Source organism: Bufo bufo, chromosome 1 (assembly GCF_905171765.1).
Source record: "Bufo bufo chromosome 1, aBufBuf1.1, whole genome shotgun sequence".
Lineage (NCBI taxonomy): Eukaryota > Metazoa > Chordata > Amphibia > Anura > Bufonidae > Bufo > Bufo bufo.
The window spans coordinates 572,196,671-572,340,849 of NC_053389.1; the positions used below are offsets into that span (position 1 = coordinate 572,196,671).

Here is a 144,179-nt window from a genome sequence, read left to right on the forward strand (position 1 = left end):
CCTCCAAACACAGCCGTGACCACCTCACACTCCTCCTCCTCCTCCAAACACAGCCGTGACCACCTCACACTCCTCCTCCTCCAAACACAGCCGTGACCACCTCACACTCCTCCTCCTCCAAACACAGCCGTGACCACCTCACACTCCTCCTCCTCCTCCAAACACAGCCGTGACCACCTCACACTCCTCCTCCAAACACAGCCGTGACCACCTCACACTCCTCCTCCTCCAAACACAGCCGTGACCACCTCACACTCCTCCTCCTCCTCCAAACACAGCCGTGACCACCTCACACTCCTCCTCCAAACACAGCCGTGACCACCTCACACTCCTCCTCCAAACACAGCCGTGACCACCTCACACTCCTCCTCCAAACACAGCCGTGACCACCTCACACTCCTCCTCCTCCAAACACAGCCGTGACCACCTCACACTCCCGCCCCTTCACAATAATACTGGCGCGCGGAGTTTGCGCACTATAAAAGCCCTATAGAGCAGGGGTCCTTCACGTAGCTGCCTGTCTTACTGCCTGGTTAGCCTGTTCACAACCGGTCACCTAATAAATAAAAGTATTTTTCCCTAGAGCCGTGTAAGCATTTTACTGCACTATTAGCGGCAGAAGTGTGCAAGCGTTTTATTCAGGACTTCCTTGTTGGTGTACTTGCTGCTGACCGGCGCCTCTAGGGGCAGCTCAGTAGCGGGGTCCTAGTGCTGGAGTCGTGTTGGGAACGGAGTGTTTACAAATTGAAAGGTAAACGGCCCGGTACTGCTCGTGGCCCTTCCGTTGTTGCCGTTATTCGCCGCCCTGGCCTTCTTTTCCTTCCCTCTCCCTGCAGTCGGCTTTCATTTTTACGAGCTGCCGTGTGTAACGTTTACTTTCGGTCTTGTCACGTCCTGGGCCGCACATGGGCGACAGCTTCGTGCCCGGGGGTGTGCTAGGTGGGATGACGTTTCTCCGAGGAGACGAGTAGATCACTGCCGAGACTGGTGGCAGTTACTGGTCCCCTATGCCAGGGGCACCCAGCTGTGGGCGCCTGTGTAGGTAAGGCCAGTGCATGGTGTATGACTGTCATATTGGTGAGCCCAGCCATCGTGTGACGTGTGCGTATACACGAGTACATGGAGATATGTATGTATATCCGCACAGGCTGCCTGGCCGGCAGTCTGCTGTAGTGGACCTACAGTAGAGCCCTGGTCAGACAGGAAGCCTCCCAGTGTCAGTGTGGGGTCAGTGAGGATTTATAAGGCTATGTGACCCTGGGAGTCCTGGACTCTAGTGTATTACACTGACCGCATGATACCGTATTTTTCGCCCTATAAGATGCACCTGCCCATAAGACGCACCTAGGTTTACCAGGAGGAAAATAAAACTTTTTTTTTTTTCATTAGACCTCAGGTCATACTAACAATCGGACTTCAAATGTTAATCAGACCTCAGCTCACAGCCCCAATAAGACCCCAGATCAGACCCCAATGTGAATGACCCCCAATCAGATCTCAGACAAGAGCGCCATTTGTCTCTTATCTGCCCCCATGCCTCTTGTTACTGCCCCCAGCAGCCTCAGGACATATAAAATAAAGAAACCACTTACCCTTCCTGCTCCTGGACGCTGCCGCTCCTCACCGCCCGCGCTCTTCATCCTCCTGCTGTCAGCTGTGCTGTGAACTGGCGCGCACAGCTTGAGATCACAGAGCGCCCTCACGCTGTGCGCAGCCGCTTCACAGCCAAGCGGCGGACCAGGAAGCGGTGAGTACATAGCCTTCTTCTCCGGTGCTAATGAGCGCTTCCATAATGGAATTGCTCATTAACATTCGCCTCATAAGACGCAGGGACATTTTCCCCCATTTGGGGGGGGGGGGGGCGGGGCGGGTGACGACTGCGTCTTATAGGGTGAAAAATACGGTATGTCAGTATAAGGGCTCATTCAGACGGCCCAAATTGCATTTTGTGGAACGGAACATCCAAGCCATAATAGAACAGTCCTATCCTTGCCCGTAATGCAGACAATAATAGGACATGTTCTATCTTTTGCTGCCCCATTGAAGTGAATGGGTCTGCATCACACGCAAAAACATGTGGATCAAAAATATGTTTGTGTGCATGAGCCCTAATGCTGTGCGATGCTGTCAGAGGAGCGGAGGCCAGAACGGGACATCGCACTGACACACACTGTGAGTTTATCACATTCAACTTACCCGTGTGTGTCTGGCACTAAAGGGGTTGTCTGCTTTTTATTTTAATATTTATGTCCTATCCTCAGGACCCCCATGATCAGCTGTTTGAAGAGAACACAGTGCTCATACTAGTGCTGCCTTCTCTTCACTGTTCAGAGCCGCAGCAGTGAGCAGGTGTAATTACACCTCAGTGGGCCAACTCCTTCCTGTTCAAGTGAGTTCTACAGAACCGTTCCAGAGCGGCTGCAACGGTGAGTAGTAAACAGTGAAGAGAAGGCAGCGCTCGTATGCCCACCTGCTGCTGATTCATATGGAGAAAAGGAGAGCCGTGAGGGTTTAAAAGAGAGGACAGCAGAAAACTGGTGACTCCCTTTAATGTGACTCTGCCTCACCATATACAGTCGTTTGCTTGAGCCCTTACATTGATTTTCATGCCTGATCAGGTTTGTTCAGTTTTGCAAACTGGACACAAAAACGCTGTGTCCGGCCCCAAAACGCAACTGACAATAAACGGGGACAAAACTGATACGTTTAGGCTACATTCACACGTCAGTATTTTTCTATAATCCGATTTTCTGTCCGTTTTTTGCGGATCCGTTGTTCCTGAAAATGTTTCCGTATGTCATCCGCAAAAAACGGAAGCATGTATAAATTTCAATAAGCAAATAAAGTTGTTTGGATTTCTTGAAAGAAAAAAAAAAAAAAAAAAAATTTAAATGTAATTTCCAGGAACGGATTCCGTATAAAACGGATGACATACGGAATGACATCCGTATGTCTTCCGTTTTTTGCGGATCCATTGACTTTGTATTGTACCAGGATCCGATTTTTCAGGAAAAGAATAGGACATGTTTTATATTTAAACGGACATGCGGAACGGAACAACGGAAACGGACAGCACACATTGTGCTGTCCGTTTTTTTCCAGGACCCATTGAAAATGAATGGCTCCAGATCTGTTCCAGAAAAAACGGAACAGATCAGGAAAGAAAAAACGGACGTGTGAATGGACCCTTAAGGCTACTTTCACACTAGCGTTTTTTTCTGGATCCGGCAGGGTTCAGCAAAAAACATTTCTGTTACTGATAATAAAGCCATCTGCATCTGTTATGATCGGAACCGGTTAGTTATCTTGAACATAGCCAAAACAGATCTGTCATGAACTCCATTGAAAGTCAATGGGGGACGGATCAGTTTTCTATTGTCAGATAGTGTCAGAGAAAACACATCCGTCCCCATTGACTTACATTGTGTGTCTTGCTCCGCATCCCATGACGGAAAGAAAACTGCAGCATGTTGCGGTTTGCTCTCCGGTATGGGAACGCAACCAAACAGAACGGTTCTGTTCAGTTACGTTTTGTCCACATTGACCATGAATGGGGACAAAACGGAAGCGTTTTTCTGCGGTATTGAGACCCTATGACAGAACTCAATACCGGAAAATAGAAATGCCAGTGTGAAAGCAGCCTAATTCAGGTTTTGAGATTCTCTGCCAGATCTCAAAACCTGAATTAAAAACACAGATGGGAAAGTTTTCCAGGTGCTTGTTCACTTTTCGGTAGTGGGGGTATATGTGTCTCTTGCACATACTCTCTCTGACAATATGAGAGTGAAAAGAGGATGTGTTACAGTGGCGATACAGTAGGCAGTTCCGGCATAAATGCAGACCGCATTTATGCCGGAACTGCCTACTGTATCGCCACTGTAACAGCTGGACAAAAAAATAAACGCTCCATGTAGCAGTATGTGTCCTTCCGAAACCCAGCATTTATGCCGGAAAGTGGCCCGATCGCCACCAGGTTCCATTATAGTCAATGAGGATCTGGCGGTCAACGGCAGTATCTGGCAGTACCGGATACAGTGAAATCCAGCAGTCCGTTGTCTTCTGGAACGCAGATGTGAACATACCCTAAGTTTATTGGGGGAAACTGTACAATTGAAAGGAGGATCTGGTACCCTGTTGGACCTCCTCTAGCCTGGATACAAGATGAGATATGGTTGGGCATGGAAGCATACAGGTTCCATATGGTATCCGGTGGCATGTTTGCCCACAGGTGCTTTCTTGCCCAAAAAAAAATGCCACTTGGAAGCCCTGCCAAGAGAGGAAACGCGTGGCCACAGGATGTCCTGCACATGTCACTAATGTGTTAGGGCTCATGCACACAAACATATAATTTTTTTTTCATGTCCGTTTGGTTCTTTTTGCAGCCCGTATGCAGAACCATTCACTTCAATGGGGCCGCAAAACCGGAAATGACTCTGTGCATTCCGTGTCCACAGGGTCGTTCCGCAAACAAATAGAACATGTCCTATTATTGTCCGCATTACAGACAAGGATAGGACAGTGCTGTTCGGTTCCACAAAATGCGGAATGCACACTGCTGATATCCGTGTTTTGCAGATCTGCAATTTGTGGACCACAAAATATTCATCGGTCATATGCATGAGCCCTTAGGCAGGATTGAAGCGCTCACCACGAGGCCTCCATCCTCAAGCCTGAACATCGTGGGATGCCAAACAGACCCTGGATTTGTCACTAAAGACAATATGTTTCCAGTCTGTAGCAGTCCAGGTTTCTCGTTCATGACACCACTGAAAACTAAGGTGACGGTGGATGGCTGTCTTTCAGTGGCAGGACATGTAATGGATGCCATGACACCAAATTTCCTTCTGCTAAGAGCCTGGAAAGAGACAGGGGAGTGTAATGAAGGTGCCACCTGTGTCTGGTGGACAGCGAAACTGTGGAAGCTGCTCATGCTTGGTGAATCAAACGATCCCCTCTACTGATGGTCTTTCAGGGCTGACTGGAGCCTCTTCGCCATATGTGTGTGCCCTCACATAATCACTGCTCCCAACAGCCCCTATACAGCTAGGTCAGAATGGCCTAGACAGTGGGCAATTCATTGAAACTCTTAGGGCTGTTTCACACGAGCGGATGCCGTGCGTGACATCCGCTGCGTGAATGACAGCCAAGCCCTGCTGCGGACAGCAGAAGCACGGAGGATTAACATGATTGATAATGCTCAGTGCCTCTCTGTGACCTTTTTACTACAAAATCACAGTGACAACTTTATCTCATTGTGATTTTGTAGTAAAAAGGTCACAGAGAGGCACGGAGCATTATCAATCATGTCTTCTGTCCACAGCGGGTCTTCGCTCTTATTCACGCGCGGCATCCGCTCGTGTAAAACAGCCCTTAGTCCAATAATGCACTCCCTGTCCAAGTCTGTAAACTAGGCAAAATGTCTTCAAGTGTGTCATACAGAGTTGTTTAGCAGTCAATGATCTCTCACCAAGAGGTACACTACCCAAAAGTACCCTCTGAGAGCATTTCAGTAGTGCGTCTGGGGAAGCACTTGTACCCCCTCTTGTGGCAAGAGCCAGTGTCTAATCAGAGCACATCTGTAATCATTTATATATCACCCTAAGGCCTCTTGCACACGGACTGCAAGTTGCGGTCCGCAATGCATGGGCACCGACCGGGGGGATGCCGCATGCGGATCGCGACCCCATTCGCTTGAATGGGGTCCGCGATCCGTCCTTCCTGCAAAAAGATAGGACAAGTTTTATCTTTTTACGGAACGGAACCCCACAAAAGCACTCCGTAGTGCTTCCGTAGGGATCCATTCCGGATTTGTGGACCCATTCAAGTGAATGGGTCCGCATCCGTGATGCGGAATGCACACGGCCGGTGCCCCGTGTATTGCGGACCCGCCGTATGCGGGCCGCAATACGGCTGGGGGGGGGGGGAGGGCACATGGGCTGGGGGGGGGGGAGGCCTAAGACATATCTGCTGAGTTTTGCAGAAATCCGACATTTCTGTCTGGATGTGTTATGTTTTAAATATAGTGTAATTAATATATATATAAATAAATTTGTCATTTTATATATGTTATTAGAGTCAAGAGGAATGTGGGAAGTTACATTGGAACTATTAGTAGTAAACTTTACCGTACTTTTATGCATTTATTGATTGTGATTGATGTGCATTACGGCACGTTTGCATAACTATACTTTTATATTCTTTTTTAAGTATATTTCAGCAAGCCCATATAAAGCCATTTACTCTATTACATGTCTATTCATATTGCCATTAAAGGGGTTGTCCAAGATAATGAAGAGCCTTGGACGAGTCCAAAAATGTTGTACGATGGAAAATGATGAAATCCTTTTCTGGCGTGGTTTTCTGCGCTGCCAATCCTCCTGTCACTGCTTGTTTACTGACTGCAGCCGTGACATGCAGTATATAGCTGAGGACAGTGATGTGTCTGTCAGGAGGATCGATGGTGCAGGGAACGGCACCAGCGAATAAGGTTAACATACCATCACTTTTTATTTTACATCATTTGAGGTCCGAGGTTTTTAATTGACAACCACTCAAAGTTTTTTTTCAGGCTCCTGGTATTAGTGAGTCGTGACCTCTCCATAGGATAGGTCATTATTATCTGGCGGTGGAACCAGCAGTTTGAATGAAACAGGAAGCTCAGCTCCGTTCATAGTTTAGTGGCCGTGTTGGGTTACTGCAGCTCAGCTCTAATTCACCTCACTAGTAGCCGAGCTGCAGTAACCCAACACTGCCACTTAACTATGAACGGAGCTGTGCTTCCTGTTTCATTCAAACTGTTGGTTCCACCGCAAGAGGCTGCAGGGAACAGTATTGGACCCTCAACAATCAGATACTAATGACCTATGCGGAGGATAGATCATCAATATCACAAGCCTGGAAAACCCCCTTAAGGGCTTATTCAAGGCTATAAAATGCACCCCCACCCCCCTATATGCCAGGCCCCTCACACAGAATATACTTACCTGGCTCCCTGCGCCGCTCCTGGTCCCCTCACCGCCGCTGCTGCTTCTCCCCATGCACGGATGAAAACATCTGGGGGCGGGGGAGCAGCCGATGGCAGACTGGGTCGAGCCTCCCTAGCATCGGAGGTAACGCTAGGGAGGCAGTGGTGCAGGGGCGCAGGGAGCTGGGTAAGTATAGTCAGTGTGCCTGGCATATGGGGGGCATTTTATAGCCTTGGATAACCCCTTTAATGTTAAATTTTACAGGTTCTATTAAGTTAAAGCGGTATTTACATCTCAGACATGGATGGCATGTCGTTAGGATATGCCATCAGTGTCAGATAGGTGTGGATCCAGAACAGGATCCCCAAAGTGAACTTCCTCCATTCACCAGTATGGGAGTTCCAAAAATAGGTGAGCACTCACTCTCCTTATCCCAGCAGTCCCAAGCGGTGAGTGGAGAGGTAGCTGTACATGTGCAGTGTGCACTCCATCCTAGCAATGTGCCATCAATGTCCTTAGAGGCTGCCTCACTTCAGCAAATTTCCTTTATCATGTAGACAAAGTGAATGTAAGGCACTGGATTGCAGGCTGGTTGTCACCATGACAACGAGCAGTGTATAATGTGATGGCAAAATGAATCGGGCCCTCATTGGAGGCAATATGGACATCCACAATACATTAGTAAGTGCCTTGTATTAACTTTCTCTACATGATAAATGTCACTTGCTGAAGTGAGACAACCCCTTTTAGGCTACTTTCACACTAGCGGTTTTTGCGGATCTGTCATGGATCTGCAAAAACACTGTTACCATAATACAACAGCATGCATCCGTCATGAACGGATCCGGTTGTATTATGTCTTCTATAGCCATGACGGATCCGTCTTGAAAACCATTGAAAGTCAATGGGGGACGGATCCGTTTTCTATTGTGCCAGATTGTGTCAGTGAAAACGCAGCGTTTTGGTGTCCGCCTCCAGAGCGGAATGGAGGAGGAACGGAGGCAAACTGATGCATTCTGAGCGGACCCTTTTCCATTCAGAATGCATTAGAATGCAAACTGATCCGTTTTGGACTGCTTGTGAGAGATCATGACGGATCTCACAAACGGAAAGCCAAAACGAGAGTGTGAAAGTAGACTTAGGCTAGTTTCACACTAGCGGCAAGGAACTCCGGCGGGTGAACAGCCTGTCGGATCCGTGCTACCGCTAGTGCACACGTGCCCCCGGACTACCGCTCTGGCCCCATTGACTATAATGGGGGCGGGCCAGAGTTCCAGCGGCAGCATGTCTAACATGCTGAGAGGCGGCCGGAATAAAACGACGACATGTTTATAATAGTAGCCATTACTAATCTGTACTGCGACTTACAGAACGATATTTTCTTAGGGTTCCATCAAGGTTTTTGTCAATTTGTCAGCAGGTATGGTGCTACCTGTTTTTATGGTTTCCACTGCATACTCTGGCTACTGCCACAAAATACTGATAGGTTAATTGGCTTTCTATGAAATCCAAGGTATATGTTGGGAGTATTCCCCAGTGTATGTCACGAAAGAGGTTGTGCAGGCAAAGGATAGGTCAGCAATATCTGATCTGCAGGGGTCTGACACTCGGTACCCCCACCGATCAGCTGCTTGAAGAGCAGGCGGCGTTCCATGTGAGCACTGCTTTCTCTTCATTATACTTCGAGTCGTCTCCTTTGCAGTGTCAGCGCAGTAAAATTTATAAGTACTCTCTTCTTTCAAGACGCGACAACGGGCAGTTTAATGAAGTGGAAGAAACGGTGGCATGGAGCACCACCTCCTCTTCGAACAGCTGATAGGCAGGGGTGCTGAGTGTCGCACCCCCGCCGATCAGATATTGGTGATCTATCCTGAGGATAGGTGATCATTATATACTGCCTGCACAACCCCTTTAACCCCTTCCCAACATGTGATGTACTATTATGTCACATGGCGGGTCTTTAGAGATGGCGCCCGCTCCCTAGTGGAATGGGTGTCATAGCAACCGGGTGCCTGCTGTTTCGAACAGCAGACACGCGCGGCTAATGTCCGTGACCGGCGGTAATGCTAATCTCGGACATTTAAACCCCTCAGATACCGTGGTCAAACCTGACCACAGCATCTGAGCGCGCTGAAAACAGAAATTGCGTGCTTCCGGTTATGCTCCGGCTCCTGTGTGCGGCAGCCCCTGTCATAGTCTATGACAGGAGGCTGCTGCACAGTCAGTCCTATGGAGCCCTTAAAGTAGTAAAGTTATCATAGATTCCAATGCTAGTGCATTGAAGTCTGATAATAAGCAATGAAATAATTAATTGTTATAGTTCCCTAGAACTATTACATTTTTCATTTTATTTTTTTTACACTTTTTTTTTAAAAAGTTTTTACAAATAAAAATTAGAATTTAAAAAAAAAAAATGTAAAAAAAATACATGTCATTGATATCGCTGCGTGCATAAACGCCCATACTATCAAAATATAAAAGTATTAATCCCATACGGAAAAAGGCGAAACAAAAAAAAAAAGGGTCAAATAGCCAATTTTCCATTTTTTGGTCGCTTCTCCTTCAATAATAAAATTTAAGAAAAAGTGATCAAAAAGTCGTACACTCCCCAGAATGGTATCCATGAAAAAGTACAGATCGACCTGCAAAAAATGAGCCATAATACAGCGCCGCACACATAACTACAAGAAAGTTATAGGGATCAGAAAATGTCTGCAAAAAAAATATTATTATTATATTTTTTTTTTTTTCAGCATCAAAACAAAAAGAAACGTAAACATATGTTAAGTGAACCGAGCCAGAGTTCAGGAAATAGTTTTTTACAGTACAAATTAATTTATGAAGTTATTACGCAAAGTCTCGCGAGACTTCGCAAAGCAATAACTTCGGCTCATCGGAGCCAATACATTCTAATGCTGTACAGAGCTCCTGCTACGTACAGTATTTGAATGACGTTTTATGCGAATTGACTTCAGGTGTTTCATCCAAAGTCGACTCCCTAGTTAATAGCTGTACAGTGGCATACATTGTCCATTGGTCACAATGTTAAAGAGATTGTCCAAGATCCTTGTCCCCAGTGTGCTTGTGCTGCTGCTCCAGTCCTTCCCAATGGCTTTTGGCTGCAGTGATAAAACAATGAGGACAACATATAGTAACATCCGGCCATCCAGTTTAGCCTGCTATCCTGCAAGCCGTAATATGACTGCTGCATTGATGCCTTCAGCTGTGCACCTCTTTAACAAGAATTATATACTGTGCTGTATACTTTTTTGCCACAGCCTACTTTATAGTCCGCTGTACTTTGTGTATGCAGTAAATTCGGGTGAATGAGGGCCTGTGGCTATGTACAGTATGCTTCAGGCGCTCTCTGTTTATGTAACGAGATGTGAGCCTCAGTGGGTGACGTAGACTGATGTGAATGCCAATGGCCTGTACAGTGCTGAGGAATATGCTGGCAGTGTATATGCAGCAGAAAGTGCAATCCCAAAAAAATGTGGACACTGTGTAAAATTTGAATAAAAAACAGAATGCAATGATTTGGAAATATCGTAGACCCATATTTTATTCACAGTAGATCATAGAACCCATAGCAGATGTTGAGAGTGAGACGTCTTACTATTTCATGAAAAAAATAACTCATTTAGAACTTGATGGCAGCTCCGCATCTCAAAAAAGTTGGGACAGGGTCATGTCTACCATTGTATAGCATTCTTCTTTTATCAACAGCCTACAAACCAAGAAGACCCATTGCTGGAGTTTTGGGAGAGTGTTGTCCATTGTTCTTCGATATAGGATTCTAGCTGTTAAACAGTCCTGGGTCTTCTTTGCCGAATTTTTCATTTCATGATGCGCCAAATGTTTTCTGTTGGTGAAAGTTCTGGACTGCAGGCAGGCTGGTTCAGCATCTGGACTCTTCTGTGAAGCCATGCAGTATGTGGTTTAGTAGTGTCTAGCTGAAATATTCAAGGCCTTAAAGAGGACCTTTCATGGGTCCAGACATTATGAAATAAGTAGCAGGTTATGTAGGGCATAGTCCATGGATGTAATATTGCTTACTAGTTTGTCTGGGTGCCGCTCCATTCCCCCGCTGTGCCCCCCTGCAGTTTTCCCGCCTGGTATGCTAATTGAATAGCATCGGTACAGGGAGGAGGAGACTGCCCTGTTTCTCAATAGGCGTCTCCTTCTCCCTGGCTGTAGGGCTGTCCAATCACAGCGGAGAGCGTCACAGCCAGGGAGAAGATGAGCTTTTTTTCCTCCCTGGCCTTGACGCTCTCTGCTGTGATTGGACGGCGCTACAGCCAGGGAAAAGGAGACGCCCATTGAGAAACAGGGCGGTCTCCTCCTCCGTGTACCGATGCTATTCATTAGCATACCAGGCGGGAAAAAAACTGCAGGGGGGCACAGCGGGTGAACGGAGCGGCGCCCGTAAAAAATAGTAAGTGATCTTACATCCATGAACTATGCCCTACATAACCTGCTACTTTTTTCATAATGTCTGGACCCATGAAAGGTTCTCTTTAACTAAAAGAGAATGTTGTCTGGGTGAGAGCATATGTTCTAAAACAGGCATGCTCAACCTGCGGCCCTCCAGCTGTTGCAAAACTACAACTCCCAGCATGCCTGAACAGCCTACAGCAGGGCATTGTGGGAGTTGTAGTTTTACAACAGCTGGAGGGCCGCAGGTTGAGCATGCCTGTTCTAAAACCTCTTTGTACTGTTAAGCAGTGATAGTGCCTTTCCAGATTTGTAAGCTGCCTGCACCATAGGCACTAACCCGTTACCATCACCGATGCAGGCTTTTCAACTGATGCAAGCTAAATGGTCCCTCTCCTCTTGAGTCCGCAGAACAAGGTGTCCGTGGGTTTCCAAAAGGAATTTCAAATATTTATCTAGTTTTCTTTTTTTGCTTCAGACCATTTTTAGGGTCCATTCACACGTCTGCAAAATGGGTCCGCATCCGTTCCGCAATTTTGCTGAACAGTTGCGGACCCATTCATTTTCAATAGGGCCGGAATGTGCTGTCCGCACTTCTGTTCCGCAAAAAAATAGAACATGTCCTATTCTTGTCCACAATTGCGGACAAGAAAAGGCATTTTCTATAAGAGTGTGGGCGATGTGCGGTCTGCAAAATGCGGAACGCACATTGCCGTTGTCCGTGTTTTGCGGATTCGCAAAACACATACGGACGTGTGAATGGACCCTAAATAAGCTTTGGCCCAGAGGAGTGAGTGGCATTTCTGGATCATATTGACCTATGGCTTCTTGTTTGCATGATGCAGCTTTAACTTGCATTTGTGGATTGCATGGCGAACTGTGTGCACATACAAAGATGAAGTGTTCCTGAGCCCGTACAGTGGTTTCAGTACAGAATCATGCCTTGTCCCTCACACACTGCGCTGTCCCCTTGTACTGCAGGCCCATCTTGATGTCCGGGCTGTCGTTTCCACTGCTATGACACTTGTACAATTGTTATTTCGACCTCTGAGAAAGGCAGCATTTAAGATGTTCTCCGTGAATAAATAACCTTACACAGGTGCCTGCATCATACTTGCCTACTCCTCGCCACTCTGGTCCTGCGTGCCGGCTCCTGTGTGTGTCCATCTTTCAGTGGACAAATTGTGGCAAAAGACACGGGAGGGTCATTTATCAAACTGGTGTAAAGTAGAACTGGCTTAGTTGCCCATAGCAACCAATCAGCTTCCACCTTTAATTTTGGACAGCTCCTTTGGAAAATGAAAGGAGGAAGCTGATTGGTTGCTATGGGCAATTAAGCCAGTTCTATTTACACCAGTTTGATAAATGACCCCCATGGTTTTTCTTTGCTGTGGTCCTATCATTGAGCCTGTTTACCTCGTAGGAGCTTCAGTTAGCTTGCTTACCGATCCCTGTCCACCCATCGCCTTCCATTGGCTGCTGGAAGATGAAGCTCAGTCCCACACACACCCAGTCAGAACCAGAGCAGTGGGAAGGGAACCTGTGTCAGCTGCTACTTTATCGTCCTCCCTCCACTCCCCTCCCAGCAGAATTTTTTTTAATTTTTTTTGTACAGACTGCAAATGTTTTTTATTTGCGCTCCTTCAATAAATTTATGGACTCTTAGCAGCCATGTGATTAAATGTCTCCATGACAAGTCCAAAGCGTGTTTGTAGTGATGAGTAAAGTATTGTAAAATTCGATCCGGCTGCTTCACCAAATTTTACCCCAAAAAATAGCTTTGTGATGAATTACTTTGTCATGAAGCGTATTTGTTTGTAAGTATTGGGTGCGATGGCCGGGAGCTGCGCTTGCGCTGCTCCCAGTCATTGTACCCCTCAGATGCCGCGTTCATAGCTAATCAAGGCATCTCACAGCAATAACAGAGTGTTAAATAAACAAAACAAAAAATAATCATACTTGCCTCATCCATTTGATTGTGACGAGCCGGCCGCCTCCATCTTGATTGAAGATCTAGTGCGAAATCTTATGTGACCCGTGATGACGTCATCACGTCGGCCAGCGTAGTAATTTCGTGCAAGATCTTTAATCAAGATGGTGGCGGTCGGCTCGTCGCGATCAAATGGATGAGGTCATTTTTTTTTTTTTTTTTGTTCTTTACCACCATTCAGGTTAAATAGATTTGCTACCACGAAGCATGAGGAAATTTAGCTTTGCGGCGAATCAAATGTTCACTGAAATTCACTCAACACAAGTAGTGATAGGTACTGATCAGTGTGTTCCTGCTGTGTGTGGGTGGGAAGAAACTACCTCCTATGACCGTATGACATCTGACTGATGCCTAAAGTGTAGTGCTAGGCTGTATTCAGATTACCAAAATGTAGACGCGTTTTAGCATCCAAATTCTGACCACGAGTTTAGCGACCCTAACAAACCGTATCTTGGGGATCTATGATGCCTTTAGTTCAGGTCATTAGACCTGCATTTCGCGTCATTTACACTTACATATTTGATCAGTGGATTGCATCAGCCTTTTTCAGCCACGTTCAGGAGTGGATGCCCAGGAGCTCTGCTTGGGATCCACTCCTGGTTTGGGCTTTATACTACGGATGCAAATCTGTTCTTTGTAAATGAGGTGTTCATGTGATGAGGAGCATTAGTAAGTGGAATGGCTCTGGTAATTTTCCCCCTCAAACGCGTGCTCTCGACCGATCCGAATATACTGTGCGATAATCTGCCGACAGACCCTTCATTAGATCACAAAGGATCGAGTGTGTATATATACAGCATGCCTATTTCCCAGCTACACTTGTGCAGCACCCTTATATGTTACATTGTTCTCTAAAAACTATGGCCAGCTTTCTATATGTTGCTAACATACAATATATTTTTTGGAACAATGTCCGATGACTTAGCCGTCTTTTTTTACGACATACATTATGATGTATTTATGAAGCAGTGTGAATTATAACAAAGCAAATCTGTTTGATTTCTCTTCCCCTCTTTGAAGGTTCCCTTGAGATAGATAATGCCAGCAGAACGTAAAAATCAATCAAACATGGAAGAGAGAGATTCTGCAGGTCTTTCCAAAGACTGTGCCGACAAACGGGCAGCAGGTGGCAGGGAGCGAGCTAAAGATGATGTCAAGTCGGGAAGCAAGAGAGACCCATCAAGGCTGACAGAAGAGAAGAAGAAAAAAGTGGAAGAGGAAAAACGCAAGAAGGACGAAAAGGATAGTAAGAAGAAGGAGGAGGAGGATTCTGCAAAAACTATGGAGGAGGAAAAACTTGCTCAAGAGGAGGAGAAAAAAAAGCGAGAAGAAGAGCAGAGTCATCAAGAAGAGGCTGCTGCCCTGATAAAGTAAGTACATGGCGGCAGATTTACTAAAACAAGTCTAGAAATGCACCAGATTATCCCAGTGGCTGATGCTGGGTGATCAATCTAACATACTTTTAGTCTAGTCTAGAAGTGCCAGAATCGTGCTGAATTCTGGCAGATATTAAACCAATACCCCTTTGCCTCCCCTTGTAAATCATGGCAAAAAAAATGCCTACAACAGTTGATAAATAGATATGACCTGTGCACTATTTGCCAGAATTCTGGCACATTCCCAATAGTAAATATTGCCCCGTGTTTTTTCTTAATGTTAAAAAAATCTTTTAGTTCAGGTATCTTGTAATTCAACCATATTTGACTTATCCTTAAAGGAGGCCATCAATATTAGATTGCTGGTGAGTTGACTCTCTGCACCCTGCTTATCAGCTGCTTGAAGGGGGCAGAGTGCTGTAGCCTCTGCGCTGTCTACCCTGCACGGCTTCTACTCAGTAATGGCTGTGCAGGGTATCGAAGCTTTGTCCTGTTCACGTGCGTGAATAGGGTGGTAGATGGTGTACATTAAAGGGGCTGCAGCGCTCACCCAAGTGCCATGGCCCCATCAAACAACTGATTGGCAGGGGTGCCGAGACTCGGACTCCCACTTATCTGATATTAATGACCTATACTAAGGATTAGGTCTTCAATGTTGTTTAACCAAGAAAACCCTTTAAAGAGATATCACCTACATAGAAGAAGCTTGAGGCCTCATGCACGAGTTGTGTATTATGTACGCGTTTGCCACACGAATTTGCATGCAGTAAATCCCCAGTGTAATGCAGTACCAGCTAAGTAGATGAGATTCCAAAAATGTAATCTACACATTGCAAACCCTTTTTTTTTTTGCACATAAATTGACCTGAGGTGCAGATATTGAAGTCCACATCATGTCAATTCTTCCTTTTGGATTTTTATTGCGGATTTCAAGGTTTGCAATACATAGGGTGAGATCAGTAAGGCTACGTCTACATGACGACATATGTCGCGCGACAAATAGGGCACAACTACACTGCAACATTTGTAGCGCAACATTTTGTTGCACTAATGTCGCGCGACAATTTTTATAATGGCAGTCTATGGTGTCGCACTGCAACATACTGCGACGCAACAGTCGCAAAAAAATCCATCTCGAATGGATTTTCTGCGACTGTTGCGTCGCAGCATGTTGCATGTTGCAGTGCGACACCATAGACTGCCATTATAAAAATTGTCGCGCGACGAATGTCGTCGTGTACAAATAGCCTAACACATGCAGATATTGCCTTGTATTCATTGAGGAAAACCTGCATTAAGTTCATTCACATGTGCATGTAGCCTAAGGATGCATTTTTTTCTTGCATGCACATTGAGTTTGGAAGACAGGTTATCTCCATGGAGCATTATTATAGTTTGGTCAACTTAATGCAATTATATTTTTATTTCTTTTTGTACAGAGAGAAAGAAGAAGCGCATCAGCTGCACCAGGAATCCTGGGAGAGACATCAGGCCAGAAAAGAGCTCCGCAGCAAAAATCAGAATGCTTCTGAACATCGCCCTGAAGAACACTTTTTCAGCAAGCTGGATTCTAGCCTCAAGAAAAACACGGCCTTTGTGAAGAAACTTAAAACCATAACTGAGCAGCAGAGAGATTCTTTGTCCCATGATTTTAATGGCCTTAACCTAAGCAAGTACATTGCAGAAGCCGCAGCTTCAATAGTTGAAGCAAAGCTGAAAATCTCTGATGTTAACTGTGCTGTCCACTTGTGTTCTCTCTTCCACCAGCGATATGCAGATTTTGCCCAGTCTCTGCTTCAGGTTTGGAAGAAACATTTTGAAGCCCGCAAAGAAGATAAAACCCCAAACATTACTAAGCTTAGAACAGATTTGCGCTTCATTGCTGAACTAACCATAATTGGCATTTTCACTGACAAAGAAGGTCTCTCATTGATCTATGAACAACTGAAGAACATCATAAATGCTGATCGGGAGTCCCACACTCACGTTTCTGTAGTTATCAGCTTTTGTCGTCACTGTGGGGATGATATTGCTGGCTTGGTTCCAAGAAAGGTTAAGTTTGCATCTGAGAAATTTAATCTAAACTTCCCACCTAGTGAGATTATTAGTCCTGAGAAGCAGCAGCCTTTTCAGAACTTGCTGAAGGAATACTTCACATCTCTAACAAAACACCTAAAGAGGGACCACCGAGAGCTGCAGAACATAGAGAGGCAGAACAGGTGAGACTGAGGCTCCAGGATGGTTCATTTCACTTTTGTATGGTTGTCATTTCAAACTATTATTCCGAATTAACTAACCGTTGTAAGGTGAAACTGGGATTTAAAGGGGTTGTCCCACCTGGTACGTTTAAGACATATCGATAGCATATACCATACATGTCCAATTGGTGCTGGTCCCACCTCTACTCTGGTCTCAAGAACGGGTCCTCACAGTGAACAGAGAGCACACAGCACAAACGCCGTCATGGGTTTCAGAAGTCCCCTAGTGATTGGAGGTGTGGCCGTGCATGTATAGCTTGCTCTCCATTCACATTGGGGCCCTGTTCTTGTGATAAGTGAAGGTTACAGAGGTGGGATCTGCACCTGGTGGATCTCCTATCGATGAGAATACCCCTTTATAGGACCTGGGCAATCAGTGGGTGACCTGGGGGTAGGACCCCCACCAGTCACAAATTGACCATCAATGTAAAATCCCAGAAAATCACTTTAAGGCCTCATGCACATGGCCGTTGTTTTGGTCCACATCTGAGGCGCAGTTTTGGTGGCTCGGATGCGGACTCATTCACTTCAATGGGGCCGCAAAAGATATGGACAGCACTCCGTGTGCTGTCTGCATCCGTTGCTCCATTCCGTGGTCCGCAAAAAAAATATAACCTGTCCTTGCGGACAAGAATAGGCAGTTATATTAATGGCTGTCCGTGCCGTTCCGCAAATTGCGGAACGCACACGGACGCCATCCCTGTTTTGTGGATCCGCGATATGCGGACAGCAAAACACACAACGGTCGTGTGCATGTAGCCTAAAGCAGTTATCCCATCTGGACAGTTTGGTATATCCACAGGATATGCCATAGATGTCTGATGGCTGTGGGTCCGACTTCTGGGGCCTTCTTGTATTTCAAGAACACAGACTCCATCTCACACCAGCGTGAATGGAAAAATAGGCACACTTGCATTCCTTTTTGCATTCACTTTGTGACTTCCAGGAATAGCAGAGTACTCTATGGTCTGTTTCATAAAGGACATGAAGCTGTCAGACTGATTCTGTAGCAGTAAGATCATGCAGAGGCACATAGCATTATAACTCTGTATAATGCCGTGAGCTCCTGCAAAACAAGCAGTGTCCAGAAAGGAGAATCACGCTGACACACGCTTGTATGAAACGGACTTAACTCTATTTTGTGAAATAAAGTGAATGGAGAGAGCAGCTCATGCATGTCTACCTCTCCACTAGCTGCAACGTGAGACCAACCGCGTCCTCGAGATAGTTTCAAAGGAACAACACAACTATTACGAGCATTTGAAAAATCGCTGACCTAGAATAGTTGGCTACATGCCTGAGCACAGATCCAAAGCAATCATGTAGACCAATTATAAATCAAAAAATCCTTATTAATCAATTACTATAAAAACGCATTATAAAGTACCACACACAAAAGATGGAAATTTGGAACAGCAGGGACACCTGGTGGACAAAAGATGTAAGAGCGCCTGCCGCAAGGTGAAAAAAATCATGCCACTAGCAAGAATTAAATAATGCAATATTAAAAGTACCAGTATATAATGTCAGGAGAGGGTACAGGTCCTTTTTAAAAGTATCTCCAAATAATATTGTGTGTATCCATTTTCTTGTCTCCTTCCAGTCAAATTTCTTAACGATGCAGTTTTTGTTTTTTGGCAGACGCATCCTCCATACAAAGGGAGAATTGAGTGAAGACCGGCACAAGCAATATGAGGAATTTGCAACATGCTATCAGAAATTATTGGCCAACTCGCAGTCTCTTGCTGATCTTCTAGATGAAAATCTGCCTGAACTTCCTCAAGACAAACCTGTGCCAGAAGGTATTTGTGATGCCTATACAGTATGCACAAGCTTCGTCATTTACAGGCTGTGCAGCGTAGTAAAGTGGGTCTCTCAGGCCTAAGAAGCAAGGTCATCAGCCCTTCAAGACTTTAGACCATCTTGTAATAGTTCACTGACCTCATTGGGGAAATTCAGCCTCTGACAGTGGCTTTGATTTGGTAGACATTATGATTTTACTCAGGCTTTGTTCACACTGTGCTCATAGCTGCTATTCTTAACAGAGACATTATGGCTATTGATTCATCAATTTTCAAATGGATCCTGTTGGCTGTTAGTGGGATCTGTCAGGTCACTGTCGCTTTTTTAATGCGATAGAACAGAATACAGCAGCAGTGTGGACAGAGCCTTACACAATACATGTAGAAAAATTAGGAAGTAAGTTTACACTAGTTAAAGGTGATGACGTATACTGTACAAGCTTAAAACGTCTGTGGAAAACATTCTCTTTAGATAATCTTTAAAATAAATAAAACAAAAAGTGGTTTGTGATGCAAAGAATATGTATGTATGGTAGCATCAAGGACGGAAGAATCTGGTACATGCTTTAGTTTGTTTTAGGGAGATGTTCTGCATCTTCCAGTATTAATACCTTGTGCTTGTATGACCTGTTTTTCAGAACATGGACCTGGCATTGACATATTCACACCTGGGAAGTCTGGCGATTATGATTTAGAAGGAGGCATCTGGGAAGATGAAGATGCCCGAAACTTCTATGAGAACATGATAGATCTGAAAGCTTTTGTCCCTGCTATTTTGTTTAAGGACAATGAAAAAAGTACCCAAGCCAAGGACAGTGGCAAGGATGATATAAAAGGTAAACCACCATGACTGTTCGCAGACAATGGTTGGCATTCTGTTGTGTGCATACTGGGCATAGAACAAGTGCCATTACTGCATATATAATTCTGAAACATAATATATGTTTTATACCTCTCAATCAAACAGCTCAGTAATATTGTAGACGTTTACACATGAAGGGAGAGGAATTCTGGTGTTACAGCCGTAGGTGTGAAACCACTGTATCGACCAAAAGATTTGGCTTTGGCTTAAAGACACTCTCCTGGAAGTCCCCTGGTATTTGACCTTTAACCCCTGTGCAGGGGGACCACCAGACCACTACCTCCTTGAATAGAATCTGTGTGATCGACAGATGACCCACAGGAGTCAGACACTGGTGCACTGAGGGTTTAGGCAAAACCATAGTCCCGAACAGGCTGAGGTTGGGGGAGGCAGAGTTCGACCAATTGATAAAACATACACGGTCTGGGCATGCAACAAAGGGTCAGTATGGAGGTCAGGTTAGGTAGCGGAGGATCAAAACACTAGAATCGGGCAGACAAACGGATAGAGCAAGCTTTTGCAGAAACAAGCAAGGTAGACAACTTATTTCTTAAGCACTCTCCCATGGGGGAAGGTGCCTTAAGTACCTTGGGGTGGCCAGCCATAGGCTGCTGTGAATTAGGTTCCAAGCATACGCCCTTTAGAAGCTCCAACAGGGCTCCATATGGCGACCAAATTGCAAATGCGACCTAGAATTGCTAAATGGCGACAAGACTTTGTAGTCTTGTCGCCATTTGCGCCTAGACCTCTGCCGCTTTCACATTACTGACATGGCACGCACTGCTCTCAGCACGTGCCATGTTCTCAACAACACAGGGGAGAAGGAGGCAGCCCCTCCCCCCTGTACTGCCGCTGCCACCAATGGGCTGATAGCAGGGAGGAGGAGGGGATACCCGGCACCCAGCCTCTATGTCCGGCACCTGCATGGCAGCCTGCGTTTCTGTTAAGCATAAACGATATTCATTGGTGCCCCCCCCCCACCCTTAAAGTATTATAATCATTGGTGGTGCAGTGCCCCCTGCATCTATCCCTCTCCGTAAAGTCCTCAACCGGATCCTGGCTCATTTGTTACGCCATAACAGGCTTCTAAACAGCCTTCGTATTCTAAAAAAGATCCGTTGTGGAATCCACATAGGGGAGTTATGTAGAACATGCATAAGAACCATTTTAAGGAGATTACTCCTACCTATTTCAGACATTGGTCGTTTACACCACGCATTGATCTTTTCTGACATTTTGTTCAGGAGTGGATCTATTTTATTTTTCACGTAATGCCCAATGTTTGATGAAACCAATATTCCCAAATACTTGAAGTTGTGCGCATTCTGCAGCTGGGTGGACATGAGGGAGAGGCCAGCGGGGATCGCGTCCAACGGGAATAGAACAGACTTGTTCCAATTTATGCGGAGACCAGACTTGTCTCCAAAATCCTGTATAAGGGACATTATGGGGCACAAAGACCTTTCCACATCTCCCACATATGAGCATGTCGTCTGCGTACAGAGACACGCGTTCCTCTCTGGCTCCCATGGGGAATCCCACTATTCTATCCGAAGATCGGAGTAGGCATGCAAGTGGCTCAATTGCAATGGCAAATAGAAGGGGGGACAGCGGGCATCCCTGACGTGTACCTCTACCCAGCTCAAAGACTTCTGATGTACCACCCTTAGCTCTGATCCTAGCTTTTTTATATGTTCTTTTTAAAATAATCTTTATGCTTGCTGTCGTCAGATTCCAAAGACTGTAAAGAAAGAGATGTCTCCACAACAGAAGAACTAGAATTGGAACTGGAAAATTTGGATATAAATGATGATGCCATGGAGCTAGAAGGAGTTGAGGAAGCAGAAGACCTTACAAAGAAACTGCTTGATGAACAAGGTAAGCTGGTTGTGGAGAGTGGAATAAACAGCAGGCCAGCATAAAATCTGCTAGCCTATGCCTGGGCCAAATCATGCAACTGTTGGCAAGCACAAAAATATAGTGAGCCCTAAAGTTACAAAATGAATGACAATTGTTGTGCAGATAAAACAAACCCTCATGTCGTAAAAAAGAGCATCAGGATCTGGACCATGTAGCAGACAGGAACTTCTTCGTGGACCTGTGTAATACACACTGTGTAAAATGCAGCCAACCTCACCTGGTGCCTAGAGGAGCAGCTCATCGTGGCTCAGGTGAACAGTACAGAACATATAGCACTGTTCTGCTGAGAGCAACTAGTAGCCCATTCCAAGTTACTGTCTCCCCCGACCTAGATTTGTCATGTTCTTTATACATGAACTATGTATGACAAAGCCAGGACTTTTCTATAATGGCACATGGTAGATTGGGGCCTTGTGTCACTGCCCTCTTTGTATGCAGTTCATGACTGGCCTGTGTGAAAGAAAGAGCAACCCCTAGAATATAAGAGTTTGTGAAAAGCCATTTGTACCACAAAGAATATGATCATATATGCCCAACAGTAGTACTGAAAAAGCAGGTAGATACCTGAGATACATGCAGGACCTTTGAAATACTAGTTATAAGAGCAAAGAGAAGGAAGAAGAGAGAATGAGGAAAGAGACAGGAAGAAAGAAAGAAGAATGCATCGCTAGCCCAGTACTGATTTTTATTCCATGGGTTCTTGGTACACTAACCAGTAGTGCCAGGTCTGCAGGAACGTTTTGTGGTGGATGATGATATGGTTTTACAATGCAGTACCAATGCAACGTCACAGTTTATTTAATGGAAATCAAATTCTTATATGGTTTAGCCCTTTCAGTCTTGGAGGGTTTTTTGTTTTTCACTCTCTGCCTTTCTGGTGCTATCATTTTATTTTATTTTTTTGTATTTTTCTGTTTACATAGCTGTATGAGGCCTTGTTTATTGCAAGACATGTGCTTTCTAATGCGAACATTTAATAATGCATATAATGTAGTGGGGAGCTGTAAAAAAATTCCAAATGGGGTGAAATTGGAAAAAAAGAACGCAATTCCACAAAGGTTTTAATGGGTTTGCACTCGGCGATACCAATTATATATTTTTTTTCTTGTTTATATTTTATTTACATTTTGGGGCAAGGGGGGTGATTAGAATTTTTATATTTACATATTTTTTTTTTTTCTCGCCCAATTCCTTGGGGGACACAGGAAACCTTGGGTATAGCTCATCTCCATAGGAGGCGTGACACTAAGTGAAAGACTGTTAAGCCCCTCCTCCAGCAGCTATACCCTCAGCCTGGAGAGAGAGACTACCAGTTTTTTGCTTAGTGTCAAGGAGGCAAGACACTCTCTGCACTGCAGAGCTGTCTTTGCTAAAGATTTTATTTTTTCTCTTTTTATTATTTTCAACTTTTTTCCTTTTTTCAACAGGGACAACAGAGTCGCAAGACCTGCGATTTATGCATACATACTGTAATTAATCATTTTGGTTCAGCAGATTCTGTTAAAAACGTACTTTTAAAATATGCAAATTACCTTGCTACCAGCAAGTAGGGCGGCTACTTGCTGGTAACAGCCGCATCCTCCTATCCTAAAGACGCCCCCTCCGCATGCTGATTGACAGGGCCAGCGGACGGGATCTTTCTCTGCTGTCCCTGTTTGCATTCAAAATCTGGCGCCTGCGCCGTACCTGTCTTCAGTCGGCGCAGGCGCACTGAGAGGAGGACGCGAGATCTTGATAGCAGACAGGACCAGCCAGAGGACGATCCCGTCTGCTGGCCCTGTCAATCAACATGCGGAGGGGGCGTCATTAGGATAGGAGGATGCGGCTGCTACCAGCAAGTAGCCGCCCTACTTGCTGGTAGAAAGGTAATTTGCATATTTTAAAAGTACGTTTTTAACAGAATCTGCTGAACCAAAATGATTAATTGCAGTATGTATGCATAAATCGCAGTATAGGGATTATAAGTAACCAAAAAAAAAAAAAAAACTGTTTAGTGGGGTGACAGAAGCCCTTTAAGCACGGTATCTGAAGTGTTAAGTCTGTTATCGGCAATTACGGACTTTAGTTGCAGGTGTCTGTGTCTGCTGTATGAAACAGCAGGCACCAGGCGGATATGGTGCCTGCTGCACGTGAGAGCAGGCACATGTATGGCACTGGTGGGGAAGGGTGTGTTTTTTTTTTGGTTTGTTTTTTTTGTAAAAATGTACAAAATAAGGCCTCTTTCACACGGCCGTTTTTTTTTTTCCGTTTTGCGGGCCGTTTTTTGCGGTCCGTATACGGAACCATTGATTTCAATGGTTCCGCAAAAAAAACTGAATGTGTTCCGTATGCATTCCGTTTCCGTTTTTCCGTTCCGTTTAAATATAGAACATGTCCTATATTTGGCCGCAAATCACGTTCCGTTGCTCCATTAAAGTCTATGGGTCCGCAAAAAAACGGAATGCATACGGAAGTGCATCCGTATGTCTTCCGTATCCGTTCCGTTTTTTGCGGATCCATCTATTGAAAATGTTATGCCCAGCCCAATTTTTGCTATGAAATTACTGTATACTGTATTTGCCATACGGAAGAACGGAAACGGAAACACAACGGAAACAAAAAACGGAACAACGGATCCGTTTAAAACGGACCGCAAAACACTGAAAAAGACATACTGTCGTGTGAAAGAGGCCTAACTCTGAGACACAGAATTTTGAAAGAGCTTTCTTAGTAGGAAAAAAAAAATTTACTCACATTTTTTTACTGCCCATATATCCATTTGAACCTTGTCTCTGTTGTCCAAATTATGCCTTATTCACACAGTCAGTATTTGGTCAGTGACTTCCATCAGTAATTTTGAGCTAAAACCAGGTGCGGCTCTAAATGCAGATCTTTATTGCTCATGCACACGAACCTGGAACCTCAGAACACGGATACCGGCCATGTGCATTCCGCATTTTGCAGGACGGAACTTCCTGCCCCTAATAGAACAGTCCTATACTTGTCTGTATTACAGAACGGCCATACGGACACGGAATGTACACTCTGAGTCATTTCCGGGCACGGGGAAAAAATGCGTTTGTGTGCATGAGCCCTTCTACTCCAATCCTGGTTTTGGCACACAATCACTGATGGAAATCACTGACATGTGAATGAGGCATTAGGTACCATGACAGTAAAGTTGTCCCAGCATGTCTTCAGCATCCCCTGTGACAGCAATACAGATTTTTATGGCACTCTCGCCACTGCCAAGTACGGTAACTTGTACGCTAGAAGAGCACAGCTAGGCAGCAACTTATTGTATCTCTTTTACATTAATGACAAATGGATATTCCTTCCTCTTATAAATTTCCATTTACATGGTCCCTACTTAGTCATTTGTGTATTTTACAGAACAAGAAGATGAAGAAGCGAGCACTGGGTCCCATCTAAAGCTTATAGTTGATGCTTTTATTCAGCAGCTGCCAAACTGTGTTAATCGTGATCTTATAGACAAGGTACTTATCAACATTTTTAATGGGAAAAATGCAATAAAGATTTATGTATAAAATATGTATATTATCGTTCATTCAGACATTCACTCTAATACACTGTAGTTTAAAAAGCTGCTGTTATGTTTTCCTATTTTAATGTACTTTTTGTGAATTTTAGGCTGCCATGGATTTCTGCATGAATATGAATACAAAGGCAAATAGAAGGAAGCTGGTTAGAGCACTATTCATTGTTCCTAGACAAAGGTAATGAAATAAAAAAATGACCGTGATTGTCTATAACAATGTCTACTAGGCAAAGGCTACACAGTGACATTTTGCACAGTAAATGCCATAGGGTCCATAATTGAAGGTGGCTATCCATAAATATCAGCTTTTTTTCCCCCTTAGAATTCCCTCAAGCACATTTCCTCAGGATAGGCCATCAGTGTTGGATTGTGGCAGTCTGACCTCTGGGAACCCTGCGGGTCAGGAGAATGAAGGGGTGGCTGTGCCTAACGCTGCAGCACATTATATTCCAGTGAATGGAACAAGTTGCACTACCAGGCACAGCCAGCCTTAGGGAAGAGCTTCTGCACTTAAGTAATCAATGAAAGGGATGTGACACTCAGACCTCCACTGATCAAACGTTGATGACCTATCCTGCACTACACTTTAGCTATTCTATAAGGTCAGTATTAGACCGCATCATTCTACGATATTTGGCCTGTATAATCGATCTTCAATGCTTTATTAATTCGTATAACATGAAGGTTGGCAGGCTGGGGAGTGGGTATGCCCTTCTCTGCTGGTCGGTGGCCAGCAGTGAAGGGCATACCCGCTCCCCAGCCTGCCAACCTTCATGGTATACGAATTAATAAAGCATTGAAGATTTTCGCATGACAGTGGTGAGTGCCGCAATCTTCTCTATCTACCACATTATCTTCACAAAGAGTCTGCTTGAGCTCCTGGCTGAGCACCACACGATCCTGTCAGCAGCTGTTGAGCCGTGGTTGCATTGTTCATATAGGGGTGTTTTTGGACGCATTGCAGCAGTGCGCCGATCCTTTCTTCTATCCTTGTGTGCATTTTATTCTGTATAATCGATCAGCAGATAAACGAGGAAATGCTAATTTGTCGGCTAATAGGCATCTTTCGTCAGGATGAAAGATTCCCGATTATCAGTAGCACATCTCCTGCATTCACTGTGCATCGCCCTGTGTAATCAGCCTGCTGCAGACAAGCAGTGATGGGTGTGTTATTAATAGCATGCAGTTTAATACAACCCTAACACAAGACATGAAAGCCCGTACGTCTAGTGTATGATGAGACTAATACAACTTCCTATACATGTCCATAAATCATCTTCTGTTTTTTTTAGCCTCTCTTCCACTTATAAAAGCAGCCAGTACCAATTAACAACATCTTTAGAGAATTGCCTATAAAGCAAAGCCAAGTCCAATCACAGCGGAGAGCGTCACACCAGGAAGCAACTATCTCACGCTTTTCATCTTCTGAAAAGTCTTACTTCCTTCCCTTGGTTAAAGGGATTGTGTCATCTCAGAGTTTGATGGCATATCACTAGGATGTTCCATTAAAGTAAAATATGTGCGGGTTCTACCTCTGAGAGCCACACCTATCTCCAGATATTTTCTGTTTTCTGCAGTCCCATAGAAATTAACGGAAGGTGACCGGGGGTGCTCTCTGCTGGCTTTAGATCTCCCGTTCTGGAGATAGGCACAGGTCTCGGAGGCGGGAGCCACACCTGTCTGACATTGGTGGCATATCGCTAGAGTATGTCACCAATGTCTCAGATGAGACAACCCCTTTAATAATGTGGAACAATCTCTTTAAATAACTTTCCTTTTAACCTGGCAGTCTTTTAAAAAAAAAAACTGTGTGGGATCGATACCAGACATCTAAAAAGATATGAGAAATAAAACAAACATGTTGGGGGAGATTTATCAAAACTGCAGTAAAGGACAACTGGTTTAGTGTCCCATAGCAACCAATCAGATTCCATCTTTATTTTTTTCAGAGCTCCTTTAGAGAATGATGGGTGGAATCTGATTGGTTGCTGTGGGTAACTAAGCCAGTTTTCCTTTGCACCAATTTTGATAAATCTCCCTCCTATTCTAAAAACTAAAATCAAAATCCTTATTTTACTGAAATCCTATAAATATTTCACTTGCATAATTTGGAAAACAGTGTAGCTGATGTTTGCTAAAATTAAGCAATAAGAATGGGAAGCGATATAATTGTATTCCATCAAGTTTATACTTTCTGAAAATATCTAAAATGTTCTATGTTGTCAGCTGAAGATGTGTGCTGCTGCCTATTCCTTCCTGCTTTTTTAATTTTTTAATTTTTTTTTTTGTCAGACTGGATTTGTTGCCATTTTACGCAAGATTGGTTGCGACCTTGCACCCATGTATGTCAGATGTTGCAGACGATCTTTGTTCCATGCTAAAGGGGGATTTTAGATTCCATGTAAGTGTTTATTCTATACATATATTAAAATCGATTTTCCTTCCATGGCACTGTGTAGAATAAGCTAATAGGGATATTCTACTCATTTTAGGTAAGAAAGAAGGATCAGATCAATATCGAAACCAAGAACAAGACTGTGAGGTTCATCGGTGAACTTGCCAAGTTTAAAATGTTCAACAGAACAGACACCCTCCATTGTTTAAAGGTTTGCTATGAACACGTTTTTCTGTGGTCTTCCACTACCCTCTATATTGATTGCAAACAGATATTACTGAGTTATTTCTTCCCATTTATAATAATTAGAGGTAAATGCATAATTTTGATTTTGTACTTTACATTGCTAGATTGTTTTAATTCTATGACACTATAGCCATTGAGCGCCCTGTAAACTGTATACAATTCATGTCCGCAGATGCTGCTGTCAGACTTCTCACATCACCACATTGAAATGGCTTGCACACTTCTGGAAACCTGTGGAAGATTTCTATTCCGATCTCCAGATTCCCACTTGCGAACCAGTGTACTATTGGTAATGATATTCCTCACTTGTCTGTAGGGTCGTAGGTACAGCACATTGGGGCAGATTTACTAATCCTGTAGATGGCATAAACTTAGACAGGCTGTCTAGACCTGCACCAGATTTATCACAGGGGCTCAGGCTGGATAATATGTGGTGCGGGCACTGCGGGGGCAGACACTTTTGTCTGACTTTATACCAACTGTTGATTGGATTTGTTTGAGACAGAATTTTACACCAGAACTGTCGAGTAATTTTGGAGCTAAATGCCACATATTAAGAGACACCCCCTTTCTTGCTTGTGTCATTGGTGGGACACAGGATTGTCTATGGGTGTGGTTGTTGCCGCTAATGATTAGCGAAGTGAGCTTCGGATGTTACATGAGATCAATCTAGGTACAGTATTAAAATATATGGGCTCCGATGAGCCAAAGTTAGTCATTTGCGAAGTCGTGTGTGACTACGTTGATTAACTTCAATAGTTGATTTTTTAAGTACCAGTCGGAACCGAAGCAGAGTTCAGTTTCAAGTTTTAAAGTGGTTTTTCGACTTTAATAATCAATTACCAAAGTTATTTAATGAAGTTTTGCGCGACTTCACGAGTAACTAACTTTGGCTCATCGGAGCCTGTACTTTTCAATACTGTACGGAGACTGATCTCCGTACAGTATTAATCCAAAGTTATGAACGAAGTAACATCAAAATAGGGCTGCAGCAAACAATTATTTTAATAATCGAGTATTCTACCGGTTATTTTTATGATTAATCAAGTACTCTAATAAGAAAAACCTCCTTAAAATAACGTATTGCTTTTATAAAAACAATATTTTTATTTCTTACAGTGGTATAGCAATTAATTGAACACACATAAGGCTTCTTTCACAGCTGCAATATACATTCTGTCAGAAGAACAGCCAGCCAGAATGTACCATATAGGGTATAGCTGGATACTGCCAGCTGCTGCAGCGATTGACTGTAATAGGGTCCGGCCTTGTTACAGCATTCAATCTGGGTTTTGGCCGGACATAAAAAAAACCCGCTTTGGACGATACCCCAGCATGTATGCAGGAATATGGCCAGATGGCCTTGAACCACATTATAGTCAATGAGAGCATATAGCTGGTTGTATCCAGCTATACCCAAAACTGTATTCTCCAGCAGGCTGTTCTTCTGCCATGCCATCCATTGCCAGCCCAATTGCCATGTCTCCCACTTCCCCAGTGCCATCAGATCAGCCCCTCCATGCCATGTCCCCGACTCCCCCAGTGCCATCCATTGCCATGTCCACCTCCCCCAGTGCCTCCATGCCATCCATTGCCGTGTCCCCCACCCAGCGCCATCAGCCCCTCCATGCCACTGCCATCCATGTCTCCCAGCACCATCAGCCCCTTCAAATCACAGGTGCCCCTTCATCACAGGTCCCCACTTCAAAACCCCCCCCCCCCCCCCCGGCTAACTTTATACTTAACTTTCCTGGCAGAGCGCTGACATGGAGTTCGCAGGAGACGGACCGCGTCTTCTTCCCAGCATACACTGGGAAATTGAATTGAAGATTTTTTCCCCTCAATTACATCGATGAATCGTTTCAGCCCTACATCAGAAGCCCGCTTCACCCATCACTAGTTGCGGCCACTAGGAGGCGACACTAAGCAGAAAAAGTGTTAGCTTTTCCTACCAGCTATACCCCTCCTGCAGACACGAAGCTAATCAGTATTAGCTTGGTGCCCATAGGAGACAGACATATCTGCTTGCAGATATATTACCATTTCGTTTTATTTGTCTTTTTCCATTTTTTCCCTGAATACAAGAGGCAGAATTACCGTTACCCCACAAGTGAGGAGGGAGACCAAAGGATTACAGTCTAACAGTTATCCCCTCTCCAGTTGATAAGGGGGATAACATTCTAAGGCTACTTTCACATCTGCGCTTTCCCTTTCCGAAATTGAGATCCGTCATAGGATCTCAATAGCAGGGGAAAACGCTTCTGTTTTGTACCCATTCATTGTCAATTGGGATAAAACTGAACTGAAGGGAACGGAGTGCATCAGAATGCATTCCTTTCAGTTTCATCGCGTTCCCATGACACACAAAAGCGCATCAAGCTGCGTTTTTGAGTGCATCATGGGATGCGGAGCAAGACGGATCCCTCATGACTCACAATGTAAGTTAACGGAGACTGATCCGTTTTTCTCTGACATAAAAGAAAACTTATCTTTCCCCCCCCCTCCCCCCCCGGGTTTGTCATGACTAGTTTAGAGATAATACAAACGGATCCGTTCATATTATCATGACCGAAGCGTTTTTGCTGATCCATGATGGATCCAGCAAAAACACAGATGTGAACGTAGCCTAACTAGAATACCCTTGTATTTAGTTGTGTATGTATTTTACATTTCACATTCTACCGCATTCTTGCTGAGGAATTCACTTGTTCGTGCGGTGAAGAATCTGTGTGATGACCTTATAATCTTGCTTAACCAGAGTCCTTATCTATCTTTTAAAAACAAGTCAAAATGTACAGAAGCCAGGATATTTACAAGGCTAGCTAAAGAATGTAGGTTTTTTACAATGTTTTTGTTCAGTAAGACGTTTCCAGAACAGTATTTCTCAACTTTTTTAACGGCAATAAACACCTTTGGGGACAACTTTTTTTTTTTTTTTTTTTTTATTATTGCTTTAAACTCCTTTTGAGCTAAATTCTTTTTCAGTTGGTCTTCATTAAAATGTGGAGTCTTTTTCTCTGTACATGGCTGAGATGCTCTAGTAGCAGGATTTGCATTCTGCTCTGATCAGCCAGCTTACCTGAGGAGCTCCTTATTTCTGATCTCTGACCTTTATAAACACTCATTATAGCTCAGTTCTTAGGCTGGATTCACACGTCCGTGGAACACGGTCGGTGTGATACCGGCCTGGATTTCTTCTGAGTGCAGGAGCGCACAGCGTCATTGGTTGCTATGACGCCGTGCGTTTCCTGCTGCCGCCGCAGTACAGTAATACACTGGTATGATCTATACCAGTGTATTACTGTACTTCGGCGGCAGCAGGAAGTGCACAGCGTCATAGCAACCAATGACGCCGTGCGCTCCTGCACTCAGAAGAAATCCAGGCCGGTATCGCACGGACCGTGTTCTACGGACGTGTGAATCCAGCCTTACTGATAAGAATGTGGCATAGACAAGTGTTTGACCTTTTTAGTATTTAAGAGATAAGGGTTATTAGGTGATCAAGTGAATGTAGTATTCACACAGCTAGAAAAACTGTTAGCCCCTTGTGACAAAACAGCAGAATATTTTTATGGTTCAATAAGATTTTATTATCTTTTATGATCATAAAGGAAAGATCACAAATTGCAGTATAGAAACCACATATACAATTACAGTGCGTCATGCAATCTCAAACAGCAGTATAGCATCAAGGACATGGTATAAGCATGTAACTGTAACCGTACTGCAAACAACCAACTGTCATATAGTCAGAGGAATCAAAACCCAAGAGGGCTTAATAAGGCCTCAAACAAATGATATATATATAGGCCAATAATTCTAGATAAACAGTGACAGAAAAAGGGGGGAGACAAGATGACACACACGAGGAGGGGAGAGGGGAGGGGAGAAAATCGTAAGGCATAGCAAGTGAATAACTAGGCACTTTTATGGAGGGGAATCAGGGAGAACCCCAGAAGCCACCCAAACCGAGAACGAGGGAGAGGCTCTAAACCTGGACCATGGCTCCCAACCCTTAAGAAAGGCAGAATATTTTTAATGAAGACCAAATGAAAAAATGATTTTTAGCTCATTATTGCATGAGTAAAATGCCATCATAAAAAAATTTGCCCCTGAAGGTGTACTTTAAGCTTAGAACCCCCTATTCAAAAACCTTTCTACCAAAGCTGTGTGTCATTACAGTCTTAAAGGGGTTGTGCTGAAGATTAAAACGGATAGGGGACTGACTGGGGCTGACTGCTGGGACCACCATTGATAACAAGCCCATACCCCTGTATGAATGGAGCGACGTCCGGGCATGTGTGCTGCTGCTCCATTCATCTCTATGGGACCGCTGGCTCTGTACTTGCTATCTCCTGCAGTCCCATAGAGATGAATGGAGCAGAAGCACTCTTGCTTGACTGCTGCTCCATTCATACAGGGAAACACAGTACCCCCGTTCTCATGGTTGTGGGGATCCCAGTGGTTTTATAGCCTCACTGTGACCCTATGTTGTGAAGGGGAGATATGTTTTATTGTTTGTGGCAAAATCAATCGCAAATTATGAAATACAGTAGATTAAAAAATCTAGGCGAGAAATCTGTGTACAGGAGTGCAGGTTTCTCCCAGTTAGTACCACCATACAAGCCTGCTTAGTACTCCAATGCAGTGCTCAAGTAATTCTCCCCATACAGTTAGAAAATTACTGCACTATTAGTGGCCAGTTGATGTCATTCGTGCTCATTTAATTTTACTATCCACAGTACAATTAAGGCTACTTTCACACTAGCGTTTTTATCTCCGCTATTGAGATCCGTCATAGGTTCTTAATAGCGGATGAAAATGCTTCAATTTTGTCCCCATTCGTGTCAATGCTTTCCGTTCTGTTTGGTTGCGATCCCATCACAGACAGAATAACGCTTCAAGCAGCGTTTTTCTGTCCACGATGTGGTGCGGAGCAAGACGGAACCGTCCTGACACACAATGTAAGTCAATGGGGACAGATCCGTTTTCTCTGACAATAGAAAACTGATCCGTCCGCCCATTGACTTTCAATGGTCTTCATGACGGATCAGTCATGGCTATATAAGACATAATGCAACCGGATCTGTTCCTGACGGATGCATGCGGTTGTATTATGGTAACGGAAGCTTTTTTGCAGATCCATGACTGATCTGCAAAAAAACGCTAGTGTGAAGGTAGCCTAAAGGGTCTATTTAGGGGTCAGTTAACGTCACCAGCCACTTCCAATTAAAGTGTCTTTTTCTGGTTTGGCTAAAAGTTAAAAATATTAAAATAAGTCCTACTCGTTCTTCTCCCTCACTGAGCCCTTGCTGCTGCTCTGGCCCGGTCTCTGCTGCTCTTCACTTCTTTGTCCCAGCTGAACGTGCTGGAAATACCAGTAGTAGTGGTGAGCCTCATCAGACAGTGGTTGGCTGAACAGGTCTTTCCTGGTGTGTCAAGCTGGGACCGGGAACCGGAAAGCAGCAAGAACTGGACCAGTGTCTGAATGGCTTGTGTTTTTTTATTTTTTTTATTTCTAACCCTTTATAGCCCTTTAAAAAAAAAAAAAAATCCTCAGAAAAGGCTCCCAATGCCTCCACCCTCATACAGTACAATAATTGAGCACACCTACCCCCAGGACAATTAACCCCTTAAGGACGCAGGGCGTATCGGTACGCCCTATTTCCCGAGTCCTTAAGGACTCAGGGCGTACCGGTACGTCCTAACTTGAAATCAGTATTCCGGCGCCCCAGGGGTTAATCAGAACGGGATTTCGGCTGAAATCCTTCAGCCGGCATCCTGTGACAACGCCGGGGGGGTCATGTGACCCCCCCGTGTCGGCGATCGCAGCAAACCGCAGCAAACCGCAGGTCAATTCAGACCTGCGGTTTGCTGCGCTTTTTGCAGTTTCTGATTCCCGCGGTCCCTGACTGCTGGGATCAGAAACTTTTGAGTGCCTATAATCAATCTTTTTCACCCCCTGCACCCCTGCACGATTTGATGCCGGTGGGTGGTGCGGGGGGGTGTCGCATGCGGTGGGGGCGTTGCGGGAGGCGGGCGGTGCGGCAGGCGGGATCGCGATCCCCCGCCCGCCACCCCATGAATGATCGTTGGCTTCTAGTGGGTATACCAGGGTGCCAGCACATTGCTGGCACCCTGGTATAAACGGCTGACATCTGTGCAGATGTCAGCCGTTTAACCCTTTCCATACCGCGGTCCGTACGGACCGCTGTATGGAAAAAGTTAACTGTCATCGGTCAGGGAGCTCCCTCCCTCTCCATCGGGGGGCTGCTGTGCCTTTGCAGCCCCCTGATGGAGAGGGAGAGAGCCCCCAGAGAGCCCTGTGCTTACCCTTCCCCGTCTGCGAAGTTGTGGCAGATGGGGAAGGTTCCCATGGCAACAGGACGCCTGCTTAGGCGTCCTGCTGTCCATGGTGCTGAACAGATCTGTGCTAAAAGCATAGATCTGTTCAGTGTAAGTAAAATACAGTACAGAACAATATATATTGTACTGTACTGTATTATACAGACATCAGACCCACTGGATCTTCCAGAACCAAGTGGGTCTGGGTCAAAAAAAGAGTAAAAAAAAGTGAAAAAAGTTAAGATAAAAAAAAAAACATTCATCACTGAATAAAAATTAAAAAAATAAAATACACTAAACATATTAGGTATCGCCGCGTCCGTAACGACCTGATCTATAAAACGGTCATGTTACTTTCCCCGCACGGTGAACACCATAAAAATAAAAAAATAAAAACTATGAGAAAATTAAAATTTTGCCCACCTTACTTCCCAAAAAAGGTAATAAAAGTGATCAAAAAGTCACATGTACGCCAAAATAGTACCAATCAAACCGTCATCTCATCCCACAAAAATCATACCCTACCCAAGATAATCGCCCAAAAACTGAAAAAACTATGGCTCTCAGACTAAAGAAACACTAAAACATGATTTTTTTTTGTTTCAAAAATGAAATCATTGTGTAAAACTTACATAAATAAAAATAAAGTATACATATTAGGTATCGCCGCGTCCGTATCGACCGGCTCTATAAAAATATCACATGATCTAACCCCTCAGGTGACCACCGTAAAAAATAAAAACGGTGTAAAAAAAGCCATTTTTTGTCATCTTACGTCACAAAAAGTGTAATAGCAAGCGATCAAAAAGTCATATGCACCCCAAAATAGTGCCAATCAAACCGTCATCTCATCTTGCAAAAAATGAGACCCTACTCAAGATAATCGCCCAAAAACTGAAAAAACTATGGCTCTTAGACTATGGAGACACTAAAACTTTTTTTGGTTTTAAAAATGAAGTTATTGTATAAAACTTACATAAATAAAAAAAATTGTATACATATTAGGTATCGCCGCGTCCGCGACAACCTGCTCTATAAAATTACCACATGATCTAACCTGTCAGATGAATGTTGTAAATAACAAAAAAAAAAAAACGTGCCAAAAAAGCTATTTCTTGTTACCTTGCCGCACAAAAAGTGTAATATAGAGCAACCAAAAATCATATGTACCCTAAACTAGTACCAACAAAGCTGCCACCTTATTCCGTACTTTCTAAAATGGGGTCACTTTTTTGGAGTTTCTACTCTAGGGGTGCATCAGGGGGGCTTCAAATGGGACATGGTGTCAAAAAAAAACAGTCCAGCAAAATCTGCCTTCCAAAAACCGTATGGCATTCCTTTCCTTCTGCGCCCTGCTGTGTGCCCGTACAGCGGTTTACGAACACATATGGGGTGTTTCTGTAAACTACAGAATCAGGGCCATAAATAATGAGTTTTGTTTGGCTGTTAACCCTTGCTTTGTAACTGGAAAAAAAATATTAAAATGGAAAATCTGCCAAAAAAGTGAAATTTTGAAATTGTATCTCTATTTTCCATTAAATCTTGTGCAACACCTAAAGGGTTAACAAAGTTTGTAAAATCAGTTTGGAATACCTTGAGGGGTGTAGTTTCTTAGATGGGGTCACTTTTATGGAGTTTCTACTCTAGGGGTGCATCAGGGGGCTTCAAATGGGACATGGTGTCAAAAAAACAGTCCAGCAAAATCAGCCCTCCAAAAACCAAACGGCGCACCTTTCACTCTACGCCCTACTGTGTGCCCGTACAGTAGTTTACGGCCACATATGGGGTGTTTCTGTAAACGGCAGAGTCAGGGCAATAAAGATACAGTCTTGTTTAGCTGTTAACCCTTGCTTTGTTAGTGGAAAAAGTGGGTTAAAATGGAAAATTAGGCAAAAAAATGAAATTCTCAAATTTCATCCCCATTTGCCAATAACTCTTGTGCAATACCTAAAGGGTTAACAAAGCTTGTAAAATCATTTTTGAATACCTTGAGGGGTGTAGTTCATAGAATGGGGTCATTTTTGGGCGGTTTCTATTATGTAAGCCTCGCAAAGTGACTTCAGACCTGTAGTGGTCCCTAAAAATTTGGTTTTTGTAAATTTCTGAAAATTTTCAAGATTTGCTTCTAAACTTCTAAGCCTTGTAACATCCCCAAAAAATTAAATATCAATCCCAAAATGCTACAAACATGAAGTAGACATATGGGGAATGTAAAGTCATCAAAATTTTTGGGGGTATTACTATGTATTACAGAAGTAGAGAAACTGAAACTTTGAAATTTGCAAATTTTTTAAATTTTTTGGTAAATATGGTATTTTTTTATGCAAAAAAATTAACTTTTTTGACCCAATTTTAGTAGTGTCATGAAGTACAATATGTGACGAAAAAACAATCTCAGAACGGCCTGGATAAGTCAAAGCGTTTTAAAGTTATCAGCACTTAAAGTGACACTGGTCAGATTTGCAAAAAATGGCCAAGTCCTTAAGGTGAAATAGGGCTGAGTCCTTAAGGGATTAATACAGCAAAACACCTTTCATTTTTCAGAGCTTCTTTGAAAAATAAAAGATGGAATCAGATTGGTTGCTATGGGCAACTAAGCTAATTTTCATTTACACCAGTTTTGATGATAAAACTCCCCCCATATTTAAAAAATGTAATAAAATCTAAATCCTCATTTTACTGAAATCATATAAATATTTCACTTGCATAATTTGGAACACAGTGTGATGATGTTTGTTAAAATCTCTTCTATGTCTCTGGTACTGTTAGGTCCCCCTGTGCAAAATAAGATGTGTGCTGGGTGTCTGCAGATGGCCCCTATGCGTTCTTATGCGACAACGTCTTCAAAAAGTGGAAACATTATTCTTTATATGACATTAATGCTTGTTCAATGGGAGTCGAACACTGGGACCTCTATCATTTTTAGAGCAGGGGTCCATCCCCATAGATGGAAACGCCATCACTCAGCTGCTTCTATCACTCCCCGCTCATGACAAAGCTGAGTGGTAGTGGACCCGTTTTGACAATTTGTGGAACTACCACCAATCGGGCATTAAAGGGAACCTGTCACGTTGGACATGGTGTCCGAGCTGCAGGCAGCATATTATAGAGCAGGAGGAGATGAGCAGATCGACATATAGTTTAAAGGTAAAAGATTCAGCAAAACTTTTATTTAATTGATTTAAAGGGCATCTGTCAGCAGATTGGTACCTATGACACTGACTGACCTGTTACATGTGCACTTGGCAGCTGAAGACATCTGTGTTGGTCCCATGTCCATATGTGCCCGCATTGGTGAGAAAAATGATGTTTTAATATATGCAAATGAGCTTCTAGGATCAACAGGGGCGTTGGTGTGACACCTAGGCTCTGCTTTCCCTACAACTGCCACATCTACTCCACTTTAATTGACAGGGCTAAGCGTTAAGATGTTTTGTCATGGCCCTGTCAATCAGAGTGAAGAGAACGTGGCAGTTGGAGAGAGATCAGAGCCTCTAGGTGTAACAGCAATGCCCCCGTTGCTCCTAGAGGCTCATTTGCATTTATTACAACTTAATTTTTCTCAGCAATATAGGCACAGATGCCTTCAGCTGCCAAGTACACATTCAACAGGTCAGCCAGTTCCATAGGTACAAAACTGCTGACAGATGCCCTTTTAAATTCCTGCTCATTCTGGGCTTTGAAGTCAAGGAGGTGGTCCAATCATTGATTGACAGTCTTCCCTCTGACTGTGTCTACAGAGATAGTTGTCAATCACTGGTAGGACCGCCTCCTGGACTTCAAAGCTCAGAATAAAATACATGTTATACTGAATCTTTTCCCATAAACTATATATCAATCTGCTAAGCTTCTTCTGCACTATAACATGCGGACTATAGCTTATATTGCATTTTCATGGTGACGGGTTGCTTTTAAATGTGTATGGTAGGATTACCCCTTCAATTCCTCATACAGTTATTAATTCGGCCTATTGGTGTTGTCACAGAGGATTTTGAAATATTGCTCCAAAGATAAAGGCTAATGTGTGAATTAGGTCTAACGCGTATTTTATGTCCGATCTAAAAATACATGTTTACATACCTAATAGCGTGATGGGTAACAGAGCTTTGGTGGGGAGACCATTTCAGCCACCCTATATTACTGGCCATAGTGCATTACAATACTTTGTTTTGCTGCATCTTCATTTGTCGTAATACAAAAATGTGCTGGAGTTGAAAGGTTAGCAGAGAGAAGATGTTTGTTTAATAGACTCTATAAATACTTTATTTTACTTACTTTAGGAACAAATGATGCGCAAAAAGCAAGCCATGCATTTGGATGCCCGATATGTAACAATGGTGGAGAATGCCTACTATTATTGCAATCCACCTCCCGCTGAAAAGACTGTGAGAAAGAAGAGGCCTCCTCTGCATGAGTACATAAGGAAACTGCTTTATAAAGATCTCTCCAAAGTTACAACAGAAAAGGTTAGATAGAATGCATTGAACTTGTGGTTTCAAGATGTGGTTTGATTTTTGAAAAATAATTTTAATATGGCTCTTGCTATTCCAGTAGATAGTACAACTTTTTTTTTTTTTTTAATTTTTAACATTGATGGCCTATGTTAGGCTACTTTCACACTTTCGCGTTTTTGCCTGATCCACTACCGTTATTGACAATACAAGTGGCTGCATCCGTTATAAACGGATCCGATAGTATTATCTTTAAAATAGCCAAGACTGATCCGGCACTAAAACCATTGTAAGTCAATGGGGGAAGGATCCGTTTTCTATTGTGTCCGAGACTTTTCCAGTCCCTATATTGCTAAGCATTATGGAACGTGCAGCCCATAATAGAACAGTCCTATGATATTTTTTAGGGGAGAAGGAGACAAAAAATATGGAGAAACGTGTGTGTTTTTTACATATTTATTTTTCTGTTACAGAGTTCACCACACACAAGATATTTTTCAATATTTTAATAGTTTGGACGTTTTTTTTCTTTAATTGTTCATATTTTTTTTAATGTAAATTGGGAAAGGGGGTGATTTAAAAATTGTAATATTTAGGTGTTGTGTTTTTTTTTTAAACTTTTTTTTATTTAATGACTATTAGCCCTCTTATGGGGCTAGAACCTGGGATCTTTTCATCCCTTGTCCTATGCACCCTAATAGAGATCTATTGGGGTGAATAGGATCTCACATTGTCCCTGCTGCCCTGGGCTTTGTGCACACGGCAGCAGGGAGATTACCATAGCAGCCATGGATGGCTTCAGTAGCGTCCTGGCTGCCATGGTAACCGATCAGAGCCCTGAGATTTCACTGCTGGGGCTCCAATCAGAAGCTGCCACTGCACCATCAATGAATAGGGAAGGGGACCCTGTGGCCACTGCCACCAATGATTATAATACTGGGGGGTTTGGGTGCACTGCGCCACCAATGAATGTAATTAACCTCATAATACAAATATAGACTGCGGGTGCTAGCCATATCACACAGCTGGCACTCGGCCTCAATGACAGGGATCCCGCCGAACTGTGCCAATTAGCCCCTCAGGTGCCGCATTTGAGGGGTAAATTGCCTCAGTTCGCGGGATCGCTGCTTCCTGTCATTGAGACCGGGTGCCGGGTATGTGATACGGCCGCCACCCGCAGTCTATATTTGAATTGAGGATAATTCTCATTGGTGGCCCAGCGGCCACAGCCCCTCCCCTCCTCCTCACTATTACCTTCTCATTGGTGGCGCAGCGGCAGCCGGATCACACTGGGGAGGGACTCTCTCCTTCTCCACTGTGCCGGCTGTAATGTGCGCCGGACGTTTTTAGAGGCATTCAGCACTGTAACGTGTGACTGCCCCATGACGTTACTAAAATACTGCGGTAAGTAAGGAATGGCGATATCGCTGTTTCTTAATACCGCGGTATATCGTTAATGCCAGTTTATTGCCCAACCCTAGTATTGAGATGCTCTGCTGGATCTTAATACCGGAAAAGAAAAACGCAGATGTGAAAGAGCCCTCATCATAGCTCATAAATATCGATTGGGGCTAGCCAGTGTGAGTCACACCAATCGGTGCTATGATGCTGAACTATGGTACTAGACACACCTACATGGATGACAGTGAATTGGCTTAGGCCCCTTTCACACGAGCGAGTTTTCCGCGCGGATGCGTTGCGGGCGGTGAACGCATTGCATCCGCACGGAATCCTGACCCATTCATTTCTATGGGGCTGTTCACATGAGCGGTGATTTTCACGCATCTCTTGTGCGTTGCGTGAAAATCGCAGCATGCTCCTCTTTGTGCGTTTTTCACGTAACGCAAGCCCCATAGAAATGAATGGGGTTGCGTGAAAATCGCAAGCATCCGCAAGCAAGTGCGGATGCGGTGCGATTTTCACGCATGGTTGCTAGGAGACGATCGGGATGGAGACCCGATCATTATTATTTTCCCTTATAACATGGTTATAAGGGAAAATAATAGCATTCTGAATACAGAATGCAAAGTAAAACAGCGCTGGAGGGGTTAAAAAATAAATAAAAATCATTTAACTCACCTTAATCCACTTGATCGCGATGTCGGCATCTCCTTCTGTTCCCTTTACTGAATAGGACCTGTGGTGAGCATTAATTATAGGATCAAGGACCTTTGACGTCACTCCGGTCATCACATGGTACGTCACATAATCTTTTACCATGGTGATTCACCATGGTAAAAGATCATGTGACGTACCATGTGATGACCGGAATGACGTCACCACAGGTCCTGTTGCTGCACAGAGATCAGATGAAGCCAGAAGGAGATGCCGGGCCGCGAACAAGTGGACTAAGGTGAGTTAAAAAAATAATTATTACAATGTTTTGCACTCGCGCGGAAAAATCGTTGGTGTTCCCATAACGCACCCGCACATTTTCCCGCACCGCCCGTGTGAAAGAGGCCTTACGCTTTGAATTTATAATGGAAAGGCCCGCATGTTTGCACTTTTTTAGATCTAATTTCAGTTTTGCCTATAGTGTTACACAGATTCTTGAAAGTAAAATGGGTTATTTATGCTCAAACTTATTGTTCCTTTCAGGTTTTGCGGCAGATGAGGAAGTTGTCGTGGCAGGATTCAGAGGTGAAAGACTATGTCATTTGCTGCATGATCAACATTTGGAATGTGAAGTATAACAGTATCCACTGTGTAGCCAACCTACTAGCAGGCTTGGTGCTTTATCAAGAGGATGTTGGAATTCATGTGGTTGATGGCGTATTAGAAGACATTCGTCTAGGAATGGAGGTAAGAAATAGAACATGCTGACATTTGATTAATTTAGCATTAATGGTACCTGATAGGAGTCTTATTAGAAATTCTGGATTAGTGGACAGTCCTAGAAAAACAAATATAAAATTAACCTGCAAGAATAGGGACTGTTGGGAAAGGCAGTTCAGAGTAACATTAGATATTTGCCAATTTTCTATTACTGTAATTTATTTATTATTTTTTTTCTTTATGAATAGGTCAATCAGCCAAAGTTTAACCAGCGGCGGATAAGCAGCGCTAAATTCCTTGGAGAGCTGTACAACTACAGAATGGTGGAATCCGCGGTCATATTCCGCACACTTTATTCCTTTATATCGTTTGGTGTTAACACAGACGGCAGCTCCAGTCTCCTTGATCCACCAGAGCACTTGTTTCGTATAAGATTAGTTTGCACCATTCTTGATACCTGCGGACAGTATTTTGACAGAGGATCTAGCAAACGCAAGCTTGATTGCTTCCTTATTTACTTTCAGGTATGAAAAGGTTTTACAGTGCTGATTTCCATCCCTTACTAGTTCAATGATATCATAACTAATCCCATGTTAACCCCTTAAGGACCCTTGCCGTACATATACGTCACTTAAGGACCAGTGACATACATGTATGGCAGGCGGGTGCAGGAGCTGCGCCCGCCCGATCAGCGACACGGACCCGGCAGTCACTGCGGCATATGCCAGCATTGGTGAAAACACCAATGCCGGCGTGTTAACCCCTTGTATGTCGCGGTCAAAGCTGACCACGGCATACACAGGGTTTGCGGAGGGTACGGGTGCCCTTCGTTTCACCATCGGGTCCCAGTGCTGCAGTGGCAGGGGCCCGATGGCAGAGAAGGCAAGCCTTCTACGGAAGCCTGTGAGTTCCAGCCATTAGGCATAAAAGCTGACAGCCAATGCATTACAATACAGGATGTGTATGTAATGCATTGCAGAGGGGATCAGACCCCAGAAGTTGAAGTCCTAGAGTGTGACAAAAAAAGTGTTTTTCATAATAAAAAAAATATATTAAGTTTCAAGTAAATAAAAAATAACATTTCCCAAAATAAAACACATAAAATTGTTAAAAAAAAGAAAAATAGAAAAAAAAAAAGAAAACCAGACATATTGGGGATTGCCGCGTCCGTAACGACCGCCTCTACAAAAATATCACATGATCCACCCCCTCACCTGAACGCCGTAGAAAACTATGCTAAAACAATCTTTTCTTTTTGTCATATAAAAAAAAACCTTTTTCTTCCAATACGTTGCCTTAATCATGAGGCGCAGCGAGTCCCAAATGTGAAGTGGGTCGTATTCACAAACAGCCAATTTATTTCAGTGGACCGCGCAATCCCTACCAGTAACCACTTTCTCCCAGAGCCATCCAACTTTATACACACGGGTAAAACATCGATTCCCACAGACGTCTTCTCAACATTAAGAGCCCTGTGGAATGCCAAAAACTGCACTAATAGATTGTACTCACAAGTGTAGAAGAAAATGCAGGCACATCAGAGTGTTAGTTTTTTCTGTTTCTCTTGTAGTTTGCATCCTTTAGTCACCGCTGCAAAGGAAGCGTGCTCCAATAGTGAAGTCCTGCAGGCAATTCTACTGTATAAATATTTATTATACTAACAAATATAGATGTAAAAAAGCATATAAATCACGTAAAACCAGCCGAAGTGTTAATGCCCGACACGGGTTTCGCTCCAAATGCTTCATCAGGGGCGTATGAAAAAACGAACACTCTGATGTGCCTGCATTTTCTTCTACAATCTTTTGCAAGTGTGTATAAAGTTGGATGACTCTGGGAGGAAGTGGTTACTGGTAGGGATTGCGCGGTCCACTGAAATAAATTTTTATCTTTTTTTTTTTTTTTTTTTTGTCACCTTACATCACAAAAAGTGTAATACCAAGCGATCAAAAATTCATACACACCCCAAAATCATACCAATCAAACCGTCATCTCATCCAGTAAAAAAATGAGATCCTACCTAAGACAATCGCCCAAAAAAAAAAAAAAAACTATGGCTCTCAGAATATGGAGACACTGAAACATGATTTTTTTTTTTTTGTTTAAAAAATGCTGTTATTGTGTAAAACTTAAATAAACAAAAGTATACATATTGAGTATTGCTGCGTTCATAACAACCTGCTGTATAAAAATATCACATGAACTAACCCCTCAGGTGAACACCGTAAAAAATTTTTTTTATAAAAACTGTGTAAAAAAAAGCCATTTGTCACCTTACATCACAAAAAGTCATCTCATCCCACAAAAAATTTGATCCTACATAAGACAGACGCCCAAAAAATTAAAAATTAACTATGGCTCAGATATAATAATTTTTTTCCAAAAATGCTTTATTATGTAAAACTGATTTGTCATATTTGGTATTGTCGCGTCCGTAACAACCTGCTCTATAAAAATCCTGTCAGGTGAACATTGTAAATAAAAAAAACAAAAAACGGTGCCAAAACAGCTATTTTTTGTTACCTTGCCTCACAAAAAGTGTAATATAGAGCAACCAAAAATCATATGTACCCTGAAATAGTACCAACAAAACTGCCACCTTATCCCGTAGTTTGCAAAATGGGTTTTTTTTTTTTGTTTTTTTTTTTTGAGTTTCTACTCTAGGGGTGCATCAGGGGGTCTTCAAATGTGACATGGCAACTTAAAATTATCCCAGTGAAATCTGACTTCCAAAAACCATATGGCGTTCCTTTCCTTCTGCGCCCTGCCATGTGCCTGTACAGTAGTTTATGACCACATATGGGGTGTTTCTGTAAACTACACAATCAGGGTAATAAATATTGAGTTTTGTTTGGCTGTTAACCCTTGCTTTGTTAGTCGAAAAAAAATGGATTAAAATGGAAAATCTGCCAAAAAAGTAAAATTCTGAAATTTCATCTCCATTTTCCTTCAATTCTTGTCGAACACCTAAAGGGTTAACAAAGTTTGTAAAATTAGTTTTGAATACCTTGAGGGGCGTAGTTTCTAAAATGGGGCAATTTTTGGGTGGTTTCGATCATGTAAAAGCCCCACAAAGTGACTTCAGACCTGAACTGGTCCTTTAAAAATTGGGTTTTGGAAATTTTCTAAAAAAAATGTAATATTTACTTCTAAGCCTTCTAGCGTCCCAAAAAATAAGAAAATTTAATTTACAAAATGATCCAAACATGAAGTAGACATATGTGAAACGTAAAGTAATAACTATTGTAGGAGGTATTGCTATCTGTTTTAAAAGCAGAGAAATAGAAATGTTTTCAAATTTTTGGTAAATTTGGTATTTTTTCTATAAATAAAAATAAAATATTTACCACTGTCAAGAAGTACAATATGTGATGAGAAAGAATGGCTTGGATAAGTAAAGGCGTTTTAAAGTTATCACCACATAGTGACACATGTCAGATTTGTAAAAAATGGCTTGGTCCTTAAGGTGAAAAATGGCAGAGTCCTGAAGGGGTTAAAGTGGTTTTCTGGGCTCTTTAAAAACCCAGGAAAGCACTTACACGTGTCTGAATTAGGGATCGACCGATTATCGGTTTTACCGATATTATCGGCCGATATTCAGGATTTTGACAGTTATCGGTATCGGCATCTTTTTTGCCGATATTCCGATAGCGTATGGGGAACACAGATCGCGCTGCTCTCAGCGCTCTCCGTGTTCCCTCAGCAGCACAGGGGAGAAGGAAGCAGTGTCTCCCTCCCCCCTGTGATGCTGCTGCCGCTGCCGCCAATGATAAGAGAGAAGACAAGAGGAGGGGAGGGCCTTTGGCCACTGCACCAACAATGAGGTTAACTTAGTCATTCATTCAAATTGAACAGGAGGCGGGAGCTGGCTGCAGAATCACATAGCCGGCTCCCGACCTCTATGAGCGGTAGCTGCGATCCGCGGTAGTTAACCCCTTAGGTGCCGCGGATCGCAGCTACCGCTCATAGAGGTCGGGAGCCGGCTATGTGATTCTGCAGCCAGCTCCCGCCTCCTGTATATGAATAAATGAGAGATTTATGTTCATTGGTGGCGCAGTGTCCCCCCCCCCCCCCCCCCCAAGCCCCCCCAGTATTAATCATTGGTGGCGCAGTGCGCCCCCCACCCCCACATTAAAAACATTGGTGGCGCAGTGCGCCCCCCACCCCAGTATTAAAGGGAACCTGTCACCAGGATTTTGTGCATAGAGCTGGGGACATGGGCTGCTAGATGGCCACTAGCACATCTGCAATACCCAGACCTCATAGCTCTGTGTGCTTTTATTGTGTTAAAAAACCGTTTTGATCCATATGCAAATGAACCTGATATGTGTCCTGTGTCCGGAGAGGAGTCCAGCGGAAAGGAGCCCAGCACCGCCCCCGCGTCCTCCGAACCTCCTCCTTGCTGGCGGACGTCACAGAGCTGAAGCGCTGAAATCTCGCAATGCGCGAGCTAACGCATGCGTAGTTCGTTCCCTGTGCTGATGCCAGCACAGGGAATGAACATGATGCCGACACTGCGCATGCGCTAGCTCGCGCATCGCGAGATTTCGGTGCTCCAGCTCTGTGACGTCAGCCAGCAAAGAGGAGATTCGGAGGACGCGGGGCGGTGCTGGGCTCCTTTCCGCTGGACTCCTCTCCGGACACAGGACACATATCAGGTTCATTTGCATATGGATCAAAACTGTTTTTCTCGCCCATATTCCTTGGGGGACACAGGAAACCATGGGTATAGCTCTGCTCCCTAGGAGGCGTGACACTAAGTGAAAGCTGTAAGCCCCTCCTCCATCAGCTATACGCTTCAGCCTGGAGAAGAGACTGCCAGTTTTTGCTTAGTGTCCAAGGAGGCAAGACACCCCCTGCTTATGCAGGGTTGTTTTCCTATGATTTTTTATTTTTGCGTTATTTGTTGTTTTTAATTCGGTTTTTTTCTACTTACAGGGACAACAGAGGCGCATTAGACCCCTCTGTTTCTCCCGGGGTTGAGTTGCGCCAGTGCCGGTAATTCCGCACTGCCGCCTCCCCCACAGAAGACAAGGTGGACCAGGGCAGCCTCGCTCCCCTGCGTCCCGCCAGCTCAGGGTCGCCCGCACGCCAAGTCCCTCCCCCGGCTTCCTGCCACTGCGGTGCCAGGAGCTGAAGGGGCGACCCCGCTGGATGGATTGAGGGTGAAGACAGCGTATGGTGAGACAGGCTGCTCCAGCCTCCCCTTCCTCCCTCCCACCGCTGCTACAGGCCTCCTGGGCTCCCATGGCCACTGTTACTACATGGCCACTGCTACATCGTGCGCCACCCCTCCCCCCCCCCCCCCCCCCCCCCCCGGGCATATATCGGGACCGTTATCGGGCAGGGGAGTTTATCTGGGCAGGTCCTTGGCAGGGACGCTACCTTCAGGGGACGGCTGCAGGAAAAAAGCAAGCCGTCTGCCACATCCAGGCGCGGAGGGGGCCGCTTTCTTGGCGTGAACGGCGCCATTTCAGGCCGGCACTTCATGATCCTTGGGGGTTAAAATCATTTTGCCGCGCGCGCGCGGCTCTGCTTCAGAGCGGCAGAGAGGGGGCGGAGCTTCCTACATGCGCTCCGCTACTTCCGGGTTCATCGCACAGTGCTGCGTGGAATCCTCTCTGCAGTGCGATCCGAAGCCGGTGCTGCTGCCTCTCCTCCACAGCCTCCTCAGTCTGTTCCCCTTACCGCTGCCGCTTGCATCATCCGGGTCTGGTAGGACTTTTAACCCCCTCCGTGCCACAGTACTTTAAGTGCAACATCTTTGTTCCACCATGTCAGACCCTTCTGCAGCCGCCAAGCCTTGGTACCATGCCTGTACTGCTTGTAGGGAACCCTTTCCCCGGGGGCAGTCTGATCCGCACTGTACTGCATGCCGGGCTCCACCGCAGCCTCAGTCGCCCGCTGTGTCGCTCCCTGCTGCCTCTGACCCGCCTGACTGGGCTAGATCCCTGTCCCAGGCCGTGGAAAGCCTCACTCATGTCGTGGGCCGCCTAATAGACAGGCCGCCTACCCCGCAGGACGCCACTCTTACTGTCGCGCCCTCCGGGTCCACCGCTTCTGCCGCTGCAGCGGGTTCACTCTCTTTTAGTGACCCCTCCCGAGCTAGGCACTCTCAGAAGCGTATTAGAGTAGAGCGAGCCTCCTCCTCGGATGCCTCCCTCTCCCCGCCACGCGTGCGCACCCAGACGAGCCTCTCCTCTCCAAAGGATTCGCTCTCTGAAGGTGAATTGGCGGTTTCAGATTTGGAAATGGACTCGGCCCTGCCGTCCAAGCTAGCCTCAGCGATGGGTCAACTCATCTCTGATATTCGTGACACCTTTAAGGTGCAGGATGATCCCCCTAGCTCGGACGCAGCTAGCGTCTCATTTATCAGACCCAGGCAGGTCTCAAAAGTCTTTCCAATCCACTCTGATTTCTCCTCTGTGGTGTCTAAGGCTTGGGCTCGCCCGGACGCCCGTTTTGTCAACCCCAAGAAGCTGGACATTTGCTATCCTTTTCCAGCAGATGTCGTGGCCACATGGTCTTCCCCACCCAAGGTGGACCCCCCTGTGGCCCGGCTGTCAAAGAACACGGCCATCCCTGTTCCCGACGGGTCCTCTCTTCAGTCAGCGGAGGACCGTCGCATGGAGACCCTTTCTAAGGGCATTTTTGCTGCCTCCGGTTCTGCTCTCAGACCGGTTTTTGCCTCTGCTTGGGCAGGGAAAGCAATTTCTGCTTGGGGTGCGCAGCTGGAACAGGAGTTGGACTCGGACGTCCCTATCCAGGACCTGCGTTCCTTGGCCCAGCTTATTGTTCGGGCCGGGAATTTTGTTTGTGAGGCCTCCCTTGATGCGGGAGCCCTTATTGCACGCTCCTCCGCCCTGGCAGTTTCCGTCAGGAGGGAGCTCTGGCTGAAGGTTTGGAAAGCGGACGCTGCCTCCAAACGTTCCTTGGCGGGGCTACCGTTTGCGGGTTCCCGCCTTTTCGGGGTCCGCCTAGACGAACTTATTTCGGAGGCCACGGGTGGTAAAAGCACCCATCTTCCTCAACCCCAAGCCAGGGGCGCCCCCCGCGGACGCCCTGGTGCGTCTCGTTTTCGGTCCTCCCGCAGGGCCTTTGGGGCTCCCACCACAGCTGCCGCTTCGGCTCCTCCCCAGGACAAACATAGGAAGCCGTTTTTTCGGGCGCAGCCCTCCTGGCGCAAGCCGCAGGCTGCCCGCACACCCGCAGCAAAGCAATCCTCTGCCTGAAGGCGCGCCCCCACCCACCCGGGTGGGGGGCCGGCTCCTCCTTTTCAGGGACGTCTGGTTGGCTCACGTCTCCGACGCCTGGGCCCTCGAAATTGTGTGCTCCGGATACAAAATCGAATTTGCATCCTTCCCTCCAGATCGGTTCTTTCGCTCCCGCCCGCCACGGGACCCGAAACGCGCGGTTGCGTTCTCCGCGGCCGTTCAAGCCTTACTGGACAGGGGGGTGATTACCCCCGTTCCTCTAGAGGAAAGGTTCCAAGGGTTCTACTCGAACCTCTTTGTAGTTCCCAAGAAGGGAGGTTCCATGCGGCCCATTTTGGACCTCAAAAAGCTCAACCGTTTTCTCCTCCTTCGACGGTTTCGGATGGAGTCCCTCCGTTCCGCGGTGGCTTCCCTGGAGCAGGGAGATTTCATGTCTTCCATCGATATACAGGATGCCTACCTCCATGTTCCGGTAGCCCGGTGTCACCATCGCTTCCTCCGATTCGCCGTGGGGGACCTCCACTTCCAGTTTGTCGCCCTTCCCTTTGGGCTGGCAACAGCCCCCCGGGTGTTCACCAAGGTCCTGGCCCCGGTTTTGGCCTTACTCCGTTCCAGGGGTGTTTTTCTGCTACCGTACTTGGACGATATCCTCATCAAGGCTCCGTCCCTTTCTCAAGCGGTTGCCAGCGTGGATCTCACTCTAGAGACTCTGACGAGGTTCGGTTGGGTCATCAACTTCCCCAAGTCCTCCCTTCCCCCCTCCAGACAACTGGTCTTCCTGGGAATGCTTTTAGACACGGGAGCGGCGGAAGTACGTCTTCCCTCGGAAAAACGTCTGATCCTCCGTGGGGCGGTTCGGGGTCTCCTTCTCCACCGTCGACCGTCCTTCCGCTTCTGCATGCGGGTCTTGGGGCAGATGGTTGCCTGCTTCGAGGCGATCCCGTTTGCGCAGTTTCACTCCCGCCCTCTCCAACGGGCGATCCTCTCCTCCTGGGACAAATCGCCGCAGTCTCTGGATCATCCCTTCCATCTATCGCCTCCGGTGAGGTCATCTCTCCGCTGGTGGTTACAGTCCCCTCTTCTGGGCAGGTCTTTTCTGCCACTCAACTGGTTGGTGGTTACAACCGATGCCAGTCTCTTGGGCTGGGGAGGCGTGTTTCCTCCCCGATCCGTCCAGGGCATTTGGTCTCCGTTGGAGTCCAAACTCTCGATCAATGTCCTGGGGCTGAGAGCGGCCCTTTTGTCTCTACGACACTGGACTCATCTGTTGAAGGGTCATCCAGTTCGTGTACAATCGGACAACGCCACGGCTGTGGCGTACATAAACCACCAGGGGGGCACTCGCAGCGCTGCTGCAATGAGGGAGGTCTCCAGCATTCTCCGTTGGGCGGAAGCCCACGTCCCGGCCCTATCGGCAATTTTTATTCCAGGGGTGGACAATTGGGCGGCGGACTTCCTCAGTCGCACCACTGTCGACCCCGGCGAGTGGTCTCTTCACCCGGAGGTATTCGAGGCCATTTGCCTTCGTTGGGGCATACCGGACGTGGACCTCATGGCCTCCAAGTTCAATCACAAGGTCCCCGCCTATCTGTCCAGGGCCAGGGATCCGGGAGCTTGCGGAGCCGACGCCCTCGTTCTTCCCTGGCGAGGCTTCGCGCGTCCATACATATTCCCTCCCATCCCACTCCTGCCCAAGGTCCTTCGGAAGATCGCGGCGGAAGGCGTCTCGGTAATTCTGGTCGCTCCGGACTGGCCCCGCCGGTCTTGGTATGCCGACCTCATGCTGCTCCTGGCAGACGCGCCCTGGCCGCTGCCCGCCAGGGAAGATCTTCTCTCTCAGGGACCGATCTTCCACCCGCGTTTAAGGTCCCTACGTTTGACGGCGTGGTTGTTGAGACCACCGTCCTGACACGTAGGGGTTTTTCTGCGGACGTCGTCCGCACCATGATCCGCGCCCGTAAGCCGTCCTCTTCTAGGATCTATTATAGGACCTGGAGGACCTATTTGGGGTTCTGTGCCGATCTGGGGATTCCTCCGCTCCGCTTTTCTCTCCCCACCGTTTTGTCCTTCCTGCAGAGCGGACTTGCCCAAGGTCTGGGTCTTAGTTCTTTGAAGGGTCAGGTGTCTGCGCTGTCCATTTTGTTTCAGCGCCCACTGGCCCCCCTTGGTCCTGTCAAGACCTTCCTTCAGGGCGTGGCTCACGCGGTTCCCCCGTACCGGCCTCCGGTACCGCCCTGGGACCTGAACCTGGTTCTCTCAGCGCTCCAGGCTTCTCCTTTCGAGCCTCTGCGGACGGTTTCCTTGCGACTTCTGTCCTGCAAGGTTATTTTCCTTGTAGCCGTCACCTCTCTTCGGAGGGTGTCCGAATTGGCTGCACTCTCCTGTCTGGAACCTTTCCTAGTGTTCCACCAGGACAAGGTAGTTCTTCGTCCGGTCCCTTCCTTCCTTCCTAAGGTGGTCTCCGCCTTTCATCTGAACGAGGACATCGTTCTCCCCTCTTTGTGTCCTTCCCCTTCCCACCCTAGGGAGAGGGAACTTCATCGCCTGGACGTTGTCAGGGCGCTCAAGGTTTACCTGGGGGTAACCAGCTCTTTCAGGCGTACTGACTCGCTCTTTGTGGTTCCGGAGGGGTCGCGCAGAGGGTTGGCGGCATCCAAAGTTGCTATCGCCCGTTTTGTCAAGATGGCTGTTACTGAGGCTTATCTCGCCAAGGGCAAGGTTCCGCCCCTCGGTGTTACCGCTCATTCCACTAGAGCGGTCGGGGCTTCCTGGGCTCAGAGAAATCGGGCTTCTACGGAGCAGATTTGCAAGGCGGCCACTTGGTCCTCCTTGCACACCTTCACCAAGTTCTACAGGGTGCATACTCATGCGTCGGCTGACGCTGCTTTAGGCCGTCTGGTGTTGCAGGCGGCAGTTGATTGATGCCTCCGGTGTTGGTCTAGTTTGTTCTGGTCCCTCCCTTCTGGGACTGCTCTGGAACGTCCCATGGTTTCCTGTGTCCCCCAAGGAATATGGGCGAGAAAAGGAGACTTTTGTATTACTTACCAGTAAAGTCTCTTTCTCGCTCTTCCTTGGGGGACACAGCACCCGCCCTTCATTTGGGTTTACAGTTGTGGTTCCGGCTTGGTTGCCCCCGTTGGGGCTTGACGGTTCTTTTTTCCGGTTGGTGGTTATCTTTCACTACTTGGACACGCAACTGGCAGTCTCTTCTCCAGGCTGAAGGGTATAGCTGATGGAGGAGGGGCTTACAGCTTTCACTTAGTGTCACGCCTCCTAGGGAGCAGAGCTATACCCATGGTTTCCTGTGTCCCCCAAGGAAGAGCGAGAAAGAGACTTTACTGGTAAGTAATACAAAAGTCTCCTTTTTAACACAATAAAAGCACAGAGAGCTATGGGGACTGGGTATTGTAGATGTGCTAGCGGCCATCTAGCAGCCCATGTCCCCAGCTCTATGCACAAAATCCTGGTGACAAGCCCCCCCAGTTTTACTCATTGGTGGCAGTGGCCACAGGGTCCCCTCTCCCCTCCTCCTCCGATCGGAGCCCCAGCAGTGTAAGCCTGGGGCTACGATCAGTTACCATGGCAGCCAGAACGCTACTGAAGCCCTGGCTGCCATGGTAAGCTCCATGCTGCTGTGTGCACAGGGCAGCAGGGACAGTGTGAGGTCCTATTCACCCTGATAGATCTCTATCAGGGTGAATAGGACAAGGGTTCTAGTCCCTAAGGGGGCTAAAAGTAAAAAAAAAATAAAAAAAATATAAAGTATAAATAAAAAGGAAAGATTTACAAAAAAAAAAAAATACACATTAACAATAAAAATATTCATTTTCAGCAGATTTCTGTAGGAATAAAAAAAATAAAAATGAAATTTCACAGAATATCGGTATAAATTATCGGCTATCGGCCTGAAAGTTCACAAATTATCGGTATCGGCCCTAAAAAATCAATATCGGTCGATTCCCTAGTCTGAATGCTCAGCAGATGATGCCACCATGGTTCAGAAGTAGTTGTTTTTCATTCTCTTACCCAACTCTGTATAGTACCTCTGCTACTAGGGCTTGCTCCGGACAGGATCACCATATAAAGGACTACAGATTCCCTGTTTGGTCTCCCCTCTGTTTACAGCTGCCTGTCCCTCTATTTCCAGATATAAAGAAGTGCTTTTATTACTCTTTACACACAACAAGGCTCGCTGGGCACTGCACAGTCTACTGCCCAGGATGACAGACTCAATCCTGTCATCAACACAGGGAAAGAGATAGAGACTAGTGGAGATAAGAGGCATGTGGTGTGTAACCCTCCCGTACATTTAGGGATGGGGAGAGGAGAGAGAAATCACATGTTCAGTGTATGCACACTAAGGCTACTTTCACACTAGCGTTTTTGCTGGATCCGGCAGGGTTCTGCAAAAAACGCTTCTGTTACTAGATTAATACAACCATCTGCATCCGTTCAGAACGGATCTGGTTGTATTATCATTAACATTGCCAAGACGGATTCGTCATTAACTCCATTGAAAGTCAGTGGAGGACTGATCCGTTTTCTATTGTGATACACACTAGGATCATGGTCACGAGACTGCTGTGCAGAGGCCTCAGCTGCAGACCCCACATTAGTAAGTGTCTAATCGTATTGAATTTAAAACATATAGTTTGTTTTAAATTTTGCCTGTTTCTCCTTTTACACAGTTGTTTAACATTTATTATACCCATAATTATTATACCTTTAACCCCTTAAGGACACAGCCTTTTTACACCTTAGGACCAGGCCATTTTTTGAAAATCTGACCAGAGTCCCTTTAAGTGCTGATAACTTTAAAACGCTTTGACTTATGCAGGCCGTTCTGAGATTGTTTTTTCGTCACATATTGTACTTCATGACACTGGTAAAATGGCGTAAAAAAAAAAAAAATTTTTGCACCAAAAAATACCTAATTTAACAAAAATTTGAAAAAAATTTGCAAATTTCAAAGTTTTAGTTTCTCTAATACATCGTAATACCCCCAAAAATTGTGATGACTTTACATTCCCCATATGTCTACTTCATGTTTTGAATTGTTTTGGGAATGATATTTTATTTTTTGGGGATGTTAGAAGGCTTAGAAGTTTAGAAGCAAATCTTGAAATTTTTCCCAAATTTACAAAAACTCAATTTCTAGGGACCAGTTCAGGTCTCAAGTCACTTTGCGAGGCTTACATTATAGAAACCACCCAAAAATGACCCCATCTAAGAAACTACACCCCTCAAGGTATTCAAAACTGATTTTGCATACGTTGTTAACCCTTTAGGTGTTGCACAAGAGTTATTGGCAAATAGGGAGGAAATTTGAGAATTTAATTTTTTTTGTCTAATTTTTCAATTTTTCAAGTTTTACACAATGATTTCATTTTTAAAACCAAAAAAATGTTTTAGTGTCTCCATAGTCTAAGAGCCATAGTTTTTTCAGTTTTTGGGCGATTATCTTAAGTAGGGTCTCATTTTTTGCGGGATGAGATGACGGTTTGATTGGCATCTATTTTGGGGTGCATATGACTTTTTGATTGCTTGCTATTACACTTTTTGTGACGTAAGATGACAAAAAATGGCTTTTTTTACACCGTTTTTATTTTTTTACGGTGGTCATCTGAGGGGTTAGATTATGTGATATTTTTATAGAGCCGGGTGATACGGACGCGGCGATACCTAATATGTATACTTTTTTTTTATTTATGTAAGTTTTACACAATGATTTCATTTTTGAAACAAAAAAAATCATGTTTTAGTGTTTCCATAGTCTAAGAGCCATAGTTTTTTCAGTTTTTGGGCGATTATCTTGGGTAGGGTATGATTTTTGCGGGATGAGATGACGGTTTGATTGTTACAATTTTGGCGTACATGCGACTTTTTTGATCACTTTTTTATTACCTTTTTTGGGAAGTAAGGTGGGCAAAATTTCAATTTCATCATAGTTTTTTATTTTTTATTTTTATGGTGTTCACCGTTCGGGTAAAGTAACATGACCGTTTTATAGATCAGGTCGTTACGGACGCGGCGATACCAAACATGTGTAGGGAATTTTATTTTTTTCATTTTTTATCAGTGATAAATGTGTTTTTTGATTTTTACTTTTTTTTCACTTTAATTCACTTTTTTTTGACCCAGACCCACTTGGTTCTTGAAGATCCAGTGGGTCTGATGTCTGTATAATACAGTACAGTACAATATATATTGTTCTGTACTATATTTTACTTACACTGAACAGATCTATGCCTTTCAGCACAGATCTGTTCAGCACCATGGACAGCAGGACGCCTGAGAGGCGTCCTGTTGCCATGGGAACCTTCCCCGTCTGCTCAGTACTGCTCAGAACTTCGCAGACGGGGAAGGGTAAGGAGGGGATCTCTCGGGGGGCTCTCTGGGGGCTCTCTCCCTCTCCATCGGGGGGCTGCAAAGGCACAGCAGCCCCCCGATGGGAGAGGGAGGGAGCTCCCTGCGCTGTTAACCTTTTCCATACAGCGGTCCGTACGGACCGCTGTATTGAAAGGGTTAAACGGCTGACATCGCATCGCAGTTGTCAGCCGTTTATACCAGGGTGCCAGCAATGTGCTGGCACCCTGGTATCCCCACTAGACACCAACGATTATACAAGGGGAGGCGGGCGGGGGATCGCGATCCCGCCTGCCGCACCGCCCGCCTCCCACACCGCCCGCAACCCTCCCCCTGCACCTCCCGCCACCATAAAAATCATTCGGGGGTGCAGGGGGGGGGGGTGAATAAAACTTGTTTAGGCATATAAAGTTTCTGATCAGTTTCAGAAACTGCAGAAATCGCAGCAAACCGCAGGTCTGAATTGACCTGCGGTTTGCCGCGATCGCCGACATGGGGGGGGTTACGGGACCCCCCCGCGCATTTAGCCTAGGTGCCTGCTCAATGATTTGAGCAGGCACCGGGTTCCGATCACTGCCAGCCGCACGGCAGTGATCGAAAATACACCGGGCGTACATGTACGCCCTGTGTCCTTAAGTACCAGGGCACAAGGGCGTACCTGTACGCCCAATGTCCTTAAGAGGTTAATAATGATTGACACGACCTAAATGTAGTCGCCAGATTTGCTAAAGAGGAGCTGTTAGCAGCAGCAGCACCCGATTCCCCAGCATTGCTTCTGGTTCTACCTGCAGGCAGTAGTTACGTCCAAACCTTACATTGATCATTCTGTTTGTCGGGTTTAGTTTTTTTTGGGAGGGGTTGCTTAATACATAAGATCCATAAAGCGTTACATTGTTTACCAGTTTGGTGCATTTACCACATTTGGCTTTGACTTCTATTTTCATTTCTAGCGGTATGTCTGGTGGAAAAAAACCCTGGATGTATGGACAAAAGAGCACCCATTTCCTATAGACATTGACTATATGATAAGCGATACACTGGAGCTGCTGAGGCCAAAAATGAAACAGTCCAACTCTTTGAACGAAGCTGTCCGACAAGTTCAAGATCTGGAACGAGAGTTTCTGGTTAAACTAGGTGAGAGGTTTAGAACAAGTTTTCTAGCACATTCTTGGACCCACAGGCAATAAAATGGAGAAGAACTAAATAGTATTGTTAGCTGTCAACAGATAGACAACCAAGAGTTTGAGGAATAAGGAACCAGATTTGAAAGTATTTAGTAGTATTGTGTCCCACTGTTGACAAGACCTGGACATTTTCTCATGGTTCTTTTTTTTTTTTGTCTGCATGGTGACATTCTTTTTAAGTGATCACCTTCACAGAACTATACAGTAGATCTACTATATTGTCTTGATTTCTATATCACCTCAAGAAATCAAAGCAAACAGTTAGGATTGTTACCTTACTAATTACACTGAGGTTTATTTTGAAAGCAGTTTGCTTCCCTCTTTCCCACGCTTCTGTGTTGCTCTATTATCCTAGTTATGCTGCTCATCCAGCCTTTCATTACTAGCATTGTCATATTCACTGATCTTGCCGTTATGTGTAAAATATACAGGTGAAACTCGAAAAATTAGAATATCGTGCAAAGTTCATTTATTTCAGTAATACAACTTAAAAGGTGAAACTAATATATGAGAGACTCATTACATGCAAAGTGAGATATTTCAAGCCTGTATTTGGTATAATTTGGATGATTATGGCTTACAGCTTATGAAACCCCAGTCACAATCTCGGGTACCCTTTGCTCAGGGGATATGGATTAATTAGCTGACTAGAGTGTGACACTTTGAGCCTAGAATATTGAACCTTTTCACAAAATTTTAATTTTAAGCTCTATTAATGCAATTCCTTTTAATTTGCATTACTGAAATAAATGGACTTTTGCACAATATTCAAAATTTTTGAGTTTCACCTGTATACAGCTCGCCTCCACCTCCTTGCACAGATCACAGAGCATACCTGAAAACTACTATGGAAGTCAGTGAATCAGCTCTACTCTACAATCCGCTATGGTCCTAGGAACTGCTGTAAAGCACATTTCTGAAATGTTTTTTAGCCTTTTTCACACGTCAGTGAATCACTGAAGTGTAATGTCCGTGGTCTCCATGGACTGCACAAATATCCATTGACTTGACTTAAATGTACGTATTCACACATCGAACCGTGAGATGGTGGTGACACTACGGAAGCATTCCCTATTTCTCGCCCATTTTCCTTGGGGGACACAGGAGACCATGGGTATAGCTCAGCTCCCTAGGAGGCGTGACACTAAGTGAAAACTGTTAAGCCCCTCCTCCAGCAGCCTTACCCTCAGCCTGGAGAAAGACGATACAAAAGAAATTTATCACCAGTCCGCAACAATGCTGTGCTGCAGGTCCGAAAAGTGTTGTGGGGTCAGTCACGCTTTAAACAGGTATAAATATAGAGTTCGGACCGCGCATATCATCAAGGCCAGGAGAAAGAGACAGCCAGTTTTTGCTTAGTGTCCAAGGAGGCAAGACACTCCCTGCTCTGCAGGGCTGTTTTCTCCTTTCTCATTTATTATTTTTTTTCTTTTTCTTCCAGTCTTCTAGACCTCTCTTTCTCCCGGGGTTGAGCTGCGCCAGTGCCGGTCACCCGCACTGCTGCCACCCCCACAGAAGGCAAGGTGGGCCAGGTCAGCCTAGCTCCCCTGCATCCCGCCAGCGCAAGGGTCGCCCGCACGTCGAGTCCCTCTTCCAGAGTCCGGCCATTACGGTGCCAGTAGCTGAAGGGGCGACCCTGCTGGAACCGACCAAGGGTGAAGACGGCTGATGGTGAGAGAGTGGCTTCTCCAGCCCTACTTCGCTACCGGAGGAGGGGGTTCTACCCTACGTTCTTCCCGCCTGGAGGTTCCTCCTCCCCCAGGGGATCGCTACGCCGCCCCCTGGCCGGATCCCAGTTAACCCCTTAGGTACCGGCCATCTCCATGGGCCGGCTCCCGTATAGAGGAGGCCCTCTGAGATCCGGGCCTTCCTCATGGGCCTGCATGGTGGCCCCTTCCTGCCTCTCAGAGAGGCTGTGTCATTTAAAAAAAAAAAATTTGTATCAAAGTTGTACGCTATGGAAGTCTTGTTGGCTGCGCTGGACGCTGCAGCCTGATCTCGGTAGAGCTGGCCAGGTGCATGCCCCCCTTTCCATAGGCGGCATGTTGCGCTCCCCGCACATGGCGCTGGCCAAAGTACATGCCCCCTTCCCTGGGTGGAATTTTGCAGTCACCCCCCCGAGTACAGTGTCTGCTGGGTGCATGACCCCTTTCTACAGACGGAATTCCGCACCCTCACCGCTTACGGTACTGGCCTTGTGCATGACCTCCTTCCATAGGAGGAATTCGGCACTCTCACGGGATCTGCTGCCGGCCATGTGCATGCCCCCTTCCATAGGCGGAATACTGCACTCTCACTGGAGGTGCTGGCCACGTGCACAACCTCCTTCCATAGGCGGAATTATGCACTCTCACTGCATTCGATGCCGGCCATGTGCATGCCTCCTTTCCTTAGGCGCCATAATGCTCTCTCACTGCCTGTGGTTGTTCTCTCGCCGGTACGTTGCTGGCCATGTGCACGACCCCTTTCCATCGGCGGGGTGCTTGCACTCTCACCAGATGTGGTGCTGACCACGTGCGTGACCCCCTTTCTTAGGCGGAATACTGCACTCTCACCAGATACGTTGCTGGCCATGTGCATGACCCCCTTCCCTGGGTGGAATGCTTGCACTCCCACTGGATGCGGTGCTGGCCATGTGCATGACCGCCCCTCATTTCATAAGTGGAATTTTGCACGCTCAAGGGACTCAAGGCTGACCTTGTATGTGCTGTGCTGGCCTCATGCATGTCCTCCTTTATTGGTGGGGTAGTTGCACTCTCACGGGATACGGTGTTAGTTGGATTATTGCACTATCACTTAATGCAATGGTATCCATGTGCATGTCCCCCTTCCCTAGGCGTTCCTACTGGATACAGTGCGGCCATGTGCATGACCCCCTTCTGGGCGGAATATGGTATGCCCTACTTCTCTGAAGTCGGTATTGGTCTTGGGCATCACCCCCTTCTTAGGCGGGCCTTTACACTCTTGCCGAATGCAGTGTTTGCCAGGTGCATATCCCCCTTTTTCTAGGCGGACTGCTTGCGTTCCATCGCATACTGTACTAGTCTTGTGCATGACTCCCTTCCAGGTGGCATATTGCACTTCTGTAGATACTTTGGAGCTCTGTCGATGGCCCCCCTTCCCAGAGTGAATATTTACAGTGGGTTTACATTCATGCGCGCTCTGTGCATTGTATGGGCCGTATATGCCTTCTCCTCCCGTAGGTGGGTTGGCATTCTCACTGCTTACGGGGCTGACCGTACGTATGTCCCCCTTCTTCCCGCGACATACGTGTTTCTCTTGGGATACGATACTAGCCGCACACGCCTTACACTCTTCTCCGAAGAGATCATTCTGCTTCCACCTGGTCCGGACGTGGTCTACTTGCTCTCTGCCTGCACCGAGCTAGGCGGTGCTCATTCTCGGGTTTGAACAGTATTTTGCGGTTCCGCTTGTGGCAGTATCCACCATGCTCGTTGGCCCTTCCACCTGTGGAGTGTTCATGGCTCCTGGATGCGTACCCGTTTTGTCCTCCTCCTGCTTTGGTTCCCTGCGCAAGCGGTCTCATGGACGAGAGGGCTGTCTGCAGCGCCCTCACCTACTCTGACGGGACTACGGTTCCCGTTGGCTCTGGCGGGACTACGGTTCCCTCACCTACTACCATTCCCTCCTCTTCGGATGTGGTGTGGTATGAGTCCTTCCTATGGGCGCCCTCTGCACTTTAGTGCCGCTCTGCTGCCAGGTTCGGGCCGCTCTTCTTTGGAGGCTTCGGTTATGCCAGGTCCGGGGGACCTCCACCTTGGGTTCTTCAGGGTGTTCGCCTTCTGCGAGGCGGTGAGCCGGGTGACAGAGTATCGGGTGTTCTGCCTTTGAGCTGTCCTACTCTGACTACCCTGTTACCCACTCCTCCTTTCGGCGTCTGCCTCGACTGCTTCTTCTCGCCGTCTCTGTTTTGGCTCCTGCTCAGGGCATATCCCTCCGATGTTGCTTCTGCCCTGGTCAGGCTTCAGAGGCTGTTCCTTCACAGCCCTCTCCTCGGGAGAGTATGGTTGTTGTCTTGGATGATTCCGGAGTTCCTCTTGTGACCTTGGACCGTCTCCCTCGTTCACACTAGCTGTACTGGCCGTGTGCTCACTTACCGTACCTACCGCGTTCTGTCCTCACGTTTGTGGCAGATTGCGTTTTTCCGTTTCTAGCCAGGGGTCCTGCTGTAAACTTACCTTCTCGGTAAGTTGACCCCCAGGCTTGAATCTGGGTCTCTACAGTAGTAACTGTAGCACTTCTATTCCTTGCCATATTGGCCCTTAACTGGTAGGCCGTAGCCTCTCACTCCCTGTACTGGTAATCCGTTCGCTCTAGTCTGAGGTAGTGATGGTGCCCTCCAATTATACCTCATCCGTCTCAAGGTTAGTTGTCTCTGCCTTACCTGCCGTTTTTTTTGTTCCGCGACTACTATCTTCCTGCTGTACTGCGGGTAGCTGCATTGCGTTCTACAGCAAGGCCATCCTCATCCCTTCCTGCTGTTGTCCCTGCTTGAGGACTACTCTTCGGTCAATTAGTATCCTTAAACCTTCCTCAAGGAATGGTAGAACCCCTTCCTCCGGTAGCACCATCGACATGGACTTTAGCCTGACTTGTCCTGGCATCTGTCGGCTACTGGACGGACCCCTTCGGTTCTTTCCGTCCGCTCTTCTGCTCCCCCACTCCGGGTGGCTACGGGACGGAGTTGCTCGTGGGCCGATGAACCAGCTTTGCCGGACTCTTCCGCCCGTGCTACTGGTCTGCGCCTGATCACGTGCTTCGTCCAGGGTCTATAATCGGTCTTGGAAATCTTACCTGCGGTTCTGTGGGAAGCTGGGCGTTCCCCCCCACTCCGCCTTTCTCTCCCCACGGTTCAGTCCTTTCTCCAGTCCGGCCTGGGACTGGGACTCTGTTCCTTGAAGGGTCAAGTGTCGGCGCTATCCATCCTCCTCCGGCGTCCCCTGGCCCCTCCATGGGGTGGCTCATTGGTTCCTCTGTACCGTCCCCCGGTACCGCCCTGGGAACTAAATACTGTGCTCTCGGCGCTCCAAGCTTCCCCCTTCGAGCCGTTACAGAAGATCTCTCTACGCCTCTGTCCTGTAGGTCCTATTCCTTGTGGCCATCATGTCTCTCAGACGGGTGTCTGAATTAGCGGCCTTTTTTTTCCTTGTTCCGAGCCTTTCTGTCCTTCCCCGCGACAAAGCTGTTCTCCATCCCGTCCCTTCCTTCCTTCTGACAGTGGTATCTGCCTTTCATCTCGACAAGGCCATCGTCCTCTCTTCCCCTTCCCACCCCTGGGAACGGACACTGTGCTGCTTGGATGTTTTTCGTGTCTTGAAGATTTACTTGGAGATTACCGACTCTTTTCGGCGCTCTGACTCTTTTTGTGGTAACTGAAGGTCCGCGCATAGGGTTGCTGGCCTCTAAGTTGGTTTTCGCCCGCTTCATCAATTGGCTATTGCTGACGTTACCGCACCAGGGGCAAGGTTCCATCTTTCGGTGTCGCTGCTCATTCCACCAGAGCGGTCGGTGTCTCTTGGGCCAGCAGACATCGGGCTTTGGCCGAACATTTGTGCACGGCGGCCACTGGTCTTTCTTGCATGCCTTTACCAAGTTCTACAGGGTGCATACTCATGCATCGGCGGATGCTGCCTTGGGCCGCCTGTTTTTTGCAGGCGGCGGTTCTTTGATGCCTACGGGTGCTTCGCCTTGGAGCTGTGGTCCCTCCCCTCTTGGACTGCTCTCGGACGTCCCATAGTCTCCTGTGTCCCCCAAGGAAAATGGGCGAGGAAAACGAGATTTTTGTATAACTTACTAGTAAAATCTCTTTCTCGCTCTTCCTTGGGGGACACAGCACCCACCCATTCATTTTGTTTTTAATACACGGTTACAGACTTGGTTTACTGCATTGGGTAGTTGGCTGGTTGGTTCCACATTGTTGGTCATTGCCTTTTCTCACTACTTGGACACGCAACTGGCTGTCTCTCTCTCCAGGCTGAGGGTATAGCTGCTGGAGGAGGGGCTTAACCGTTTTCACTTAGTGTCACGTCTCCTAGGGAGCTGAGCTATACCCATGGTCTCCCGTGTCCCCCAAGGAAGAGCGAGAAAGATTTTACTGGTAAGTTATACAAAAATCTTTTTTTGGCTGCGATTATGGATCCCCCACCTACATCATAGTCTATGGGTTTCCTTGAAAAGCATGAACACAACACAAATGCAATGTTTGGTCTGTGGCTTTCACAGATTATTTCTAGGAGATGCTCCGGAAACAAATTTTCAGCCTAGCAGTGTCTTATCAAACACAGAAGACACATGGAGGTTAAAAAAAATTGACACAAGGACCAAACATTATGGTAATTCTTCATGGACATCTTCACGGATGTGTGAAAGAGGGATTAATGGCCACCCCTATAATGTTGTTCAGAAAATAGAATTTAATAAATCTACAATCAGGAGAATGAAACGAGATGAGAAAAATAAATCTATATCAGTATCTGGTTTTAATTGATAAGGAATGTATCTCCAAAAGCTACTTAAGTTCTGATGCTGGATTATGAGCCTCAGCAGAAGGACTGGATGTGCTACATATTGGGGTGCCGCACCCAGTTCTGGTCTCTGCTTCTATCCCCTACTTTTTCTGAATTTCCTATACAAGCATGAACATCTGTTTGACAAATGCTTGGTTTTCTCATCTAAAGGTCTGGTGAATGACAAAGACTCAAAACATTCTATTGCTGAAGGAGAAGCTCTAGAGTATGAGGATGATGAAGAGGAGGAGGAAGCTGGAGCAGAGACGGAGGAGCAATCTGGGAATGAAAGTGAAATGAACGAACCAGAAGAAGATGTAATTATACTTCATAATTTCATTGTATTGGTTAAAAGCTAAATATAGAAAATTAAAGGGGTTGTCTCATTACAGCAAGTGGCATTTATCATGTAGAGAAAGTGAATACAAGACACTTACTAATGTATTGTGATTATCCATATTGCCTCCTTTGCAGGCTGGAGTCATTTTTCCATCACATAATACACTTCTCATTTTCATGGTTACAACCACCCTGCAATCCATCAGCAGTGGCCGTGCTTGCACATTTATAGTCAAAAGTGCCAGCCTCTCTGTTGACCGGGACCATGGGAACTCACATAGGCTGGTGATTTTTTTCTACAGTGTGCCAGCACCACCACTGTTGCTGGATTGCAGGGTGGCCGTAACCATGGAAGCGAGCAGTGTATAATGTGATGGAAAAATGAATCCAGACAGCAAAGGAGGCAATATGGAGAATAACAATACATTAGTAAGTGCCTTGTATTAACTTTCTCTACATGATAAATGCCACTTGCTGAAGTGAGACAACCCCTTTAACACAGTAGATCAGTTGGTTTGGAGAATTCCAGAGTTTCAGTAATTAAAGGGGTATCTTGGTTATTATCCCTCTATCGACAGTATCCACAATACCGATCTTATAGTTCCCTATCCTGTGGATAGGGGATTATTTTATATAACCAGATTACTCCTTTAAAACAAGGCCCTGTCACCTCTCTGGACATGTCTGTCCTTGGTAACCACCCAGGATATAACAGTTCTGGAGCATCTTTTATTAGAACTCTGGGTTATTCCATCTTGTTCAACCTAGAAATGTATGAATACATTGACAACTGGATGTTACCTTTCCCCTTGTCCATGGGTCAGCATAGCCTAAAATTGTCCAGTCACTGCTAACAATGCAAGAGGGTGTATATATACAAATTGACAGCACTCCAGAGTTGAAGGTTAAGTAATTAATGATTTTATTCAGCTGGACATAATTTCAGGCAACGTTTCGGGCTATATGCAGCCCTTCATCAGGCCCAGTGTGGGAAGCATCAGCGTGGAAGCCAGCATGAGAGAGGGTGTAGGCACACTCCATTGGTAAGGGAAAAGGTAACACCCAGAGGTCACGCTGCATTTTTCTGGAATATAAAAAATACTTCTCATAGTATTTTTGAGGAGTATTTGTAGCCAAGGAGAAGTTGCAAGAGTTGCAGTGACTGAAATAAATAATACGAAGGCCTACATATGTTAAGTGGTTGCTTTTTGTGCAGTGACCCATTACAAGTCTACTCTATAACTGCCTGCAATGCATAAATAACACATTTAGATATTTAAAATTTATCTGACAGAAGATGAGACTGAATACTTACCTTTCCAAAATCACCAAATCAGGCACTAAGGGACTAGAGCAGTAAAGCATGCAAAATTCAACATGGTAACAATGGACCTGGTCTGGCCATGGTGGCAGTGGGCAGCACTCTGGAAGGTGAAACCAGAGTGGAGGACTGGTGGCAGTAGTGGTAGTGTGGTGGCAAAGTGACATTAGAGCTGGGAGGGAGGAACTTAGTAACTAATGCCATACCCCCAGCCCCTAGTCTCCTCAATAACTAGTGCACACCAGCTGATATGTTCAAACTGCTGTCAAGTCACCATTTTAACTGTGACTACCACAAATATCTTACAGTGAATATGTGGCAGCAATGTTTTTTTAATTGCTGCATTTTCATGGCAGTAACAATACAAACTGCAACTTCATTGCACCTTCTGAATATACCTGTCCCTAAGACATGCGCAGACACCTGGCACCTTTTGTACCAAACAAAAATAATACATTCCTGGGAAGCGCTGGTTAGGGTTACAGGCAGGTAATCTGCGGGCAGCATTTTATAGAGCAGGAGGAGCAGATTGATTATATAGGTTTATAGGAAAAGATTTGGTAAAACTTTGTCATTTATTCATTTAAATTCCTGCTCTCTCTGGGCTTTGAAGCCAAGAAGGCGGTCGTCCTATCAGTGATTGACAGCCTAACCTCTATGACTGTGTATACAGAGATAGCTGTTAGTCACTGATAGGACCACCTTCTTGGCTTCAAAGCCCAGAGAGAGCAGGAATTTAAATGAATGATATACAGGTTATTCTCCATATTTTCCCACAAAACTATATATAACGTGGCTTAGCTCCTCCTGCTCTGTAACATGCTGATTATGTAGAATTTTCATGGTGACAGGTTCCCTTTACATAAGCCCCTGGGTGGCACTGGCTAGGGTTTACATAAGCCCCTGGGTGGCACTGGCTAGGGTTTACATAAGCCCCTGGGTGGCACTGGCTAGGGTTTACATAAGCCCCTGGGTGGCACTGGCTAGGGTCGCACACTATAGGAAAAAACATTGGCCCCTCTGGTGGTCGGGAGCAGAGGCTGCTACTTTTTCCTATAGTGTGCAAGCACAACCACCGCTGCTGGATTACAGAGTGGTCATAACTCCTGGGTATTGGTAACATTTAAAGGGAACTTGTTAATGTCATCAACTTTATGATGACCTCACTGAGGACAGTATAAAGTAGTGACAGAAATGCTGGTCTCAGCGGTGTGTGTCACACATAAGCTAAAAGTGAGTGGTTGCTGAGAACCAGCATCATAATCATTGCAGCCCAGGCCTGGAAAAGAGTCTAATCTACCTGAGAAGAGTCCGTTATCCTACCTGAACATAATTGTCAGTTCTCTCCTAGAGAGAAAAGGGAGAAAACTTGGTAGAAGCCGGTCAGTCATCAGCAGGTGGTAGGGAGAGCAGGAATTCATGAATAACCAGGACTCTTTCAGGCAACCGTGACTCTTTTCCACGCCCGTGCTCCAATTATTATGATGCTGGTTCTCGGCAACTAATTATGTTTAGCTCATGAATGGCACACCGCCGAAATCAGCATTTCTGTCACTACTTTTTATGCTGCCGTTAGAATGGGTAGCATAAAGTTAATGACCGGTTCCCTTTAGGGTCCATTCACACATCCGTGTGTTTTGCGGATCCACAAAACATGGACACTGGCAATGTGCGTTCCGCATTTTGCGGACCGCACTTCGCCGGCACTATAATAGAATATGCCTAATCTTGTCTACAATTGCGGACAAGAATAGGACATGTTCTATTTTTTTTTTCGGGAACAGAACTTGCAGACCCGGAAGTGCGGGTCCGGATCCGGGCAGCACATTGTGTGGCCCCATAGAAATGAATGGGTCCGCAATTCCGTTCCGCAAAATGCGGAACAGACATGCGGACGTGTGAATGGACCCTTAAGGCTGGGTTCACACAAGCGTGTCCGGATTAGGTCCGGATGCGTCCCGGTGTGTTGCGGCAAAACCGCGCGAGTAGGAATGCAATTGCAGTCAGTTTTGACTGCAATTGCGTTCCGATGTTCAGTTTTTATCGCGCGGGTGCAATGTGTTCTGCACGCGCGTGATAAAAAACAGACACTGGTACCCAGACCCGAACTTCTTCACAGAAGTTCAGGTTTGGGTTAGTTGTAGTGTAGATTGTATTATTTTCCCTTATAACATGGTTATAAGGGAAAATAATAGCATTCTGAATACAGAATGCATAGTACAATAGGGCTGGAGGGGTTTAAAAAAATAAACTCATTAACTCACCTTCTCCTCTTGATCTCGAAGTTCCCGGTCTCTTCTTTACTTGAGTTGTGGGCTAAAGGACCTTTGAGTTGAGTTTACTGATGAGTTGTGGGCTAAAAGACCTTTGGTGACGTCAGATCACATGCTCCAATCACATGGTACATCACCACGGTGATGTAGCATGTGATCTGACGTCACCAAAGGTCTTTTAGCCCACAACTCATCAGTAAACTCAACTCAAAGGTCCTTTAGCCCACAACTCAAATAAAGAAGAGACCGGGAACTTCGAGATCAAGAGGAGAAGGTGAGTTAATGAGTGTATTTTTTTAAACCCCTCCAGCCCTGTTTTACTATGCATTCTGTATTCAGAATGCTATTATTTTCCCTTATAACCATGTTATAAGGGAAAGTAATACAGTTTATAGACTGTCACCTAGCAACCATGCGTGAAAATCGCACCGCATCCGCACTTGCTTGCGGATGCTTGCGATTTTCACGCAACCCCATTCACTTCTATGGGGCCTGCGTTGCGTGAAAAACGCAGAATATAGAGCATGCTGCGATTTTCACGCAACGCATAAGTGATGCGTGAAAATCATCGCTCATCTGAACAGCCCCATAGAAATGAATGGGTCCAGATTCAGTGCGGGTGCAATGCGTTCACCTACCGCATTGCACCCGCGCGGAAATCTCGCCCGTGTGAACGCAGCCTTAATGTGATGGAAAAACTGAATCAAGCCAGCAAAGGAGACATCATATAGTACAGTGGTTCTCAACCTTTCTAAAGCCGTGAAACCTTAATACAGTTCCTCATGTTGTGGTGACCCGCAACCATTACATTTTTTTCCTTGCTACGTCATAACAAATTTTGCTACTGTTATGATGACCCACCAAAAACACACACAGACACCAATACACCAAATGTTAATTCAAATACAGTATTCATTCATAACCACAGAACTTTAGCATAAATACAAAATATTTGTAAACCAAATAAATAACTTTAAAATAAATAATAAACAACAAATACCCCCTAAAAAATTAATCAGTGGTGCGCACAGTACCCCTCAAATAAATAACTCAGTGGTGCTCACAATACCCCCCCCCCCAAAAAAAAATCAGTGGTGCTCAGGGTACCCCTCAAATAAATAAATCAGTGGTGCTTCATGTCCCCCCCCAAATAAATAAATCAGAAGTGCTCAGGGTCCCCCAAATAAATAAATCAGCGGGGCTTCAGGTCTCCCCCAAATAAATCAACGGTGCTCAGGGTACCCCCAAATAAATAAATCAGTGGTGCATCAGGTTTCCCTCAAATAAATAAATCAATGGTGCTCAGGGTCCCCCAAATAAATCAGCGGTGCTTCATGTCCCCTCAAATAAATTAAGCCTTGCTCAGCCAAATAATTAAAATAAAATTAGCCAGGCTCAATTAAATCATTGGTGGCAGTGGTGCTCAGCGGCGGTGTCATTAACGAAAAAACTCGGACCTCAGCAGACAGGCTTACCCGTCCAGACGTCAGGCTCCTTCAAGCACAGGCAGTGATAGGACATCACTTCCTGTGCGCGAGGATAAGGGGCCGCTGCCGTTGTGCGGGCGACCCACAATAGGAAGCCTCAGGCCCCCCCCCCCCCCCCCCCGGAAAGGGCCGATCGACCCCCAAAGGGGTCGCGACCCCTAGGTTGAGCACCGCTGATATAGAGAATCACAATACATTAGTAAGTGCCTTGTATTGACTTTCTCTACATGATTAATGCCACTTGCTGAGATGACACAACCCCTTTAAGTTATTACAGTTGTAAAGCAATTAGAGTCTTTGACTAGACAGTGACTTTTGTTGCTCAACATGCGCAGCCCATAGTAATGTAACGAGTGGCTTATAAGTTCAGTGTTTGTGTGAAATCCCTTGAAAAAATTCAATTCAGTCGCACAAATCTATCCAGCATGCACAGAAAAATGTCATTTTTGTTAGGAGGAACAGAATAAACATAGGGTGAGGAGAATAGGTGACTAAAAGTGCACATTACATGCAGGGGCGGACTGAGAAGCCTCAGGGCCCCCAGGCAAAATAAATCAAGGGCCCCCTTACAGGCCCCACCCATGTTCTGCTGCAAGCCCCACCCACGTGTATAGGACCAGGCCCCTCCTGAGTCCTATCCTATACAGGTAAGTATTACGATTCGCGACTAGGGTGGCCACTTGCTTCACCCTAAAAAGGACATTCTAGGCCACACCCTCAACCTGATAAACCACGCCCCTCTCCCAGTAAGTGCCCGGCAAAAGAAAAAAAATACGTCACTATAGCGCTTTTGCTTTACTGGACTCTGCGGGATGGAAAAGCGCTGTCATATTAACCTAGTTCAGCAGTCCTGAGTCCCCCATTCACAGTAGTTATTAACCCCTTTTACTAGTCCCCTCTTCAGTGAAGAGGGGACTGCTGAAGGGGTTAATAAATACTGTGAACGGGACATTTGAAAGGGGTTAATAATTACTGTGAAGGGCCTTCAATAGTTATTAACCCCTTTCAGCAGTCCCCCATTCACAGTATTTATTAACCCCTTTCAGCAGTCCCCCATTCACAGTTTTTATTAACCCCTTTCAGCAGTCCCCCATTCACAGTATTTATTAACCACTTCAGCAGTCCCCCATTCACAGTATTTATTAACCCCTTCAGCAGTCCCCCCTTCACTGAAGAGGGGACTAGTGAAAGGGGTTAATAAATACTGTGAATGGGGTTAATAACTACTGTGAAGGGCCTTCAGTAGTTATTAACCCCTTTCAACAGTCCTTCATTCACACTGGTATTTATCAGACTTTTTTATAACTTATTTTTCACCCCGGCCCTGCCACAGCCCACAGCAACAGCAGCGCCGCCAGCCCAGCACAGTCTTTCAATTTCTTTCAGACCAGATATGGCTGAGACATAAAGCTGCCTAGGCTACCACTTAACCCAAAACCACTACCTCAGCGAACTCTGTGCCCACGCTCCTCAGAGTTCCCTTCCTTCTCCTTCGAATCCTGCAGCGCCAATGAGTGCGCGAACAGCGCTGCGGTGTGTGTGTGACGTCAGTGCGGTGCAGAAGGAACACAGTGACGACTGACGTTATGTGCACTGACCACGTCCGAAGTGCCCGACCACTCAGTCCGCCCCTGATTACATGTACAAGTCAAAGCGATAGTCAGATATTTAAAAGATGAAAATGAAGGAGGAGGTGCTGTGGATGCTGGGTGTCAGGGAGGTGTGCCAGCATACCAGTCTGCATTGGCTAAGGTAGTTAGATGCAGGGCTACCAATATAAATCTTGGCTTGGGTGAGGGAAGGTCTTTCTTACTACTCTCTTATGATATATTTGTGTGCTAATAGTTATGTATTAGTAATTACACTTGTGAAATAAGTAACATGAATATTTAAATTCTACATTTTAGGAGGCTTCGGAAAATGAAGAAGAAGAGAGGGAGGAAGAAGAGGAGGAAAATACAGATTACATGACTGACTCAAACAAGGAAAATGAGACTGATGAAGAAAACACTGTATGTAACCAAATCGGCTATGATTTGTGTTAGAATTCTCAGTTCCACGTCCCTTAAAGGGGCTCTCTAGGGAAAGTAAAAAAATGGAAATCATCTAATTATAAATAACTTTATTGGCAGAACATTCCTATATTATTTTTTTTCTAGGGGGAGGGGGTTTAGTGTAGTAATTTAAAAGGGCTACCGTCCTGTTAAACAGAAACCTTTCCTAGAACTTGACTAGGAAGGGGCTTTAGAGCTGGATCAAGGAGGCTGCGGAGCAGTAACTGTAATACATTCTTCCTGGTCAGGCTGACTAGATGTGAACTGTGTGCCTAGCCAGTCTGATCTGCAGAATCAGATAGCTGATAGAGGAACAGCCGGGGAGAGATATAGTGCTGCCACCTGAGGCAGGCATTGGAGCATCTCATGCTTCGATGTGCTCCCTTGCCCTGCGCTAAATCAGGGCACAGGCTCTTTTGTTTATCATAACACACTGCCGGGCGGAAGCTTCCGCCCAGCAGTGTGTTCGGTGACGTCACCGGCTCTGATGGGCAGGCTTTAGCGCTGCCCTAGCCGTTTTACTGGCTAGGGCAGCGCTAAAGCCCGCCCATCAGTGCCAGTGATGTCACCGGGCTTCCTGGCAGCCCCAAGGAGAGCCCAGAACGTCACCGGATCTCTCCAAAAAAAAAACTCTTGAACTCCTTTTAAAGGGCTTCTGTCACCCCACTAAACAGTTTTTTTTTTTTTTTTTTTGGGTTACTTATGCCTATAATGCGATTTATGCATACATACTGTAATTAATCATTTTCGTTCAGCAGATTCTGTTAAAAACGTACTTTTAAAATATGCAAATTACCTTGCTACCAGCAAGTAGGGCGGCTACTTGCTGGTAGCAGCCGCATCCTCCTATCCTAAAGATGCCCCCTCCGCATGCTGATTGACATGGCCAGCGGACGGGATCGTCCTCTGGCTGGCCCTGTTTGCATTCAAAATCTGGCGCCTGCGCCGTACCTGTCTTCAGTTGGCGCAGGCGCACTGAGAGGAGGACGCTCGCTCTGTCGCTCCTTCCTCAATGCGCCTGCGTCGGGTGTAGATGTGACGTCATCGGCGCAGGCGCATTGAGGATGGAGCGAGCGTCCGCCTCTCAGTGCGCCTGCGCCGACTGAAGACAGGTACGGCGCAGGCGCCAGATTTTGAATGCAAACATGGCCAGCAGAGAAAGATCCCGTCCGCTGGCCCTGTCAATCAGCATGCAGAGGGGACGTCTTTAGGATAGGAGGATGCGGCTGCTACCAGCAAGTAGCCGCCCTACTTGCTGGTAGCAAGGTAATTTGCATATTTTAAAAGTAAGTTTTTAATAGAATCTGCTGAACGAAAATGATTAATTACAGTATGTATGCATAAATCGCATTATAGGGATTATAAGTAACCAAAAAAAAATAATATATGTTTAGTGGGGTGACAGAAGCCCTTTAACCATTTCTGCTTAAGAGGAAAGTCCATTTGTCTTTTTCCATTCTCTTACATGTGTACTCCAATCAGTGTCTGTAATTTACTATTGTCCTTGGTACCACTAGTTACGAGTGCCCTAATAGATTGCATATATTATGTGTTTTAAAAAATATATATATTGTGATACAGCACAATATATTAGCCCATCTGACCCCTGTCTGTTATAGGTCTCCCTTGTTAAGACAATTTAGGGGGAGCATTGATCAAGCTCTGCACTCCAGAATTCTTTGTGCAAAATTTAGCAAATTTTCTCAGTGCGTCATTGGGGTACACAGAATAGACCATGGGTATAGCTGGTGTCACTAGGAGGCAGACACTAAGCCTAAAAGTGCTTCCTCCTCCCACAGGCTATACCCTTCTCACAGGGACTAAGCTAAATCAGGTTTAGCTTACTGTCTGTCTGTCTGCCTGCCTGCCTGCCTGCCTTGGCAGGTCTGTAATTTTTCCCCTCTTTTTATTATCATCACTTTTTTTTTTTCCAGGCTGTTCTCCCATGTTTCCCAAAAAGGTATTGCGGGCCTCCAAATCCACTATTACCTGCCAGCCTTAAATTGTAAGGCAGAGGAGGGGCAGTGATACTGACCATTTTTGTAATATACTTTTCATTACTGAAATTGTACATTTCTATTAGAAAAAATAGCTCCAAAGTGGCCCATTTTGAGCCTTAGTGACGCTCCTCTGTCTTCTGTTACATAACAGGGTAGACTTGCTGAACACTGACTGTTATCTGATCAGAAGACAGAGGAGCGTTGCTAAGGCTCAAAATGGCATTATGCATTCTCCCTTGGGGCATTCCAGGGCTATTCTCTCCTTTTCCCACGGAAATTCATCAGGCCTGGCCAATTATATAGTCCCTGGCTCCAGTGAGTCTAGGCCTTTTTGGAGCACAGGTTTCCATATCTCCCACTTCACTCTGGCCCCTCGTGAATAGTGTCGCCAGCTCCTGCTCCTCAAGTTTCAGCCCTTCAGGTACCAGGTCAGATCGCAGTGACTGCAGCGTTCTGATTAGGACATTCTTGGGGTACAAATCAAGATCGGTAAGATATGCTCTAGCTTGCTCTCTTCCCCCTCTCCCCCTCACTTTCCGACAGGGTCAGGCTTTGACCCTTTTCTTGTCATGTCAGACACTACAACAGAGCCCCACAGACATGGAGTGACCGAGGTCACTCATTTTGTGTATTACTTTTGACACACACAATTTCAGTGCGGTCTGTCGAACCCCCTTTGTGCTGCTTGCCTCCCACCCTGGCTGCTCCTACCACTTATCCTCCAGTGTACTTGGACTGCGCACATTCAATTACCAAAACGTCTCACAGACTAACAAGGCCATCTTGGAGATGCTTTGCTATATACCCACTTTTCAGCCTGGTACATCCCGGACACAGAGGATCCCACCACTAGGCATCAACGTGGGCAGCCAGGAAAACGCCTCAGATCCTCCCCTGCAACTACCTGCTCCATCTCCCCAAGATCCTCGATATCCCCCTCCCAGAGCACTGTTCTGAGGGAGATCTCTGAATCAGAGCAAACTCTGTATGATGAGCAGTCATCCAAACTCTCTTCTATAATATTATAATCTCATTTCAGCTGTGGTTGAAACCCTCCAGGTGAAAGGACGCATCAGGATCATAAAAGGGAAAACGTTCTTTAAGCCCCGTCCATCATGGCGTACTCACACAAACCTCACCAAGCCTTCTTCTTCCAAGTCCACCTTGGCAGGAATTGTGGCCCTCGTTCGAGCCCGCCTTGTGGAGGGAGGATTGTACATTTATTTCGGGGGGTCTGACTCGCCCTCATTTCAGGTGTTTGGGTACGAGAACTTGTATCAGATGTATACAAGATGAAGTTCTCCTCTGCACCTCCCTCTCGTTTCTTCCGAACATCCACCCCAGCTTCCCAGGCCAAAGCCTCAGCATTTTTCCAAGCCATCCATACACTGTTCTCAAGATCCACATCAGGTTTGTCCAAGTACAATACTTGCACATGGAATCTCTGTGCTCTGTGATTGCTTCCATGGAACTGGGGAAATTCTTGTCTTCCATATACATGCAAGATGCCTTATTCCAATCAGTATTCAGCACCATCAGTACCTAAGATTTGGAGACTGCTCCTTTCGTTTCCAATTCATGGCTGTCAATTCTCGCCCATTCCATTGGGGGACACAGACCATGGGTATAGCTTAGGCCATTACTAGGAGGAGACACTATGAAAATAAGAAAGAACAGCTCCTCCTCCACTGGCTATACCCCCATGCTCCAACAGGAGGACCTCAGTTTTAGCTTAGTGTCGGATAAGGAGGTGACACTCCTGCTCCTGCAGGGTTGTCCCTGTAATTTTTCTCTTCTCATGTTTGTTTTTTTTCTCAATAGAGGACGCAGGGTCGCATGGCGTCCCTGGTCTCTGTGGAGCGAGCGCCGGGGTCGAATGGACGTCCCCGGCTACCTCCCCTTCCCTCCCGAAGATAAGTGGAACCGGGCTTGACCTGCAGCTCTGGTGGCCTACCAGATCCAGGGTCACCTACTCCTGCCCTCTATCCAGTGCACTGCCACTCCTTGTGCAAGATAACTGAAGAGGTGACCCCGCTGGTCCGGAACAGAGGGTGAAGACTGCAGGACTCAGATAAGTACATCGGCTCTCCTGCAATCTCCCCCTCCCCCCGCACTAGCTGTGTGACGCGGTGCTTTAGGGCTCACCTGTGGATCAGAGTGGCTGCTGGATTGAGGGGGAGGAGGGATTCCTTTTTGGGGCTGTGATTAGTCGCAGCGCCTTGCTGCTGCGCCTGTTCCCGTTTGCGCGGAGGGCTTTTTAACCCCTTCATTCATGGCGGTGGACGCCATTTTCAGAGCCGGGGTCTGCCTTTTTTTTTTTTATATTTCCCGCGCGATCTGTGACGCGACTGGAGGGCGGAGCCTAACGCGTCTGCTCTGGCGCTTCCGCTTTGCTTCAGCGCTGCTCCACGCTTGGCTGCTCCACCAGCTCCTCACAGGTCACGGTAGGACTCTAGCGTTCTGCAAAGCTTGGGGACCCTGACTCTGGGATTGTCGCCATCATGCCTAAACCTGGGGCCCCCAAAAAATCTAAGGCGGCAACTCGGGTCCCTCTGGGATCCTGTAAGGTATGCCGCCTGCCACTATCGGTTACTGGATTTGCCTTGCCTCAGGATCATCCTCCTCCTCCCCCTCATCCAATCCAGCCCAGTCCGTCCACCGCCCCTTCGGAGCCCGCGGAGCCCTCCTGGGCCTCTGCCATATCTAGGGCGGCCACGGACTTGGCCCAAGTCTCGCGCGCAGCCATGGCCTTTATGGAACGCATGGCGGCCACGGATCCTGTGGTTAGCACCGCTCGACCGTTAAGAGGCAGCGTACGCAGCAGCATCCCTCCTCGGATGACTCTGCCTCTTCCCCTCGCAGGGACTACAGGTCTGAAGGGGAAAGGTCCGGCTCGGACGAGGACACGGAGCCAGAACCCTCGCCTAAGCTCTCCACCATGGTGGCAGACTTGGTCACGGCGGTCCGTGACACCTTTGACATCCAGGGGGAACCTCCTTCTACTAGTAGCCAGGAATTTCCCCTTTTCCACTCCAAAAAAACGGAGGCAGTCACATTCCCCATTCATGGCGAGTTCGCCAAGGTCCTTTCAAAGGCTTGGGAGCGCCCTAATCACTGTTTTCTCGCCCATATTCCTTGGGGGACACAGGAAACCATGGGTATAGCTCTGCTCCCTAGGAGGCGTGACACTAAGCGAAAGCTGTAAGCCCCTCCTCCATCAGCTATACCCTTCAGCCTGGAGAAGAGACTGCCAGTTTTTGCTTAGTGTCCAAGGAGGCAAGACACCCCCTGCTTATGCAGGGTTGTTATCCTGTGATTTTTATTTTTACGTATTTGTTGTTTTTTAACTCGGTTTTTTTTTTTTCTACCTACAGGGACAACAGAGGCGCATTAGACCCCTCTGTTTCTCCCGGGGTTGAGTTGCGCCAGTGCCGGTAATTCCGCACTGCCGCCTCCCCCACAGAAGACAAGGTGGACCAGGGCAGCCTCGCTCCCCTGCGTCCCGCCAGCTCAGGGTCGCCCGCACGCCAAGTCCCTCCCCCGGCTTCCTGCCACCGCGGTGCCAGGAGCTGAAGGGGCGACCCCCGCTGGATGGACTGAGGGCGAAGACAGCGTATGGTGAGAGTGGCTGCTCCAGCCTCCCCTTCCTCCCTCCCACCGCTGCTACCAACATGGCCGCTGGCCACTGCTACAATCCCGGACAAAACCGCCGCCCGCCCCCCGCCGCCCGCGACGGATTATCGGGACGTTACCGGGCTTAGTTGGAGGGCAGTCCTAGAACGCTGCCTTACAGGGACGGCTGCAGACATGCAAGCCGTCTGCTACATCTAGGCGCGGTGGGAGCCGTTTTCCTGGCATGAACGGCGCCATGTCATGGCCGGCACTTCAACATCCTTGGGGGTTAAAATCATTTTGCCGCGCGCGCGCGGCTCTGCTTCGGCTTCAGCGCAGCAGAGGGGGGGCGGAGCTTCCTTACACATTCAGCTCCGTGCTGCTGCGCTCCGCTACTTCCGGGTTCATCTCTCTGCCGTGCGATCCTGAAGCCATTCAGCTCCGTGCTGCTGCCTCTCCTCCACAGCCTCCTCAGTCTGTTCCCCTTACAGCTGCCGCTTGTATCTCCGGGTCTGGTAGGACTGTTTAACCCCCTCCGTGCCACAGTACTGTTGCTTGGTTCTCACTTTTAACTGCAACATCTTTCCACCATGTCAGACCCTTCTGCAGCCGCCAAGCCATGGTACCATGCCTGTACTGCTTGTAGGGAACCCTTTCCCCGGGGGCAGTCTGATCCGCACTGTACTGCATGCCGAGCTCCACCGCAGCCTCAGTCGCCCGCTGTGTCGCTCCCTGCTTCCTCTGACCCGCCTGACTGGGCTAGATCCCTGTCCCAGGCCGTGGAAAGCCTCACTCATGTCGTGGGCCGCCTAATAGACAGGCCACCTACCCCGCAGGACGCCTCTCTGACTGTCGCGCCCTCCGGGTCCACTGCTTCTGCCGCTGCAGCGGGTTCACCCTCTCCTAGTGACCCCTCCCGAGCTAGGCACTCTCAGAAGCGTATTAGAGTAGAGCGAGCCTCCTCCTCGGATGCCTCCCTCTCCCCGCCACGCGTGCGCACCCAGACGAGCCTCTCCTCTCCAAAGGATTCGCTCTCTGAAGGTGAATTGGCGGCTTCAGATTTGGAAATGGACTCGGCCCTGCCGTCCAAGCTAGCCTCAGTGATGGGTCAACTCATCTCTGATATACGTGACACCTTTAAGGTGCAGGATGACCCCCCTAGCTCGGACGCAGCTAGCGTCTCCTTTATCAGACCCAGGCAGGCCTCAAAAGTCTTTCCAATCCACTCTGATTTCTCCTCCGTGGTGTCTAAGGCTTGGGCTCGCCCGGACGCCCGTTTTGTCAACCCAAAGAAGCTGGACATTTGCTATCCTTTTCCAGCCGATGTCGTGGCCACCTGGTCTTCCCCACCCAAGGTGGACCCCCCTGTGGCCCGGCTGTCAAAGAACACGGCCATCCCTGTTCCCGACGGGTCCTCTCTTCAGTCAGCGGAGGACCGTCGCATGGAGACCCTGTCCAAGGGCATTTTTGCTGCCTCCGGTTCTGCCCTCAGACCGGTTTTTGCCTCTGCTTGGGCAGGGAAAGCAATCTCTGCTTGGGGTACGCAGCTGGAACAGGAGTTGGACTCGGACATCCCCATCCAGGACCTACGTTCCTTGGCCCAGCTTATTATTCGGGCCGGGAATTTTGTCTGTGAGGCCTCCCTTGATGCGGGAGCCCTTATTGCACGCTCCTCCGCCCTGGCAGTTGCCGTCAGGAGGGAGCTCTGGCTGAAGGTCTGGAAAGCGGACGCTGCCTCCAAACGTTCCTTGGCGGGGCTACCGTTTGCGGGTTCCCGCCTTTTCGGGGTCCGCTTAGACAAACTTATTTCAGAGGCCACGGGTGGTAAAAGCACCCATCTTCCTCAACCCCAAGCCAGGGGCGCCCCCCGCGGACGCCCTGGTGCGTCTCGTTTTCGGTCCTCCCGCAGGGCCTCTGGGGCTCCCACCACAGCTGCCGCTTCGGCTCCTCCCCAGGACAAGCGTAGGAAGCCGTTTTTTCGGGCGCAGCCCTCCTGGCGCAAGCCGCAGGCTGCCCGCACACCCGCAGCAAAACAGTCCTCTGCCTGAAGGCGCGCCCCCACCCACCCGGGTGGGGGGCCGGCTCCTCCTTTTCAAGGACGTCTGGACGGCTCACGTCTCCGACGCCTGGGCCCTCGAAATTGTGTCCTCCGGATACAAAATCGAATTTGCATCCTTCCCTCCGGATCGGTTCTTTCGCTCCCGCCCCACGCGAGACCCGAAAGACGCGGCTGCGTTCTCCGCGGCCGTTCAAGCCTTACTGGACAGGGGGGTGATTACCCCCGTTCCTCTAGAGGAAAGATTCCAAGGGTTCTACTCGAACCTCTTTGTAGTTCCCAAGAAGGGAGGTTCGGTGCGGCCCATTTTGGACCTCAAAAAGCTCAACCGTTTTCTCCTCCTTCGACGGTTTCGGATGGAGTCCCTCCGCTCCGCGGTGGCTTCCCTGGAGCAGGGAGATTTCATGTCTTCCATCGATATACAGGATGCCTACCTCCATGTTCCGGTAGCCCAGTGTCACCATCGCTTCCTTCGATTCGCCGTGGGGGACCTCCACTTCCAATTTGTCGCCCTTCCCTTTGGACTGGCAACAGCCCCCCGGGTGTTCACCAAGGTCCTGGCCCCGGTTTTAGCCTTACTCCGTTCCAGGGGTGTTTTTCTGCTACCGTACTTGGACGATATCCTCATCAAGGCTCCGTCCCTTTCTCAAGCGGTTGCCAGCGTGGATCTCACTCTAGAGACTCTGGCGAGGTTCGGTTGGGTCATCAACTTCCCCAAGTCCTCTCTTCCCCCCTCCAGGCAACTCGTCTTCCTGGGAATGCTTTTAGACACGGGAGCGGCGGAGGTACGTCTTCCCTCGGAAAAACGTCTGATCCTCCGTGGGGCGGTTCGGGGTCTCCTTCTCCACCGTCGACCGTCCTTCCGCTTCTGCATGCGGGTATTGGGGCAGATGGTTGCCTGCTTCGAGGCGATCCCATTTGCGCAGTTTCACTCCCGCCCTCTCCAACGGGCGATCCTCTCCTCCTGGGACAAATCGCCGCAGTCTCTGGATCATCCCTTCCATCTTTCGCCTCCGGTGCGGTCATCTCTCCGCTGGTGGTTACAGTCCCCTCTTCTGGGCAGGTCCTTTCTGCCACTCAACTGGTTGGTGGTTACAACCGATGCCAGCCTCTCGGGCTGGGGAGGCGTGTTTCCTCCCCGATCCGTCCAGGGCATTTGGTCTCCATCGGAGTCCAAACTCTCGATCAATGTCCTGGAACTGAGAGCGGCCCTTCTGTCTCTACGACACTGGACTCATCTGCTGAAGGGTCATCCAGTTCGTGTACAATCAGACAACGCCACGGCTGTGGCGTACATAAACCACCAGGGGGGCACTCGCAGCGCTGCCGCGATGCGAGAGGTCACCAGCATTCTCCGTTGGGCGGAAGCCCACGTCCCGGCCCTATCTGCAATTTTTATTCCAGGGGTGGACAATTGGGCGGCGGACTTCCTCAGTCGCACCACCGTCGACCCCGGCGAGTGGTCTCTTCACCCGGAGGTATTCGAGGCCATTTGCCTTCGTTGGGGCATTCCGGACGTGGACCTCATGGCCTCAAAATTCAATCACAAGGTCCCCGCCTATCTGTCCAGGGCCAGGGATCCGGGAGCTTGCGGAGCCGACGCCCTCGTTCTTCCTTGGCGAGGCTTCGCGCGCCCATACATATTCCCTCCCATCCCTCTCCTGCCCAAGGTCCTTCGGAAGATCGCGGCGGAAGGCGTCTCGGTGATTCTGGTCGCTCCGGACTGGCCCCGCCGGTCTTGGTATGCCGACCTCATGCTGCTCCTGGCAGACGCGCCCTGGCCACTGCCCGCCAGGGAAGATCTTCTCTCTCAGGGACCGATCTTCCACCCGCGTTTAGGGTCCCTACGTTTGACGGCGTGGTTGTTGAGACCACCGTCCTGACACGTAGGGGCTTTTCTGCGGACGTCGTCCGCACCATGATCCGCGCCCGTAAGCCGTCCTCTTCTAGGATCTATTATAGGACCTGGAGGACTTTTTTGGGGTTCTGTGCCGAGCTGGGGATTCCTCCGCTCCGCTTTTCTCTCCCCACCGTTTTGTCCTTCCTGCAGAGCGGACTGGCCCAAGGTCTAGGCCTTAGTTCTTTGAAGGGTCAGGTATCTGCGCTGTCCATTTTGTTTCAGCGCCCACTGGCCCCCCTTGGTCCTGTCAAGACCTTCCTTCAGGGCGTGGCTCACGCGGTTCCCCCGTATCGCCCTCCGGTACCGCCCTGGGACCTGAACCTGGTTCTCTCAGCGCTCCAGGCTTCTCCTTTCGAGCCTCTGCGGACGGTTTCCTTGCGACTTCTGTCCTGCAAGGTTATTTTCCTTGTAGCCATCACCTCTCTTCGGAGGGTGTCCGAATTGGCTGCACTCTCCTGTCTAGAACCTTTCCTAGTGTTCCACCAGGACAAGGTGGTTCTTCGTCCGGTCCCTTCCTTCCTTCCTAAGGTGGTCTCCGCCTTTCATCTGAACGAGGACATCGTTCTCCCCTCTTTGTGTCCTTCCCCTTCCCATCCGCGGGAGAGGAAGCTTCATCGCCTGGACGTTGTCAGGGCGCTCAAGATTTACCTGGAAGTAACCAGCTCTTTCAGGCATACTGACTCGCTCTTTGTGGTCCCGGAAGGGTCGCGCAGAGGGATGGCGGCATCCAAAGTTGCTATCGCTCGTTTTGTCAAGATGGCTGTTTCTGAGGCTTATCTCGCCAAGGGCAGGGTTCCTCCCCTTGGTGTTACCGCTCACTCCACTAGAGCGGTCGGGGCTTCCTGGGCTCAGAGAAATCGGGCTTCTTCGGAGCAGATTTGCAAGGCGGCCACTTGGTCCTCCTTGCACACCTTCACCAAGTTCTACAGGGTGCATACTCATGCGTCGGCTGACGCTGCTTTAGGCCGTCTGGTGTTGCAGGCGGCAGTTGATTGATGCCTCTGGTGTTGGTTGAGTTTGTTCTGGTCCCTCCCTTCTGGGACTGCTCTGGAACGTCCCATGGTTTCCTGTGTCCCCCAAGGAATATGGGCGAGAAAAGGAGACTTTTGTATTACTTACCAGTAAAGTCTCTTTCTCGCTCTTCCTTGGGGGACACAGCACCCGCCCTTCATTGGGTTACAGTTGTGGTTCCGGCTTGGTTGCCCCCGTTGGGGCTCGACAGTTCTTTTTCCGGTTGGTGGTTATCTTTCACTACTTGGACACGCAACTGGCAGTCTCTTCTCCAGGCTGAAGGGTATAGCTGATGGAGGAGGGGCTTACAGCTTTCGCTTAGTGTCACGCCTCCTAGGGAGCAGAGCTATACCCATGGTTTCCTGTGTCCCCCAAGGAAGAGCGAGAAAGAGACTTTACTGGTAAGTAATACAAAAGTCTCCTTTTTCTGCCACAAGGCGCATGGATACTCTTTATCCTTTCCCGGCAGATAATGTGCAGCAGTGGTCTTCTCCTCCTAAGGTCGACCCGCCGGTGGCAAGATTAGCTAAGAATACGGCAATACCTGTCCTGGATGGGTCCTCCCTACAGGACTTCTTTGACAGGCGTTTGGACTCTTTCCAAAGCCATCTTCACTCTGGCGGGCACAGGTCTGCGACCCGCGTTCGCCTCGGCCTGGGTAGCCAGGGCGCTTTTGGTGTGGTTGCAACGCCATCATCAGGACCTCGCGGAGCAGGATGCATCTGCGGACACCCTGAACTTCGTCCTCCAGATGTCCCAGGTGACAACATTCCTCTGTGAGGCCTCATTGGACGTCAGCACTCTCTTTGCGCGGATTTCGGCCCTCTCGGTCACGCAGCGCAGGGAGGTCTGGTTGAAGGTCTGGGACGCCGACGCTTCCTCCAAGCGCTCCCTCACTAACCTCCCCTTTGCGGGCTCCAAGCTCTTTGGTGCTAAGCTGGATGAGATTATCTCTGACGCTACGGGGGGCAAGAGTACACACCTGCCCCAGTCTAGATCCAAGCAGGCTTTCAGAGCCCGCCCCTCTGGCTCTAGAAACTAGGGCTGCACGATATGGGAATTTTGTGCGATTGCGATTAGGGCCCTAAAAATTGCGATAACGATATGCGATGCGATATTTTAAGGGAATTGTGCTAGAGGTCTATTTGCTTGGATTTTCCCATATGAGCCGCTGACGCGGCTGGGTATGACATAGTTATAGGGGATCTGTGGATGGCACTGTTATGGGGGATCTGTGGATGGCACTGTTATGGAGGGGATCTGTGGATGGCACTGTTGTGGGGGATCTGTGGATGACGCTGTGTTGTGGGGGATCTGTGGATGACGCTGTGTTGTGGGGGATCTGTGGATGATGCTGTGTTGTGGGGGATCTGTGGATGACGCTGTGTTGTGGGGGATCGGTGGAGGACGCTGTTATGGGGGGGATCGGTGGAGGACGCTGTTATGGGGGGGATCGGTGGAGGACGCTGTTATGGGGGGGGGGGATCGGTGGAGGACGCTGTTATGGGGGGGGAGGGAATCGGTGGAGGACGCTGTTATGGGGGGGATCGGTGGAGGACGCTGTTATGGGGGGGGGATCGGTGGAGGACGCTGTTATGGGGGGGGGATCGGTGGAGGACGCTGTTATGGGGGGGGGGGGGATCGGTGGAGGACGCTGTTATGGGGGGGGGGATCGGTGGAGGACGCTGTTATTGGGGGGGGGATCGGTGGAGGACGCTGTTATGGGGGGGGGGGTCGGTGGAGGACGCTGTTATGGGGGGGGGGATCGGTGGAGGACGCTGTTATGGGGGGGGGGGGTCGGTGGAGGACGCTGTTATGGGGTGGATCGGTGGAGGACCCTGTTATGGGGTGGATCGGTGGAGGACCCTGTTATGGGGTGGATCGGTGGAGGACCCTGTTATGGGGTGGATCTGTGGAGGACCCTGTTATGGGGTGGATCTGTGGAGGACCCTGTTATGGGGTGGATCTGTGGAGGACCCTGTTATGGGGTGGATCTGTGGAGGACCCTGTTATGGGGTGGATCTGTGGAGGACGCTGTTATGGGGGATATGTGCTATGACACATAGGGCCATGGGGGGGGGGGCAGCATAAGACATATAGCATCTTATGCTGGTCCCCCTCATGGCCCTATGTGTCCCCTCATGTGTCCTAAACTGTGCACATAACTGGCTTTGTGTGTAAAGTATTTTACTAGTGTGTAAAACAATCTCTCTCCTATTGATAACATGGCCAGCCTCTGTACTCACTGTCACTATGAATGCACTACAGCGAGCGGGAGCAAGCTAGCCGGCCGGCGCGTGACTGACGTCACTTAGTAACGCTCCTCCCACTTCAGGAAGCAGGAGCGTTACTAGGTGACGTTCACGCACCGGCCGGCCCGCTCGCTGCCGATTATTTTTTTAGATTTATCGTGCAGCCCTACTAGAAACCAGTCCTTTCGGCGCTTCTCCTCCTCCAGGTCTGCGACAGCCCCCTCCTCCGGCGGCTCTCAGGACTCCCGCAAGAAGCCTTCCTTTAAGCCTCAACCTTCCTGGTGCCCGCGGGCACAATTCCAGGGGAGTTCTGCCCGCGGTTCCCAAGCAGTCCTCAGCCTGAAGGGCCGCCCCCACCGCTTGCGGTGGGGGGCCGTCTGCTCTCCTTTCTTTTTTAACAAATCTCTTTTTATTTAAGAAGACATGAAAGTTAGACAAGACATTGAAGATATAATAATAATAGCATTTTAAAGTCTAGCAAATATCGTGTGATACTGATGAGACCAAAAAGAGATGAAGATGAGAGGGGGAGGGGTGGAGAAAAGAAGGGTGAAAGAAAATAAAGAGAGGGGGAGGGTAAAGAAGATGTGGGGAAAAAGGATGAGTGGGAACATAGCATAAACTGCATAATAACTTCATGACAAATGTTATTAAAGGTTGCAAATAAGGATAAGGATAAGCAGCTCAGCTTATAAAGTTATATGGAGCAGTATACAGGTTATGAAAAAATTATGTCACATTCAAAGCTGGTAGCATCTTAATAATACAGGAAAACTACTCACGCATAGGTACCATGAATCAGTAATGAATGACAAGCTAAATGACAAGCTACACACTCATTGCATGTTCTATATATTGGGCAGTAAAAACTCTCATATATATTAGCCGTAAGTTCAAAATTAGAGTTCAAGTTGGCGCGGAATGTTAGGTGTAATTATGGGAAGCTTCTACAAGATCCCTGAGTCGCGGAACACTTTCCATGGATTCCACAGGGTCTGAAACCTTGAGTGAGATCTGGTTGCCCAGCCAGCAAGTTCCTCCATCAGGAAAACTTGGTCAATCTTTTCGAACCAATTTTTTAGTGAAGGAGGGTAAGTACTAAGCCAATTAATTGGTATTAATAACCTTGCTGATTGAACAAGCAGAGTGGGTAAGTCAAACTTTGAGGGTTTCCATTTCTTGGAGGGAAGCCATAGAAGAACTGAATGAGGTGTCAATTCTATTGTAGTGCCACAGATTTCATTGATTTTTTGTTCGACCTGATCCCAAAACGGACGAATTAGAGGGCACTTCCACATGATATGACCTAGTGTACCTGTCTGGGACCCACATCTCCAACATGTATCATTTTCTGCACAACCTATTCTAAAGAGCTTGTGGGGGTCATTATACCACCTAGTAAGGGTTTTAAAAGAGTGTTCCTGCACCTTTATACACCTGGAGAATCCATGAGATCTCAGGTATATAAGATCAATCTCCTGAGGGGAAAAAGAACGATCTAAATCATTTTCCCAAGCTCTTATAAAAGCTGGAGTACAATCACCTTTTTTGGGGATCAACCAGTTATACAGTAGCGACATACTATGTCTTGGAAGGATGTCGTGAGAGGATAACTGCTCAAACCAAGTTGGGGTAGGTATGGTAGCAAATTTGGTGCTAAAAGTTTGACATATATTCTTAAACTCATACTTTGCCAGGAAATCTCCTTCTTTGATATAGTTGTAGTCTAGAATAGAGACGTTCTCTTTCTGTTTCAGGTCTGATAACAAGTCAGTTAAAGCCACTTTTCCTAGAATATCCCAGAATTGTGGAATATCAGGTAATTCTGGTTTGATAAGATAGGGTATAAGATTCGCTGTCAAGCTGACAGGGGGATCTGAAAGTAAATGAACTTCAGATTGAAGACAACGCATAGTTAGATATATACCCCTAGACAAGCCCATTGGAGTGTTCGTCTGCTCTCCTTTCAACAAGTCTGGAGAGCTCACGTTCAAGACGCCTGGGCCCTGGAAATTGTAACTTCCGGTTACAAGATAGAATTCGTTTCCAGACCTCCGGAACGTTTCTTTCCTTCTCGTGTTCCGGGGGATCCAGCCCGAGCCTCGGCCCTTTTACAAGCGGTTTCTTCCCTTCTGGTCTGGGGAGTAGTTGTCCCAGTTCCTCTGGAGGAACAGGGGGCAGGGATCTACTCAAATCTCTTTGTAGTTCCAAAGAAGGAGGGATCAGTGCGTCCGGTCCTAGACCTGAAGCTATTAAACAAGTCCCTGCGGGTGCGGAGGTTCCGGATGGAATCCATCCGCTCCGTTATTGCTTCTCTTCTTCCAGGGGAGTTCCTCGCGTCGGTGGACATCCGGGACGCCTATCTGCATGTCCCTATCGCAGAATCTCACCACAGATTCCTGCGCTTCGCCATTGGCAGCCGTCATTATCAGTTCGTCGCCCTTCCCCTTGGGCTGGCGACAGCCCCGCGGGTATTCACAAAAATCTTGGCGCCGCTCATGGCGCTTCTCCGTACCAGGGGCATATCTCTGCTGCCCTACCTGGACGACATACTGATAAAGGCTCCATCTCGTCTCCAGCCCGAAGACAGCGTCAGGATCACTGTTCAGACTCTGCAACAGTTCGGCTGGCTAATCAACTTCCCGAAGTCCTCTCTTCCCGACCTTCCTGGGAATGATTATGGACACTACTGCAGCCCGGGTATTCCTACTGGATTGCAAGTTTTCACGGATTCGGGAGTCGGTGTCTCGCCTTCTGCACTCCCCGTGTCTCTCCATCCGGGAGTGCATGCAGGTTCTGGGGCTTCTGGTGGCCTCCTTCGAGGCAGTCCCCTTTGCCCAGTTTCACACGCGGCCTCTACAGCAGGCGATCCTGTCCTTCTGGGACAGGACATCGAGGGGTCTGGTCTCTCGGATCCGTCTTCCTCCTCGGGTTCGCATGGATCTTCCGTGATGTCTGTCGCCTGAGAATCTGACCTCGGGAAAATCCTTCCTCCCAATCTCCTGGACAGTCGTCACCACCGATGCCAGTCTCCTGGGTTGGGGCGGCGTTCTCCGGGCTCGGACGGTTCAGGGGGTGTGGTCAGAGGTGGAAGCCCGCTTTCCGATCAACATACTGGAGCTCAGAGAAATTTTCCTCTCTGTCTCATTGGACCCCCCTCCTAGCGGGTCTCCCGGTAAGGATCCAGTCGGACAATGCCACAGCCGTGGCCTACATCAATCATCAGAGCGGAACTCGCAGCCGGCCGGTGATGCAGGAGGTGAAGAGGAGCCTCCAGTGGGCGGAGGCTCACGTTCTGATATTGTCTGCAGTGTACATCCCAGGGGTCGAAAACTGGACGGCAGACTTTCTCAGCCGCAACAGGGTGGATCCGGGAGAGTGGTCTCTGCATCCGGACGTATTCGAGGACATCTGTTGCCGTTGGGGCCGCCCGGACGTGGACTTGAAGTCGTCCAGGCTCAACAACAAGGTTCCCACTTTCCTGGCCAGAGCTCGGGATCCGGAGGCGTACGGGGTGGACGCTCTGGTGTCTCCGTGGCAGCACTTCGCGCTCCTCTGTCTTCCCACCACTGCCTCTACTCCCAAAGGTTCTTCGCAGAGTCGCGGCAGAAGGAATCCCGACCGTCCTCATCGCCCCCGATTTAGCCTCGCCGCGCCTGGTTCTCGGAAGTCACTCGGATGCTGGCGGACGTTCCGTGGCCTCTTCCTCTCAGGGAGGACCTGCTGTCTGAAGGACCTCTCTTCCACCAGAATTTACAGCCGCTTCGTTTAACGGTGTGGCTGTTGAGACAACCATCTTGAAGAAGAGGGGCTTCTCGGACTCTGTCGTGAAGACCATGATCAAAGCCAGGAAACCAGCTCCCTCCCGGATCTACTATCGTACCTGGAAGGCCTTTCTTGCCTTTTGCGAGAAGATAGGTGCTTTTCCCCTTCATTTCTCCGTTCCGGTGGTCCTCTCTTTTTTTCTCCAGTCGGGTCTTGAGATGGGAATGTCCCTGAGATCTCTGAAGGGTCAGGTCTCCGCTCTGGCCATTTTCTTTCAGCGCTCCCTGGCTCTGCTGGGTCTGGTGAGGACCTTCCTGCAGGGGGTGGCGCATTCGGTCCCTCCGTATGTCCCTCCTCTGCCTCACTGGGATCTGAACCTGGTTCTGTCTTCTCTCCAGGCGGCTCCCTTTGAGCCTCTGAGGGACATTTCCCTGAGTCTTCTCACTTGGAAGGTGGTCTTTTTGGTGGCCATCACCTCTGTCAGGAGGGTATCGGAGCTGGCCGCCCCTTTCCTCTAAGGAGCCCTTTTTGGTCTTCCACAGGGATAAGGTGGTACTGCGCCCAGTCCCTTCTTTTTTGCCCAAGGTGGTCTCCGCCTTCCACCTTTTAATGAGGACATAGTCCTGCCATCCTTTTGCCCCGCTCCGGCGAACCCCAAGGAGCGCGTTCTCCATTCTCTGGATGTTGTACCTGTCGGTTACTGCCCCATTTCGCCGCTCGGACTCCCTTTTTGTGGTTCCCGAGGGGCCTCGTAAGGGTCTGGCGGCCTCCAAGGTCACTGTGGCTCGGTGGATTCGGTCGACTATTGCCATGGCCTATCGATCCCGGGGTAGGGTTCCCCCAGCGGGGGTTACCGCGCACTCCACCAGGGCGGTGGGGCCTCCTGGGCTAGGCGCAATCGAGCCTCTACATCACAGCTTTGTAAGGCGGCCACCTGGTCGTCCTTACATAGCTTTACAAAGTTCTACCAGCTGCACTCTCTGGCATCGGCTGATGCTGCCCTAGGGCGCAAGGTATTGCAGGCTGTGGTTCCTGTTTAACCGTTGGACGTTTCCCTCTGGTGGTGCTGGTCTTCCCACCCCATGGACTGCTCTAGGACGTCCCATGGTCTGTGTCCCCCAATGGAATGGGCGAGAAAAGGAGATTTTTTTTTGTGAAACTCACCTGTAAAATCTTTTTCTCATCTTTTCCATTGGGGGACACAGCTCCCACCCATTCTTGTCCGTTGCAGGAGGGCTTGGTGTTCCTCGGTTCGGTTTTTCTTTGTTACTATTTGGTTTTTGGTCTCCTTCTCCTACTGCTTTTGCACGCACTGAGGTCCTCCTGTTGGAGCATGGGGGTATAGCCAGTGGAGGAGGAGCTGTTCTTTCCTTTTTGCATAGTGTCTCCTCCTAGTAATGGCCTAAGCTAATACCCATGGTCTGTGTCCCCCAATGGAAAAGACAAGAAAAAGATTTTACAGGTGAGTTTCACAAAAAATCTCCTTTTTGTTTGGTCACTGCACAAAGTAGGTTTACCAAAGTTTTTGCATCACATATGGCTCTACTTCACTCAAGGAATTGTCACAATCCCATACCTGGATGACATCCTTATCAAAACTCTGTCCAGGGCATCTGACCTAGCCAGTTTCAGATAGTCCTGGACACTTAACCTCTTTGTTTGATCAACGTCCAGAAGTTTAACTTCATTCCCTCCCAAAGGATAGTTTTCTTAGGAATGTGCTTCCACACCCATCTGGCCAGGGACTCTTGCACGAACCAATTCGTCTTTGCATGCAAGTTCTCGGATTCATGGTTGCCTCTATGGAAGCAGTCCTATACGACTAACTCTTGCCCTCTCCAGCATGCGATCCTGACCAAATAGAACAAGTCTCCAAAGTTGCTGGAAAAATCACTGTGTCCCACAATGAATGGAAAGGGATTTTACGCTAAATAACAAAAAAAAATATTTTGTTTGTTCATTTCAGCACCGATCCACTTTTGAAAAGTGCGTGTTTTCACTTATGTTACTTTCCCTCCAGATTTATCACTGGCTTTTTATTTTTTAATGTTGAAAAAAATTTACAAACTCACTCCAGCTGGAGGGGGGGGGGGCATAAAAAAGCTGGAGTTGCATTTCTAGACAATTGTTAGGTTTAAATCTGCGACATTTGATAAATGTGGTGCAAAGTACGCCAACGCAGACTCAAGCAAAACTGACTTCAAATATTCCCCTCATGATAAATTCCCTTCTTTTCTCTATAGATTTCATTTAACTACTTTATGAAGGGTTAAAGGGAACCTGTCACCGGGATTTTGGGTATAGAGCTGAGGACATGGGTTGCTAGATGGCCGCTAGCACATCCACAATACCTAGTCCCCATAGCTCTGTGTGCTTTTATTGTGTAAAAAAAAAAAGATTTGATACATATGCAAATTAACCTGAGATGAGTCCTGTCCCTGACTCCTCTCAGGGACAGGACTCATCTCAGGTTAATTTGCATATGTATCAAATCGGTTTTTTGACATAGTAAAAGCACACAGAGCTATGGGGACTGGGTATTGCGGATGTGCTAGCGGCCATCTAGCAGCCCATGTCCTCAGCTCTATACACCAAATCCCGGTGACAGGTTCCCTTTAAATCTTGATAAATTTGAGGCCTTCACATACCTTCTTCAGGATTTCTTAATTCACTGACGTGCTTTGATCAGTGCAGTATGGTACGCCAGGGCTGTAAAGAATTTGCATTTTTGAATGTTACATCTGAATTCCAATCTTTCCGCTGTTGTTGAGAGATGCTTCTTTTTTGCAGGAGGTGATGATTAAAGGAGGTGGGATCAAACATGTACCTTGTGCAGAGGATGAAGACTTCATTCAGGCTCTTGATAAGATGATGCTGGAAAATCTTCAGGTGTGTGGCTATATGCCAATTATTTTCAACATCTTAGGCCAGTTATGAAACCTTTCAAGCAGAACACTGTTGCTTGCAGTGCCCTAATCAGTATCTGTGTGCCTTGATCTTTAAAGGGGTTCTCCATGAATTGGCCGCCATCAAGCTGTCCTAGGATATGAGCAGGGCTGGTTGCCACCACATGCAGAGCTGCCTAGGGGTGAGGGGGTGGGACCTCACTACACATTACACTGCTCTACAATAGATGGTGATAATGGCATCCTGCCTATGATATGCCGTCATGGCTGAGCAGCCTGACAGTAAATCTGATCAGTGTCTAATATAGGCAAGTGCCAGAGCTTAGTGTGTAGTGAGGTCCCACCACCTCACCCCCCTTTGGGCAGCTCTGCAAGTGGAGGAACCAGTCCAGCTCACATTCTAGGACAGGTTGCTGGTGGCCATTTTAAATCCTTACCAGAGAACCCCTTAAAAAATGTAAGGGAATTTTATGATGATCCTTTTTAAATCATTACATTGATTTGGTATAGCTGAATGAGATTTGATAATCTAGAAACAAACAGCGCTGCTCTTGTTTATTACTGGTGTCTGGTACTCCCATATCTGTCCTATTCGTTTGACTGGGTCTGCCAGACAGCCCATAGACAAGTAGCACTTTTGTGGGAGGAATAAACATTCTTCCTTCCTTTTGCCAATATACGTTTAGATTAAGAGCTCATTCTTTTATATAGATTTATAACTTGTATCTATATGAATACTTTTGGTGGTCCTCATAGATAAAATAACTGGCCGGCAGCCCAAAATAGCTGTTCCTTCCCACCAACAGCTAACATTCATCAGCACAGTAAATAGAGATGAGACTGACTCGTGGGATAACCCCTTTAAAGAGACACTAAGCAATCATTAATGTAAAAAATAAAAACAAGACATTACATAGTGCATATAATAATTTCTTTCAAACAAAGCTAGAACCAGCCCTGGACCTCACATGGATCCAGAGATCTCCCCATTCATTGCTCTGCTAGATTTATATAATGCTGTCAGCAAAGGGGCATGTCCAGCTCAGGGGCTGTGTCCTTTCTGCTGCAGCTCTCTCCCTATCATAGCTCAGGAGGAGGCAGTTGAAGGATGGAACTGAGCATGTGCATCTACCTCAACAAAGTGGACAGTGGCTCACTGGCTGAGCTAATTATTTTTTTTTCTTGCTCGTATCATTGGGGGACACAGAAGACCATGGGTATAGCTGCTGCCACTAGGAGGCGACACTAAGCCAAAAAAGTGTTAGCTCCTCCTCTCAGCTATACCCCTCCTGCAGACACAGAGCTAATGAGTTTTAGCTTAGTGTCCATAGGAGACAGACATTTTTTTTCTGCAGGTCTTCCAAAGTTTTTTTTCTTTTTGTTATGTTTTATTTTTCAGGTTTGGACTGCAGGTGGGCGCTCACTACCTGTTTTTCCCACTCTTGAGGGGGGAGACCAGCGGGTCCTCAAACCTGCTGCTTATTCCCCACCTCTGGAAGACAAGGAGGAACAGTGGATCTCAAATCTGCTGTTACCCGCCAGCTACAGTGTCACCTCAGTAGACAGAATTTCTTTACCCTACCGCTGGATGCATACGTCCTATAGCGTAAGTGGAATCCTGGCTCTACCGCTGGATACCGCACTCCCTGTAGCTTACCCTCCTTCTATAGGTGGAGTAGTTACACTACCACTGAATTCTGTGAGTCCTGTCACATTCCCTTCTCTCCTTAGGCGGAATATGTGAGCTCACCACTTGACCCTGTACATTCTGTAGCATACTCTCCTTACATAGGCGGAGTAATTGCCCTTGCACTGGATACTGTACAGCCTGTAGTGCTACCCTCCTTCCTAAGCGGTGTACTTGCTCTACCACGGGATACTGTACAGCCCATTGCATTATCCTCCTTCCATAGGCAGCGTAATAGCCCTACCACTGGATACTGTACAGCCCGTGCCATTACCCTCCTTCTGTAGGAGGAGTAATTGCACCCCACTGGGTTCTGTACGGCCTGTAGCATTGTCCTCTTTCTCTAGGCGGAGTAATTGCACTTCCACTGGGTAATGTACGGCCCGTAGCATTATCCTCTTTCCATGGGCAGAGTAATCTTCTATCGGCAGAGTGTTTACATCCCGTTGATTCCTATACGTCCGGTAGCATTGCCCTCTTTCCATGGGCGGAATATTTACACCACCACTGGATACCGTACATCCAGTAGCGTTACCCTCCTTCCAGAGGCGGCGTAGTTGCACTACACTGGATCCTATGCTTCCGGTAGCATTATCCTTCTTCCTAGGTAGGAGTATTTGCACTTACTCTGGGTACTGTACATTCTGTAGCATTACCCTCCTTCTATAGAGTAATTGCACTACCACTGGATCCTGTACAGACTATCGCATTACCCTTCTTCCTTAGACTGAGTAATTGCACTTCCACAAGATTCTGTACGTCCTGTTACATTGCTCCCTACGCAGGCGGAGTGATTGCACTAATGCTGGATATCATCTGTCCTGTCGGTTTTTCCCCCTTTTTATATAGGTGGTTTAGTTGCAACGCAGTCGCATACTGTAGATCCTGTAACATTATCCTCCTTCTATAGAGTAATTGCACTATCACTGGAACCTGTACAGACTGTCGCATTACCCTCCTTCCGTAGGCGGAGTATTGCACTTCCACCGGATACTATACGTCCTGCTGCATTATCCCCACCGCAAGCGGAGTAATTACTCTCATATTTGATATCATCTGTCCTGCCGGCTTTCCCCCTTCTTTTGGGGGATTAGTTGCACCACAATTGCGTGCTATAGATCCTGTAGCATTACCCTACCCCCATTAACGGAGTAGTTGCACAACCAGTAGTGCTTGCACTACCAGTGGACCCTGTACATCTTTTCGGTTCCCCTCTTTCCGTCAGCAGAGTAATTCCACTACCACTGGAAACTGTTCCTCCTATTACATTATCCATGTTTCTTGGGTGGAGTAATTGCTTCAACATTGTCTACCGCAACTACTCTCATTTGTTCCTTGTCGCATGGCATCCCGTTCCATGGGTGGCCTATTTTCTAGACACGGTATCTACAATCGCTTTATCCCCGTCATAGGTGGTATTTTGGCACTACTGCTGGATACTGTGATTGCTACTACCCCCTTCCTCAGGTAGTCTTAGTTTGGATTGGTGTCTGGCGCCTACGTGTAGCCTCTGTCTTCCAGGTCGGCCTGTAGTTCTAACAGGCTGTTGGCATACCTCATACCCTTCATCGTGCCTTGAGTCCCTGTGAGGGGCAATCTCATTTGGTTGATTTGTCATTGGCATGCCCAGCGTCCACACTCCTTCTGTAGGTGGAAAGTCTGCTCTGATTCCCAGTTTTCTTTCTTCTCAGGTGGAGTGTTGCGCTAGCACCAATTCTTGGTGGCTATTCCTGCTGTTCTCATTTTCAGGTGGAGTCTCTCCTCTGACCCTAGAGGCCATAGTTGTTGCTATCGCCTCCCCCCTGTGAGGCAGTCTTTGCGCGGTCGATAGATATTCTGGCTACTCCGGTTCCGTGGCTTCTACTGCGTGAACCCTTCCCAGGGGGAATTTTCGCGTTCATCCTTCAACTGCGGCTTACATGACGCATGGGCGGGGGACACTACATTTATGGTTTTCTCCACATCCCTTTCTCCATGTGGAGTATCGACTCTGTCATTCCGGCGGTATCTACAGAGCATTCCTCCTTCTAGGCATGGTGCCTTCTCGCTAGTTGTAGTTGTGATCGTGTCTACATTTCCTTCTTCCACAGGGGGCACTTTGCTTATGTTCTGCCATGACACGCTGTGGCTGAGGGGTTTGCTCACTTCTGCTGGGCATTAGTACGTTTTCTGTACCTGGTATAAACTACCGATTTTTATGGTGTTGGCATCAGCGTTCCCTCCGTGTGGAGTTTGGATATGCACTTATTCAGTTTGCATATGTGAGTTGTCTACATGGCTCCCCTCACCGGGTCGAGCGGTCGTGTTGCCCTTGTTGTCACCCCTAAGGGCTGGTTTTCTACTAAGCCGCATCGGCTGCTTCTACTTCTCCCCTTCCACAGGGCGAATAGTTGTGCCCCCCTCACATACTGTTACTGCCTGCTCAGCCAGAGTTCATAGCTATTGGGTTCTCATATGCCCCCTTTCTGCTGTGGGGTGCCTGCACAGGTGATGTTGGTTCTGTTACCATTTTTGTTCTGGGGCTTTGTGGCGTTCGGGGTCCACACTCCCTTTCTGGCTGGGTATTTTTCCTATCTCTGGTTCCTGTCTGCAGCTTCCGATTAGGTCTGCCAGTTCAGGCAGCCTTCCATGGAGTATTAGACTGCTTCTCTCCTCTCTTTTTCTGGAATTTAATGTCCTCCTCTACATGCCTCTGCTTACCACATTGGCATTTTCCTGGGGGAACATTCTTATGAAGAAACCCCCTTGTTCGTAGGTCTGAAGGGGACGTTTTTTGATCCCGGAGGACACTCTTTCCCTGTCAGGTTATTCCACAATTTTTTTGTCTGTTTTATGTCAGTTCCACTGCCTTGTTCCCTTTTGGGTTTCTTCACTCCCTCAAGAATTTTTTTCTTGTGGGCCATTCTCATGCCTGACTTCCTGGTTCTCTAGCCCTGATTTATTCGTCATGGTCCCACTGAGTGTTCTTCTCTTCTGGCAGTCCGGTATGGTGTGTGGGGCCTTTGCCTTCGGGCATCCCTACTTCTTTCCCAATGGGGGGCAAGTTTTGTCACGGCTGCAGTTCTTTGACCCTTGATATCCAGACGCCATTTTCAGTTCGTCTTCTTCCAATCAGTATTCCACTGGGCATCACTCCTTAGCAGTCCTCTGGATCCAGGCTATGTATTTCTCTCCTGTATCTTCCACAATCGTTCCGTTGCTTCTGGTGACTGGCTCGTCTTCATTTTTGTCCATCTTGTGGATATTACGTGTGATCTCCACTTCTGAAGTCTCCTAAGCCGTGACTTATACTCCCTGGGCTGTTCTTTCTTCTGCCCAGCCGGAGCATCTGTGTATTCAGCCGCTCTCTGTCTGGCTTTCCAGGGAATGGGTCTTCCTGTCCCCTTTTCAGGGTTTCTGGTGTCTTTCCCCCGCATTTCTGTGTGGGGCCTTATTACCGGCCTTGGATTCGTTCTGTTCTTATTCTCTCCCCATGGTATTGCTCTTTAACGTCCCATGGTATTCTGTGTCTCCCAATGATACGAGCGAGAAAAATAGGATTTTTTTGTGCTTACCTGTAAAATCCTTTTCTCGCTAAGTTCATTGGGGGACACAGAAGACCATGGGTATAGTTGCTGCCACTAGGAGTCAACACTAAGCTGAAAAAAAGTGCTAGCTCCTCTTCTCGGCTATACCCCTCCTGCAGACACTGAGCTAATCAGTTTGTACAAAAGCAGTAGAAGCAGCCAAGAGAAGCCAACAGAAAACAATACAAAAGAAGAAAACCAGAGATGGGTCATGATCAAGAACCAGAAGGATCCATCTAGGAGAACCAGCAATGTACATAGAGGGTGGGAGCGGTGTCCCCAATGTACTCAGCGAGAAAAGGATTTTACAGGTAAGCACAAAAAATCCTATATTACATGCAATTACAAAAGTATTCAGATCCAGTTGCTGGTATGAAAAATGTAGGATATTTTTTGTTGGACAACCCTTAAGGAATGTTTCGCCTATATTTAGAAATAAAAATATTTTGTATTGGCTAACGAGACAGCTCTTGGACTTGCAGTTCATTTGTTTTGTTTTTCCCATGTTAAAATATGGTTTTCTGCACAATTTTAGCAGCGTAGCGGAGAGTCTGTGAAAGTGCATCAATTAGATGTTGCAGTTCCCTTACATCTGAAAAGTCAGCTAAAGAAGCCACCGGCATTGGGAAGTGGGGAAGGAGAGTTTGGGGATACAATGCCATTTGTTATGCTGACGAGAAGAGGCAACAAACAGCAGGTAAGTGATATTTAAGTGTTATAGAGGTTAAGAGGATGAAAGTTTAAAAAAAATCTTAAAAACCTCGTTCACATATTATGGAGAACTTTAATGTACAAGTATGAGCACGCTGTGAATTTTACCCTGCAGGTTTTGGGACAAAATCCATGTGTGGATTTATCCTAGAGCAGTGATGGCGAACATTTTAGAGACAGAGTGCCCAAACTAAAACCCAAAATCCTCTCTTATTTATCGCAAAATGCCAACACAACAATTTAACCAGAATACCAATATAATATATCTTCCATGTATTTTATCATTTTGTTGTTATAGCCTGCCTACATTAAATGCGCTGCCTGTGCTGTTCATAGTACGCTCTGTGCTGATGAATGGCAGGAAAAGTCTAAGGTATATTGGTACACCATAGACTTTTTTCAGGGTGCGGGTGCCCACAGAAAGGGCTCTTAGTGCCTCCTCTGGCACCCGTGTCATAGGTTCACCACCACTGCCCTAGAGCTTGATATATCCATTGGTCAAGCTACGTAGTAAGCTGGCTAGACTAAAAACTGTCCATAACCATTAGATTTTTGCTCACAAAATGTGGAGGTTTGCTAAACAATCCCCTAACATTACTGAAAACAAGGATACACGGAAGTGGGGTTTAAGCCTATTTACGTCGGTGGTCGGGACTTTAAAGATGGCGTCCACTCCTGAGCGGAGCGGGCCCCATTGCCGCCGGGTGCCTGCTTGTTCATACAGCAGGCACCAGCGGCTAATGTCCGCAACTGAATGTAATGCCGATCGCGGACCTTTTAACATTTCAGATGCCGTAGTCGGTCCTGACCACAGCATCTGAATGCTGGTGGGGATTGGGGGAGTCGGAGTGTGTTAGCAGCAGCCCCGTCCTCCTGTGTGACCGGAGGCTGCTTAGTAATTTCTATGGAGCCCCTGCCTGTAGCAGGGCTCCATAGAACTATGGAAAAAAATCCTCATAGACTCCAATGCATTAGCATCCAATGTTTGCTTGTTCTAGTTCCAGTTCCATATGGGAAATGTAAAAAAAAAAAAGAAGGGAGGAGAGAGAGTCAATATGGCTGATTTTAGCTGTTTTTCGGTCGCTTCTCCTCCCACAATTTTTTTTAAATTAAAAAGTCATCAAAAAGTCGTACACACCCCAAAATGGTATCGCTGAAAAGAAAAAATACGGAAAAAGGGGTGTATGTGAAGAGAGGTTGTCCTCAGAAGTTCGAGAAATTATGGAGTGATTGGTTATCTCATACTCATGTGGTTATTTAGGCTCTTAATGGGTTCACGACTTGTTTATGGGGAGGGGAGGGTGTTAGAGGCTGTTAGGATATATGCACTCTTTGTCTTAATGATTGATCCTACATGTATACAAGCTATGTACAGCTATATGATGATATTGTGTGATGTTACCATTGGATATTGCTGTATACTGATTTCACATCTTGGAAAAGGAAAAGAAAAAGACCATGTAATGTTTTGGAATAACTTGCATTTATTGGATCAATAAAAACGATTTGATTTTAAAAAAAAAGAAAAGAAAAAATACAGATCGCCCCTGAAAGAGTGTTCACACAGCTCTGCACCCATAAATACAAAAAAGTTATTTATTATGTGGTATTGCCGTATTCGTACTGACCTGGAGAATTAAAGTAACTGGTCAGTTTTATAGTCTAGGGAATGCCATAAAAACAAAACCCAAAAAACTGTTGTGTTATGCAATCGTAAATAGTGCCATTAGAAAGGGCATCTTGTCCCGCAAAAAACAAGCTATAATACGGCTATGTGAACAGAAAATTAAAGTTATGGCTTTGGGAGGGTCTGGGAGTAAAAAAAAAAAAATGGAAAATCGCCTGGTCATGAAAGGGTTAAACAAAGTTATTGAAATGATGAAGCTGAGCGCCATCATGTTGGTGAAGGGAAATGCAGTTGAAATACTGTACCTTTTTATTGTGCAGTAAATGGGAATAAAGCTTCCTTTCCTGATCCAGTGGTGGATAAGACTTTCACAGTATTGTGTTACCTGACAGCCCTGGCAAATAAAGACTCTGCACATGAAGGATAATCTCTTCCACCAAGTATTACTTACTAAAACGGAAACCCCTTCATATAACAGGCCTCAGCATGGTCAATGGAGAGGATTACAGCCACTCTTCATTCATCTCTTGTCCAAAACTTAGTGTGTAAGCCGATTGTCTCCACACTCCTGTATTAGTTCTTCCATGTTGGCAGGAGCCGTGATGTTAGGAGAACTGGAATAAATCCCCTTACTGTTAGTTTATTGATTGATCCTAACATGGCTGTGCTGTTCAGAGGCAATAGCTGTCATTGTGTTAAAGTTTAGATATAACATGGGCAATATGGGTTGCATGCCAGTCTGCAAAAATGTGGTGAGGTTCACTTATGGTCTTTTGTGGTCTTTCTTTTTTTCCAGTTTAAGATCCTCAATGTGCCCATGTCTTCACAATTAGCTGCAAATCACTGGAGTCAGCAGCAAGCCGAGCAAGAGGAAAGAATGAGGATGAAGAAACTCACACTAGACATCAATGAACGTCAGGAGCAGGAGGATTATCAAGGTATGTTGGCTAGCATAGTAGGACACCTGTCATGTAGGTGTATGTGGGCATCCCTTCTTTTATTGTCTGGTACTGCACATCTCAGGGGAACCAAGGATAAGGAATGTGGATTTCAGTATGTATTATCCTTTTATTCTGTAGTGTTTTGTTTTTTTTCAAGGGATCTGTCATTCTTTTGCAGTCATCAGAAAGTATTTTTTGAAGTTGTATGCTTGATTGTCAGCCCCTAGTTAGATTGAAAGGAGGTCTAGACTTCCAGTCAACACACCGGTCCTAGCTTCACATGGAGTGGAGAAATTATTATTATTATTTATTATTAAAGCGCCATTTATTCTATAGCGCTGTACATATGAAAAGGGGTGCACATACATAATACAGACAATTACACTAAGCATGAACAAGACGAGTTACAAACTGGTACAGAAGGAGAGAGGGCCCACAATCTACATGGTATGGGAGAAGGACACAGTAGGAGTGGGTGAAGCTGGTCATGGCGGTATAGAGGCAGCAGGGTCACTGGTTGTAGGCTTGTCTGAAGAGGTGGGGTTTTAGGTTTCTTTTGAAGGATTCCACTGTAGCTGAGAGTCTGATATGTTGGGGTAGCGAGTTCCAGAGTGTGGGGGATGCACGGGAGAAATCTTGGAGGGGATTGTGGGAAGAGGCGATGAGAGGAGAGAAGGAGGTCTTGTGAGGATCGGAGATTACGTGTGGGGATGCATCGGGAAAGTAGCTCAGAGAGGTAGGGAGGGGACAGGTTGTGGACGGCCTTGTATGTATTTGTTAGTATTTTGAACTGAATTCGCTGGGCAATGGGGAGCCAGTAAAGGGACTGGCAGAGGAGTAACAGGGTGAGAGGTGGATTAGTCGGGCAGCAGAGTTGAGGATAGTTTGGAGGTGTGCGAGAGTGCTAGATGGAAGACAACAGAGGAGGATGTTGCAGTAGTCTAGATGGGAGATGATGAGGGCATGTAAAAGCATTTTCGCAGACCTCAAAGTTGAGGAAAGCGCGGATGCGGGAGATGTTTTTGAGTTGGAGGCGGCAGGTGGTGGAAAGGGCTTGGATGTGCGATCGGAAGGAGAGGGCAGAATCCAAGGTCACTCCAAGGCAGCGGACTTGGGTGACAGGGGAGAGTGTACAGCCATTGATCATGATAGGTCGGGGGGGGGGTTGAGCAAGATGGGGGAAAGATGAATTTTGGGATAGGTCATCAATATCATATTGGTGGAGGTCCAACTCTCGTCACCCAACTGATCAGCTTATAAGCTGTGCTAGTTCCAGTTTGCCATGACTCCTAACAGATGATCGAGAGGGGTGTCAGGAGTCAGACCCCAACCAATTTGATGTTGGTGACGCACAGAAATCCCTTTTAAGATGTTCATACAAGGTTTCATAACCTCGGTTAATGACAGAATGAATAAGTAGATTAATTAGCATTTGATTCACATCCATTCCTTTTATGGACGGGTTCCACAGAATACAAAATTGTACATGGCTGGTTCCATAACGCTCCTCCTTACTACCTTCCCCCTCCTCCTCCTTCCTCAGGCGATTCTCCATTTTCCCAATGAGGGGAATAACCTACCAGACATTTGTGGCATATCCTTCCATATTTATGGACTGGTTCCAAAGAATACAAAATTGTACATGGCTGGTTCCATAACGCTCCTCCTTACTACCTTCCCCCTCCTCCTCCTTCCTCAGGTGATTCTCCATTTTCCCAATGAGGGGAATAACCTACCAGACATTTGTGGCATATCCTTCCATATTTATGGACGGGTTCCAAAGAATACAAAATTGTACATGGCTGCTTCCATAACGCTCCTCCTTACTACCTTCCCCCTCCTCCTCCTTCCTCAGGTGATTCTCCATTTTCCCAATGGGGGGAATAACCTACCAGACATTTGTGGCATATCCTTCCATATCCTTAAGATGACTGGATGTGTAAGAAGGTGAACCTAAACGCATTCATTAGTACAGTGTTAGTAAGACATGACTTGTAAAGGTCTCAAACTTTGACCGTGTGAAGATGGTGGGCAGAAGCACGAGTGTAAACACCACCTCTGCACTTTTGAGTTGTTCTAGATTTTTCAGTTTTCAGTGTGTAGACAATAACCAGGACTGAACAGATATTTGATGTTGTAATTTAGGCTTACTAGGGTAGGTTCACACAGAGGTTTTTGGAGATGGTTTTGAGGCAGATTTTCCTGCATTTTCTCGCTCGTATCATTGGGGGACACAGAAGACCATGGGTATAGCAATTGCCACTAGGAGGCGACACTAAGCAAAAAAGTGTTAGCGCTTCCTCTTAGCTATATCCCTCTTGCAAACACTGAGCTAATCCGTTTTAGCTTTGTGTCTGTAGGAGGCAGACTTCCGTGCTTTGCAGGTCTGCTGATTTTTATTTATTTTTTTTATATATATTTTTTTCTATTCATTTTTTATTTTATTTTTTTTCCCCTTTAGCTGGGCTGATCGCAGTCTCCAAGCTGCCTGCGTTCCCACCCAAGAGACGGGAGTCCAGGGGGTCCCCAAGCCCGCTGCTCATTCCCGGTCTCCAGAAGGCAAGGAGGACCAGAGGTTCCTAAAGCCTCTGTATCCCGCCAGCTTTCGGGTCACCAGGTCCGGTCTCCGCTAAGTCCCCTCTGTTACCGGTGTAGCTACCCTCACCAAGAGGTAACACACCCTGGCTGGAGCCAGGGGGGCAGAAAACGCCAGACAGGTGAGTATTCTCCTCATCCCCTTCCTTCATGTGGAGTATCGGCCCTGGCATTCCAGCGGTATCTACACAGCATTCCTCCTTCTAGGCATGGTGCCTTCTCGCTAGTTGTAGTTGGGATCGTGTCTACATTTCCTTCTTCCACAGGGGGCACTTTGCTTATGTTCTGCCATGACCAGGGGCGTAACTAGAGGTGACTGGGCCCCACAGCAAATTTTTGTATAGGCCCCCCCCCCCCCCCCCCCCCCGTGTAAACCCTGCTCCTTTGGCACGATCTAGACCAGACCAGGCTGCCACGCCATCCTTTTCCTACTATATATATATTATATACATACACACACACTCTATCTGTCATCTAGTGTCATTCTATCATACTGTTGTGGGGGCCGTGTCAAAGTCTTAGGCCCCTTTGACACGGGCGACTTTTCCGCACGGGTGCAATGCGTGATGTGAACGTATTGCACCCGCACTGAATCCGGACACATTCACTTCAATGGGGCTGTGTACATGATCAGTGATTTTCATGCATCAGTTGTGCGTTGCGTAAAAATCGCAGCATGCTCTATATTCTGCGTTTTTCACGTAGCGCAGGCCCCACAGAAGTGAATGGGGCTGCTTGAAAATCGCATTGCATCCGCAAGCATTGCGGATGCAATGCGATTTTCACGGATGGTTGCTAGGAGATGATAGGGACCCGAACTTTATTATTTTCCCTTATAACATATAAGGGAAAATAATAGCATTCTTAATACAGAATGCTAAGTAACATGTGGCTTGAGGGGTTAAAAAATAATAAAATATTTAATTATTCACCTCATCCACTTGATCGCACAGCCCGGCTGGTCTTCTTTCAGGACCTGGCAGGAAAAGTACCTTTGGTGACGTCACCGCGCTCACAACGTGGTGAGCGTGGTGACGTCGGAGCAGGTTCTGCTGAATGAAGATAGAAATCTTCTATCTTCATTCAGCAGGACCTGCGCCGACGTCACCACGCTCACCACCAGGTTGCTAGGAGATGTTCTTTGTAAACTTTTAGTTTTTTATCACGTGCATGAAAAACGCATCAAAACGCATTGCACCTGCGCAGAAAAAACTGAACGCAATCGTAGACAAAACTGACTGAACTTGCTTGAAAAAAGGTGCGAGTTTCACTGAATGCACCCTGAACGCATCTGGAGCCAACCCGTATCGTTCGTGTGAAAGGGGCCAGCCATTCCCGTATTGCGGACCGCATATGCGGATCAGCAATAAATGGGCACCCTTCCGTGTGCATTCCGCATCACGGATGTGAACCCATTCACTTCAATGGGTCCGCAAATCCGGAGATGCGGAAGGGTGCGAAACGGAATCACGGAACGGAACACTACATAAGCACTACGCAGTGCTTCTGTGGGGTTCCATTCCGCACTTCCGTTCCACCAAAAGATAGAACATGTCCTTTTTGCAGAATTGTGCTTTCCGGGGTAATATACTTGGAGAGGTGAACATGACATCACCCTACACTGTATGTACAGCACAGGATGACCCCTGCTGTAGGAGAGGCGTCCATTCTATGTATTGCTGCAGTGCTGACACCGACTGTAGTCTGTCCCCATGGTCTGAGCCCCTGGTAACCAGTGGAGTAGCTAGAAATGACTGGGCCCCACAGCAAATTTTTAGACGGGCAGGCAGGCGTCATACAGTGGCATTTGATTCTTTAACATACATGTGTTTTTACTGGACTATGACGTACACGATACAAAAATGCAGTACTCCACGTTCTTGTATCCTGCACAATCCAGTAAAAAAAATGGCTACTTTTTTTTTTTTTTTGCAATGAAACTCTATGGTGAACGGACGTCACTGTCATGGCATCAGTATGAGGCATCCAAATACATTTTTTTGTATATATTAAACGGATGGGAAAAACGTGATGTGAACCCAGCCTAAGGCTACTTTCACACTAGCGTTCGGGGCTCCGCTTGTGAGCTCCGTTTGAAGGGGCTCACAAGCGGCCCCGAACGCATCCATCCAGCCCTAATGCATTCTGAGTGGACGCGGATCCGCTCAGAATGCATCAGTCTGCCAGCGTTCAGCCTCCGCTCCGCTCAGCGAGCGGACACCTGAAGGCAGCTTGCAGCGTTCGGGTGTCCGCCTGGCCGTGCGGAGGCGAGCGGATCCGTCCAGACTTACAATGTAGGTCAATGGGGACGGATCCGCTTGAAGATGACACCATATGGCTCAATCTTCAAACGGATCCGTCCCCCATTGACTTTCAATGTAAAGTCTGGACGGATCCGCTCAGGCTACTTTCACACTTAGAAATTTTTCTAAGTTATAATGCAGACGGATCCGTTCTGAACGGATACAAACAACTGCATTATAGGAGCGGATCCGTCTGAGCAGACATCAGACGGACCCGCTCTGAACGCTAGTGTGAAAGTAGCCTTAAATGTGGGACAAAAATGTGATGTGAACTAGCGGTGCATTGTATAGTTGTTGAAAAAACCATACTCGCCTGCTCCCCGCCGCTCCGTGATCTTCCAGTCCCCATTCTGGCCTCATACTGGTGTCCCCAAGCTGCACATGGGCGCTCAGAGGAGTGTGGCATCAGATGGATAGGGGGCCTAGAGGGCAGGGCATCAGATAAGTAGGGGGCCCAGGACTGGGGGGGGGGGGGGCCTTCTGAAAGGACAGCAGATGAATGCAGCGGGGGGGGGGGGGGGGGGCGCAAAGGACAGCAGATGAATGCAGCTGGGGGGGCGCAAAGGACAGCAGATGAATGCAGCTGGGGGGGGGGGGGGGGGGCAAAGGACAGCAGATGAATGCAGCTGGGGGGGGGGGGGGGGCTACATGAGATGCAGGACAGCTAGGGTTGGCAGGGATAAGCCTGGAATGTATGGGCTCCTGATAGTGACAGGCACAGGCAGGCTCTTCTTTCTGCAGCACTTCCTGTCTCCCCTCTCCCTCCTGTTACTGCCGACTACAGAGCAGTCTCTGTAGCAGAAGCTGGGCTGTACTAATAGTTAGGAGAGGGAGGGGAGACAGGATCTCCCTGTAGCACACTGTACTGAGCCCTGGCTGCACTATTAAGCAGCCAGGCTCCTCTATTAATGGTCCGTGCTGATGGGCGGGGCTTAGCTCCCTGCTCTGCTCCGAGGACGTTCTAAAGAAGCAGTGAAGTGAGTGTAGAGGGGGGTGTGGCCAGACTGTTTACTACTGCTCCGGGCCCCTTGTCAGCCCGGGCCCTGAAGCAGCTGCTTCCCTGGTAGTTACGCCACTGGCCATGACATGCTGTGGCTGAGGGGTTTGCTGGGCATTAGTACGTTTTCTGTACCTGGTATATCCTACCGATTTCCATAGCGCTGGGCCGCTGGCTTAGAGCCTTGTTCACCGTACATGTACCGCATTGCCTCTACGGTAACAGCATCAGCGTTCCCTCCGTGTGGAGTTTGGGTATGCACTTATTCAGTTTGCATATGTGAGTTGTCTACATGGCTCCCCTCACCGGGTCGAGCGGTCGTACTGCCCTTGTTGTCACCCCTAAGTGCTGGGTTTCTACTAAGCCGCATCGGCTGCTTCTACTTCTCCCCTTCCGCAGGGCGAGTAGTTGCGCTCCCCCACATACTGTTACTGCCTTCTCGTCCAGTGTTCATAGCCATTGGGTTCTCGTATGCCCCCTTTCTGCTGTGGGATGCCTGCGCGGGTGGTGTTGGTTCTGTTACCAGATTTTTTCTGGGACTTTGTGGCGTTCGGGGTCCACACTCCCTTCCTGGCGCAATATTTTTCTTACCTCTGGTTCATGTCTGCAGCTTCCGATTAGGTCTGCCAGTTCAGGCAGTCTTCCATGGAGTATCAGACGGCTTCTCTCCTCTCTTGTTCTGGAATTTTTTCTTGTGGGCCTTTCTCATGCCTGACTTCCAGGTTCTCTAGCCCTGACTTGTTTGTCATGGTCCCGCTGGAGTGTTCTTCTCTTCTGGCAGTCCGCTATGGTGTGTGGGGCCTTTGCCTTCGGGCATCCCTACTTCTTCCCCCATAGGGGGCAAGTTTTTGTCACATCTGCAGTTCTTTGGCCCTTGATATCCAGATGCCATTTTCAGTTCGTCTTCTTCCTCTGGATCCAGGCTATGTATTTCTCTTCTGTATGTTACGCAATCGCTCCGTTGCTTTTGGTGACTGTCTTGTCTTCATTCTTGTCCACCTTGTGGATATTCTGTGTGCTCTCCACGTCTTCTGAAGTCTCCTAAGCCGTGACTTACAGTATCTCACAAAAGTGAGTACACCCCTCACAATTTTGTAAAAATGTTATTATATCTTTTTATGGGACACCACTGAAGATCTGACACTTTGATACAATGTAAAGTAGTCAGTTTACAGCTTGTATAACAGTGCAAATGTGTTGTGCCCTCAAAAACCCTCAACACACAGCCATTAATGTCCAAACCGCTGGCAACAAAAGGGAGTACACCCTAAGTGAAAATGGCCAAATTTTGCCCAATTAGCCATTTTTCCTCCCCGTTTTCATATAACTTGTTAGTGTTACAAGGTCTCGGGTGTGATTGGGGAGCAGTTGTGTTAAATTTGGTGTTATCGCTCTCACACTCTTATACTGGTCACTGGAAGTTCAACATGGCACCTTATGGCAAAGAACTCTGAGGATCTGAAAAAAAGAATTGTTGATTCACATAAAAATGGCCTAGGCTATAAGAAGATTGCTAACACCCTGAAACTGAGCAGCAGCACAGTGGCCAAGACCATACAGCGGTTCCAGTGAGAACAGGCCTTGCCATGGTCGACTAAAGAAGTTGAGTGCACGTGCTCAGCATCATATCCAGAGGTTGTCTTTTCAAAATGGACGTATGAATGCTGCCAGCATTGCTGCAGAGGTTAAAGGGGTGGGGGTCTGCCTGTAAGTGCTCAGACTATACGCCGCACACTGCATCAAATTAGTCTGCTTCCCAGAAGGAAGCCTCTTCTAAAGATGATGCACAAGAAAGCCCGCAAACAGTTTGCTGAGGACAAGCAGACTAAGTAAATGGATTATCGGAACCATGTCCTGTGGTCTGATGAGACCAAGATAAACTTAATTGGTTCAGATGGTGTCAAGCGTGTGGAGGCAACCAGGTGAGGAATACAAAGACAAGTGTTTCTTGCCTATAGTCAAGCATAGTGGTGGGAGTGTCATGGTTTGGGGCTGCATGAGTGCTGCCAGCTGTGGGGAGCTACAGTTCATTGAGGGAACCATGAATGCCCACATGCACTGTGATATACTGAAGCAGAGCATGATCCCCTCCCTTCGGAAACTGGGCCAAAAGGCAGTAATCCAACATAATAATGACCCAAAACTCACCTCCAAGACGACCACTGCCTTGCTAAAGAAACTGAGGGTAAAGGTGCTGGACTGGCCAAGCATGTCTCCAGACCTAAACCCTATTGAGCATCTGTGGGGCATCCTCAAACGGAAGGTGGAGGAGAGCAAGGTCTCTCACATCCACCAGCTCTGTGATGTTGTCATGGAGGAGTGGAAGAGGATTCCAATGGCAACTTGTGAAGCTCTAGTGAACTCCATGCCCAAGAGAATTAAGGCATTGCTGGAAAATAATGGTGGCTATACAGAATATTGTCACTTTAAACACAATTTGGCCATTTTCACTTAGTGGTGTACTCGCTTTTGTTGCCAGTGGTTTAGACATCAATGGCTGTGTTGAGTTATTTTGAGGGCACCCCAAATTTACACTGCTGTACAAACTGTACACTGACTACTTTACGTTGTATCAAAGTGTCATAGATTCAGTGTTGTCCCATGAAAAGATATAATAAAATATTTACAAAAATGTGAAGGCTGTACTCACTTTTGTGAGATACTGTATATTCCCTGGGCTGTTCTTTCTTCTGCCCAGCTGGAGCCTCTGCGTATTCAGCCGCTCTCTGTCTGGCCTTCCGGGGAATGGGTCTTCCTGTCTATTTTCAGGGATCCTGGTGTGTCTTTCCCCCACATTTCTGTGTGGGGCCTTATGACCGGCCTTGGATTCGTTCTGTTCTTATTCTCTCCCCATGGTATTGCTCTTTAACGTCCCATGGTCTTCTGTGTCCCCCAATGATACGAGTGAGAAAATAGGATTTTTTTGTGCTTACCTGTAAAATCCTTTTCTCGCTGAGTTCATTGGGGACACCGCTCCCACCCTCTATGTACATTGCTGGTTCTCCTAGATGGGTCCTTCTGGTTCTTGATGATGGCCCATCTCCGGTTTTCTTACTTTTTATTGTGTTCTTTTGGCTTCTCCTGGCTGCTCCTACTGCTTTTGTACAAACTGATTAGCTCAGTGTCTGTAGGAGGGCACTTTTCTTTTGCTTAGTGCCGCCTCCTAGTGGCAGCAACTATACCCATGGTCTTCTGTGTCCCCTAATGAACTCGGTGAGAAAAGGATTTTACAGGTAAGCACAAAAAATCCTATTTTTTCTTTTTTGCCAAAGCCAGAAGTGGATCCAACAAAAATGAGAAGTAGAAATCCTTCCTTTTAGGCCTCCTGCACACGAACGTGTGAGCCCCGTGGCCGTGCTGCGGGCCGCAATGCATGAACACAGACCGTGGGGCAGCGGATTGCGGACCCATTCACTTTAATGGGTCCGCGATCCGCCCGTTCCGCAAAAAGATAGGACATGTCCTATCTTTTTGCGGAACGGAATTACGGGACAAAACCCCACGGAAGCACTACTGAGTGCATCCGTGGGTTTCCGTTCCGTGCTTCCGTTCTGCACCATTCCGCATCTCCGGATTTGCGGACCCATTGAAGTGAATAGGTCCGCACCCGTGATGCGGAATACCCACAGAACGGCGCCCGTGTATTGCGGATCCACAAATGCGGTCCGCAATACGGCAATGGAGAGCACATGAACGTGTGCAGGAGGCCTTATACTTCTAATTCCTTTTGAATTCACTTCTGGCTTTGGCTGAAAAAATCTGCCTCAAAACCTCCTCCAAAAAACTATTTGAACTTACCCTTAGACTTGTCACATATTGCCCACGTGTGTGTTTGTATAGAGCACTGTTTAAATTGCGCTGGTTTCATTTATTTTATTTTTTTACCTATATTTGTCTTGGACTTTTCCACACTAAAGTTTCCAATCATCTTGAGCTTCACCTAAAATTTAGGGCTCATGCACATGACTGTATTTTGCATCTGTGTTCAATGCACTTTGCAGATGGCACACAGATCCATTCATTTCTGGGAAGAAAAAAAAAACGCACTCTGATGTCATCCTGTGCTGTCCGTATCTCTATATCCATTCTGCACATTGTAGAACATGTCCTATTTTTGTCCATATTTAGAACGAGAAGAGTTATTTCTAGCGATTGGAAGTGAGAAAAATACGGAATACACAGGAAAGGTGCAATATGGACACGGTTGTGTGCATGAGGCCTTATTCTGAGAAATGTGGTCCTCTGAAATAATGGTCCCTGTAGCATAGTTCTCATTCTTTAGGATTATGTGAAAATAATGAGTGAAACCAACAAACTTTGGCAATGTGTATGGCTTCTTTCCTCAAGCGTTGTGGAATCTATCAGCAATCACTGGAATTCTTCTTTATAAGATTCCTTATGGCAAACATGCAGAGTATCCCTGCCCTGTAATCTGAGCTATTTTGTTTTAGTTGGAGATGCAAACCACAGCAGATTTGCTTTCAAAGAGACAATTGAAGTCAGAAAATGGCTCATTGACCTGTCCCTTTTCATAAGATAAGAAGTTTACAGAAACTGATTTTTTTTTTTTTTTTTTTTTTTTTTTTTCCGGTTAATTTGCAGAAATGCTTCAGTCTCTGGCTCAACGTCCAGCTCCAGCAAATACAAACCGGGACCGCCGGCCTCGGTACCAGCATCCTAAAGGGGCACCAAATGCAGATCTCATCTTCAAGACAGGTGGCAGGTAAGATTATATATTGAAAGTTGTCTGCAAAAATGGTCAGTTCTGCTTTTCCATTTAATTACTCGTTTCCTTTTGCTAGAAGGAGGTAAGAAGTAGGTCCTTGTTCTCCTTGCTCTGTAGATTACAATCCAGCTAAAATGTGTTTTCACACTTTTCAGTTGACCTTGATGGCAAAGGTAGGATCTCTGCAAATTTCCCCAGAGGAAAGCCGAGGTATTCAGAGATTTGTCATCCATTTCTCCACTGGTACCTATCCTATCTTTGTGTGAGCTATTCCTACAGTCTGAAAACTCTGTTATGCCAAAGTCTTTTGAACTATCATGGCCTTTCTAGGGTATTAATAGAGATCTACACCCCCCAGTGGGCGCTCCTGTTGTGTCTATTTGGCACACCAGAATAAATATTTGAAAATCCAGGAACCTTCAACAAGGCAATGTAAGCTGCTCAGTTACCATGTCACCACCATTAATGTAGAAATTTCTGCATTTGGTTACCAGTGGAGAACTTTGAGAAAGGCACTACGCCTCAATTTTCCATGCAGCACATCCATAAATGACCTCTTTAGCACTGTGCTGGTGCTCCATTAAAACTCCTCATTGTCATGGTTGTGTGGTTGGGGGACAGAGGTTCCCTCGTTCTAGCAATCTAACATTTCTAATCTATCTGGTAGAAAGGTGATAGGTCAGGGTTCCCCATTAAATAACTAGGTTTATTTTCACAACGAAAAGTGATCCAGTCTTAATTTTTTACTATGATCTTTTTATAAATAATTATATGGGAAATCTATGCTGTATGATCATAAGTTGGTCATTTTGTGTTGCTGTTGTAAATGATCTACTGCCTAAAAGTATTTTTTCTTAGTGTATGGCCTTATATTAATATTCAATGCATGACCACTAGGGGGCACTAGGACTCTGTACGTCAGCCAGTTGTGCCGGTATCCTTGTATGAAAGTATGTTTCTCTGACCCCCACTCAGTTCCTCGTCTGACACTGGTTGTGCTCTGCTGATGGCTGATTTGACCTAAATACATGAGTACAAATCACTTGGAGTATTGTGCGCAGTACTGGAGGCCATATCTCCAGAAGGATATAGATACTCTAGAGAGAGTTCAGAGAAGAGCTACTAAACTAGTACATGGATTGCAGGATAAAACTTACCAGGAAAGATTAAAGGACCTTAATATGTATAGCTTGGAAGAAAGAAGAGACAGAGGGGATATGATAGAAACTTTTAAATACATAAAGGGAATTAACAAGGTAAAAGAGGAAAGAATATTTAAAAGAGGAAAAACTGCTACAAGAGGACATAGTTTTAAATTAGAGGGGCAAAGGTTTAAAAGTAATATCAGGAAGTATTACTTTACTGAGAGAGTAGTGGATGCATGGAATAGCCTTCCTGCAGAAGTGGTAGCTGCAAATACAGTGAAGGAGTTTAAGCATGCATGGGATAGGCATAAGGCCATCCTTCATATAAGATAGGGCCAGGGGCTATCCATAGTATTCAGATATATTGGGCAGACTGGATGGGCCAAATGGTTCTTATCTGCCGACACATTCTATGTTTCTATAGTTTACTTCAGCTCGCAGACGGTTTCTAAAGGCCTCATCAGGCAGATTATCGCTAATAAACATTCTTAGGAACGCTTGTTAGCGATGATCTGCCGATGTAAAGGTGCCGCCAATTACCCAATGAACAAGTGATATGCTCGTTCACCAGGTAATAGGATTGTTGGTGCAGTCACCTAAATCAAGGTTTGCCGGCAGCAATGATTGAAAGTTTGCTTGGGGACAAATGATGACATTAGTGATCACTCCCCCCCCATACTGTGGAGGAGATCACTACATGTAAATGCAGCGGTCTCTTTCACCGACGAGCAGGCGATTGTCAGTAGAGAACACAGTATAAAGGGGTTGTCTGGGTTGAAGGATGAATCCCGATATCATTATATATTACCATGTACGCGTAGAGCATTTCCTTCTTCCTTCCTGCATTGCGCAGGGCAAGGTCTGTTTGTTGTGAGTCGGTGACATATCGGGCTTCACATCAATATGCTAGGCAGAGACTTCCACCTAGCAGGGAGCCCAGTGATGTCACCAGCACAAATGGGGGTGTATAGGGCGGTTTTAGCGGCAGGAGGCTGGATTTTATCTGCCTTTCAGGTTGTGAGCGGTGTGTACAGGTTTTCAACCTCTGGTTTATTTAAGAATGTTTTTATTGCTTGATGGTCAGGATTTGAATCACAAAATATATTAGAATACCTTTTTTATGCATTATATGAAGAGGTTTTCTGTATTCATATTTTTACAGTCCCATTTTTTTCAAAGTCGTTTAAAAATAAGCTGATTGTATGTGGTCCTGCTGCTGGGACCTCCAGTGATTTGCAGCGAAACCTGACGGCAGGTTTTATTCTGCAGCAAACCTACCATAGCGGGGGGAAGCATTATTTTGTAACATTTAAAATCGGTGAGCTGTTTGAGTAATGCACAAACACACTGGGGTCCTTTTAGTGACCAAGTGAGTGGTCTTTTCAGTTGCTTTCCAGCTTCTTGATGGAGGTCTTAAACAGGGAGCACCTCACTAATATGCCAGAATATCTTAATATGGGATTTTAAAACCACTTATTTTTCTGAATTGAGAAACAATGGTGAAATTCTATTCCTTCCCCAAAAAAGTTAAAAACCTTAACCAATAAGTGATATGTACCCCAAAATGCTACCATTGACAATTACATCTCCTCCTGAAAAAATAAATACTTTGTAAAGCAGAATGAATACAGCAATAAGTCTATAACATTTGATTTACAACTTTTTAACTATTTTTTTGCTCCCATTTTATTATTTTATTTAACTTTGAATGAAATAAAAAATAACTTTATTTCTTTTTTTTCTGTTAAACAGGAGACGCTGATCCAGTGTTATATTGGGCCCTCCATCTAACAACATGGCTAGTGGAGTCCTACAGATATTGCGTCAGATCAGCAGCACTTCGCAGCATGTTCAGAAGAGAACGTGTTCAGGAGAGAAACCTGGAACAGAGCTGGGAATGAGGAGCGGCAGGAACACCTGATCAGAAGAAGCTTCCAGCCTAGACATAAACAACACACACATAGAGCGAGCATGATTTGCTGATAAGACATCACAGTGGCCTTACGCTGCAGGGAAAGAGTGAACGGGATTACTTAGCAAGCACCTCAGTTATCGTAGAGCGTTTTCTTTTAATGAATTGCAAATGATTTTTAAGATTTGCAAAATGGGTGGTATCAACAAGGGGTTATCCTCTGGAGCAGAGAAGCAAAGAACTTCAAATGGCAGCTGATGAAACACCGATGGGGAGATACAGTGAGAACTTTGACGCACGCCATGTTGGGGTGAACGTTAGAAGTGGAAAAGAGCTAAACCTCTTTTTAAAAAAAAAAAAAAAAAGATTTTTTTTTTTGTTTACAGTTTTCAGCAGTTTTTTTTGTGGTTTTAGAGATGCACTGAATGAATAGGTTACAGGCATTTGCTCAGTTTAATCCTTTCTGATCAGAGCAATATGATAAGGCAGCATTACCTACTGTTGTATTCAGAGAGTAGAATTACACTTTTCTCCCACTCTAATACTGGGAAGAGCACAACAGTTGCCCGAAACTCCGAGCACTGTGCTGGCTTCATATGGCGCACAGCAAGATAAGAAGGGAAGCAGAAGGGTAAAGCAGGGTGCATAAATATTGTGTGGCGATGAAACACTTTTATTTCCTTTTGAAGTAGCAAAAAAAATAGGTGTTTTTCTTTTCTTCTGTTTATTGGCACTTTTTTTTTCTTCAGTTTATCTTGTAAATACAATTGGTAAAATAAGCACATTTATGCTCTTTCTCATATGTTTCTTTTTTATTTCTTGTTTTACCTCTTTTGGGTAATTCTGCATGTTGGAAAATTACATTGGACGATAACTTGCAGAGTTGTACCATTTCCAACAGAAATGCTGCACGATCTTCACCAGCTTAAGAAAACATTGCCAGCGCTGCAATAAAGAATTGTAAATTGTAATTGTGCTGCTCCTTTGCTTTCATCTTCATATTGTTTATGGCATTATTTAATGGAATCTGTTATTCCATACACTTGAATGTGGCTTAAAGGGGACCTGTCACCTCTCCTGACATGTCGAAAACTACTTGTATTCCTCATGCAATAACAATTCTGGAGCATCTATTCTTCCTCCATTATGCCTGTTGAATTTTATGACTGTATTGCCAGCAATTTACAATAGTGTATAAAGTTGCTACAATAGCGCTCCTTGCTAGGCTGTACCTGGTGTGGCTGCAGGACCGCACCAACTGCTGCACTCAGTAAAGGTACTACAATATTCTATAATGATACTGCGCTTATAACATGCCTATATTCTCTAGGAAGATAGTGTGGTACTTCGTGTCATACTACGTATCCTCCACAATACAGAAATCCCTTATTATATTTGGTTTAATTTACCTTGCGGCTGGTTGTTCCAGCCTGATGTTATCAGTTGGGGGGGGGGGGGGGTCCCTGACACAGTCTGACACTATCTAACCATTGTTGTAAGTAGCAGACTGTGAAGAGACCCAATTGGTAACACCCAGCTGGACCTTCATAATTTCTAACAGGAATAGTAAATGAATGGCATAACATAGTCATTGCAATAGATGTTCCAGAATTGTTATTATATGGGGAATGCATGTAGTTACTAAAACAGACCTGTCAGGAGAGGTGACGGGTCCCCTTTAACATATTTATATTGTGATTTCTTCAGGTTTAAAGGGGTATTCCCATCACAGACAATAGGGGCATATCGCTAGGTTATGCCCCCATTGTCTGATAGGTGCATTTCCCACCTCTACAACGAAAGCAGAGCGGGGAGAGTTGTGGCTGAGGACCCCGGGCTTCGGCCACCACCAAGCGCTGCTCCCATACAAGTGAATGGGAGCGCACCGCACATGTGCAGTCCCCGCTTCCACTCATTTCTATGGGGCCGACGGAAATAGCTGAGCCAGTGCTCGGCTGTTTTTGGTGGCCCCATAGAAATGAATGGAGGGCGCATGCGCAGTGTGCCCTCCACTACTTTCTCCGCTCCGTTCTCCGTGTAGGTGCAGGTCCCAGAGGAGGGACCGGCCCCTATCAGACAATAGGGGCATAACCTAGTGATATGCCACCATTGTCTGTGATTGGAATATCCTTTAACCAGGGATGCTCAACCTGTGGCCCTCCAGCTGTGGTAAAACTACAACTCCCACCATGCCCTGCTGTAGGCTGATAGATGTAGGCTGTCCGGGAATGATGGGAGTTGTAGTTTTGCAACAGCTGGAGGGCCGCAGGTTGAGCATGCCCGCTTAAACCATAGACCTATAAGGGTACATTCACACACCGCATTCTTGCTGCTCTTTCAACAAATCATTTTACCATGGTTGCTAAATGTTATATTATTTTAAAAATCCATTGACACAATGGAGTAGATTTATCAAAACTGTCTAAAATTTTAAAAAGTATTTTTAGCCCATAACAACCAATCGCAGCTTAGCAGAACAGGTTTAAATTGGAGGCTACAGTGTAATTGGTTATGTTCTGACACATTTGCTAAATCCCTAGTTTCTTTATGGGTTTGTATGTGATGCTATAATATTACAGCATACCCTAGCTGCTGTGTGTGAGCATCTGGCGGATGCAACACTGAATTATTATTGAAAATAAAATACATAGAACTGTACATTTGAGAGTAGCCAAGAGGGGGTTTGTTGCCAGTCTTTACTTACCAAAGTTAGATTTCAGGAACTTCCAGGTCTTTAGTTACCAACCTTCAGTCTAGAAACTGACAGGGGGGATTTATTACGGAAAAAGAGGGAGGTTTATTAAACGAGTGTAAAGTAGAACTGTCTTAGTTGCCCATAGCAACCAATCAGATTCCACCTTTCATTTTTCACAGCTCCTTTGGAAAATGAAAGGTGGAATCTGATTGGTTGCTATGGGCCACTAAGCCAGTTCTACTTTACACCAGTTTGATAAATCTGTTTTTAAGTCGGTTGTGCTGGAGGCGCAACCTTTACTGTCATTTACGTTAATCAAATGTATCAGTATCACACAATGATGATAAATTTGTTGCATCTGTAAATACATCTAGGGTTTTTTCTTCAGTTTTCAATCCACCCAGCTACTGGACTGCACAAAAATGCTACATTGTAACACCTTTAATGATGGAGCCTAAAATGGCCTTAAAGGGCTTCTGTCACCCCACTAAAGTCATTATTTTTTTTTGGCTACTTATAATCCCTATACTGCGATATATCAATATATAATGTTATTAATCATTTTCGTTCAGTAGTTAATTCAAAAAACTGACTTTTATCATATGCAAATTACCTGTCTACCAGCAAGTGGGTAGGCTACTTGCTGGTAGCAGCCGCATCCTCCTTTCATAATGACGCCCCCTCCTCATGTTGATTGACAGGGCTAGCGAATGCACTCATCCTCTGACTGGCCCTGTCTGCGTTTTAAATCTCGCGCCTTCGCCGTACCGGTCTTCAGTCGGCGCAGGCGCACTGATAGGAGGACGCTCGCTCGGCCGCTCCTTCCTCAATGCGCCTGCGCCGATGACGTCACATCTACACCCGGCGCATTGAGGATGGAGTGGCTGAGCAAGCGTCCTCCCCTCAGTGCGCCTGTGCTGACTGAAGACAGGTAAGGCGCAGGCGCCAGATTTTGAATGCAGACAGGGCCAGCCAGAGGACGAGAGCACCCGCTGGCCCTGTCAATCAACATGAGGAGGGGGTGTCTTTATGAAAGGAGGATGCGGCTGCTACCAGCAAGTAGCCGTCCTACTTGCTGGTAGACAGGTAATTTGCATATGATAAAAGTCTGTTTTTTTTAATTAACTACTAAACCAAAATGATTAATAACATTATGTATTGATATATCGCAGTATAGGGATTATAAGTACCCAAAAAAAAAAAAGACTTTAGTGGAGTGACAGAAGCACTTTAATGACCAAACACTTTTTTTTTTTTTGTGATTTTTAGCGCATGTGGTTTAACGGCTCTAACTTTTTGAAATTGTTAGGCTACCAAAATAATTTTGCCACTTTTTTTACGTGACATTTAGGCCTCTTTATTATTTCTAAAGCTACACTGTAAGAGTGATCCAAAATTAGTATAAAACTAAAACGTAACTTTTAATACCGTTATCTCTAAAACAGATAGCCCTTAAGATAAATTTAATAAAAAAATAAAGCAACAAGCATATAATAGCACAAAAACGTAATGATAGGACCATAAGTGCAAAGCAGCACACGAAAATAAGACCGTTTGTCCTACCAGTTTGTTGGTGGGTTCCGTGGTGCATCAATGATCCCTGGAAGCTAGCGAAGCATTGTCCCTGTATTAAATGGTGATGCTGAGGAGATGACAGAGAATGGGATAGATTGTCCCTAAAATTGCCCTGCAGAGCGGGTGCTATTCTGGCCCTGATGTCCTAACCACAGAGCACCCGCCCTGACAAGGGCAACCCCGTCCAGAACCTTTCCCTAAATCTGACCTTAGTTGGCCCTATCCTATTCTTTCCCTACATGCACGTTTCGCTTTTAGATGAGAAAGCAAGGCTCATCAGGGGAAACATATAGGTTCTGGGCTTAAACAAAAAGTACATAGATAGATAGGTACAGGTAAGCAACCGTGTGGATTTATAATGTATAAACCCTACGCCAGTATGCTCAAAACAGGGGGCGTCCGGCTTTGGAGCCAACAACTCTTGGGGTCCTCTTCTGTGAATGAATATACACTCACCTAAAGAATTATTAGGAACACCTGTTCTATTTCTCATTAATGCAATTATCTAGTCAACCAATCACATGGCAGTTGCTTCAATGCATTTAGGGGTGTGGTCCTGGTCAAGACAATCTCCTGAACTCCAAACTGAATGTCAGAATGGGAAAGAAAGGGGATTTAAGCAATTTTGAGCGTGGCATGGTTGTTGGTGCCAGACGGGCCGGTCTGAGTATTTCACAATCTGCTCAGTTACTGGGATTTTCACGCACAACCTTTTCTAGGGTTTATAAAGAATGGTGTGAAAAGGGAAAAACATCCAGTATGCGGCAGTCCTGTGGGCGAAAATGCCTTGTGGATGCTAGAGGTCAGAGGAGAATGGGCCGACTGATTCAAGCTGATAGAAGAGCAACGTTGACTCAAATAACCACTCGTTACAACCGAGGTATGCAGCAAAGCATTTGTGAAGCCACAACACGCACAACCTTGAGGCGGATGGGCTACAACAGCAGAAGACCCCCACCGGGTACCACTCATCTCCACTACAAATAGGAAAAAGAGGCTACAATTTGCACAAGCTCACCAAAATTGGACTGTTGAAGACTGGAAAAATGTTGCCTAGTCTGATAAGTCTCGATTTCTGTTGAGACATTCAAATGGTAGAGTCCAAATTTGGCGTAAACAGAATGAGAACATGTATCCATCATGCTTTGTTACCACTGTTCAGGCTGGTGGTGATGGTGTGGGGGATGTTTTCTGGGCACACTATAGGCCCCTTAGTGCCAATTAGGCATCGTTTAAATGCCACGGGCTACCTGAGCATTGTTTCTGACCATGTCCATCCCTTCATGACCACCATGTACCCATCCTCTGATGGCTACTTCCAGCAGGATAATGCACCATGTCACAAAGCTCGAATCATTTCAAATTGGTTTCTTGAACATGACAATGAGTTCACTGTACTAAAATGGCCCCCACAGTCACCAGATCTCAACCCAATAGAGCATCTTTGGGATGTGGTGGAACGGGAGCTTCGTGCCCTGGATGTGCATCCCTCAAATCTCCATCAACTGCAAGATGCTATCCTATCAATATGGGCCAACATTTCTAAAGAATGCTATCAGCACCTTGTGGAATCAATACCACGTAGAATTAAGGCAGTTCTGAAGGCAAAAGGGGGTCCAACACCGTATTAGTATGGTGTTCCTAATAATTCTTTAGGTGAGTGTGTGTGTGTGTGTATATATATATATATACACTGCTCAAAAGAATAAAGGGAACACTTAAACAACACAATGTAACTCCAAGTCAATCACACTTCTGTGAAATCAAACTGTCCACTTAGGAAGCAACACTGAGTGACAATCAATTTCACATGCTGTTGTGCAAATGGGATAGACAACAGGTGGAAATTATAGGCAATTAGCAAGACACCCCCAATAAAGGAGTGGTTCTGCAGGTGGTAACCACAGACCACTTCTCAGTTCCTATGCTTCCTGGCTGATGTTTTGGTCACTTTTGAATGCTGGCGGTGCTTTCACTCTAGTGGTAGCATGAGACGGAGTCTACAACCCACACAAGTGGCTCAGGTAGTGCAGCTTATCCAGGATGGCAAATTAATGCGAGCTGCGGCAAGAAGGTTTGCTGTGTCTGTCAGCGTAGTGTCCAGAGCATGGAGGCGCTACCAGGAGACAGGCCAGTACATCAGGAGACGTGGAGGAGGCCGTAGCAGGGCAACAACCCAGCAGCAGGACCGCTACCTCCGCCTTTGTGCAATGAGGAGCACTGCCAGAGCCCTGCAAAATGACCTCCAGCAGGCCACAAATGTGCATGTGTCTGCTCAAGCGGTCAGAAACAGACTCCATGAGGGTGATATGAGGGCCCGACGTCCACAGGTGGGGGTTGTGCTTACAGCCCAACACCGTGCAGGACGTTTGGCATTTGCCAGAGAACACCAAGATTGGCAAATTCGCAACTGGCGCCCTGTGCTCTTCACAGATGAAAGCAGGTTCACACTGAGCACATGTGACAGAGTCTGGAGACGCCGTGGAGAATGTTCTGCTGCCTGAAACATCCTCCAGCATGACCGGTTTGGCATTGGGTCAGTAATGGTGTGAGGTAGCCTGACTGCCATTAGGTACCGAGATGAGATCCTCAGACCCCTTGTGAGACCATATGCTGGTGCGGTTGGCCCTGGGTTCCTCCTAATGCAAGACAATGCTAGACCTCATGTGGCTGGAGTGTGTCAGCAGTTCCTGCAAGACGAAGGCATTGATGCTATGGACTGGCCCGCCCGTTACCCAGACCTGAATCCAATTGAGCACATCTGGGACATCATGTCTCGCTCTATCCACCAACGTCACGTTGCACCACAGACTGTCCAGGAGTTGGCAGATGCTTTAGTCCAGGTCTGGGAGGAGATCCCTCAGGAGACCGTCCGCCACCTCATCAGGAGCATGCACAGGCGTTGTAGGGAGGTCATACAGGCACGTGGAGGCCACACACACTACTGAGCCTCATTTTGACTTGTTTTAAGGACATTACATCAAAGTTGGATCAGCCTGTAGTGTGTTTTTCCACTTTAATTTTGAGTGTGACTCCAAATCCAGACCTCCATGGGTTAAAAAATTTGATTTCCATTTTTTTATTTTTGTGTGATTTTGTTGTCAGCACATTCAACTATGTAAAGAACAAAGTATTTCAGAAAAATATTTAATTAATTCAGATCTAGGATGTGTTATTTTTGTGTTCCCTTTATTTTTTTGAGCAGTGTATATGTGTATATATATATATATATATATATATATATATATTTATATATATATATATCTTACTCTCTTGTCAGTGCTCCCGACGCTGCACCTTTCCCAGCTTGTTACCTCCAAGGAGCTCATTTTGGATCTTGCAGTACATCAGGGAAAGTCACCAGACTCTGACAATTTTAAATTTCAAAGAACTTTAAACAGAACATCAAGATCTATTCAGTCACATTTGCAGTCTCTCGTTCAAGCAAGCAGGGCGGCCAAATCACAGGCACTTTTAAATATGTCATTCAAGACTTTAAATCTGGCCAAGCTTTATTTTGTCTCTTACAGCAGTGCAACTAAAGGGGAAGAACAGCAAAGCAAAAGAGTACCTGAGTAGAGTCAGGATGAGAAAGGCTGCATTCACACATCCATGGTGTGTTGCGGATCCACAACACACCCGCCCGGCACCCCTATAGAAATGCCTATTCTTGTCCGCAGCTGCAGACAAGAATAGGACATGCTCTATCTTTTTGCGGAGCTGCGGACCCAAAGATCGGGGCCGCACTCCGCAAATGCGGACAGCACACTATGTGCTGTCCGCATCCATTCCGTCCCCATAGAGAATGAATGGGTCCGCACCCGTTCCGCAAAATTCCGGAACGGATGCGGACCCATTTTGCGGACGTGTGAATGGAGCCTTACTGAGAAAGGTTCCTAAACACAAACATTTTTATTCTGACTGAAAAAATTAGGTATGCCCTCTAAAGAGGCAAGCAGAAGATTTGAATCACTTAGCCCAGTGATGCCTCAACCTGCGGCCCTCCAGCTGTTGTAAAACTACAACTCCCACCATGCCCTTCTGTAGGATGATAGCTGTAGGCTATGGTAGTTGTAGTTTTGCAACAGCTGGAGGGCCGCAGGTTGAGCATGCCTGACTTAGCCCATCGGACCATCCATTTGGCATAGATGCTGTAGCCCAGGCATGCCCAACCTGCGGCCCTCCAGCTGTTGCAAAACTACAACTCCCAGCAAGCTTGGACAGCCTACAGCTATTAGGGCATGCTGGGAGTTGTAGTTTTGCGACAGCTGGAGGGCCGCAGGTTGAGCATCCCTGCTGTAGCCCAATGCTGGAGTGGAGAAAAGGGTTATGCTTTCCTACCAGTTTGCTTAACTTCTAGAGTGGTAAAGAACATCTGGAAGGGCAAGGTATCAGTGATCACAATCGCCAGAATGTGCTTGATTCTCTTGCCTCAGGAATCTTTCAGTGGAACATCCTTGGATCCTCCTGGACAGGCCAGATGCAACTGTTATCCCAGGGTCCAATTGTTCAATCTCAGATTCCAAGTCTCCGATTGACGTAATGGAAACTGAAAGATTCATTTTAAATAGTAATATGTAGTTATTTCCACTCTCTTGGCCAGCAGAAGACGGATCATCTCTAAAATCTACTTAAGAACTTGGAGAACCTTCCTTAGATCTGCTAGTGATAACCTCCTAGAGCCTTCATTTTATATCTTCTGATGGCTGGATTAGATAAAAATCTTACACCTCAATCAACCTTCTGTGTCTGTGATGACAGCTACTGACCAACGGTGAATACATACATTAAAGTCAGTGGATAGGTGTGGTGTCCATGATGACCACTGACTGATTCACTGACATGAAAGAGCGAGTTTCAGTCTGGATATGATGCATGTAGTGAACGCATAGCACATGGACTGAATCCTGACCATTCATTAATCAGTCTGTTTACATACGTTTTCACTCATCATTTCTTCATTCAGGAAAAATCACAGCATGTTCTGGCTCCATAGAAGTGAATGGGACTTGCATGAAAAAAGGAAGGCATCCGGATGCAATGTGTTCTTCACTGATGGCTGCTATATTATCTGGATACTATCGGGAAAAAAAAAACACACACTGAACGCAATTGCAGAAAAAAAAACCTAAGCTTGCGAACAAAACCATCAGTTTTTCCCTGAACAGATCCTGACACAATCCTTAGTGTTTGTGTTAAAGAGGCCTTAGGCCTCTTTCACACGAGCGTGTCCGGATAAGGTGCAAAAAATGCGTTTTGCACGCGCGTGATAAAATGCTGAATGTGGTACCCAGACCCGAACGTCTTCACAGAAGTTCAGGTTTGGGTTCAAGGTTGTGTAGATTGTATTATTTTCTCTTATAACATGGTTATAAGGGAAAATAATAGCACTCTGAATACAGAATGCATAGTACAATAAAAAATATAAAAAAATTAACTCCCCTTAATCCACTTGTTCGCGCAGCCCGACATCTCTTCTGTCTTCATTTGTGAGGAATAGGACCTTTGATGACGTCACTGCGTTCATCACATGGTCCATCACCATGGTAAAAGATCATGTGATGAGCATAGTGATGTCATCAAAGGTCCTATTCCTCACAGATGAAGACAGAAGAGATGCCGGCTGCGCGAACAAGTGGATTTAGGTGAGTTAAATCATTTTATTTATTTTTTTAACCCCTCCAGCCCTATTTTACGTAGCATTCTGTATTCAGAATGCTATTATTTTCTCTTATAACCATGTTATAAGGGAAAATAATAATGATCGGGTTCTCCATCCCGATCGTCTCCTAGCAACTGTGCGTGAAAATCGCACCACATCCGCACTTGCTTGCGGATGCTTGCAATTTTCACGCAGCCCCATTCACTTCTATGGGGCCTGCGTTGCGTGAAAAACGCACAAAATAGAGCTTGCTGCGATTTTCACGCAACGCACAAGTGATGTGTGAAAATCACCGCTCATGTGAACAGCCCCATAGAAATGAATGGGTCCGGATTCAGTGTGGGTGCAATGCGTTCAACTCACGCATTGCACCCGCGCGGAAAACTCACCCGTGTGAAAGGGGCCTTAGAGTTCATATTTCATCCTTTAGCTCCTTTTATTTTTACTCCAGACTAGCAATCCTTGGATTAGAAGAATCTGATTAAACGGCAGCTGTCAGCAGATTTGTACCTATGAAACTGGCTGACCTGTTACATGTCCCTTGGCAGCTGAAGGCATTTGTGTTGGGCCCATGTTCATATGTGTCCACACTACTGAGAAAAATGAAGTTTTAATATATGCAAATGAGCCTCTAGGAGCAATGGGGGCGTTACCGTTGAACCTAGAGGATCTGCTTTCTCTGCAACTGCTGCACTCGCTGCACTTTGATTGACAGTACCAGTAAATACGACGTTGTCACTGACTGGCCATGTCAATTAAAGGGGTTCTGTAGATTTTTCTTCTATCTATTCTATCTATTCCTCCTGGAACCCAAATTTGGTCCTTTCTGCCTTAACCCCTTAAGGACTCAGCCCTATTTCACCTTAAGGACTTGGCCATTTTTTGCAAATCTGACCAGTGTCACTTTAAGTGCTGATAACTTTAAAATGCTTTGACTTATCCAGGCCATTCTGAGATTATTTCGTCACATATTGTACTTCATGACACTGGTAAAATGAAGTTAAAAAAAATCATTTTTATTTATAAAAAAATACCAAATTTACCAAAAATTTGTAAAAAATTGCAAATTTCCAAGTTTCAATTTCTCTACTTCTATAATACATAGCAATACCTCCAAAAATAGTTATTACTTTACATTCCCCATATGTCTACTTTATGTTTGGATCATTTTGGGAATGATATTTTAATTTTTGGGGATGTTACAAGGCTTAGAAGTTTAGAAGCAAATCTTGAAATTTTTCAGAAATTTTCAAAAACACAATTTTTAGGGACCAGTTCAGGTCTGAAGTCACTTTGCGATTTTTACAAACTTTGTTAACCCTTTAGGTGTTCCACAAGAATTAATGGAAGATAGAGATACAATTTCAAAATTTCACTTTTTTGGCAGATTTTCCATTTTAATAATTTTTTTCCAGTTACAAAGCAAGGGTGGGTTAACAGCCAAACCAAACTCAATATTTATGTCCCTGATTCTGTAGTTTACAGAAACACCCCATATTTGGTCGTAAACCGCTGTACGGGAACACGGCAGGGCGCAGAAGGAAAGGAATGCCATACGGTTTTTGGAAGGCAGGTTTTGCTCGACTGTTTTTTTTGACACCATGTCCCATTTGAAGCCCCCCCTGATGCAACCCTAGAGTAGAAACTCCATGAAAGTGACCCCATCTAAGAAACTACACCCTCACGGTATTCAAAACAGATTTTACAAACGTTTTTAACCCTTTAGGTGTTCCGCAAGAGTTATTGGCTAATGGAGATGAAATTTCAGAATTAAAATTTTTGGGAAAATTTTCCATTTTAATCCATTTTTCCCAGTAACAAAGCAAGGGTTAATAGCCAAACCAAACTCAATATTTATGGCCCTGATTCTGTAGTTTACAGAAACACCCCATATGTGGTAGTAAACAGCTGTACGGGCACACGGCAGGGCGCAGAAGGAAAGGAATGCCATACGGTTTTTGGAAGGCAGATTTTGCTGGACTGGTTTTTTTGACACCATGTCCCATTTGAAGCTCCCCTGATGCACCCCTAGAGTAGAAACTCTAAAAAAGTGACCCCATTTTAGAAACTATGGGATAGGGTGGCAGTATTGTTGGTACTAATTTAGGGCACATATGATTTTTGATTGCTCTATATTACACTTTTTGTGAGGCAAGATAACAAGAAATAGCTGTTTTGGCACCGTTTTTATTTTTTTCTATTTACAACATTCATCTGACAGGTTAGATCATGTGATATTTTTATAGACCAGGTTGTCACGGATGCGGCGATACCTAATATGTATACTTTTTTTTTTTTATGTAAGTTTTACACAATGATTTCATTTTTGAAGCAAATAATCATGTTTTAGTGTTTCCATAGTCTGAGAGACATAATTTTTTCAGTTTTTGGGCGATTACCTTGGGTAGGGTATGATTTTTGCGCGATAAGATGACTGTTTTATTGGCACTATTTTGGGGTGCGTGTGACTTTTTGATCGCTTGCTATTACACTTTTTGTGTGTTAAGGTGACAAAAAATGGTTTATTTAGCACAGTTTTTATTTTTTACGGTGTTCATCTGAGAGGTTAGGTCATGTGATATTTTTATAGAGCCGGTCGATACGAACGCGGCGATACCAAATATGTATACTTTTTTTTTATTTATGTAAGTTTTACACAATAACAGCCTTTTTCAAACAAAAAAAATGATGTTTTAGTGTCTCCATATTCTGAGCCATAGTTTTTTTATTTTTTGGGCGATTGTCTCAGGTATGGGCTCATTTATTGCGGGATGAGGTGACTGTTAGATTGGTACTATTTTGGTGGGCAAACGCCTTTTTGATCGCTTGCTGTTGTACTTTTTGTGATGTAAGGTGACAAAAAAATGGTTTATTTATTTATTTTTTACGGTGTTGATCTGAGGGGTTAGGTCATGTGATATGTTTATAGAGCCGGTCGATACGGACGTGGCGATACCTAATATGTATACTTCCCCCCCCCCCTATTATTTTTTACCAATTTTATTTTACTTTATTTGGGGAAAATGACGTTTTTGTTTATTTTTACTTGAAACTTTAAATTTTTTTGGGGGAAAACTTAATTTTTTTAAACTTTTTTTTTTCACTTTATTTGTTGTCCTACTTTGGGACTTGAAATTTGGGGGGTATATTCCTTTACAATGCATTCCAATACTTCTTTATTGGAATGTATTGGCTGTATGAGTAATACTATGTGTATTACTCATACAGCTTCCGGGGCCTGTGAGATCCAGGGGGCTGGATCTCACAGGCTCTTCACCGGAAGGCAGCGCAATGCCTTCCTTAGACATCGCGCTGCCTTCCATGCCATCACATGACCCCCCCAGCGTTGTGACATGATGCCTTCCCGACTCCAATCAGGCAATCATTCCTTCCCGACTCCAATCAGGCAATCAGAATAACTCCCTGGATCAACGACCCCTCTCTAGTAGCTATAGCCTGTAATATTATTACACTCCAGAAATACATCCAGGCCCCTCTTATCATTGGAAAATAGCTTAAATGTACGCCAGCAAGGGAGCTGATGTAGAGTTAAGGCTAATGCACAGACTGCTGGACAAAGCGGCAAATTTCAGGTCAGTTAACCTCGCAGTTGAGTGGTGACACATGGGAGTAACCACAGATTCCACCCCATGATAGGGCATGCTGCTTCTTTTTCCCTCACACTTTTTCCAGTTGAGATGATTTTGAGATGGAAACAAGCAAAATCACAAATCGGTGCCAAAAAACTCCATGTGAACCGACCCTTAGAATTAATAATTATTATATTTTTTACAAGCATACGAGGATGAACCTTAATTTCACAATTCCTACCAGACTTGTATAACTTCCTGTCTCCACAGGGAGACTTAATACTACATGGGAGCAAAAATCCACGATGGCAAATCCGCAGCGATTTTAGTCACGCGTGAACCCAACCTTAAGGTATGTTCCCACAGGAGGTGGCATTGCCGCAGATCTGCTGCATGCAAAACTACAGTATTTTTGCTACATGGGAACATACCCTTAAGGGTTCATGCACACGAGCGTATTTTCTTTCTGTGTCCGTTCCGGGTTTTTTTGCGGACCGTATGCGGAACCACTCATTTCTATGGGTCCACAAACAAAACGGAAGGTGCATTCCGTGTCCGTATTTTCGTTCCGCAAAAAATTGAACATGTCCTATTATTGTCAGCATTACGGACAAGGACAGTACTGTTCTATTAGGGGCCAGCTGTTCCGTTCTGCAGAATATGGAATGCACACGGACGTCATCCGTATTTTTTGCAGACCACAAACCTCAAGCCTTATTCACACGTCAGTGTTTTGGTCAGTGATTTCCATCAGTGATTGTGAGCCCAAACCAGGATTGGAGCCTCCACAGACATAAGGTATAAGGGAAAGATCTGCACCTGTTCTGTGTATAGAGCCGCACCTGGATTTGGCTCAAAATCACTGATGAAAAACACTGACCGAACACCGACTGTGTGAATAGGGCTACATGCACATGACCCTATGTGTTTTGCGGTCCGCAAATTGCGGATCCGGAAAAAAAAACGGATGACATCCATTTGCCATCCGTTTTTTTTTTTTGCGGATCCATTGTAACAATGCTTAAAACAGACAAGAATAGGACATGTTCTATTTTTTTTGCGGGGCTTCGGAACGGACATACTGATGCGGACAGCACACCGCTGTCCGTATTTTTTGCGGACCCATTGAAATGAATGGGTCTGCTTCCGATCCACAAAAAAAACCGGAACGGACACAAACAACGTTCGTGTGCATGTACCTTAAGGCATAAGGGTGGTTTCACACAATACTTTTTTTGTTTGTTTGTTTTTGTCTTCCATTTTATTAAAGCCTATAAAGAGATATTAAACACATTACAAATAATGTGGGTTTTTGTGGCATTTGGTGACCTTTTTTTTTTTTTTTTTTCTAGGGGGTGGGGTGGTCCATTTTTTTTGTGAAAGAAAAATAAAATACTGAAAAAAGTGTGTGAATGAGGCCAAATTGAGTTAGTTAATTAAACATCAAATACAGTAGTATAACAGCAGATACAAATCAGAGGTACGACGAGAAAAAAAAAACAGATCAAAAATGTGGTTGATCTATTGAAGTCTTAAGTTGGGCAGACCTGTCTTGAACAATAGGATGTATTGTGTGAAACGACTTCAGAGGCAGCCGGGGATTAGCAAACAAAAAATGACATATGTTGAAATTGTTGTCTAGAGACAAATACCTCTAAGGTAAATGTACTGCACAGAGACAAAGGTATGTGACATTTTACGACTTGTATTTATACGGTATGCACTACACCTATGACCTTTTATGACTACAATATACATTTCTTGGAGTCTCTTCTGCCTGTTTCTTATTAGGAAAGGGGAAAATATACGAGATGTAATGCCGTGTATGGTGGACAATCAGTTCCTTATTTTGTCTTTTAAATGTATCCAAAATGCATACTATCCACTCTCTTTGCTCATGTAGACACATTTCCTAAAAGAGTAACAATGAGACAGATTTACTAATGCTGTCCTAGTGCAAACGAAGACTATACACCTTGAAAGTGTGTCAGATTTATGACTTAGCTGATGCTGGATGATAAACCTGGAGCACCTTTAGATTGTCTTGTCTAAGTTTTTGTCAACTAGTAAGAGGTTGGCTCTGTGCCAGAATTATGCGCCACTAGGCGCATATTAAACCATACCTCCTTCGTCGTTAAGCCGTGGCCCCTTACCCTTCTCTTGTTGGCCAAAACAAAAAACAAGTCTGCAACACTTAATTAATATGTGTACCATGGGACTAATCTATCTTTGTCAATGTAGTTGCCCTATAGATTATGTTGGAAAGACATTTAGAGGGTTTAGGAAACATATTTGTGAACACCTTGGAGATATAGAACATTCAAGGAACAAACCTCTTGCGAGACAAGTACATGAAAAATATGGGGGGGACACAAACAGCATCTCTTTTATGGACATTGAAGTGGTCGTCCATCCCCCAGGGGAGGGGACTGGAATTGAAAAATTCAGCAAAAAGAACATCAATGGATTTATTACCTCCATTGTTCTAATCTGGGAGGCCTTAATGAGGCTTTGTCTTTCTCTTGCTTTCATTGATGAGTATTTACTGCCATCACATACAAGTCTGCTTCAGGTGTCTTTGCACACTAGGAAGCTATGTGCAAATTTCAAGTCTGATATGCTTACCCTTGGACCTTAAAAGGGGTTGAGCGGGATCAAAATTTAGAAAAAAAAACTGTATTCACTATTAAAGGGAACCGGTCACCAGGATTTTGTGCATAGAGCTGGGGACATGGGCTGCTAGATGGCCGCTAGCACATCCGCAATACCCAGTCCCCACAGCTCTCTGCTCTTTTATTGTGTTAAAAAACCTTTTTGATCAATATGCAAATGACCTGATATGAGTCCTGTATCCGGAGATGAGTCAAGCGGAAAGGAGCCCAGCACCGCCCCGCGTCCTCCGAATCTCCTCCTTGCTGGCTGACGTCACAGAGCTGGAGCGCCGAAATCTCGCGATGCGTGAGCTAGCGCGTGCGCAGTGTCGGCATCATGTTCATTCTCTGTGCTGGCATCAGCACAGGGAACGAACTACGCATGCGCTAGCTCGCGCATCGCGAGATTTCGGCGCTCCAGCTCTGTGACGTCAGCCAGCAAGGAGGAGATTCGGAGGACGCGGGGCGGTGCTGGGCTCCTTTCCGCTTGACTCCTCTCCGGACACAGGACTCATATCAGGTCATTTGCATATTGATCAAAAAGGTTTTTTAACACAATAAAAGCGCAGAGAGCTGTGGGGACTGGGTATTGCGGATGAGCTAGCGGCCATCTAGCAGCCCATGTCCCCAGCTCTATGCACAAAATCCTGGTAACAGGTTCCCTTTAATAGCTGGTTCAAGGTCCCCCCAGATGTTTTCATGTATTTTACCACTTCAGCAGGGCTCCGACAGTCCCCCACTGATTGTTTACATCTATGTTTATGTGTGCGGTAACTTCCTGCCGCATTGCCTTGTGGGTCCCAGCGCAGCGCAGCATCGCGTGGTTTCATGTGTCTGTCTGCTCCTCCGTTCCTTCCCCCCCATCTAATTCATATGCCGCCTCCTACCACACATATTCCTCCCCCTTAGCCGTGGAGGCATTTACTATGCTAAGTAGCATAGTGCTCTGCCTCCTTCATTGATAAAAAAGCGCCCTGCCCTGTGACATCACCGAACCAGAGGAGCCTGGCTTAGCGCGATGTGTTGCCGCCTAGTTACCGACCCTCCATGCACTCTGAAAAATTACTGTGGCAAGGAGCCTGGTGACTGTGGCTGATGGTGACATCACCAGGCTCCTTGCAAAGCGGAAGAAGAGGCTTTGCTCTGCAGAAAGGGACCCGGTACATCACTGACTCGAAGTAAAACGGCACTTCCAGTTAAGAATTTGTAAATTCATCAGAAATGCATGGTAAAGGTAGGATAGGCATGAATGTAATATTTAGGGGGCTGTTGTACACATAAACCAATGTACCCAATCCCGGACAACCCCTTTAATATTTATAAGGAGATATATATTTAGACCTTTGTCAGTGGTGTCCTTATGTATGACTTAGTCTTAGTCTACATAGTCTTACTGTGTCTGGTGTATTCTATTTGTTGCTCAGAATTTAAATATAGGTGTTTTTGAGAGCCTGTCAGGTGTTGTGTGATGCCTGGGGGTGATGTGGTTTTACGGGGTTTGCATTGTATGTGCAGTACCTCAGTACAGGGAGTATCTGCAAATGTGATGTTATGTACTGTTATCTAATGTTATGTACACCCAGCATGACTTGGTATGGTTGGCAGGCACAGGGTTAATCACCCTATTTGACCAATTTCAGGAAGGGCAGTAGCGGGCTGGTCCTCCTTCCTGACTAGAGAGGCTAGTCTAGTGTGTGAGGAGGGAGGAAGCAGATCCATGTGCTCCTTTCTCCTTAGACCTCAGGAATCAGAGACTTAGGCCTCTTTCACACTTGCGTTGTCCGGATCCGGCGTGCACTCCACTTGCCGGAATTACACTCCGGATCCGGAAAAACGCAAGTGTACTGAAAGCATTTGAAGACGGAACCGTCTTCAAAATGCTTTCAGTGTTACTATGGCACCCAGGACGCTATTAAAGTCCTGGTTGCCATAGTAGGAGCGGGGAGCGGGGGAGCAGTATACTTACAGTCCGTGCGGCTCCCGGGGCGCTCCAGAGTGACGTCAGAGCGCCCCATGCGCATGGATGACGTGATCCATGCGATCACATGATCCATGCGCTTGGGGCGCCCTGACGTCACTCTGGAGCGCCCGGGGAGCCGCACGGACGGTAAGTATACTGCTCCCCCGCTCCCCGCTACACTTTACCATGGCTGCCAGGACTTTAGCGTCCCGGCAGCCATGGTAACCATTCAGAAAAAGCTAAATGTCGGCTCCGGCAATGCGCCGAAACGACGTTTAGCTTAAGGCCGGATCCGGATCAATGCCTTTCAATGGGCATTAATTCCGGATCCGGCCTTGCGGCAAGTGTTCCGGATTTTTGGCCGGAGCAAAAAGCGCAGCATGCTGCGGTATTTTCTCCGGCCAAAAAACGTTCCGTTCCGGAACTGAAGACATCCTGATGCATCCTGAACGGATTTCACTCCATTCAGAATGCATTGGGATAATCCTGATCAGGATTCTTCCGGCATAGAGCCCCGACGACGGAACTCTATGCCGGAAGACAAGAACGCAGGTGTGAAAGAGCCCTAAACGATCTCTGTGAAAGTTATTGCTTCTGCTACAGCAAGAAAGACGGTAAGACAAGAATCTGCATAGCCAAGCATTGGAGTCAGCAAGGTAACCTGTGACTACAGCTAACCAGACTTTGCTGCTTGTGAGGGGTTACAGTTAAGACACCTGTCACACTTAACCACGTCCTGGCCAGACGTGCTTCTGAAGACCTGTATTCCGCAGTGGACACTACCAGCCATAATTGCCAGATTACAGTTGCTAGCTAGAGATTGTAGAGAAAGAGACTTTAGCAAGATAGCATATCAAGAGTGACATTACTTGTCACTTTGTCAGCCTTCATACCTCGGCATCTGGGGAAACAATTTGCAATGTGTACAGATTATTGTTGGATGTACTACAACCCCTATTTTGCGCTTAAGTAAAAAGAGACATTTATTATTCTACCCCTGGCCTGGTTTCCTGACTCCTATCACACCATACGCTGGCCATTGCACTACTACATCTCCTGCCAGGCACCCATATAACCACTGACATCAAACACATCTTGGTCTATTGGGACTTTGGGGATATTTGATTCACATAAACATGCTTAGTAGCAGATTTGATGTATATATGGTAATCTCCTTACTAGGGGCGTACATAGAAATAATTGGGCCCCATAGCAAGAATCTGAATTGGGCCCCCCTAACTCTGCCCACTACCCACCCCTGGCCCATCCCACCACCTGCCCTGGCTCCTCCCCTGCATTCCCCCCCCCCTGTTTTATTCCTACTGACCCAGAGAATGAAGCACGTGCGGTGCAACAGGACACTCTCCAGCATCAATTACCAGCGTTGACTAGTATTCCTTCTGAAAGGGACCCTCCAGGAGAGTGCACAGCGGGCTCACGGTGCCAAGGATACAGACTTGATAAAGGGGTCCTGAGTACCCCAAAACGCGTCGTCTTTTCAAAATAAAAAAATCTCGTATCCAAGCTCGGGTTGTGATTTGCGCCCTATGTCCATCGGCTCGCTGCACGAATCCAGTGCAGACGAGACCTTTTTTTATATATCCAAATACCCACCCAAGTGGTGGTTTGGCCCCCGCCCAGGGTCGTCTCGGACACCATCCGGCAGCACCAACCCAGACAACCTCCACCATTCGAACCTCCCTCCACTAAGGTTGCACCGCAATCAGTGCAAACCAAACCAGGTGAGTAACTTCACTCATCCTGGGTAGGGGGAAGGGACATCAATTTGTTTACCCTCACCTATGAGCGCCTTCTCTCCTCTCTTGGCCATTTGATTCCAGAGAATGAAGGGCACAGGTGAGTTATACCACAAAGGGAATGCCGTAAGAACAAAACCCATAAAACGGTGGAGAAATTGTGGGTTTTTTTAAACTCCATCACATTTGTAATTTTTTTGCCACCTTTTCACAACATTGTATGCCATATTAAAGTAAAACTTCTCCCGCAAAAAATAAGCCCTCATACATCTGTGTGAACGGAAAAATAAAAAAGTTATGGCTCAAGGAAGATAGGGAAGAAAAAAGAAAATGCGATGCTAGGGAGGATCGTTCCCATCGTGGCCTTCTATTGACTGCCCCCCATGTCGCTGGATGTTTTAATCTGCGTGACGGGAGGCAGTGGCGGCTGTGCGGGCATCAAGAGCAATGCAGGTGCCGGGGAATAAGGTAAGTAAGGTGCCCAGGCATTTTGGGGGGCATTATAGGGGTTCACGGCTGAGTGTGCACATAGCCGCCAATCATAGGAGGGGGGGGGGGGGAGAAGCCCTGCAGGCTCATAGAGGACTCAGGAGTACAGTGTGCCCCCCCCCCCCCCTCCTCCTGGTGGGGAGGAGTAGGAGGAAAGCACACTATTCTTTTTAGACCTACAGGCCCCCCCCCCCCCCCCCCAAAAAAAAAAAAAATCCCACTGCTTGCTGCTGCCCTCCCCCCATCAAAAATACCCATATCCATCCAACCAGAACCATAAATGAACTTTTTATTAAAAGTGACACTCGTACTGTGGCATGGCACACTACCTGAGTGTGTTTATTCTGGCCAGGTTCTGTGTTCACTGTGTACAGTCAGTGACCCGGGTCCGGATGGGTCTTTCAGTCTGGGCCGGGGAATGGGGGGACTGCGCTGCACTCACTGGCTAATGACTTGAGAGGGGCCCGCCGGGTGCGCGCCTCTGTGTGTGCTTGAGCCTGCTGCTCCTGCTGCCTGCCAGCGATACACTGGCCAATCAGCAGCAGGATATTTGCGCTGCTAAATGCTGATTGGCCAATGTGAAATGCAGCAGAGCAGACGCAGTGCCTGGGAGACCGAGTCCCGGAAGAGGTTAGACAGGGTTGCTCCAACGCCTCGGGGGGAACGCCACTGCTCCTTACCATATTGATCCTCTGATGAACCAATAATATTGGGGAAACGAGTTTGTCCAAGGAAGAATAGAGCAAACCCTCTATTCGTGTGTAATTGATTTCATACTTGTGGGTTATTGCCCTGTATATTATACTGTCTTGGATTAAGTAAATATAACTTCTCTGTCTATTTTTGATACCAATAATGATTTTAGTAATTCTGTGATTTTTGTATATAATTCTAAGATATTAATCAGTGATAAGTGCAGGCAGCTGTAAATGAGGAAATGTCTGCAGGAGTAGAGAAGAATCATGGGAACTATAATGTAGTCCCTTACATCAGTGTTTCTCAACTCCAGTCCTTAGGGCCCATCTGTCGGTCATAATTTGAGAATATCCCACAGAGGGAATACCTGTGGTAATTCCCAATGCATTGACAATAACGATATGACCTGCTCAATATTAAGGAAATCTGGAAAACAGTCGTGAGGACTGGAGTTGAAAAACACTGCTTTGCATAGTAAAACTGCCCACAGCAAGCTCTGGCAGCATCAAAACAGAGGTGCTATGCAAAAGTGGGCAAGATAATGAAAAAGAACTATCTCCGAGCCATAGTGGCATCACCTGGTGAACATTCAGACACATGTAGGTACTTTTCTGTGTTTTAGTAAGCCTGGCTAAACCTTTCAAGTTGTTACACTGCTCTTTCTTATACCACTGCTTGGTTGTGGCACATGTACATCCAGGCTCGGACTGGCCCACCGGGGAGGCGGAGGATTCCTCGGTGGGCCCCAGTCTCCTGCACCCGAGATAAGATGGAGGAGTAATTAATTCTCCTTTCTCAGGAGAGATAATTATTGTAACCACTAGGTGGCAGTATCGCACAGTGATGCAGCCTCCTACTGGTGTACATTGTACAGGAGGCCCTGCAGTATCTTCTATACTTCTGGGTCTGCTGGCTGTGAAGGAGGAGATAAGGTATCTACCTCCTTCTGCTGTCAGGAAACTGTGGTTGCTGGGGAGAAAGACTCCTCTTTGGTGCTGGGCTGATTTCTCAGGTGTGTGACAGTAGTGAGCTGTAGGAGACTGTAAGGGGGAAATAGGGGATTTGTTTATAGCAGACACAGATATATGAATGTGTGCTGCTCTCTGCAGAGTTCAGAGTGGCATTGGGGGGGGGGGGGGGGCGGGGGTGACGACTCTGCATTAGGTCCCACCCAATGCCTCTGCTTTAGGTGCACCCCCATAAGTGCCCCAGCTCCAGATGCCCCCCCAATGCTCCCACTCTAAAAGCACCCCTAATATTTAATCTTCTCCAGTTGCCCCCCCTAATACCCCTGCAGCTGCTTCAGGATCCCCACTATTACCCTGCCTCAGGTGACCCTAATGCCTCTGCATTAGGTGCACCCCCATAAGTGCCCCAGCTCCAGATGCCCCCCAATGCCCCCACTCTAAAAGCACCCCTAATATTGAATCTTCTCCAGTTGCCCCCCTAATACCCCTGCAGCTGCTCCAGGATCCCCACTATTACCCTGCCTCAGGTGACCCTAATGCCTCTGCTTTAGGTGCACCCCCATAAGTGCCCCAGCTCTAGATGTCCCCACTCCAAATGCACCACTAATATTGCCTCTTCTCCAGTTACCTCTGCTCCAGGATCCCCACTATTACCCTGCCTCAGGGGACCCTAATGTCTGCTTCAGTTATGACCCTCCGTTTGTGCCCTTTGCTCACGTTGCTCCTCTAGCTCCTTTGCTTGGGCTTTGTTAAAGGTTGTGACCTGCAAAGGGGGTTGAAATTCTGCACAGTGCGTCACATTCTCCAGTATTTACACATATGGTTTACATGGCGGCAGTGATGATATTCCATATTTACAGGCATCACTGCTGCCATGTAAAGAGGTACTGATGGTGGACTGGTGGAGGATTTAAAGGGGTTGTGCAGGTTTTCAAGTTATCCTCTCCACACCATAGGGCATAACTATATGAATAGTGGGGTCTGATTCTGCAACCCCCACTGATCCCAGGAACGGGTCCTGTTCCCCCTTTTTATGGTGTGACAATCTACACATACGGCCTGCTGCTCCATTCATTCTCTGTGGAATTAGCCTGCGCTGTACTCCGCCATCTCCAGTGACCCCATAAAGAATGGATGGAGAGGCAGGACATATGCTCGACCTGCCACTCAGTCAAGAAGGGTGATCAGTGGGGGCTCCAGCGTTCAGATCTGTTATTTTCATAACTGTCATAATACGTGTTGCAGAACGAGATTCACCATTTCTCTGGTGCAAGCTATGTATTATATTAATTATCAGTCCAAAGTTTGGATGTAACAGAATTCCACAGATCGGGTGGCTCACCTGTCCGCTCTCATGTATGAGGTGCTCAGGTCTATCTGATTCACCCAGTCAGAAGGAGAAAGAATATATCAATTTAGTAAAGACCGGCACTCTCTATTTGGGAGCACTCAGAGATTTATACGGCGGTATAATAGGAGCTTTAATGTACAAAGAGCAATAAACCAAATTAAAAACACTAATGAATATATGTATAAAAACCCAAATAATGTATATATAAAAAATAGATTATAGATTACAGTTTTTACACTACGTCTAATTCATAAAACACTTGAAGCTTCTAGAATCAGATAAAAGTACATATCGAGAATCCACTGCAATGGCTAGTAGGAATACTGCTTCAAAAATAGTCCTTCAAAATTAGTCTCATAAAAGGCAGGAGATATTTTCCAACATATGTTGCAACAATGTGATAAATCAGTGTACATCCAGAGCAGGGGTTCAAAGTTCCCGATAATCTCCTCATAGAATACTAATTAATCCTGGTGCATGGATCAAAAATTGTCCAATATATATCTCTCTATTCACAAAACCATAATCAAGTGTTGTTGCACTGCGCAGATAAGGTGCTATAGTGGTAACCACTGATGAAAGAGGGAGTGATAGCCCCCGAAACGTGTCTGGTGAATAACAATTGGACCCACATTTACAAATCTGGACTGTATATGATCTAAACCCCTGAGCCTGTACCACTCTAGCTATCAGCACCTGTCCTCACAGGTCTGTGCTCCTACAAATTCATCAACTGGGACGTGAACGTTCCCCCACCGCGTGAGACGCTAGCACTCCTGGTACCACATGGGACGCTGCAATCGCGATAGGGACAGAAGACCGAACTTACAATCAGAGTGAGGTGCCAAGAGCGACAGAACAGGTAACTGGGGTCAGGGTGTCATTGCCAGTGGGACGCCACGTACGGCATATCTTGACACCAGACCACAAATTGAATTTCTGAATGAACTGGCCGTTGTTGACGGTACCCTACGAATAAACTGGGCTTAGATACTAGAGCACCTTTTCTGTACACTATAGCACCTTATCTGCGTAGTGCAACAACAGTTGCTTATGGTTTTGTGAATAGAGATATATACACTGCCTGTCCAAAAAAAAGTCGCCACCTGGATTTAACTAAGCAAATAGGTATGAGCCTCGTATTGGATAATTACTGCATGGGCGATTATCTTTCAGCTGGGAACAAATTATTTAACCCCAACTGGTGCAATGAGTTGCTTCTCATTTCTTAAACAACCATGTCGAAAGACACATCTCGTGGTCGTGGAAAAGATGTTAGTCTGTTTGAGAAGGGTCAAATCATTGGCATGCATCAAGCAGAGAAAACATCTAAGGTGATTGCAGAAACTACTAAAATTGGGTTAAGAACTGTCCAATGCATTATTAAAAACTGGAAGGATAGTGGAGACCCATTGTATTCGAGGAAGAAATGTGGCGGGGAAAAAATCCTGATAAAAATCGTGATCGGCGATCACTTAAACGTTTGGGGAAATCAAATAGAAGAAAAACAACAGTAGAACTTAGGGCTATGTTTAATAGTGAAAGTAAGAGCATTTCCACACGCACAATGCGAAGGGAACTCAAGGGATTGGGACTGAACAGCTGTGTAGCCGTAAGAAAACCATTAATCAGTGAAAAAAAGGCTTCAATTTGCTAGAGAGCATAAAGTTTGGACTCTGGAGCAATGGAAGAAGGTCACGTGGTCTGATGAGTCCAGATTTTCCTTGTTCCAGAGTGATGGACGCATCAGGGTAAGAAGAGCGGCAGATAAAATTATGCACCCATCATGCCTAGTGCCTACGGTACAAGCCTGTGGGGGCAGTGCTATGATCTGGGGTTGCTGCAGTTGATCAGGTCTAGGTTCAGCAACAGTATGTGCTCCAAGAATGATGTCAGCGGACTACCTGAACATACTGAATGACCAGGTTATTCCATCAATGGATTTGTTCTTCCCTGGTGGCACGGGCATATTCCAAGATGACAATACCATGATTCATCGGGCTCAAATTGTGCAGGGAGCATGAGACATCATTTTCACACATGAATTGGCCACCACAGAGTCCAGACCTTAACCCCATTGAGAATCTTTGGGATGTGCTGGATAAGGCTTTGCGCAGCAGTCAGACTCTACCATCATCAATGCAAGATCTTGGTGAAAAATGAATGCAACACTGGATAGAAATAAATCTTGTGACATTGCAGAAGCTTATCAAAACAATGCCACAGCGAATGCATGCCAAAGCTAAAGGCGGTCCAACTAAATATTAGAGTGTGTGACCTTTTTTATTTTTGTGGCAGGCAGTGTATATTGGACAATTTTTGATCCATGCATTGTGTTCCATGAGACACCAGGATTAATTAGTATTCTATGAGGAGATTATCGGGAACTTTGAACCCCTGCTCTGGATGTACACTGATTTGTTGCAACATATGTTGGAAAATATCTCCTGCCTTTTATGAGACTAATTTTGATATACTATTTTTGAAGCAGTATTCCTACTAGCCACTGCAGTGGATTCTCGATATGTACTTTTATCTGATTCTAGAAGCTTCAAGTGTTTTATGAATTAGACGTAGTGTAAAAACTGTAATCTATAATCTATTTTTTGTATATACATTATTTGGGTTTTTATACATATATTCATTTGTGTTTTTAATTTGGTTTATTGCTCTTTGTACATTAAAGCTCCTATGAGGGGCGTAGCTAGAAATGACTGGGCCCCATAGAAAAAAAAAATGATGGGCCACCCCTCCTGGATCTCCCACCCCCACATACCTCTCGGACCTCGCCGACACATCCGCAGATCCTCATGCACTTCCGACGGTTACGCGTAGGACTGAGCACAGACAGTTGGTCACTGGCAACGCATTTGTGCCAGTGTAGGAAATGTATGAGTCTAAATGTCTGTGTATTAAAGAAGATTGTTAAATTGTACAAGGGTCTGTAACACAAGAAGGTGAAAGTACATATCATGGGGTGTGTATGTGTATTAGACAGAAGGTAGGGATATGTATCTTGTGTAGTTTGGGTATTAGGGAGAGTAAAGGGTATATATCTAGTGCTGATACACATGTAGGTGAAGAGCGGCTCTGTATCAGCACTAGATATATACCCCTTACTCTCCCTAATACCCAAACTACACAAGATACATATCCCTACCGTTTTGTCTAATACACATACACACCCCACTATATGTACTTTCACCTTCTTGTGTTACAGACCCCTGTACAATTTGACAATCTTCTTTAATATACAGACATTTGGATTCATACATTTCCTACACTGGCACAAATGTACTAACCATCTGTTAGCTATCTTCAGAAATAAACAGCTCAGGAACGGCTACGGTAAATAAGGTTACAAGTTGCTGGGGACTACACCCCGGTCATGAGGAGCGACCGGGATCGCCATGGTCAGTTACTCTGCAGCAGCATACTTACATGCGCTGTGGGCGCCCAACGCTCCTTCTCTCCTTCTTCTTGTAACTCACAGGTCTGTGCGGCGCATTGCTTATGCTTATAGCAATGCGCCGCACAGACCTGTGACGAGTTACAAGAAGGAGGAGCGTCGGGCGGCCACAGCGCATGTCAGTATGCTGCTGCAGAGTAACTGACCATGGCAGACAGGACTTCAGTAACGTCCTGGCTGCCATGGTAACCGATCGTAGCCCCAGCATTACACTGCTGGGACTCCGATCAGAACTGCCGCTGCCACCAATGATGGGGGGGGGGGGGTCTATCGCACCGCCACACTCGCCACATGAATTTATTTATTTTTAAATCCTCATTGGGCATAGTGCCCCATAGCCATTACTATGGCTGCTATGGCGATCCCTACGCCACTGGCTCCTATTATAGCGCCGTATATATCTCTGAGTGCTTCCAAATAGAGAGTGCCGGTCTTTACTAAATTGATACAAAGTTTAGATTTTAGAAAAGTGTTTTTCCCTTGATGTAAAAACTTCAAGAAAAACATTATATAGTCACATATGGGATTGCATGTTATTTCATTTCTTCACTATGTAGTGTTATTTTGTGCCATTGGCTGTACAGAGCTCAGCTATCCCCGGCTGTGCCAGAGAGAGAGTGGCAGTGCAAATGCTTGACCTGTTTCTCATATTTCTGATGCTCAGGACCCTCATTCTTGTGATCAGTGGGGGTCCCAGCAGTCAGACCCCTACCAATCAAATGCTTATCCCCATTCTGTGGATCAACCTCTTTAAGCTATTTTGGAATATGATTAATGAGCATTCTTCAAGTTAAGATTACATTTTTTGAGACTGGTCTCTCTACATGCAAAACTCTGCGGATGGGACAATAATCTCTGCATCTGCTTAAAGGGGGGTATTCCTGTAGGTACAAGTTATCCCCTATTCACAGGAAAGGGGATAGCAATCAGATCTATGGGGGTCCTACCGCTGGGACCTCCACCGATCACAAGAACGTGGGCCCGTACCCCCTGCATGTCTCTTGCTGATCCCCTAAAATTATGTTGTACATGCGAGTGGCTGCACCATTCATTTCTTTTTTTATCAAATCTTTATTTTGATATTTTCAAAAAATAGAAAAGTATACAAGGGCAACCAGCCCACGGGTCATAGCAGCATAAACATATATACTAAGGTACATAGTAGGCAAACATTGTAACAATATTTAGATACTGAATATCACATGTAGAAGTGATCATAGAAGCTAAAATTATTAAAATAAGAGTGAGGTGAACACATTGTTAAATCATAGTGTGAGGAATTGCTATTATGATAAGGTGTGAGAATGGTGATCTCTACACCACCTAAACCAAGGTGACCAAAGGGCCAAGTATTTGTCATGGGAAAGGCTCTCCCAACTGGACAATTCCTCCAATCTACTAATCTCTAGAGTTTTTTGGATCAACTCCGACAATGTGGGCGTGCGCTCTGACAGCCAATTTAAAGGAATCAAAAGCTTTGCTGCAGCTATCAGATGGGAGACCAGAGAATGTTTATGTAGAGGATAGTGGCTATTTGAAAGATTAATGAGCACCAAGGAAGGGGTAATGGGAGCTCCTATAGAGCAAATTTGTTGTATAGCTTTGGACACTGAACCCCAAAAAAGGCTTATATTCTTACAAGTCCGTCATATGTGGTAGGCCGTGCCCTGCTCCGTATGACATCGCCAGCATGCTGGAGATAACGAGGGGTCCATTTTGTGCACCTTGTCCGAGGTGCGATACCAATTCGTGAGTAACTTAAATGAGTTCTCTTGGATCCTGACGCACCTCGAAAAGCCATGTGAGTGTTTCAGAGCTACTGAAACCTCGCTATCTGAAAGAGTTAGGCCTAGCTATTTCTCCCAATTCTGAATGAAATGTGGTTTTTCAGAAGTGTTAATATCAACTAACTTATTATATAGGAATGAGATCAATCGTTTCTAGGGAATAGGGGATTCTATGATAGTGTTATACCAAGAAGGGATGTAGTTTCTATGAGCAGTGTTTAAATACTGATGACTAATTGCAATGAAATGCGAGTAATGGAGGAATGACCATTTAGTAGCTCGGTGTGATGCCTGGAGGTCCGACAGAGCTGGAACCACCCCTCCCCTCAACACGTCCCCAATCGTATCCTTGCCAAAGGAGGACCAAATTCCCATAGTATCCACGTATTCCGGATGGAAATAGAAGGGAAGCAGTCTCATGGGCATGAAAGGCGAGGGGCCTGGGGGAAGATTAAAAATAGGTGCTAGTCTAGCCCAAGTGTTAAGGACTCCCAAAAGTGCCGGATGAACCGTGGAGCTTTGTCCTCTCTGAGCTGGCACCTTCCACAAAGACGCCAATACTGAGGGGGAGATTAGCCTATGGGCTATTTGGTAGCCTTATTTATTATTATTAGGGCTAATGAGTTTGGAGTGAACTCTCATTGGGATGGACATATAGTACGTCTTAAAGTCCGGCATCCCAAAACCACCTTTGTGTTTCGGCCGAGCCAGCATGGAATAGGCCAGTCGCGGTTTAGCCTTTTTCCATATAAAAGAGGAGAACACTCTACGGATGGCTAATAAATAAGTTTCCAGCAAAGGTATGGGGAGGGTCTGTAGCAGGTAGAGCAGTTTCGGCAGGACATATATTTTAAATAAATTTTTCCTGCCTATCCAGGATAAGTAGGGGATATTAAGATTCTTAAGTTGCTTTTGGATATCAGACAGAAGTGTGGGGTAGTTCAGTTGGTAAGACATGCTAGGGTCTTTAGGAATATTTACCCCCAGGTAATTAATATGTGATCAGCCCATTGGAAAGGGAATATACAGACATTTAGATTCATACATTTCCTACACTGGCACAAATGTACTAACCATCTGTTAGCTATCTTCAGAAATAAACAGCTCAGGAACGGCTACGGTAAATAAGGTTACAAGTTGCTGGGGACTACACCCCGGTCATGAGGAGCGACCGGGATCGCCATGGTCAGTTACTCTGCAGCAGCATACTTACATGCGCTGTGGGCGCCCAACGCTCCTTCTCTCCTTCTTCTTGTAACTCACAGGTCTGTGCGGCGCATTGCTTATGCTTATAGCAATGCGCCGCACAGACCTGTGACGAGTTACAAGAAGGAGGAGCGTCGGGCGGCCACAGCGCATGTCAGTATGCTGCTGCAGAGTAACTGACCATGGCAGACAGGACTTCAGTAACGTCCTGGCTGCCATGGTAACCGATCGTAGCCCCAGCATTACACTGCTGGGACTCCGATCAGAACTGCCGCTGCCACCAATGATGGGGGGGGGGGGGGGGTCTATCGCACCGCCACACTCGCCACATGAATTTATTTATTTTTAAATCCTCATGTGGCATAGTGCCCCATAGCCATTACTATGGCTGCTATGGCGATCCCTACGCCACTGGCTCCTATTATAGCGCCGTATATATCTCTGAGTGCTTCCGTATATATCTCTGAGAGCAGTTTCGGCAGGACATATGTTTTAAATAAATTTTTCCTGCCTATCCAGGATAAGTAGGGGATATTAAGATTCTTAAGTTGCTTTTGGATATCAGACAGAAGTGTGGGGTAGTTCAGTTGGTAAGACATGCTAGGGTCTTTAGGAATATTTACCCCCATTGGAAAGGGAATTTCTTGGCCAAAGTTGAAACGGTATTTAAGGGGACTTTAATGCCTAGAGCAGTACATTTAGAAAGGTTTATTTTGAAGTTGGACATTTGTCCAAAAACCTCAAATAGGTTTAAAATAGCCTGAAAGACCTCATCCGGGTCAACTAGGAATAAAAGCATATCATCTGCGAATGCCGCAACTTTGTGAATCACTAGTCCTCCCTCCAAGCCCCTAATTTTTGTATCTTGTCTAATTGTCACGACCCATGGTCATGGTCGTGACTCTTTGAGTCCGCTTGCAGTTGTCAGCGGTCATTTGGTTGTTCACCGCAGCTGTGAGTGTTTTGCCTCACGTGCGGTTGCCGCTGGCAACATGGTGTTCTTGGCAGTGTAGCAGCCTGAGCTTGTTGCTGGGCTGCTCACTGTCTATGCATGCGGTTGCCTATGGCAATTTGTGTTTATATGTTGCCTCACGTGTGGTTGCCGCTGGCAACATGATTGGTACTTGGCAGTGTGGCAGTCTGAGTTGTTGCTGGGCAGCCTGCTGTCTAGTGCATGCGGTTACACCTGGTTGGGTGTGTGTGTAGGTATGCACTTTGTATGTCTGTTTGTTGTGCACGAGGTTATGTTTGTGTGCACTGTGACGCCTCCCTTCACTTGTGGTTGTCCGCGGCAACGTCTGGTGTTGTGTGCATGTGGTGGCAGTGTCTCGGCCTGCTGGCTGTTTTTTCAGGACATGGTTGCCACGCATTCCGTTGCCGGCGGTAACAGGTGAGTGTGTTGGTGTGCGTTTCCCTTTAAGTGGCTGTCTTCCCTTCCCTGGTGTGAGAAGGGTTAATTCCCTTCTGTGTGTGAACACTAGGTGTGTCTGAGTATGGGTGTGGCTACCTTGGGCTATATATCCTCAGTTGAGACCTGAGGTCTGAGGGGTACTCCAGCCTTGTTTGTAAGCTGGAGGCACCCTCGTGGTTCCTCATACCATCTGCCAGAGAGGGCCACCCTTGTGGTCATAAATTTATGTTTAGACATTGATCTTCTTATGTTATGTTATGTCTAGTGGTGTCTCTTTATGTTTATTGCAGCGTATGGTTCCTGGGTTCCTGTGTGATGTTTGGTGTGTGCTGTGTCCGTCTATGTTGCTGTGGACTGCAGCACTTGTGCACGGGTTCCAGGCTGTGTGTCTGTGGCAGGTAGGTGTGATACTAGTTTCAACTACCTGCCATTGCCATATGTCTGTATATGTTTCCCTTCTCCTTTATAGCTTGGCCAGTGAGACTAATGTTGCTCCGTGTCTAGGAGGAACAGGTCGTCTTACCCTGCTCCTAGTCCAGGGCCACCCTGAGGGCTAGTAGGAATTACAGGTTCCGGTGTATGAGCCCTCCCACCATCAGGGTCGGCTCATACGGCTAGGAGACAGGGTCAGAATTAGGGATGTGATAGGAGGTGACCTGCTCCCTGATTCCTTTCCTGGCCTAACAGCTATATCTCAGAGAGACATCGCACGGCTGAGGGTTTCCCCCACCCTCAGCCGTGACAGTAATGGCCTGTAGCAAAGATTCCAGGCACAAGATAAAAAGCGTGGGTGATAAATGGCACCCTTGGCGGGTTCCATTTGTAATGGAAAAAGACTTGGAAGAACTCCGTTCACCTTGACCTTTGCGTGGGGGGAGGCGTACAGGGACAGTATTGCTGTTATGAGTATGCTCCATTCATTTCTATGGGTGTTCCGGAGATAGCCGAGGGCTGTACTTGGCTATCTCTGGAACTCCCGTAGAAATTAATGGAGCGGCCGCGTGCATGTGCGACTGGCCGCTCTGGTCATTTTGGGAGCAAGGGGCCTGCAGGGGGTATGGGGGCCTCGTTCTCATGA

The 144,179-nt window shown here is 46.4% G+C and overlaps 1 protein-coding gene across 2 annotated transcripts; it reads left to right on the forward strand.

Annotated features, from left to right (window-relative positions):
* The first annotated feature begins 696 nt into the window (after nucleotides 1-696).
* UPF2 (UPF2 regulator of nonsense mediated mRNA decay) lies at nucleotides 697-112,805 on the forward strand. 2 transcript variants are annotated; one of them, XM_040413210.1, is made up of 22 exons: nucleotides 697-751; nucleotides 14,410-14,759; nucleotides 16,205-16,984; nucleotides 18,665-18,825; nucleotides 19,464-19,661; nucleotides 21,419-21,565; nucleotides 24,980-25,083; nucleotides 25,238-25,323; nucleotides 27,438-27,546; nucleotides 27,638-27,751; nucleotides 27,959-28,075; nucleotides 38,412-38,597; nucleotides 41,181-41,384; nucleotides 41,606-41,881; nucleotides 55,888-56,071; nucleotides 62,820-62,965; nucleotides 69,976-70,080; nucleotides 89,509-89,607; nucleotides 95,413-95,574; nucleotides 98,012-98,153; nucleotides 108,654-108,774; nucleotides 111,675-112,805. In XM_040413210.1, exons 2-22 carry the CDS (start codon nucleotides 14,428-14,430, stop codon nucleotides 111,682-111,684), a joined length of 3,783 nt encoding a protein of 1,260 aa, XP_040269144.1. In that variant the 5' UTR covers nucleotides 697-751; nucleotides 14,410-14,427; the 3' UTR covers nucleotides 111,685-112,805. The 2 variants fall into 2 exon arrangements, with proteins under 2 accessions (XP_040269144.1, XP_040269145.1); XM_040413211.1 differs by lacking the exon at nucleotides 697-751 and adding an exon at nucleotides 758-1,042.
* The last annotated feature ends 31,374 nt before the right edge of the window (nucleotides 112,806-144,179 follow it).

Coding starts and splice junctions, on each gene's coding strand:
- UPF2 (XM_040413210.1), top strand. CDS start 14,428: ATGCCAGCAGAACGTAAAAATCAATCAAACATGGAAGAGAGAGATTCT. Junction 56,072..62,819: donor AGAGTTTCTGGTTAAACTAG/GTGAGAGGTTTA, acceptor TCTCATCTAAAG/GTCTGGTGAATGACAAAGAC. Junction 95,575..98,011: donor GAAGAGGCAACAAACAGCAG/GTAAGTGATATT, acceptor CTTTTTTTCCAG/TTTAAGATCCTCAATGTGCC.